Below are 144,179 nucleotides of genomic sequence, written 5' to 3' on the forward strand. Positions count from 1 at the left end.
CAGTCCCCCTTCTGCATTGCATGTTCCACATTCTACATTGCAAGTTCAGCTTTAATCAAACAAGCCAGTCCAGAAAAAATGTCTATCAAAGTCTCTCTCTCATCCATGCAAATACTTACATTAGGATTCCCTGCTGGAGCCTGACCAAAAGACAACCAGGCTGAGTTTAGGCAAGTAGCTCTCTGGAATGGTTTAGATGAACAGGGGCAAAGGCTGGATAACTTCTGCAGTCTTATCTTCTGTGACTCTGTGAGGGTTCTCCTACCCTCTTGGAGGGTAGCAGGTGCTCTTACAAAAAGCCAATATGCTCTCCAACAATAACAAGGAGTTTAAAGGGAAGTCATTAGGTTATGCACAGTGCTGAATTCTGCATAAACCAGAGGTCTTCTCTCACAGCCCCTCACTGGGTTGCTCTAATATGGCAGGAAGTAGTGAGGAAGACCATAATCACCAGCTGGAGGGTAGCGTGACTCAGCAGTATACATAATTCTGGGTAGCCAGAAGGGAACTCGTTCTGTAGTTCTTTTTGTGCATCCAGATTCCTGCACTGAATGCATTTTAATAATGAGTCTTTGCAATTACAGGTGACTATGCCTAAAGCACCGTGGGTTCCCTTCCTCCAGCCTGTGATTTAACTTCTCTATCATGACTACCTGAGGTATTGCAAGCCAGCGCTGCCTCACAAGCCAGGCAGCAGTGGTTAGTTACAGCAGCACTGTTCAGGTAAATAAGGCTTTGGCAGATGAGCTTTGATTGCTTCTGCTGCAGCAGTTTAAGGCATTACTGCTCTGCCAGTCTGCCCTGGTGGTCTCCTCCCCTGACAGGGGTGGCAGAAAACAATATAGGTCCCGTGCCTCTACTGGTGCTAGGTTTGAGGAAGGTTATGACTATGATTTCTAGATTGCAGACCCAAAAAGCAAGGAAATAAAACTTCTACTAACTCCAGTAGCAAGGTTTTAGATGGCATTTTTCTCACGATTTGAGGCCTGGTAAATGACCTGGAGTGTGAGCATACATTGGTTCTAAGGCTGTAAAAGTCATTCTGTGCGGTAAAGTCAGAGGGGCAAGTGAAAGTTTAGGAAATGTGATAAACTCTCAGCCTTCTCAGGAGAACAGTCCTGCTGAGGGGCCAACGACTTGTTAGAGACAACTGAAAATGTCGCATGCATTTATTCTGTGCAAAACCAACCAGCCAACACACTAACCCCCTCTACCTGCAGAAACAAGAGTTTTTTCAGTTGGAAAGTGAATACAAGTTCTTTCCTTAAGGTATTACAGTGTTCAGTTTCCTGCTGCAAACTAAATGCTGATATTATTGCTGGTTTTTGCAAGTCAATAGTCTGATGGAAAAAGCAGGTGAGTAGGAGAGGCAGGGGCTATTGGGATAGATGGAGCAGGAATGGTCAGGAGAAGGATTATCAGGAGAGAAGAAGCTCCAGGATAGTATCTGCCCACATGCACTGCTGCTGAACTGCGGCAGCAGACTCTCTGAATGTCTATAATTTAGAATTTCTTTGAAAAATAAATGTAAGGGATGAGCTCTTCTGCTTCTCTCCAGAACCAATTCTGATCTCAGTCTTTGTTGGTTTTCCTGGCACACATTTCCTGGTTGCAAAAAGCTTTTATCCAACCCTATCAAGGAGTAATAGGAAAATGTGCTCTGGGTTATCCTTAGATATGCATGAACCTTATACTTGCCTGTAATGATGAAACCATGAAAAAGTAGAATGAGGCAGATGGGAACATTATGACCATAGATAGAGCCTAGCTAGATCCTTTGATAGAAAGGGAAATTCTGCCATGTGTTATACATTTAATTTCAATTTACATGTACCAAATGTAATTAGCTACCATAAGCTTTTGTGTGGGGAGAAGCATCTGTAAGAAAACCCAGACTGCCTGGCAATTGCATGCTTTCCTAGGGTGGTATCTGTTAGCGTTTTGAGGTTTTCACTGCAGAAGTAGAAATCAGACACTGCTTGGGAGTGCCTATTGTCAGGACACAATATCGTGTTTAAGGCAATGGTTTTTAGCCTTAGCATGGATTAGGAAGGAATGAATTATGTGAGGAATGTGGTGGTAGAGTGGTGGTTACATGTTCATGTTATTCTGCTCCACTATACATATTGTGAGAAAACTACACAAAAGAAGTCAGGAAATGATCTCATAGACTCTTCTAGCCATGTTAGTAACCACGAAGGTGGAAGGAAGCATAGAAACAGTAAAACCACCCAGGACACAAGGGTAGTCAGGCTGCCTTTTATCACCCATTTCCCTGTTGACTAAGAAATTGTATTCTTTTCTGTGGTTCAGACTTGTCTGTCCTTTAAGATAGATGCTTTTAAAAAGTCGACACACAGAGACAAAAACAGAGGACCATTTTTAAAAGGAAGAGGTGTATTCTGTACAAGATTACTGAGAATGTGTGGGAAATCCTTAAATATTGTAAGAGTGAATATCCTTCATTCTTGTTTACGGAGAGGGTGGTTTATGCAGAATTGTATTTAGCTATGTCCTCCATGAGGGATAACCCGATGTAGGAAGGGCGGGTGGAGGTACAGATTCCCTCCCTTTGTTGACTGCAGCACCCGAATACCAGCTAAAAAAGCTCCTGGGCTACAGAAGTTTATTTTTCATTGTACATATACCCGTGCTTTCTAGGTGAGTACAGACCCACCAGTCTCACCGCAATAGCGTGCAAGACTCATATCCACGGTTTGAAAAAAAAAAAAAAAAGGATTTCAGGGCACAGAAGTAACTAAAAAACGGGGAAAACACACTACAAGTTTACCTAGGCTATGCCGGGCAAGACTTAACCGAAACAATTTGATTTGGGAAGGCTGGCTCCGCGGAGGGCGGCCGTAGGAGCGCTCTCCCTGCTGCTGCCGCCAAAATCACCTCAGCGCCGGGCGGGGCGGGGCGGGGCGGGGCAGGGCGGGGCCGCTGCCCTCGGGGGACTCAACGGCGCCCGCAGAGGGAACCGCCAAGCTGGCGACTTGCGGGAGCCGCGGGCAGGTCTGCCGGCAGGGGTAAATACATCAACAGATCCCTGTTCTCTCCTCTGCTGCCTCCCATTCCCACCGGCAAAGGCCCGCCACGGGTTCTGGAGGGCGGGGGGGTGGCGGCCTCGGAGCGCCGGTCAGAGCCCACCGCGGCCCCGCAGGGGGCGCTCGAGTCCCGCCTCGTCTGGGCCGCGCTGCGCTGCGGCTGCGCGGAGGCGCCGGGGCCGCGCGCACGCGCAGGGCGGGGAGGCGGGCGCTGGGCGCCACCGCCGGTCGCCGTGGTGCTGCCGCCGCCGTAGTTCCCGGATGTAGCGGCGGGCGCGCGGGGCCGGCGGTGGCTTGGGGCTGTGGGGCGCGGGCGGGCGCCGCGGGGGGCCGCGGGGGAGGGGTGCCTAGGAAGGTGGGAAGGAAGGAAGCAAGGAGGAGTGGGCCGGAGACTCCCGCCGCCCTGGTCGCGTCCCCCGGCCCCTCGGAAGGGTCCCGCCCTCCCTCCCTCCCTCCGCCGCTCACCGTCGCGCCAGGATTGCCCCTTTCCCCCCCGCCCCCCTCCCTCCGTCGCCGCGCCGTCACCCGCGGCCCGCGTCCTCCCTCCCCGCGCCCCAGGCGGCCGTCCCCATCGAGGTCCCCCTTCGCCGCCTGCGGGCTGCGCGGCCCCTCCAGCCGCCCCGGGGCCCGGGCCCGCGGGGCGTCGCCGGGATGAGCAGCTCGCGGAACAACCGGGTGATGGTGGAGGGAGTCGGGGCCCGGGTGGTCCGGGGCCCGGATTGGAAGTGGGGGAAGCAGGATGGCGGCGAGGGCCATGTGGGCACCGTCCGCAGCTTCGAGAGCCCTGAGGAGGTGGTCGTGGTGTGGGACAACGGCACCGCCGCCAACTACCGCTGCTCCGGGGCCTACGACCTCCGCATCCTCGACAGCGCGCCCACCGGTGAGCGGCGGCCGGGGGCGGGGTGGGGGGGAAGGGGCGAGCCCACACGACCCCCTCGAGGCTGTGGTGGGTGCGAGGGGCAGCACCCCAGGGTCCCCGCAGCGGGGTGAGGGTCGGGGGCCCGTCCCTGGGGGCGGATTGTTCCCCTCCTTTCCCTTTTCGGGGTGCGCCTTTTCCTCTCGGTTTTGGGGGGGAAAGTCAACCATCCTCCCCCCTCCCTTCGTAGGGTTGCGCGTGGGTGTCCGTACGTGCGCGTGCATATGTATATATACAAGCTAACTTAGAATAAATATGTAGCGTGTGGCCGTGGGGAGAGGGAGAAGTTGTCCTGGGACTTTTAAATTGGGGTAGACAAAGCAAAAGTGATCTGCCGTAGAGAGCAGGCTCCCGGTGTGCTGGGGTGGGGGTGTCAGTGGAGGGAGGGAACCGAGAGGATGGTACCTCAAGGTTTTGTTTTGGTTTTTATCCCCCCCCCCTTGAATTATATTTCAGAGCTGTTTTGTAAAATGGTGACAGTCATTCTGAGTCACGTTTTTGAGGGATTGCAGAAAAGAGGTGTAGCACCTTTTTTGATAAAGATTAAGTGGTTGAAATACCGTTTTGTCTGGTAATCTGCACGTTGCCTTTTATCTGTATTGCCAGACCTGCTATAAAATAGTGAAGGTGTTGGAAAAAAAATGCATTCGTTCATTCTTGTAATTACTTGACTGCTTGATATTTATGCTTTAAATTCAGTCAGTTTGGACAATGGGTTTAGATCTGCACTGACATTATGCGGCAGTGTTAGTGTTGCAAACGCTGCAGGGAAGTGTTTGTTTTAGCACCTGTTTTTACAGCGAAAATTCACAAAGAAAAATACATTGTTTAGTTTCATCAGAAACATAGTGAGTTGATTTGGGGCTGGGCAGGATTGCCTCAATAACGAGGTGATCGGACCGATTTGTTGGGGTACTTAGATGTACTGGTTTTGTAATGTGTCTTTCATTTAGAATATGATGGAGAGACCATCTTTGAGCCACCTATGTGTAGTGTTACAGAAAGGAAAATAGCAGTGGGTTGAAGCTAACAGACTTCTGAAGAGACACCATGATGGAATTTGTTCTAATTAAGAAAATCTTGCTAAGGAAGAAACCCAACCACCGCACATTGCATTGTGAGCCTTTGAGATGAATTTATTTTTTCTATGTCTGGGTACCTTCCTCTCCCCTGACTTCATGGCTGGTTTTTTGTTGTTGTTTTGGAGGGTAGATGCCATTAAAATGAGCTGAAAAGCTTTTTGAAATGGACCTTGGAACAAGAAGTTAAGAGTAGTCTTTCAGGTTGTCAATCCTTGTCTTGCAGATGTTTATGCTTTGAAACTTTACCTGCATTTGATGTCCTGTAGAAACCAGTGAGACTACTTCTGCTTAAGATTGAAGTGTATGCATAAGTGTTGAATATAAGCCTTGAATGCTCATTATTCTAGCTCTGCTTGATGTATTTGCTGTTAACTGCATCTGGAAGCCTGGATGTAATACTCAGTTTTAATTCCTTGGGTTTTTTGGGGGTGGGTTTTTTTTGCTGCTTTATTCCTTCTAATTTTCAGTTATGTTTATTCTTTTGTATTAGAATTTTAATTTCTGTTTCAGGTAGGACTATGTATATTGCTGTGGGAAAAATTCATAATCATTGCTGTTTTCAGGCTTTGCAAAATGAAATTTCTCTTCCTGAGGTTTTTGGCCAACATGTGCATCATCCTCACAGAACTGCTCCATAGAACTAGCCAGGGTTGCTTTTTGCTAGAGGGAGTTACTTTTGAGTCATGGTTCCCTGAAGGTAGGAAGAGTAAAAATCTGTAAAGTAGTAGCAGCAAAAGGGCAACATTCATGGAATTAGGATGCTGTCAATTTGGAGTGAAATCCTGGGTTTACTGATTTACTTTGTATTCCCGGGCAAATTGCTTCCCGCCTTCACTTTTCCACCTTTTTGCAATTACTTATTTTTCTCCATGGTATTGATTATCCGTTGTTTAGAATAAGGGACTCTGACTTTGGGTGATAATTTGATACTATCTCTAGGGACATTTAGATAATTTAGATACAAATAGTTACAGGAAAAGTGGGATTAGGTGACAGGAATTTCTAATGGTAGTATTAATAATGATGCTGTTGAGCAAGGAAATATTATAAAATATGGAGTATTTTTTGTTTGATGATACTTAGCACAGTGTAAAATCATGGCTCAAAATGAAGAAAATGTCTCTGATTCATAAATTTACAGTCATAACATGACTGTAAGTTTATAGTGAGAATAAATATAAAAGTACAGCAGTAGAAAGCAAAATTAAATTATTTATTGCTAGGAGTTCTTTTTATTAGGTATTCAAAACCAGACTTGCTATAAGCCCTTAAAAGTAGTGCTTGCAGCCAGAGTTGCTGCTTTGATGAGTTTGAGGCCTGTGCAGCCAGAAACAGGAGTGATGCATCAGGAACCCATTGTGTTATAGAAGTAATGTTTGAAGTTCATTCTATTAAAAAAAAAAAAAACAACCTACCTGCGTTGGATACATGTATGTGCATATATATATATGTATATGCTTTCCCTTTGATGCCAGAACAATGCTTCATATACTTAATGATGTACTGTTCTTGTATTTTAATGGTTGTAGGCTATTACCAGCATTGTGAGACTACGTTAACTTTTTCTAAAACTTAAATTCCATTACTAAGATTTTTGGATGGTGGTCTTTAAAATAAAAACTCATCCATGATTTACATGAAGTATCTCTTGTAAGCTCTTTGCTTCAGATGTAGTCATCTGGGTAATGAATGATTGGTGATACGAAGTTTTGTTTTTCAGTTATGTCTACCAGGCTAGCTGCATTAGGTGCCCACTGGTGATCATATGTACTTTGGCCAGCATTTCTTTAAGCAAGACAGAGCGATTGAGAGGGATTAGTAAACAAAGAATGAAAAGAAACTAAATTAGAAGAAAAGAAACTAAGTTAGAAGAAAGGAAACTTGAGTTAGGTCCTGCATAGTGGCCTTCTAAATGGAGTAAGTGGTGGGATGCAATATATGAGCAGTGCAGTGTGGTTGCCTGATTACTTGCAGATAAATCATGGTCTTTCTGTAAAGTAGCTTTGTGCCTGCATCTAGGAGTCTTGAGAGTCCCCTTTTTCTGGTAGTATTGTGGAAAAAAAACCAGAAAGGAGCAGTTTTCTGAGTTGCTGAACAGAAGTTAAAAGTATATAAACCCAAGCTTTATATTTAGAAGGGAAGGCAGCCTTTTGCCAGAGGTAAAGGCTGTACAGTAGCATGTTTGTAGAGGGCAGTCCCGACTGTTAACATAATACTCATGATCATTACAGAAACTTTCTGTGTTTATTCTCTTTCTGAAGATTTGCTTTCTACAAAGCTTAGGCTAAAATTCATTTGTCATCCATTTCCTCTTTTATATATATGGTTGGTTCAAAGTAACAATGTTATTTTCCTGCTGAAAATATTTACCCAATTGTGTTTGAATAAGGGGAGGTGGAGGGGCTGGAGTTAGGAAATGGAATCTTGACATGGAATTATCCTGCAGCTAGAGCGAGCATCTGTGCCGTGTGGAAAGCTCTGTGTGTTGTATTGTGCTAATACTGAAAATGTAGGTGTTATCTGTTGACGATCTGAGTGGCTTTCCCTATTAATATTAATAATTTTCTGTAAACTGAAGAGTTGCATAGGTCATCATGAAGTCATACATGTCAGAACATTTTAAAAGGTAGACCACCTCAGATGATTTATCCTATGTATTTGTTTATTTGTTCTTACTTTTAGCACATCAAGTGTAATTTAAGGCAAATAGTCAAGATTTTTTTTAGTGGCTATTTGTAAATACTTAGAGAACCCCTCACAAGTAAAAAAATCTAATAGCTTCATGAGCAGTGGTACTTGGGAAGCCTGGTTTTTTTAATAAACGTGTCCTTTGTTCTTCCTGCCCTTCCCCCATGTCTCCTACACAATAATCGTCTCCCTCCTCATGTATCTTGTGATACCCTTACCAGATAGGACATATGCGTTGGCAAGTTGGGCATCTCTTGTCTGTAATAATTGGTCAGCTGGCTGCTGCCAAACAGAGTATTTAATAGATGAATAATGTTTGTGGGGACACTGATTTGAGTTTTCACACAATTTTTCAGAATCTGGTTAATCTGTAAAAATTCTTTCTTTTCAGTTTGCCTGGAATCTGGCCATAGTGTAAAAATTATCTGGAGTGAAAGAATGGGAAAAACAAAACATTGCTATTGCTTTTTAAATTGGGGTGTAAATGAATTGGTTTTCTAAGTAGTTTATGGTATCCCTTGCCTGATGTAGTATTGTCATATGATATGAAAGAATTTTGACTTACTAGAGTTCTGTAGAGAATAGCAAGTCCATTAGAAACCAGATTTTGTTGATTCTGAGAAGTAATTGAAATCACTATTGACTTAAGCTGTGCTTAAGAGTGAGTGGTATTGATATCTCTTGTACATCTTACTGTACTGTTAAAACATTCTTTTGTTGGACAGCTGTATATTGCCACCTAATTAACTTTAGCACAAAAGAGAGATTCTTAACAAATTCAAATAGCAATTTGAGCAACACTGCTTCTATTTTCTTTCACAGCTTTAAGAGTGAGCATGGGTTTTAAAAACTTGTAGGCAAAGGCTGTAAAATTGATGTATAAATGAGTGGTGACCGAGGAATGGTGGGCTAGGTAATCCAGGGAAGATTTGGGAATAGATGAGAGAAGTGAAAATGACCATGGCAGAGACATAAAGGTAGGAAACTAATATGAAATGCAAATAGTAAAAATACTAATAACAAGTGGATATCAGGAATACTGGATTTTATGGTGTACTAAGGTTGGAGGGACATTAGGAAATGGCAGCTATTTAAAAGTAATTGAGCATGGTGAAAGTACCATTCTCATTACCTGGTTTCTTTTGTTTTTTCAGTATACTATGGAGGATGATACAAAATCTGCTTCGTTTTGAAATAGCTTGCTCGTAGGAAATCTTGAGAATCTTTAGAGGTTTCATTTTTGCATTATCTCATTTTTGAGGTAAAGTGCTCTTCTGGTTCACAGCTAGCCAGCTGCAGGGCTGATGTTTGAATTCTGAAGTTTTTGTGGCACTTTAATGTATTCCAGTGGTTTAATTAAGGCAAGCTTTCCTAATACAAACTTTGTAAAGTTTGTGTTTCTCAACCTTTCTTAAACAGTCTTCCTTTTGAAGAGCAGAAGTGGTTTGTGTGACAGATACAGGTTGCATTTGCGTCAGGATTTCAATTTGTCTCCAGAGCCTACACTTGACCCAGTCTCCTGGTTTTCCCTGTGTAGTGTGCCACAGTTTACATCATGAGGTGGTTCTGGAGCACACATTGGTTTACTTTTTGGTGAAAATAAGTTGAAAGATAGGATCTCAAAGCTGATAAGCATTCAGTTCACTGGGCTAGAGCAGAGCTAGTCTGAAACATTAGAAATAATGTCTCCTTCCCTCCCCATAAATGTGTGCCGCCATCAGGTCCTCAGGACTGAATTTTGGTGAGTAGATGGAGACCACGGTGATGTAGGCTGTCCCCTTACAGCCAGTGGAGGGCCACGATGGAGGAGGTATCCATGCTGCAGCTAGTGGGGGACCCCGTGCTGGAGCAGGTGGACATGCCCTGAAGGAAGCTGCAGCCCATGGAGTGCCCACGCTTGAGCAGTGTTTTCCTGAAGGATTGCAGCCTGTGGAGAGGACTAATGCTGGGGCAGGGAAAAGTGTGAGTAGCTATTGAGGAATGGGGGGGAGGGGGTTATGGTCAGTCCACAACTTCGCTGAAATTTCTTCACAGAAACGGTTGTCAGGCACTGGAATCGGCTGCTCAGGGAAGTGATTGAGTTACCATCCCTGCAGGTATTTAAAAGACTTGTAGATGTGGCACTTAGGGATGTGATTCAGTGGTGTATTTGGTAGTGTTAGGTTAATGGTTGGACTCAATGATCTTAAGAGTCTTTTCCAACAGAAATGATTCTATGATTATCTCCCCTGGGGAGAAGTAGAGAGATAGAAGAGTTGGGAAAGAAGGAGTAAAGTTGCATCTTGGAAGAAGGGGGAGTATAGGGAGGAGGTGTTTTAGTTTTTATCTTTCTCAGCATCCTCTTTTTTAGTGGGCTATAAATTTAATTTTCCCCAAGCCTGCTTTGCCTGTGATGGTAATTGGTAGATGATCTCACTTTATCTTGACCTGCAAGCTTTTTCATTTTCACTCCCTATCCTGTTGAGAGAGAATGAGAACATGGCTGGGTGGGCATCTGGCAGCCAGCCAAGGTCAACCCACCACACTTGTGTACCTATAATATCTACCTCAATTTAGGAAAAAAAAAATTCTTTCAACCTTCTTTAAAACTTACTATTGATTTACACAGTTCATTTTGTTTGTGTTATGAACATGAATAAGAGTTTAGCTATCACATTTTGTGACCCAGTAGTACACCTTGTTTTGCTTTTTTTTTTAGCAGATGAAATTAAAACTTAGTTCACTGTTACCAGAGGCATACAATTCTACTTCTCCCTCCAGATCTCTAGTGCAGTGGTTAAAAATTCTGTAACAGGATTACTTGCCTGCTCCTGCCCTGCAATGCTTTGTTTGTTGTGCCAGCAGTGTCGTACAGCACCACAAAGAATGGGATTGGGAAACCAATCCAGTTGAATATTTTTCCTCCTGGCTGTTTTCCAGCTGGGTATGTTTCTTGATCCAGTTTACAGCTCAGCTCTGGCATTCTTTCCATTAAAGAATGGAGCAGCATGGTCAGGTGAGGCATGCGCTGAAGTGGGTGTTGCTGCTGGAATCGTGTTTCAGGGAACGGATGAAGAAAGGCTGTATATCTCTTAGGGTGGTGTGTAGGGATCTGTGAGATAGAGATGTGACTCTCTTGATCAGAGGCTTCAGATATGCACTGTTGTCTTTTAAGTCCCAGATGCTATAGTCAGTAAAGTGACTTTTGAGTCAAATATCTTCATATGTTTTTTTCTTCTTTCTAAGGAAGTTTCTCTGAGTTTTTCCACAGCAGCTTTTTCCTCACTGGCTAGAAATGTTTAGTTTTTATTTGAGTTTGCTGTGAGATGACCTAGTTCTGTATTATATGACTCCTGATTATACCTCTCTTTTTCCCATTTTCCTGCTGTTTGAACAAATTGAAGAATCCTGCAGCACTCGATTCCTTGGTCCTTCTACATCCAGAATAAATGTGATCCTTGGCAAACTCTTCCCTGAAGTTCAGCAACTGTTAAAAAAAAATCCAAAGATGTGCAAGTTCTCTGTTTCTATGTGAAATGCCAATTTAGCAATCTTTTTTTTTTTTTTTAAAAAATACCATCCCTCAACCCTAAGCACCATAACTAGTTAGACTTTTTAAGCAAGGCAGCAAAACACTTAACTGGTTATTGGAGTCCCTTTAATGTACCTGCTCTTGAAGACAACCAAAAAACCAGTGAAATGGTTCAATACAATTCATAGCAGTGAGACAGTTACTGTGAGATCATAGCTAATTCTATCTTATTGTTACAGATAATCAACAGATACCAGACATCAAAGTCTCAGTACGCATAACAAGATAGCTAGCGTTCTGCTTGATGTTAACCCACCGTGTTGGGAAGAAGGTCATTGACAGAGTTGTGTGGGGGGAGAAAATGTATGGGTGTTTTCCAAGTTCTTGTTCTGTAGAAAAATAGCCTTTTTAGTTGTTGTTACCAGGCAGCAAATACTTTTTAAATATAGAAAGCTAGTTAAAAAGAACGATTATGGTATACAAGGTGTGTTGTCTAGCAGTTGGAGTTGGCAAATAACATTGTGGGTTATAGGACTTGTCTTTGACAGACCTTCAGAATTTCAGCACAGACTTTGTGGTCGAAGTATGGATGCCACCTTAGTCATGAACCGCACCAGGAATTACAGTGATCACTTGGTATAACATCAGCAGTTTCAGGGTTTTTGTTGTCACTGAAGGCTATCTTTGACTGCCCTGAAGAGCTGCTCAGATCTCTGTGGTGCTATGTGCAGTCTTTGCTCCAAATGTGTTGCCTTTTCCAGCCTTACCTAAATATTTATTCCAGTGTTCATGCATCAGAAAATTTTTTAATTGTGAGGCCAGAAATCTTCCTAAATTTATAATCAGGGCTGAAGAGGGTGGAGTGAGAAGCCATCTTAAAGAGAAATGAACACAAGATGATTTTGCTGGCATTCAGAGGGACCTTGACAGGCTAAAGAAATGGGCCAGCAGGATTCTCATGTAATAAAGGGAATGGCTGAACCCTGCACCTGAGGAGGATTAACCTCTGCACCAGTACAAGCTGGGGACAACTGCCTGGAAAACAGCTATTCAGGAAAGGATCTGGGGGTCCCAATGGACAGTGACCGTGAGCCAGCAATGTGCCCTTGTGGCAATGAAGGCCAGTGGTATCCTGGGCTGCATTAGGAGCATTGCCAGCAGGTTAAGGGAGGTGATCCTTCCCCTCTACTCAGTGCTAGTGAGGCCACACCTGGAGTACTGGGTCCAGTTCTGGACTCCCGAGTGCGAGAGAGAGGTGGACATACTGAGTGTGTCAAGTGAAGGGCTGCAAATGTGTTTGAAGGGATCTTAAGGCATCTGGTATGAGGAGAGGCTGAGGGAACTGGTGGTATTTAGTCTGGAGAAGAGAAGGCTCAGGAGGATCCTAAGAGTATAAATACCTGATAGAGGCTGTAAAGCGAATGGAGGAAGGCTCTTTTCAGTGATGTCAAGTGACAGGACAAGAAGCAATGGGCACAAATTGAAATACAGGAATTTTCACTTAAGCATAAGAAGAAACATTTTTGCTATAGGGATGATTGAACACTGGAACAGGCTGTGTTGTGGAGTCTGCATTCTTGGAGGTGCTCAAAACCTGACTGGATGTGGTCCTGGGCAGCCAACTCTAGTTTACCTTGCTTTGAGCAGTAGTGGTTGGAGTAGACAATCTCCAGAAATTACTTCCAACTGAGCTATTACATGATTCTGTGAAATGATCAGACAAGAAGGCATTTCCTTCAGTTTTGCCTCTCCAACTGTTGCTTTTTCTTCACTGTGGATGGCTCAGCTGTTGGATAGAAGTCACTAATAGGTTTATAGTGAATTTGGCAGTCATTTCTAAAAGCATCCCTTCTGGAGGGGACAAAACCTGTTCTTCCTCAATAATTCGAGAGTGATGTTGTTTTTTGGCTGGTTTTTTTGAAGTTGAATGACTGGGAAAAATCTGTGTTACTCCAACCTTTTAGCGCTCATTTTTATCTTGTGCTACAGACTGAATGCCAGTGCTTCTCCCTTCTATTGCTCAATTTTTTCCAAACAGCAGCAGAATTTTTATTTTTTTTATATAAACTTGTGGCTGTTCATGGTATTCAGGATGCATGGATGGAAACTGTGACTGATCACTTCCACTCTGCTGTAGCTTGACAAAGCTGTAGGAGTAAGTCTTGACAACTCAGTTTTTGTGGAAGGCTGGGCAGAGCACATGCTGATGGGTTACATCTGGTCTGTCTCTGCCCCATTCTTTTCAAAAATACCAACATATAAAGCAGTAAAATGCTTCAAAAGAGGTAACAAATTTTCAGGAAGTTTATGGTATCTATCCAAGAGAGCTTAATTTTTTCCTATATAAAAAAGAATAGAGGTAAGCACTTACCTTTTCCACTGTACAAAATGTGTAAATCAAACCAATGATTTTCAAACTGTCATGAACAGCTGAACAGAGTGGCCTTCATGGTATAACATCTGTTGATAGTCTTAATCCAGAGATAAATTCCAAATTGTCTGTATATTTTGATATACACATTTCTGACCCTTTAACTTGTAGTTAAAGGATTTCTCATTCTCTTTCTCTGATTTGTATACATAGAAAAAACCAAACATAGCTTTTCTCAGCTCCTGAGAAAAAGCTCTTTGGAGCTCTTTGAGCTGAGAAAAGATACAACTTTTCAGGAACAGACTGAGAACTGGACATATGAGGCAAAGTCCATTATATTTATGCCTCAGTCATATAGCCTGATAGGGTATGACTAGCAGCCTTTCCTTATTGTTAACTTTTTACTATATGGTTTCAAATTATAGCAGTGCACAACAGAAATCTATGTAGTGATGTGGCAAAGTTAAGTTTTTTTTCTTTTTGTCCCCACAGGTATCAAGCATGATGGAACTATGTGTGATACTTGTCGACAGCAACCCATCATTGGCATCCGATGGAAATGTGCTGAATGCACAAATTATGACTTGTGCACAGTTTGCTATCACGGGGACAAACATCACTTGAGGCATCGTTTTTACAGAATTACCACACCAGGGAGTGAAAGGTAAAATTTATTTTTTTTCCCCATGAAATTAAATAGGAACAGTTACTTGTGGTTAGCTTTTAAACTGCAGATTTGGTTACTGAAACTTGGATTAAGTAGGATAGTGGCTTGAGGTGTAGATTCTTTACTGGTTCTACCTCTTTGTGAGGGAAGGTAGCTAGGACAGATCTTTGGAGCTTGGAAAACATGGAAATTTCAGAAAGAATGGAGTAAAGAGTTACAGTGTGATTATTCAGTTTCTTTTCTCATTCCAGTCTTCCTACGTCTTGTGTTATCATATAGCAGCTTTAAAACAAAGGCAATTATCTTTACATAATGTATAACCACAAAATGATTTGTCAATGAATTCTTGAATGTGAAAGTTTTACTAGGTTCAAAAATGGTGTAGACGGATTGAGGGCAAAATACCCTCCTTCTGGGCTATGAAAAACAGAATGATCTTGGAGATAAAACCTTTGACTTGATCTGCTTAAACTACTCACTACAGAAAGCGGGGAAAAGATGATGTGAAGGATTGTTCTACCCTTGCCTTGTTTTTCATGTTCTTTTCTTAAGCATCTATTATTGTCTCCGAGGGAAGAACTGAGCAAAATTGGCATTTAGTGTTCTTGCATAGCTCTTCTTGTGTTCTTTACTTTAAATAACTTGTCTGAATCCAAAGCCCCCCTCTGTCATGATTTATCTACTGGTTAAGTGAGAACAGTGATATTTGCCTGTTACTAAATACTGGGAGAGTTATGGTAAAGCATTGTTTAAAGACTACATGCTGCGGTATCACCTCTGTGATAACTCTCCAGAATGTTCTTTTGTTAAATCATTGGAAGCTTTTTTGTTAGATATGATATTCAGTTAAACGCAACACGTGTGAGACAGCATTTATTTCTTCTTCTTGAAGAAGTAAGGTTTACAAATATGTTGTAATTCAGTGGTGTGCTTTTATCAGTGCTTTTACAGTTAAGGGAAGTGGTTGGAGCACACAGACTGAGTTCTCATATGGTGTTTTGTAGGGACTGTGTTTATTTTCTCAAGTGTTTGCCTTGAAGTTTAACTATAGCTTAAATGCTCAGGTCAGTGGGTTAATCAAAAAATAGCTTCTGTTTTGTTGAGATTCATGCCAGCAGATGTAGGTACCAAACAGATATCATAAGCTTAGTGTCTCAAATATAATGTTTAATGCAGAACAAGACTTGGAAGTTAGATCCAAGAGTAGAAAGTGCTGGCTTAGTGTAATTAATAGAGAATGGGTAACAAAATACAAATCTGTTTTTCTATTTATTTCTTTTTAAAAAATCTCATTGCTTTTGAGAATGCTTGCCAGACTTTTTTTTCTTCTACTTTTTTTTTTTTTAGCTGATGTTTACTTTGTAGTTTTAAGTGGTCTGTTAGAGCGTATAAAACATAAGTTTTAGTTTTGGAGCTAGATTGTACACAATGTATAGAATTGCAAGAAATCTTTTGCATCTTGTCACTTTCTCCCTATCTTTGTTTACTCCCATTGAGTTGTTTTGCAGCTCTTATCTAGAAGGCAGCTTCATCTGCCAAGGAGCTGTTTCTATTGGATCAAGCTAAGCTGAGAAGATTTTGTTAAAGTGAACTGTTTGAGGGAGGAGAAAAGGGCAAAGCAGTGCTATTAAATTTGAAGGGTATCTCATTGGAAAAATGGCAAGAGGCATCTAATGATGTTTGGATGAAGGAAAGCATAAGCTCTACCTATTTTCTTCTTGAGTTGGGATATCATACGGCAGCATACCAAAGTAATGTATGCTGGTTTTTGTCTCAGTTCTGTAGGTGTTGAGGACTTTCTAAAATGCTGCTATAAATAACATATCTTTGTGTTTTCTATCACTTTTTTATATTACTTAGATAAAAATGGCTAATATTTTCATCTGCTCTTTGCAATGATACTAACAGTTTAACTTTTTCCTTGTCTGCCATCTGCTGGCTGTTAAAAGTTTAGCAGGAGGGTGATAAATTCCTGAAAAGGTCAGGAAATGTTCAGAATTTCAGTTGAAAAATAATTCTGTCTGGCAACATTTTCCTGGCATGAAGTAAGAAATCTGGTTGCATGCAAGCTGGTGGCTTTTGAGATGACTGAAAAGGCAGGAAAATGTTTGTCTCTTTTTTTCTAGTTGTAAGTTAAATACTCATAAAATGTTCTGTTTGGACTTACCTACTTCAGTTCTGTTGAAGTCGGAGGGAATGAAGAGCTCTGCTTTAGAAGAATAACATGACTAAAATAAATGGATGGTGATATATTAAATTAAATTTGCCAAGATATGCTGTAAGAAGTATGTAGAAATTAAACTGACACATGGAGGGGAAAGAGATGTAGCTCTTACTTAATAGCATAATTCTGAATAAAAACGGCAGGGCAATTGCGGGACAGTAATATTGGCCTAGGGTGCATCTAAGAGAAACAGAAGTGTGTTGTTTATATGACTCTGTATGTTTCTTTAATGATTTTAATAATATGAGTACAGATCTATATGTAAGTGGTTACAAGATTATTGCTGGTTGTAGGAAATTTGGAGAATTATCATTAAATTATTATAATTAAAAACTAATTATAAACATACAGTAAATCAGATTTAGGAATATCATGGTTTTTATTTTGAGGGCTTCTGTTTGAGTTGAGAATTGAATGGATATGATTCATGCACTGAAATCTGTGCTTATGGGGTTATTTTTGTTTCAAGATGCTCTCCTCCTTTCCCATCCCCAAAGATTAATTTTGGACTTTATTATCTTGACATTTGTGGGTTCTTCTTTTAATAACTTCAGGGTATTGTTGGAGTCTCGCCGTAAATCAAAGAAAATTACAGCAAGAGGAATCTTTGCAGGTGCCAGGGTGGTGCGAGGAGTTGACTGGCAATGGGAAGATCAAGATGGTGGCAATGGGCGTAGAGGGAAGGTAAAAATAAAATGGTTTAAATAAAAAGATTTTTGCATGCTCATGTAATGGCCTCAGTGGCCTTTCTAATTGTGGGTAAAAGTACCATCATAAAAGTTACTTTTTTAATTTGTTGGACATTATTTAATCTTATTCTGTAATGCTCCAGCATTTACAAAGAGGAGGGGCATGTATACTATGACCAGTTATTTTAAATTTAAATTTACTTTTTTACAATACCAGCACAAAATCTTTAATAAAAACTACTAAATTTTTGTCTTGGTTGGTCTGTTTAAGATCTGGGGCATATTTCAGCATTACTAGAGAGTTGGTATAAAACCAGAGCTCTCAAGTATAGCCCTTTCTGGTCATCACTGCATTCTGTAGTCTTATTGCTTGTGGGTCAGCACATTTGTGTAATTCTTGCTCTTGGTTTTCACGGCTTATACCCTGGACTTTTGTTTTTCATCTAATAATTATATGGACTTTTTCAGTTTAAAATTAAAAATTTTGCAGATGTTGGATGTGGATATTATATTACTGGCTTAGGGCATGATATGAATGTGTTTTTATATAGTTGTATAATAAAAATATTTTGATTTATTGAAAATCGCATGGAATTATATGTTGCTAATCATAACCTTTGCAAAGTTTGCATTTACCTTGAGAAATAATGAAGGTTTGTTACAAGTATGAACATACAGCAGGGAGTGTAAAATACTATGACTTTAATCACCAAATATGAGATGTTCTAGAAAGATAATTGGATGCCCTTACTATCTTGGTGAACTGGTGGTTCTTGTTGCATTTATTTTTAGTACGCTTAAGCAGCATTTAAAAGAAAGTGCAAAATTCCTGAATAAGGTATTTATCCTATTTTATATCCTAGACATTTTTGGAAGCTTTAGGACTTTTAGGGATTTAGTTTTGGATTTTATTGGGAGGAAATAATAAATTTACATCTCTTAAAGCAAGTGATATTCAGGTGCAGCTTTTTTCATCTGATTATTTACCCCTTGCTGTGAATTTGGCAAGATACTTTGAAATCTCTGAAACTTTGCAAATCAAGAATCTTACTCTGCATTGTCTTTATGTACTAAACTTGAATTAGTAGGATTATTTACAACCTGAAAATATAAATAAATGCATATAAATGTTTTTAACAAGGAAAAGCAGATGGTAGATAGCAGAAACAGCTCTTAAATACAAATAAGAATGAAGACAAATTCTGGAAATGGATTTTTTTTGAATAATGGAAGTGTTTTCAGAATTTGGTGCATGGCCTCATGATTTCAGAAGTGTCTTTTGTACTGTTGTTAAAAAGATTGGCTTTGGAAATAAAACTTTGTCTCGTAATACAGTGCACTGCCACCAGGCTAATAGAGGTTAAACCAGGTAAATTGGAGCAATTAAGATAGTTTTCATCCTGTTTTTCTTAGTTAAATGCTGCTTCTAGTAAGAACATGTCAAAGCATTACAAAATAAATTTTTACAGTTCAGATTTTGTTCTCTACTTAAGGAGTTAGATTACCTACCAAATACACAAAAGAAAAATAGGCCTAAAAAGTATATATTCAGGCTGCCATCTTATTAAGACACCTAGGGAACACTTGTATCAAACTGAAAACAGCTTCAGGATAAATTTGATTAAATTCAGTAAAACTGCTGTATCTTGAATTATTCTGAGGAGATGAACAAGGTTTTAAGTTCAAATTGTGCTTCTGAGTCTTTGTTCTAGAAACAGTTTTCTTATTTTTAAAACTGAAGGTAACTGAAATCCAAGATTGGAGTGCGTCAAGTCCACACAGCGCAGCATATGTTCTTTGGGACAATGGTGCTAAAAACCTTTACAGAGTTGGCTTTGAGGGCATGGTAAGTATAAAAGAACACAAAGGGTAAAATGCATGGTGGGGGAAGGGTAGTAAGAATAACTTGTTGTGCTTTATTATCCTGCTTTTCTAATATCCTTTGTCAGTTTGCATGCTGTTAGTCAGGCCATTGTGAATACAGCTGTATGGATCATGCATATGTATTAGTAAGAAAGTCTGATCTGGGTATTTATAAAACATGTGAATAGGGCTGATTTCTGCTAGAGGATAGTAAATGTTTACATCGCGTACGTGACTATCTTACTGTGCTACTATTGTGCTTAAATTAAAATTCAGAAAAGGAGAAGAGTCTTAGTTATGAACTTCTTAAAGACCCTATCTCTTTAACTCCTGAATTCTTCAGTTCACTTCAAATTTTGGTGGGATTACTGCAAGATTTGCAGTTTTTAAAAAATTACTGGCAACACTCAGAATCCTCCTGAGAGCAGGTTTTTTTGTCAATGAAAAGGTGTTGAATTAAGTTACAACTGTAATTTGCTTTAGCACTAGATTTTTCTTTTCACTTCCTAGCTTCTACAGCTACTTCTACAGCTTTAGAGAGAAAATGGGTCAGGCTCTAGCCTAAGTGCCTTCTGTTGCTGTGTTTTCTTATCCTAATGGGGGTCAGGGAAAGGTTACTTTGATTATCAACTGCTTATAACATCTTAATTAGCATTTTCTTTGCATGATTTTTTGTTTGATACTGCAGAGGAAAACCATGTTAACTTAACATTGAACTGTCATCTTGTCACATGTGTATCAGTAATAACATGTTAAACAATGACTAGTCTACTTGTTTTGAAAGTAAAATATTTTGCCTTATAGCCTCACTTGAAATAAAGTTTAGAGTAAAAAATAAATACTAAATACGACTTTTGCAGTAAATTCATATTTCAGTGTCAGGTTTAAAAAGGGTAAACATCTTTAGTGCAGGTCAGCTTTTCTGATGCATGAAGGTGCTAAGGATAGAATATAAGTCAGTATTGAATTACGTGCTTCGCGGTCCTCCCCAGTTCTAAAGAAATTCCTTATGTACTAGTAAAATGGGAAGAAAGTTCTATGTAGTATTTTGTAGTATAATATTATTAAACCAATGGTTGGTATCTCCCTCTTATATTTGATTGTGGTGCGTGAAAAAGGAACACAATTACAAAACCTGGATAGCGTGAGATACAGATCAACTGATTTTTTTTTTTAAAACCTTTTTTCCTGCAATTTCAGTTACTACGTTAGAATTTGTGGACTGCATAGTAGGAGTTCTGTGGAATCATTATAGATTCCTTCTGGCCTCAGAAAAAATACATTTAAGATAAATTATATTCTGTTCTGAAGTAGTTATTCCCTTAATAATAAAAATATTATTCATAAATCAACTATATTCTGTTGCCAAACTACTGCCACATAAGGAAGTGTTAAATATTTCTAGAATACTTAACTACTGCAGCTGTAAATTTGAATGGATAAGGGTGACCCCACAAGATTTGTTCAAATAGAAATAATTGGTCAGTGATTTTAATTAACAACAAAAAAACTGTTAAAATGTGTGTGAAACTGCATATATCTATGTATTATATATAAGATTATATATAAATAATATATGTACATACATATGTATAAAAAGGATAATTTGAGGCTTTATATGTAGTGCTTACCTGATTGCAGTACATGCCTACAATAATTTTATCTTTGTCAGATACTTTTATCAAGCACAATTTTCACTTCAGACAGAATGGATTCTTGGATATCTGTGACAAACAGTCATTTGAATGTAATGCTAAATTTTATAACTGATTAATTGCATGCTAAGTGTACAATTGATTATGATGATTTACTACTATTTATGTGCTGTTATGTAACACTGACTGTCAGAAAGTTCATATAAAGTTGGGGCAAACTTGTTCTGGGACTTGAAAATTGGTTAAGAATGTCCAGAGAATGTGGAATCAACAATACTGGAGAGTGTGTGCCCATGTAAATACAGCTGGGAAGAGACCCCTGCTTGCAAATGAGTAACACTTGACTCAGATGCAAATGGAGCTGATTAAAGAAACAGCTTATTATTGTAAGTCAGGGTTGCTTGTTTGATAGCTGACAGGCTGCATCTGGTCCTCAAAATTAATCTATCTGGCCTGCCAGCTTTTCCTTGGGAGAGATGAGGATTGACTGGTGGGACAGCAGGTGCTGGCTGAAAACTTGCATTTATTTGTGCTCAGATCCTTAGAGTTTTTATTTGAGTTTGCTCTTGCTGTGTTTACGTATGAAGTGGTTGATAGAGGTACATCGTGCCTTTCTTTGTGAAGCCCAGCATTTAAATCTGGGAGTTTCTGCTGCCACAGGCCACAAATTCCCAAACTGTAATCTATTTTTATGATGCTGTTAGGTTGAATAACGTTTGCTACATCCATAGTAGGAATAAAGTACTGTTGGCTAATAGGGTTATTGACACTGCTTGTATTTCATAGCTATATGTATTCTGATTCTAAAGCCAAACAGAGCTGTTAACCACATCACCTGCTTTAGAAATATGTGAACATAGCCTTTTGCAATAAAAAGATACACTATGTGAAATTAGAGAGTTAATGAGAATATTGTGATGTAGCTTTTTGGACTTGTTTCTAGGTTTTATTTCTTCATATCACACAGCTGAGGATGTAAAGCTGGTAACTGCCATTGGTTTTCAAAGCTTTATATTCCACTACTTATTAATAGAATGATTTTGCTATGAAAACTTAAAATAGTTCCATCAGCTGGAATGCCCTAAATCAATTTCATTATTTAGGAATCCTTTTGTGCTACTAAATGTCTCTGCTCTATACCACTTGCCTTTTTTCCTTTTTTGTTGTGATTAACCTCCTCTTGTTTTTCATTATGGAGGATCTTGCTTTCATCTGTGTAGCTTCTGAAAGAAGTAACTGTAGTTATCATCCATCATTGTCACAGTAATCTGTAAGCCATCTGTGTTTGTGTACTTTTGTCCACAAATTCTGAATAGTTGAGTGCATAAAGGAAATTGAGAAGATTCCTTGCCCTTGTGTTTTTGACGTTACTTTAAACTTTCTTATCCTGATTAATACCTAATGTCTGTTCATCAACATTTATCTGGATTACCCCTAAATATAATCCTTGAAATTACTGTAGAAGATTTTAAGAATGACTTATTAACGCTTTTTTAAAAAAAATAAGAAACAAGGTAGATGTCTCAGCATACTAGGTACTGCAGGTGAGTGTTATATGTAGGAATATGCTTTCTGCTGTAGTTACAACTGTCAGATTGGTAAGTAAAATCTTCAGCTCTCTAGTCTTTTATCTTGTCCCCAGTATGCTCAAAATGAGGAGTTTAGAAAGGAGCAACAAGAATTTTCATTATTTTGTTACTTTAGTGTCCTGTTGCTTCTAGGTGCCCATCAAAACTGATTTAAAATACAGAAATATGAATTTTGGCCACCTTTACACATGCAGCAGGTGTTTTTTATTATGTTACTCAGTCTAGCCAAAGTTAGGTGGTTAGTTGTTTTGGAATCCAGAGAGGAAGGAGATATTTATGTATACCTTGTGCTTTTATTTGCATTTGTCAGCGGACTTTGTTTCACTTCTTGTTTACGTAGTCTCATTTCTCTACATTTCTCTTGTAGTCTCAACCAAGCCAAGTTTTTCATCTCTCCTTAACTGAGTTGCTTAGAAACATATTTCTGTTAAGCAGAAATGTGCTTACTGATCCTTTTCTAATTTTGCTATTTACAGTATTAACCCACAAGGAAGACTTTAAAATGATCCTTCTTAAAAAAAAAAGTTACACATGGGAAGTTTTTATAAGTGCCTATAATCAATAGACAGTAAGGTTATAAACCACTCAGGATTTGCATGAGGTTTCTGATTTCTTCTGTAAGAAGCTGTTGCTATTGTTTTTATACCTCACACTTCTTTGTCATTTCAGTCACTTTACCATCTTCTACTTTCTCCTTTTATTGCCTTCACTTTTCTCAGCTTCTTGAAACTGAAAATTCATTAAATTTGAAATACAGTATTTCTTATAAACCTTTAGCTAAAACTTAAGGATTTATCCAGTCTGTTGTCTTCAGGAGGCGACAAAGTAGCATGCAGTGGGCTTTCTCCCTTTGCCCTGTAAGGTCTTACTTTCTTGCCAAAAGCTGTTGTGAGTTTAAAGACTTAAAATGACCTTTAATAGTTGTATTCATTGCTACCTCAGACACCTGCAGCTGTGACACCGTTCCTGCTGGTATATCTGTAAGATCAGTATTCATTTCTCTCCTGGTGTTTGCTGCTGATGTTAGATGCTATTTCAGTATATCTGGATTAAACATTCTTCTTTTTCTTAGCAGCACACCTAGTTTTCTTATCAAGTCTGTAGACTCCCCTCCCTGGTTTTGATGGATGGCATTCCATATTGATTAGAATAACTTTTTCAAGGGCATGTAGTGATAGGACAAGGGCTAATGGCTTTAAACTGAAAGAGGGTAGATTTAAATTAGATATAAGGAAAAAATTCTTCACTTTGAGGGTGGTGAGACACTCGAACAGATTGCCCAGAGAAGCTGTGGATGTCCCCTCCCTGGAAGTGTTCAAGGCCAGGTTGGACGGGGCTTTGAGCAACCTGGTCTAGTGGAAGGTGTCCCTGACCATGGCAGGGGGGTTGGAACTAGATGATCTTTAAGGTCCTTTCCAACCCAAACCATTCTGTGATTCTATGAATAGTTATTCCAGTAGGCAGCTGCTCATTCAGCATTGTTTCACCCTTCAAGGTCAGGGCTGATGGTGCTTTTACGCCATCTGCCAACGCTGCTGACATTGCTGTAATGTACGTTTTTTCATTCTCTGAAGTTTTTATGATGATGAAATTGCTGCTGTTTTTTCAATGGTATAATTGGATGGTAAGTCAAAGTAAACTGTCATGTTTTCCATATTTCTCATTTGGCTGAGCAGATCATGATCTTTATGTAATCCAGTCACATACAGCTGGAATGCAAAGACTTTTTCAGCAAGTCAGAAGGTAGATGCTAGAAGACCAAAGTTCTCCACTGTAGGCAAAAAAACCCATTATTACCCACTGCTCCTGTGCAACAGTTGTTACTACTGATCTGAAAATCCTGCTGTGCAATGTTTTGTGCTCATGGTGTTCCTTGAGTTTTTATTATAATGCTTTCCTGCTTAACTGGGGCTGCCATCTCTTCTCTAACTATACACAATTTTCACAAAGTTTATAGCTTGTTTTTCTTGAAAGAGTACTATTCAGGGTTCATTGAATGATTTCTCCATCAAACTAGTGTATAACACTGCACGTTTTAGTGTATAAATTACACATTTGTCTCCACCATGGATTTAGACCCTACCTCACAGTTGTTACTACTTCTTCTGTACACGGTGTCACTGTGAGTCTAAAACTTGCATTTTAACATCCCTTGTGTTTTTGTGCATTTCCTTTTGCACTTGTACATCTCACCTCCAAATGATCTGCTATTTCAATCCATTTACAAGACTCAGGGAGACTTGTATAACTTGTAAAAATCCTGGTGGGATTCTCTGAAGTGCGGTACAGCAGAGCTGGCTGAGCGAGCACGAGAGCTGGCAGCAGCCATGTGCTGGCAGCCTGGCGTGGCCGGGCTTCGGCTGTGTTTGTGCTCCATCCTCACTAGGGGGGCCCCTTGCCACGCAGTCCCCAGAGGAGGAGATGACCAGGACCTTAACACCACCCCTCATTTTTTATTTAAACTACTTGGGCAGAAGAAAGCTTGTTTTGCTTTTCTGATAAATACAGTAGCTGAGTGCTAGAAGTACAATTAGTAGTTGTTTACCGAGCTTTTGTGGTACTGAAGTACAACCAAGTACAGTTTCCTATCTTAAAACTCCAAGATCTTTTTTGGGGTTGGTTATGTTTTTTAAGACATTTGCAGGCCTTCATCATGTTGATGTTACTTTTATTAGTAGTGCTGTTTGCAAAGTTGCTGAAGGAACTCTTTGCTGTATATCTGTATGTAACTCTTTGCCTTAATCTCTGTTAGTGCCTCATCTTCCTGTGTGGTTTGGGTTGTCAGTTTTTTGGTGAAGGCTTATATGCTTTTCTGAGATACTTAGATCAGACTCTTATTCCTTAGCGATCTAACATTGACTTCATGTAAGTGAATGGAAGGCAGATGTGAAGCTGAGGTTAAACATCAAGCTACCACTTAGTTTTACAACCAAGTGTATCATTATATTTCAGAAATAGACCATGAACGGGGCACTGTACAGGCAGGGTAAAAAGACAGTACAGATTTGTAGGTTTCTGGGTTGGTTTGTTTTCTGTAAAATTTAAGGTATCTTAACCTGCTTCCTAATAATAAAAAGCTAATTACTATCTTGCAGCAGAAATTAAGTATTTTATTTCTTCTGCTGGCTTTTAGCCATCGGTCTGCTCTGTACATCAACACCTGCTGTAACACAAGCGATCTTTTGCTCAGATTTTGCTTGGCTAGGAGGAGGACTGTTTAGGATGCTCTTGCGCTCTAAATGCTCTGAAGAATGTGAAAACAGCTCTTGCATGTGTACCTCTTCTTGACTCCTTCACAGACAGCTGGTTGTTGCATGGCATGAAGAGTTTATATTCAGTGGGTGAGACCAAGTGCTCCCGGGCACATTAAATCTCTGTTGGTCTGGGGGAATGAATGAGTTTGCCATCTGGGATGGTCAGTGCAGCCCCTTTGTCTCTGACCGAGTTAAACCCAGCACCTGCCCACTGGGTAGCAGCATTTTGTTGCAGGCCTGCTGCTGCTGGGCTGAGCAAACTCTTTCTCTGATTTCTTGTAGGATTTGAAGAGCAGCTAAATCTCATTATTTTCATCTGGCTGTTTTCTTCACTTTTTGAAAAAGTGGCAGTACCTTCTTTATAGATCAGGATATATGCTGAATTTTGTATTGTTTCTGGCTGCTTAGTGGTTACAGGTCTTTGGGGTAGTATTGTGCCTTGATAATTTGGAAGACTTGAGAGTTTTCATTTTAATCCTTTTGCAGGAGCGCAGACTGTCAGTAAACTTTAGGTGTGGGAAAAATAATTATTAAAGCATTTGTTTAGTTCTGGTTGTTTATATCATAACCACCACCTGTCCTCTGTTTCCTCCCCCATCCCATAGAATATTCTGACACATTTTGCAAATAGTTTCCTATCTCCTCCCCAACTCATCGTATACATAAAATGCCCTTTGTTTCATGAGAATTGTTCCATAAGGAGCAATGGCAGATGGTAGCCATTTGGCTTTAAGGGTTACACAGGGAAAAAAACCTAGAGGAAAGGAGAATTATAGGAACACCACTGGCTTTATGAATACGAGTTAGTTATCACACTTGAAACTTCTGTTTCTCAGATAATATGAAACAGTCTTTCTGGAGGATAAGTTTTAGAACTTTTCAAAAATACCATGTTTAGCTCAGCGTAGTGTTGTTGTGGTTTTTTTTTTTAAAGTAATATCCTTGTGTTCTGTATATTCTTAATTGGAAATTAATTGGGTCCCAGGTTTTCTTCAAGTTAAACATGTATCTGTCAAAAAGGGTTGAGAAGAGGGGACAGCGCTGATAGGCATTAAATGATCAGTACAGGAAAGGCTGCGGCCTTGAGCACTGTCTGCAGGTACTATGTTGTTTCCTTGCTTGTGTGCACAGACTTTTTTTTAAAAAAAGATAACTTTATAGAACAAAGCAAAGGAGCTTTGTGTTGTTTGAATACCTTTCTCTGAGTTAAAAATGTCTCATCCTTTATAGCCTTTTGTATTGGTAAAGGTTATTAAAAAGTTCAGAATGTCAAGGCTGATAGATGGGAAAGTGTTTGAGATTATATGCATCAGTAACGATTTCATGGGACATGATTTTTGTATACATAATTTTCAGCCTTTCTTAATTGAGTGTATTTCAGTTCTAGTTTCACTGACTTATGTTAACCTGGAGGACTAAAGTTGTCTCAATCTCTCTCCGTAGTCTGACCTGAAATGTGTCCAAGATGCAAAAGGAGGCTCTTTCTACAGAGACCATTGTCCTGTGTTAGGTGAGTTGAAGATAAAGTAAAATTATCTTGATGTGTGTAAACTATACTTAGTCTGGATTTCGCTTTCCTTCTTAAATGTCATCTAAAAGGACTGTGCTTACTAGTGAAATGTAAATGGTAGCATTTCTATGCTTTAATGATAAATTGTAACACTTTTCTAAATGTATTTGGTGTCAGTGTGCCAAGTGGATGGCAAGAGAGCTCTGAAGTGCTGACTAAGTAATAAATTGATTCACTGTGTCTTGTGCGCTATCCTTCTAAAGAGTCAAACACAGATGTGCATTCTTATTAGACTGTCATAAACGTTCAGAGATGTTTAGTGAAGTAGGATCTACCTGGCCATAAACAGGACTTACTCAAACATATAATTTAACCTGTTATCTTCACTAATACTAGTATATGTTGTAATCTTGGTTGACGTTTTCCATATCAGCTACTGCACTGATTTATTCCTCTAGTGTCTTAGCTGGGCTGTAGACATGTGCAGAGTATGAAAAATAATTGCCAGGTGTTTTGGTTTTTGAAATATGGGCAAGTTGGGATAAAGTTTATAGATTATGGGGCACAAATTTCTTAATAATGTATATTTCCTTGGTAAAACACCTGGTCATAAAACTGGACACTGGAGAAAATTTTGCTTTTCTTCTTGGGTTTCTTATTATACTTTAATGCATTAAAAGCTCAGCTGATAATACTGACTTTTCTAAAGTGATGAGAATTCTCTGTTTACTAGTCTTAATCTAATTCCTTGCACGAGTACTTGAAGTATGTTCTTTTATTCACAGCACTGGTGAAAAGGTGAAAACAGTAACTGTTTTGATCAGGAGAAAAAAAGTTGTCCAAGAAGTTAGCTATTGACTGTCAAGTAGATGAATTGTATAAAAGGCCAAGGCACTCTGACCTTTGTATCTTGCTTGTGTACTTAAAATTAATTTTGTCATTTTAGTCTGACATGAATAAAAGTAAAAAAGTAGTAATGGGGTCTTACTGGCTGTTACAGGGGTAAACTTATGTTCTTATGCATGCCCTTTATTCATTTTGGTTCTTGCTTTAAAAGTACAGGTCTGTGTTTTCTGCATGTTGCTTATTTTTAGGGTGATACTGTATTTGAATGCATGAATATTAATCACTAAAGATAGTAGGAGACTATTCTTTAAGTTCTTCCCTTTCCACTATATTAAGTTGCTCTTAATGGATGACGATGAACTCATTTCGTCATTCTTGCCATATTATGCTCCACCTTCTTAGTCTTACTCTTTGTTAGAACATCTGTCCCTTTTATTTGTCTTCTGAACATAGTTCACAGATATGTTCATGCTGTGAATTTAGATGTACACTTGCATTAAAAACTAGAAGGTTAATTTTGAATCTTGGCAATATTTGAAGTAGAGCATGAATAATACTCCAGCAGGGTCCTAATTAATATGGAGTAGTATGTAGTTGGGGCAAAATACTGGGACTGATTTTGTTCAATACCACATTAGTGACCTTGATGATGAGGCAGAATACAATCCCAGACAATTTGCAGGTGATTGCAAGTTGGCAGAGGGTTGGGGTTGAAAGCTTTATTCAGAAGAGCCTTGAGGAAGCGAAGAATTTGGTGAATGGAGACCTCATGGAGTTCAATTAGAAATGCAGTTTTGCACTCTGCTTGAAATAAGCCTATGTACCAGGAATTCCCAGACTGGGAATTGTGAACGCCTGAGTGAGGAGCCTTGCTGAGGAAGACCTGGGTGTTGCACTGAATACCAAATTGAATGAGACAGCGGTGTGCTGTCATTGCAAATAAGGCAAAATTCATAGCAGGCTATATTAGGAAGGTGGTGGGCAACAGAGCAGGAAAAGGTATTATCCCACTCTTCTGAGTGGTGATGAAGCTGTGTCTAGAATTTTGTGTCCTGCTTGTGTCATTCCTCTCCTCTTGTGTTCATCTCCTCTTCCCTCCCAGTTTTGAGAAAATGTAGGGGGTCTGATGGTGGCCTGGTAGAGTGGTTAAGAGACTGAGAGGACATGATTTGCAAGGAGGAGGAGCTGGGCTTGTTTAGTCTGGTAAGAAGGAGGTTAAGAGGTAACTGACTAGCCACCTACAACCAGTTGAATAGTGACTGAAAATAGTGGCACCAAAATTTCAGTAGTGGCAAATGGCATAAAAACAAATGGTAGTGGCCTTAAGGCTGCCTTAAGTGACTCGAGAGGTTCAAATCAGATATTGAAGTAGTTCTCTGTTACACCTACAGCTCTAATTGTAACACTGGAAAAAGTCACTTGGAGAGCTGGTGGAACCTCAGTCCTTGAGTGCTTTCAGGACTCAAGCAAAACAACAACTGACCTCAGCTGGTTGTTAGTCCAGCTTTGTGTGGGATATCACACCAGATGACCCCTAGAGATCCTTTTCTCCAACTAATGCTTCTATAATTCTTTGCTGTTTTATATATCTTCCTTAGAGTTCCCTGTCTCATTGGGGCTGTCTCTGGGATGTTTGCTAAGTCTTCTGTCTAGTGAATTCCATATCAGTAGGTTTTCTGAAGAATTAATCTTTGACTTTGTCCTCTGCAGAAGTGTCTGTTTTCCATGTTGTGTGTGTTTTGCTGTGAAGGTGGAGGGTGCAGACTGAAAATACTGTTCCATCTGTAGGTCCTTTAAACTAAGACCAGGACAGAAAGAAGTCATTGAGTGGTCATAGAAGTCAAAGTCCATTGACTCTGAACATTTATTCATGGCTGTGTCTCCTTTCTCAGCAGTTTTTCCTTCAGTAGCATCAGATTCTCTTCTTCGCATTCTGTCCGCTAGAGACTTTTAGTACTGCAACTAGTGCTGCCAACATCTGGTGTGGATTTCAGGCTCTGGAATCAGTCTCCCTCCAAATAAGGTTTTTGTCTCTGTGTCAGGCTATTTGTTTGTACTTATTGAGTGCAAGGATCCTTTCTCCATTATTACCTCTTGCTTGGAAGAAGGAAAACACTCACTCCCCCCCTTAGAGACAGCAAAATTACTAAAGGAACTCTGCTCACCCTGTCCTTTGCCACTGATGTTGGCCATGGAACTCAATCTACATGACTTCTGCAGTTGTACTGATCTGTGGATGGATGGCACCAGATACCATTCTCTGGTTCTGGCAGTGAGGAGGTCCACAAGTGTGTTCTCTCATCAGTTAACACACCTTGACGTGTGTGAATGTATGCCATTTCCCTCCAGCTAATGAATTTTTGCTATGACGCATCTTTTGAAAGCAGGCATTGTCCAGGGAGAATGTTTTAATTTTAAATTCGCAGGCTGTTTTTCGGTCTGTAGTCATCTCCCCACTTAGAAGATTAAAGATTTTCATGGTTGGTCATTTTGGAGGTATTCCTTTGCCAGTGCTTTCTCTACATTCAAGGACTGACCCAATTCAAAACCACTTTCTGTGGGACTTCTGCTTATCTTTCAGCCCGTCAGTGGATAGATGGCACTTTGTGTATGACTCTCAGAATTATCAGAGCTTTTATTTATCTGGATGTCTAACACCATACGATAGCTGTTACCATCCCGGTTAGAGCCCACGGTGGAGCATGTCACAAGTCTTTAGCGTTTGGCAGTGTCATTGCTATTTGCCTTGAAAAATCAACAAGAAACACCCAGTTGCATAGCCAGAGGTTCAGAATTCTTTTTTACCTGTTCAATCCCTTTTGCTATTGGCCACTACAGTTGCAGAGGCATTAAGTCTCAGAAAATAACTTCTGCTCTTTAAATTGAATGGAAATTTAAATTAGTGTAGTCATGTAAATATTTTCTTATTTCAGGTGAGCAAAATGGTAACAGAAACCCTGGTGGGCTGCAAATAGGTGACCTTGTGAACATTGACCTTGATTTGGAAATTGTACAGTCTTTGCAGCATGGTCACGGAGGATGGACTGATGGCATGTTTGAAACTTTAACAACAACTGGAACAGTTTGTGGCATTGATGAGGATCATGACATTGTAGTACAGTATCCAAGTGGCAACAGGTTTGTTATATAGCCTCTGTCATTGATTCTCACAAACTTCCTTTGCCTTCAGCACTTGTGATCACTTGGTGCCTGAAACATTCTGTTCTCCTTTTGTGTCTATTAAGATTTCCTTGAGAGTTTTTATATTCCTTCTACAATGTGTAATGAGGACTTAGCTTTAAAGATGCTTTAGTGGGAAAAGGAAGTTTGTTGCTTCTCCCATTTGGTAAAAATTTGAGTCCAAAATAAGTAATGACATTCTGGACTATCTTATTTCCAGCATGTAATGTTTTAAGCAGTAGTTTCTTTTTTAATTACAAAGCATCCCATGATTCCAAGAAGAATGGTAGTAGCAATACATTGCAGGTTTTCAGGAAAATGGGTTAAGAGAACAGGTGACAAACTTTTTATGTTGGGGATCTTGTCTAATATAGAGTGAAATTGTCAAGATCTAGATCTATCAAAGGAAGGTTAGTTTATGTAAATAGGGACCAAGAATGGGAAATGTTGGGGAAGCTGTTGCCAAAACCACTCCCTGAAAGCCGTTTAGATTTTAAGTTTGAGCTGCATCCATGCTAACAGGATTCAAACCCAGCTCTACAGCTGGATCTGAGCTGATATGTCCACATGGTTTTGTGTTGTCTTGCTCTCAAGTATTTGGCTTATCTTTAAAAAACAGCTGATGAATGGAATATCATTTCAGTTTTATCTGGAGACTGACCTGCTCACTTTGTCCAGAAAGGATTAACAGTGCATTATTCATTCAGGCTTTCCCTCAAGATATTGTTTGTTAATATTGCGAAGTAATGCAAAACAAAGCTGTCTTCCCAGCTAACACAAGCTGAAGGGGATGCAAGTGACTTTTCTTCTGATAGTCATAGCTGCAGAGCCAGTGAGAGGAGCTGCTCTGTCTTGTGGTTTCCTCCCTGACTTTGCCCATTATAGAGATTATCTGATGCTTCTCAACTAGATCAGATAGCTGAATGAAAGTTGACCTCAGACCAAATGGCACATAAAGGAGAGATCATAATTTTATATATTAGAATATAACTCAGCATAAAAACAGCTAAATGCCTCTAAACCAGTGAAATTTGTAGTACAAATTAGGATAGTTTGGTCAAAAATTGAGGTGTATTTAGGATGTCCATTTAATTGAAGAGTATTTTTATAACTGAATGTTGCAGCTTTTGGTTTAGGGGGGAGGGGGCAAAATTCTGTGTTCTTCCTATGTTGTTGCCTGAGAGTCCAATCCTTTGTGAGACAGCTTGGATCTTCTCCTTTTCAACCAGAGTCGTCATCTCTCCCTGGAAAAATAAATGAACTGTATAGCTGCTTTCAGGACTATTATACTGCTGTCAGCTTGCTTCCCCTTAGGCAAGGCATTTCTTCATTGCTTTTACAAATGTACATCTCTGAAGATTACCCTGGAAATATTCAACTAATGAGCCACGGACAAGTTTATGGACAAAAAATGGTTAACAACAAATACGCCATAGTATCCAACTGCAGAAAGTTTGTAGGCATACAAGCAGAATCTTGTCCAACAGATAATTTGTAAACATATATTTCACTTTGCATGTTTAAAACCTACTTTAAATGATTCATTGTCTAGGTGGACGTTTAATCCAGCTGTTCTCACCAAAGCCAATGTTGTCCGAAGTGGAGATGCTGCTCAAGGTGCAGAAGGAGGTACCTCTCAATTTCAAGTGGGTGACCTTGTTCAAGTATGTTATGACTTAGAGCGAATCAAGCTTCTTCAGAGAGGTCATGGAGAGTGGGCTGAAGCAATGCTTCCGGTGAGTAGTTGTATGTTTGGATTCATAGAATGGTAAAACTTGTATAATATTTCTAGTTATGATTGGTAATAATACCTGGAGGTTGTGGGAGTCAAAGGGATTTTCTTCTAAGTTAGAGAAGGTGTATTTCATCAAATGCAGTGTAATACTTGCTCAGGTGTAGTCTGCTTAGCCTGATGAAACTTAGCTAAAGGTATTAGTGACTGTACTATTAAACAATGGATTTCATAAAATTTGTGACTTAGTATAAAACATTCAGATTTCTAAATATTTTTAGTATTATTTGCATTTGACATTTTCTTTAATGCAGACTTTAGGTAAAGTTGGTCGGGTCCAGCAGATCTATTCAGACAGCGACTTAAAGGTAGAGGTTTGTGGGACATCTTGGACATATAATCCAGCAGCTGTCTCGAAGGTGGCATCAGCAGGATCGGCTATAAGTAATGCATCTGGTGGTAAGTTTGAAAAATAACCAGTAATATATGTATGGCAAGTATCTGTGTTAATTAAAAAAATGTTAATAAGGGCATAGTTTGTATGCAAGGTTAGTAATACTCAGTCTTGGCATTTGGCTAATAGATGTTACACCATTGAGAAAGACACAGGAAAAAGCTTGCAGGTCGGCAATGGAAATGTTGGTGATTGTTATCTTGATAAGGTGCAAAAACTCCAAATTGAATGTGGGTTTCTGTTTGGCCACAGTGCAGGTATGTCTTCGGAGGTCTGCTCTAAGGACCTTTAAAATTTAAATGATTGGAAGGAGCATTAGATTGGAATAGGGACTAAGGCGTGAAGAGAGTGTCACTGGTTGTAGCAAGCAGACTCCTTGTTTGATAGGTGGTGTGGGATAGCAAGCATAAGCAAGGGATCTGTTGCAAGCAGTTAGTCAGGATAATATTCTTTCCTTAAAATTTCTGTCTTAAAATTGTCATACATCCTTTGACTAATTACAGTGGGATCTGTAATTTTGTGTCTGTGTAATCACATTTCAGTTCTATTGAACCTGCTCTCATTCATGTAATAACGAGGTAGAAAGACTATCCAATGTGTTTTACGTTGTTGGCTGTTTCACAGATCAATTAAACTAGAATGTTTTTCCTTTTTTTGGTCATAGCTAGTTGTTTTTTCCTCTTCATATACTTGTTTTAATGCCAAGAAACCTTTCTACATAGCTTTCTAGACTTTTTCCCAGGGAGACATAGATACAGTGAGTTTTCTACAATAAAGACTAAGTCACAGTGGTCATAAAACTAGCTAGAAGAGTAATATGACTTAGTGTTTCAAATCACAGAGGGCAGGATATACCCTAGAAGACTAAGCCTGTTATATCAATATGTAAATTCATGGTAGACAAGCTATTTGTGGTTCAGTCAACTTTGGTTTGAAGCATCAGATGTGACAGTCTCAACTGTCTAACAGGTACTGGAGTGCAGCGCTTACTCAGAAATGAGTAATAACTTACAGCTGCATTTTATGGTGGTTTTTGTATTATGATGTACATGCCTTTAGGAACACGGCAAATTTAGCTGTTATTTTTCTATTCTTGTGTGATTAGAATTGTAATCTTAATTGTCCTTTGTTTAATAATTGCAGAGAGATTGTCCCAGCTATTGAAGAAATTATTTGAAACCCAAGAATCTGGAGATCTCAATGAAGAATTGGTTAAAGCTGCTGCCAATGGAGATGTTGCTAAAGTGGAAGACTTGCTGAAGAGGCCAGATGTAGATGTGAGTGTTCTCTTTTGGGAGGACCTGTTCTGGGGACCTAAAATATTAAAGGAATAAAACTGTCCTAGATACTCCTTGCCAGTCAGTAGTGTATCTGCATAGAAGTAGTATAGCTCATTCCAGTGTCTCTTCTCCCATTTGTTGTCCTATGAAATGTGTTAGGGGAGTGTGAATATAGTGCTTTACACCCTTTTTCGCTGGACAGATTTTGCGTTCTGTTGACTGCCATGAATTAAAATACCTTCCATCCTCTGTCTGCCAGAGGCAGGGCAAAGAACCAAACACTCCCAATTAGTAAGGGTCTTCAACTTCTTTTGTTTTGAAGGGGATAGAGGGAAGGAGTGTAGATTCAGGGGATTTTTTTGCTGCTGTTGTTGAGGGTTTTGGTTTTTTAACTCACAAGGTATATCATTTAATCTGTACCCTGTCAGATTCCTTTTACTAACTTGTCTAATCACCTAGTACTGAAAAGTCTAAAAGAAAATGCTTAAGAATTCGTTCAGGGAATGTGTTTTAAAACCACAATCAGATGATTTTTCTCACTACAGCAGTAGTAATTCTTGCAGATAAACTTCAGTTGTGAGGATTGATTTGTAGCTCAGGATTACACCGTACATGATACTTTGTTCAGACTGACTCCTGTTGTTGCCATAAATTAGAAAATGAAGTTAAATATACTGTAGAGGACTGATATTCTGAGACCTGTTCTCAAAATCTTGCCTTTACAGTAGCCCAAAGATGAAAGTTTTTAATCCAACTACTGTTAAGGTCTTAATGGTTGAAATAAATCCATTTCTTGCTTCTTTCCTTCAGTCTAGCTAACGCTATACAAATGAAATAGAGAAGACCTAGAACATCATCTCTATGTGCTAGAAAGACAGCTGTCTAAAAATTGTTCATTTGATACATTCATGTGCACGCTGTTGCTTTAAGTTTTCTAACACACTTGCGTGTGTACTGCTACAGTGTCTCATAGGTATGTATGTGTATCTTGCAACTTACCTCAGTGTTGATGTGCTTCCAGGTGAATGGACAGTGTGCTGGACACACAGCTATGCAAGCCGCTAGTCAGAATGGCCATGTCGACATCTTGAAGTTGCTTCTGAAACAGAATGTGGATGTAGAAGCAGAGGTAACCTAAATATTTCAAAATACGCTTTGTGTCTGCTGAAGTTTTAAACTTTGCTACATACAGAAATCACAATTCTATTGGAGTTGCCTTCTTAAATGTCAGAGCTAGTGAAAAACTGCTTTTCTTACTGTGATTACGTTCCCAAATTAGCCTCCTACTAACAGTATTACAAAGGGTCATTATCTAATTGTTTAGCACCTCTGATTAAGTGAAATATAATGCTAATATAATAGAGCTATGGAAGCTAGTACATGATTGTGGTGGATGAAGCCTTTTCTGCATTTCCTTTATTTCATTTCAACAGCAGAATGCAATAGGCTAGCACACTGCCTGTGACATTCAGAGAAAAAGATGTTGCTGGATGCTGCATCTCCAACTTCAGATACTTGCCATGCTTCTTACGTACAGTGTTCAGTTAGGAGAAAGTTTTCCATTCTTAACTAAAGCAAGTTTGAGCAGAAAGTAGTAACGCTGTCTTTGGGTAGGAACTGCTAACTCTGCTTCCAGTTTCTCAGGGTTTGGTGTTTTGTTTTTTTTTTTTAACTTCACCCCAAGTGGAAGGATTTCATTTAAGTCTTTTAGAATTATTGTTTGTGAGAAAATTAGCATACTGTGATATTTTAATTTTGAATGGATTTTGCCTCATTTGCTTACACAGAATACACTGATATTGCAGCCTTTGCTCATTTTGTGAAGCACAAGAAGGATCTGTCAAATTTCTTTTATTAAGAATATAAATTAAAGCCTAACAGAATGCTTCAAAGTTAATAGTGTGTCTAGTTGTTGTTTACATAACAGAAAAATACCTTTACATGCTTGGACATTTAGCGTTATATTGTATTTGGTACACAGGAGTTAAGTTAAAGAGGCAGTGATGTAATTCTTGGAACCAAAATATTCATGGATACACCATTACTTTTACATAACGGTTTTCTGCTAAATTGTGCAGATGGCTTAGATTTTATGGAATACATACTTGCTGTGGTCTGGTTTCTGTGAAGTAGCTTAATTTTAGAAGTAGTGCTTTCACTGCAATACATAGCATATACTGTTAAACTAGACTAAGCTACTTTTCATCTGTACTACAGCATCAAAGCTGCCGTGTTAATCAAGCGGTAGACTAATACTTTCTTTTCTGGTATAAGGTAGGGTTAGAAGCATTAGGGAAGTAGAAACACTGCTTAAACAGCTTCAAGGTAATACACCTAGTAATCTGCTGGGAGTAGAATTGTTAGGAGTTGATGTTTGCTCAGGCTTCAGAAGGCTCATAACGCTAGCATTAAAAATTTTCAGGGATTTTATTTGAATTTTCAAGCCTTTTTCATGTTACTTTGAGTTGCTTGTGAAGATGAAATTCCTACTTAATTACATAATTGCATTCATTATTATAATATTAATCATATATAATATGATTAGAGTAATGATTATATGTTCTGGGCTTTAAAAAATGCCAGCTGTCTATGAATTAATGATGTGAAGACCCAGCAGAGCCATCCCATTAAGCAGAGAGCAAAAAAAATAGGCTGTTTACTTCACTGTTGTGGTCCACGGCATGGAAGTAGTGGATAAAAAATTCTTACTTTGCCTGCTTTATAGCTAAGTTGGATATATTTACACCTATAGTTTCTGCTGCAGAGCCTATACATTCATGATCACATATTCTGGGGATGCTCTCATATTATTGTCTTCTCTGTTCTTATGTGTCTGTCAGCTTAATGTAGAGTACAAGGGGCCTCTGTTTAGTTGGAAGAAAATTTGTTACTGATGGAGCTCAAAAAGCCTGGTGTAGATACTACATAGTAAAAATATGTAGCCTTCTAGTCTGCAGAAATTAATGGGTATCAGTTACTACATTGACAGTACTGACTTATATTGTTGGCATGTATAGAAGTATAGTGTTGGCATGTATAGAAATATAGTGCTTTTAATATTTAGATGTGTATCTAAGTATAAGTCTTAGTACAGACACTTAATTAGTTGCTAGCTTTTTCTAGGTGTATTAATATGCCATTGTGTAGAAACTACACAGTAGGATTTAGCTCCTGAGATTACTTGTTTTGATGCTGAGCTAAAAAAAAGGCACGCACTTTCTTGGACCTCTACTCATTAAAGCAGGAGTTCTATACCTTAAGATTTTATAAAATCAGGGGTTTGTGTCTCAAAATTGGATTATGTTAAGACTGTAAAATATTTAAGAAATTATATGGGGTTTGATCGGCAAGTGTCTCCGTGTACATTGCAGACTGCAAGTATGAAAAGACAAATTACCACATACCTGTGAAACAAAGTGCTCTCTGAATATAAATGTTGTAGCAGTATAACACTACTGTCGTGCTCTTGATAAGTTTTACATCATGATTATCTTTCTAACCAGATGAGACATTTAGAGAAGTTCCCCTTTCTGATCCTTTCCCCTTCCAAATGGGCAAACTTTGGCTTCATTTGACTGTTTGTGTTGATGAGCCTGAGAAGGTATCCTGCTATCTTAAAAAACAATTTTGTAGCATGAGTTGATTTGAAAGGCATAAAAAGATACTGTTTTCAAAAGCTATTGAAACTCCTGTTTACTGCACTGGCCATCTTGAAAATTGTAATTCATATTTCCAAAAAGATATATTTCATAATTAGCAGATAAGTATCCTTAGTTTTTTAAAATGCTGTAAATAGTCTCATTGTTATCTTGTAATTATGTAAATACAATTTATTCTAAGAACTATTCATTTTTGCATTGATGTAAAGTATATTAGAATTGTGTTACACATAAAAGTAACTTTTGAAAGACATTGCTGAAGGAGAAGCAAATTGGTGAGAGAGACTGAGTTTATACAAGAGAGACATCCAGTGCACCCTTGATCAGTCATGATTTTCTCCTTACAGTTTTCAGTATTTCTCTGTCAAAAATAAATCCTACAAATACATATAATATTCCACTGTGCACAAAAATTTAGTTAGAAACTAGCTTGCGGAAGTTTTTATTTCATCAAAACCTGTTATATACCTTCCATTCTACTTTTAAATTTGTTTACTGTCATTAATGTTGAAATCACTTGATTAATATTTTAAAATTTTTCATGTAGTACAGTCCACTTTTATGGATGTTAAAATAATCCAGACTGACAAATTTATGACTTTAATACCTTAACTCTCAGTTTGGATGAAACTGAAACAAACTGAATTTAATCAGAGCTTTAATGCTGTGAATCGTCATCGTAGAACCAGAACTTCTAATTAATTTCATCATCAATCCAAAATTTCCTTTGGAAAAGTTTTATTAACAGAAAACTAAAACACGTATAATAAAACCTAATAAATACTTGCTTAATTGTATGAACAAGGCAATTCTCTTGTCTTACACTGTGATTTGGAATCTGTAATGCTTCCTGGGTTACAAGGAAGGGTTACCCTCAGTTACCGGCTGTAATTTTTGGGGGTTTTGGGAGTTGTGTTTTGTTCGTGGGCGGGTTTTTTTTGACAGTAGTTGTTTTGTAGTAAAAACCCACTTGAATCTATTTGAGTTTCTGATGAACACATCACACAAAGATTCAGGGCGATAGTTATATATGGTATAGAATATAATATGTCATAGATGTTTATGAACAGACTCTTCATCCTCTATTACTGTGGTTTAAGCAATTGTTCTAATTAGGTATTTGAATGGTACCATAGTTGTCTAATTTTTCTTTCTCTTTTAAGAAATCAAATATGCACAATTTTTCAGTTTTTTAATATTGTTTAAATGCAAAGGAAATGCGTGACATCCTGGGTCAAATTAACGTTTCTACTTTAGGACAAAGATGGAGACAGGGCCGTCCATCATGCAGCCTTTGGCGATGAAGGTGCTGTGATAGAGGTTTTGCACCGAGGCAGTGCAGATTTGAACGCTCGCAACAAACGCAGGCAGACTCCACTTCATATTGCTGTCAACAAAGGTCATCTGCAAGTTGTGAAGACTTTACTGGACTTTGGCTGCCATCCTAGTCTCCAGGTAAGTAAAGTAAATATTAATGTAGATTCACTTTTTAGCTACTGAATTTTATGATTTGCTGTATATAGATGCTGTGTGTAGGTGACAGAAGAATAATGGAAAACGGGATTTGAAAGGAATGGACCTTCTGAAGTTATCTGTCTCAGCATCTACACCAACATGTGATCAGCTGTAATAAAAATGCTATTAAATCTTATTTGTTTTCTTGACAACGAGATAGGCACCTGATTTATTCTAGCCAGTCAATATTAATTAGTATTTTCAGACTTTAGTTATCTGTAATTTTTAACTTTCTCTCCAGATTAATTCCTCTATTGAATCCACAGCTGTTTGCTCCTTCTGCAAGGCACAGCTTTGCATTTTTTGCTTGGTGATACTGTGGAATGTTTTGTTAAAAGAAACCTTTTTTTCAGAATTGACCTATTATTGTTAGAACTATTTAGCCAGATTCTCTTTTCGATAAAAGGCAGAACATTTTAAAAAAACCCTCATGCATAGGGCCTCAAGTACCATAATTTCACAGGGAGTTTTATCTATAATGAATGTGGCGGAAGTTGTGACATGTGAGTGCAACCTCCTGTTGAGAAGGTAAAGTAGAAACCTGCTATGAAATAAGCAGACATCCACATTCTGCATGAGCTGAATACAGCTGCATGCAGTGCATTAGTAAACCAAATCAGAATGGCTAAGTTTGAAGAGGCTTGCAACAGAAAGTAAAATTTGTAATGTCCTGGGCAAATCAAGATACGCAGTAATAACACATTTACCTCCTTGTTTTGCCATGTCAGTAATCAGTGATTTTTTTTTTTTTTTTTTTTTCCCCCAGGCTGTATATCCATATAAAAAAAGATGAGCAAACTTGAAATTAGTCAATATAGCAATTGTTTCTTTATCGGCTTCCACTTGGCTTTGTAGGTACTGTGTGGATCTCGCCAAGGGTGAGCTGTTAGCCAGCTAACATCCATCCAGACACTATATAGTATCTGTTGAACAGTAGATATAATAAGGAGTCTGATGTGTTGAGCCCCATAAAGGTTGACTATGTATCATATAATGATATATGGGTAGCCAAAATGGATGTGTCTGACTTTAAATTATAGAAGTCTGTTTGGATTGAAAAATTCAGTAGAATGGTGCTGTGAAACTCCATCTGGAAAATATAATTGTCATTGAAGATAATGAACTTTTAGATCCTGCATTTGTGCTGAGGAACCCCGATGTGCAAATGTCAGTAGGTGATTGATTTGGTGGATGAGAGCACAGGAGAGTCAGACTGAGGCATGACTGGAATTTAACTGGCCAGCACTCTACTACTCAAGCCAATTCACTGTGTAAACAGAAACATATGTTAGTCTGTAAACAGTAAATTCAGGAAATATGATCAATTAAACTAAATAAGAGCTATGTAATTTAGTTTTGGCAAAGTGGTTCACACTGGTTCAAGTGTTTCTGTGTTCTGGCACTTTTTGTTTAGCAGTGTTGGATTCTCACTGTAAAGATTTGTTTTCATATTAGTGTACTGCTAGAATGTTCAGTTCCTGTGTTAGTTTGCAGTTGAGTCAGTGTCAGTGACAAAAGACTTCCTGACTTATATGGTGTTAGAATTTTACTGGAAGCATAAATCTAGAGAGTTTGCCTATATAGCAGCAAATAAGCTTAAATGGATGTGTTTTCTCACTGTTAGTCTAGGGCATTCCTTTTCAGTCCAACCATTTGGGTCCTTGAATAAGTAATGTACAAAATGCTTCTAGGAATAAAAAGTATTTTTCCCTTATTTGGGATATTTGAAAAATAAAATGTCAAGCTAAAAATATAAATTCTTTGCCTGTTCAATTATGAAATATTTTCATGTACCTTGTGTAATATAATCTGGTATTGGCCATAACAAGTTTAAAAGCTTAGTATTGTTTATGACATTGGCCTTTGCTTCATGGAAAATGATCTGATTCAGTTAAAACAACAGATGTGCCTAAGTTTATTACTTGGACTGCATTTTATTTTGATTTGCTTATGCTTTTATTTCACACTGTCTTTTTGGTATTGTCTTTTATATGGTTAATTGCTGGCTCAATCTTAGCTTTCAGCACTCAAAATTCCCCGTCTTCTCCCTGTCTGGCTAGTCTCCTCATGTTAATTTTTGTTGATGTCCTTCTATTACTCATAAATTGTAACTTAGACATCAACTCCATCTGGATATGAGGCATAGAGAAGTTGATGTCTGCACCAGTGCCTTCAGTACGATCAGATGCAAGGCATGCTTGAGTTCTGGTAGTAGCGTACTTATAGAAGACTGGAGCACTGGGTGAGATAATTCACTGAAGGGTTTGCAAAACCCAGAGCAAGATCAGAAAGTAGCTTGCTCTGAACTGTGTGGTATAGCAGTGCTTTTAGGTCTGAAGAGCTGTTTTTGTGTTTGTATAATCAGTTTTCCTAGTGATATTTAAGCATCTTTTTTTCTTTGATGTGGATGCATGTAAAAATTGATGTAAGCTGTTTCTGATTTTAGGATTCTGAAGGTGACACTCCCCTTCATGATGCAATAAGTAAAAAGCGTGATGACATCCTTGCTGTGTTGTTAGAAGCTGGAGCAGATGTTACTATCACCAACAACAATGGGTTTAATGCTCTTCACCATGCTGCACTAAGAGGAAACCCTAGGTAAAAATTTGGTTTTAAGGATTATTTTATTATTGTAAAAGGAAAACAAGTGCATGGGAGGGTAGAATTACAGCATTCTTCCAAAACATCCTTAAACCTACATGCAGTTATTTCTTAAATTTTGATGTTGCTCAGATGTGCGTCTTTCTAATACCTGGGAAGTCCTTATTAGAATGATGCTATTAGTCCTCTCAGTTTAATGCTGTATTCAGGTAACTCCAAATCCCTGGGAAATATCATATGGTGGGTGTAAAGTTTTGCCAATAAATGTTTTTGTAAGTAAATTATGAAGTAAGATCTTAAGATAGGATTTGTAAAAATGTTTCCCTTCTCAGATACTGGAATTGGGCAAGGGATTTGAGTTTTAAAGAAATACATATTTGTGAATAATTAATAAAGATACCATGCAGTAATAAAGTGATCTTAGGATTTTTGTATTAAATTGTATTTGTCAGTATAAGAAACACTTAATTTTGTTTTCTTAAAAGTATGTATAGAAGGAATTTCTTATTTTGCCTTTATTTAGCAGCTTATCTGAAGAAGTTAGTTTTAAGGTATGTTTTTGTTGTGCTAGCTGCATGCTATACATCTACATTCAATTTTCAATTAAGACAGCTTTCAAAACCTGTATTGCATAGATAGAACTTCATGGAAAACTTGCTGCACTGCTGGTTGCTTATGTTGTGGATAAACGGTATTCTTCAGAGCTGTCAGTGTAGCAAGGCTTCAATATGTTAATTGTGTGGTGGAGAATTTGGGATAGCTTACATGAAAGAAGAGACGTGTGTGTTAACTTGTTTAACTTTACTAAATTCTGCTACTTTTCAGTTGAGAGAAATTGGATAAATAAGGCTGTATATTAATGTATTAATGTATGGGAATAAAATCTGGGTAAGTCTCTTAGAACATAGCCATCAAGACTGATAGTTAAAATGTAAACATAAGCTTTTAGATGTGTATATGCAATGGAAGCACACTTCACAAAGTAAAAGCATGGATTGGAAGTGTTGATAGGAACAATAAATGTGTTTACAGTTGTCTACAGTGTTCATAAAAGGTCTGTAGGAGAACATGTTGAGGACCTAGTGAAGGGAGCTTATTTTTGCGATTCAGGAGACAATTCTTTGAAGTCTGACTTAAGTCTAACTTACTCAATTCATGGGAATTCTCCATATTTACTAACAGCATTTGCCAGGAGTACTGTTTCCAGTTACTGAAATAGGGTAGTTCTTTGTTAGTTTTTTTGTTCTGCAGTGCTTTCTTTAGGCTGTTGTGAGATGCAGGAAAAACGTATAGAAAAAAAAAAGCTCTTCGTGTAGGGATGCTGAAGATTTTTCTGTGGGTGAATGTTTTAGGAGCTGCAAGCTTTTTTCTTTGATGGAGGGATACAGATTGTATTTCAGACTGGGTCAGTTTGACAGCTGGCAGAATGTGAGGCACAGCGTAATTTTTCCCAAAGTCCTCTCTCCTTTACAAAATCTTTTACTGGAAGAACAGGAAAATATTTCTAGTATTAGTGATTTGAACCCTGTGTAGGTCCCTGACCCCATACATGAGTTTTCACTTGCATCTAAAACTGTTAGGTATCTAAAGCTGTTAAGATACCTACTTTTTTGGTTGCAGTTACATCTGAGTGCTTCTGAAGCATGTAAAAAGAGAGAATCTTGTATCTCTTTAGAGAAAAATAGTGGTTTTACTTGTTCATTTAGAAGTAGTAGTTTCATTTGTTCTCAGAATTAGGTATTTTACACATCAACCTGGAAAGACATTAATGAAAATAAAAGCAAATTAAATTATTTGGAAAATTTTAAACTTTTTTTTGTCCTGGCCAAAAAAAATCATTATAATCATTTGATTCATTTAGGAGTTAAGTTTTATTTTCTTTAAGATTTTGGTGATGGTCATTTATTTCATTGTTGATTCTGTAGTTCTACCACTGACCTCTTTTTGAATGAAACCAAAGACTTCATTTTTGCCACTTAGTTTTTCTAATCTGATATGGAACGATGGATATTACTAATCTGTCAAATGCACTAAGCACAAGCTATTTAAAACACTGTTAAAAATAACCACCTGAACTTTAGCTTGTAGCTAGTGTGGGTCACAAGCAGTACGTAATATATTCAGCTTGAAACCTTACTTAAGGACCTATCTTTCATAATCTCAGTTTTCCTGTTGCACCTAAACTGGAGTGTTTGTGGCTTCAAGTTGTTGGTCCCTTATATGGAATACAGTGCACTAAATTCCCCTTAAGGTCAAATATATAAATATATACAGAAATGTTATTTTATAGAAGTTAAACATATATTCTTATATGTATATAAGCGTGTATGCATCTGTGTGTGTATCTAACAATGCTTACATACATAGTATTTTATTTTTATAAATGTAAAGTCCACATCCATCTTTCTAGTTACTGATAATAAAATAAATGCATGTGCTAAGTGCGTGGATACCACAATAAAGTGAACTAGATTTCTATAGAATTTTTTATAGTTGATATCAAATAGGTGTTTGAAACTAATTTCATTTTCAGTGAAAAACCTATTCTGCTTCTTGCTTCAGTACTGGCCTTTACTAACAGTAGGGAGATAGATCTCCAAGCAAAAAACCACACAAACTGTGCTGAGGAGAACATTTGGAGGTTTTAAACTTTTCATATGAAAATTAATACTTGTATTCTATTGTAAATATGTGATTATTAGATAAACTGCTATCTTTCTTATAATATTTATGTCAGATACCTTAGCTATTTTTCAGCACTTAATCTTTCATGACAGTTTGGTAGTGTTTTCCAGAAGTTAAGGTATAGCGTGTTTTGGAGAGCATCCTATTACCCACTATTATTAGTGGAATATTTTTCCTTTTAATAATTTGCTTCTGTTTGCACCTAGTGAACTGGTATAGGAACAGAACTTTTGGTTTTCATGTTGATGTGTAATGTTGAAATGTAGATTGGATGTTACTCAGTTTATGTTGTAGGTAGCTTTAAACTTGTGCATGGGAGAGCTAAAAAGAAATTTGAAATGATGTGTGGGGAAGTGAAGACTGTGTTTGATACATGGTTTCTTGTTCATGATTAACTGAGTCGGTCGTATTAAAAGTGCATTTATTTTGGAGTTTTTTCAAAGTACTGTGAACTTCAAAGCTTGGCAGACTTTGCCTTTTCAGTGTTAATGAGATTTTTCAGACAGAAAAAAGGAGAGTAAAATTTGAAAATACAGTACAGATTGGTTATTTTCCATGTTATCAACTCTTGGTTATGTTTGATCTACTCGCATACCTGTGACTTCAGATTTTTGAGCTGAAGACATGACTGTGAAGTGTAGGCGTATTTTATATCCGTTGCCCCAGTTAGTTTTAGCTTTGCATTGTATCTTGTGAAGAGAGCTTTATTCATACTGCAGCTAGCATCTTAAATAGAGGCTGCTTTTAGAGCTGACCTGACTTTGCACATGCGTAGGACTAGTTCTTCACAGCAATAAATTCTACCGGACTTTAAATCAAAAAAATTAACATAACTGGGATAAGATGCAGATTTCATGTATTGCTGTCCAATAGCAAGGAGTAAGTCATCTTTATGTCCATAAACTAGCAAGTAGGAGACTGGTTTAAAATGGAATTATACTTTTTCGCCATGGTTGTCTTATTTAGTAGATCTCTCCTTGTTTTTAGACTTGCAGGTGGTTTGAACTGGTTGACAGTGAAATTTTTACATGTTTTTTAGCATGTATTTCAGAGGTGGGGTTTCTCACCTGTACTCAGTGCTAAGGAGTGTTTCAGGGACTTTTGTGCTTGTATTGTTGTTGAGGTTCTCAGAGACCAGTTGTGAGGTAATAGAGTTGTACAATTACTTGTCATTTTTTGCTTTCATAGTTGCAGTTCTGACAGTAAGTGTAGGTTGAAGCTTAGTTGAAGCTGAGTGGAAAAAAAAGCATGCTCCTAAAACCTCTTATTAAAGTATTATGTCAGAAAATGCTTTGAAAGAAGACTTTCGTTCAAGTTGATTTGGAGAAGAAATATAATCTCTGTGAGCAGACCTATAATTAGATAGCAGATTAGCCTGTAGCTGTTGAGGTCAGTGACAAATTTGTTATCTTTAAATAGTAAATAATATGCCCAGCATGTGCAAGATGGCACATACAAGGGAGTTTCCCTCCCTTGTGCAATAAAAAAAAGGCGGGGGGGGGGAGCGGCAGCATGGGAAGAGAGGTGCCCAGAAAGCAGACTTTCCCTCTGTTGCCAATGCTGTTCATGATTGCTTCCTTTTGATCAAGTGTTTTTTTGGTCAGTTCTGTTACAAAGGGCAACAGACTTCAGGAAAAATACAAGAGACAGTAAATCATTGGAAAATGTGTTTATTTCACTGTTTACCTATCTTCTTTATTAATGTTGTAAGAGATCAATTTTCACTGAATGTGGACAGAATATTAAACACCAGTAGCTGTTTATTTACAAGTAAAACCTTGAAATTTTGGAATACAGAATTTGCTACACTCCTTGTTAAATTCCATCTTCAAGCTGCCTAGAATAAGTGAACTCAACTACAGAGAAGACTGCATAATTACTCTGAGCAGACTTAATGTCCAGTTTTAAACCAATGAGAAATCCTGTAGTGATCAATGCATAGCTACAGCTGGTTGAAGGGGACCAAATCCATTGAAGAGGTGATTTGGTTCCATTTTACCAGCTTTAGCAAAGCATTGGAGTGCAGGAAGGTTATAATTCAGTAACACATTTTCAAGTACATGAACAGTTCACAAAGAACATGTGGCTTTCTTCCGTGTTACACGTTTTGTTTCTAGTCAGTGCAAATTTAAATTCCTTCACTAATTTGGAGACAGCAAAATAGAAAGCTGTATACCAGAAAGGCCTGTACAGTATCCAGGTTTGTTCCTTCCTTGAGTACTTCCTTGAGGATCTTTGGATGAGTCTCAAATCAAATTACAGTTACAATTTTAACAGTTTTCTGTCTGCAGTAATGAAATTCTAGAGTAGTGACCAGAAACTGTAGTCTTACAATTTCTACTCATGCTCCCTCGCCTCTTTATGTTAAACTCTGCTAGGGAAGGTGGTTTTGGTTTTCCCCCTGCCATCCCCCCCCCCCCCCCCCCCCCTTCATTTTCTGGCAGGTTCCCTTTTGCAGCTGCTTTAATGCTGTCGTTGGTTAGCACAAGTATAAATGTCAAGTGCTTTCAATTCCATTACTATATCTCTAGTTAGTATTAACTTTTTAGGAATGATTATATAATATAGCAGGATAGATTTTTAAATTTTTTTTTTTTACCCTGATAGCATACATAAAAACATTAAATGCCCGGAAAATACAGCTTTCAAAGAATTATCTGGGGTTGCATCTGATTTCTTCTAAATTAAGGTCCTTGATACACTTGTGCATGGTCACATACCATTTTTATGTTGTATGCTGAACTCTTTGAGCTTTGACTGCAGTGGGAAGTAGGGGGCAACCTTAGTTCAAGCCATTCACTAGTAATGAGTATGTCAAGTATAGTCTACATCTGTTTGTTTCATAGTCTGATGCTGGTGAGAAGATTTTTTGTAAATATATTCCCAACACCATGTATCTTAATAGAAACATAGCAGGTGTGTCACTTGGACTTAAGCATTAAGATGGCTATAAAATTAGTTTCTATTTTTACCAGTTATACAGGAACTGTTTTACAGATACAGCTGCTCAAGTGCGCTTTTGGATGGCAATACAGTTTCATGTACTGGCCATATCGGGACAAAAAACGGCTGTGGAAAAAAAGCCGTGTAGCATTTGATAATGTCAGCATCTGTTATCCCTGTCAGTCACACAGTTGAAATGTTTGAGTTACAACTGTGTCAGCAGATGCCCAAAGTTCAACGTGTGCTTGGTTAAAATTGAACAGCTGATCTAAGTGATGGATGTGACATTTTAGAGTGACTGGGTATGTATTCTTAGAGATATGCTAACATGAACTAGCAGGAAGCAATGTCAACATATAATTTTAACTTTTGTATCACTCTGAACTGTCATTTTGTTTTGGAATAGCATTGCAATGTTATACAAAGAAGACAAGAAGGAACACAACATGATGAATTGTTACCAGAAACCTTTCAAAATAAATTTAAGCTGTTAAAAAGTTGGTCTCATTATGTAGTGGAAGCCAAATGAATTGGTGGTGAGGACAGGAACTCTTCAGGAAAAGAAGTAAACATATAGCAATTAACCCCTCTGTAAAGCTGTTGGTAATACCAGATTGCTTCTGTGAGCATGATCGAGTTCAGTAGCATTGCTCCATTTAGAAAAGCTACTACAATTTGATTTGTTTCCCACTATAAGCCAGGTTTTAATTTAGACGTTAAGATACTGTAGACTTCATGCCAAAATATCTGCTTATAAGAGAAATAGCTATAAAACTAATATTAATATTTTACTTAAGAAAATGGTTCTGGTAAGATAATGTTTCTTCTTGTATATATGTTATTCTGTAGTTTCAGATAATAAAAATAGCAGGCTATGTATAGTATTAGCTATTTGAGAATTATGTGAGTATTTAAGATTCTCCATCTAAAAATCTTGCACTGCCATTTTTTATTTTTCTTGGGTTTTTTTCTCCCAGGCATTTTAGTAAGCACAGGGCTACAGTTAGAATCTTTAATCTGGGCCAAATGTGCCTACTTACCATGGATGTATCCTATTTAATAACTGCTTTTAGAAGGCTGCTGTCACAAATAGGAATGGCTGGATTGATGAGCTGGGAGGTCTTTCCTCATATTTTTCTTTGTTCCTGAATTTGATGTTGAGTGTCTTAGGGATGGTGTGCACCCGGACATTTTAATTAATACCATTTTTAGAACTTGAAACTGTTGCAGAACTATTTCTCATGTAGTTCTTACAATTTTCTGGATGCTACAAAGTCGTATTTTCATGGCCAATTTTCTTAAGCTGAATTAATTTTAAATCCAAGTTTATTTAAAAATAGTATTTAAGATAACTTACCTTTTAGGTTGTAGTTGTCATTTGTGTTTTCATTTAGGAATCTGTCAATAGCTTTAATCCGCTGACTAGCAACTGTGGCCTAGAAATCTCTGTATTGTCACTTTCTGTGCATAAACCTGACACCGCACTTTGTATCGAAGAGCTCAGTGAGCATAACAAGTGCTGATTTGGAGAAAATTCTAACTTAAGTCTCATATACTGAATTACAGAAGTTATCATACTCATATTTTGGCTGTTCTTTTCTCTAAATCACAGCCTTAATTTCTGAGCTGTTTCTACTTGTGTCTTAGTTGCAACCTGTAGATTAAATATTCTATAGTAGATGTAAATTTTAATACTACTATCTGAAGTACACAGAACGGGCTGTGATTAATAGAACAGTGGCTTGTTTTTAATGAGATACATTCTGATAATCGTGCTTTTAAGTTTAGTTTAGAATCTATTAAGTGAGGAGCACTAATGATAAATTTTGCAGCAGTCTCAATCAGTGCATTTCAAGGTTCATTTCCAGCCTTGTTTTGAATTCTTTGTTTACAACTAATGTTCTGCTTATCAGCTGTTAACAATTCTTCCTACCCACTTTTATAGTCACTTACTTAAATGTTTTGTGATTTGTTACTAACAAGTATGAGTTATTTTGGCAATACCAGCTGACCCTTAGCAAGCTAATTTGTCACATGAATGTCATTCAAACAAGAGGGAAACCTGTTTCTTCCAACAGCTGTTTAGTTTCCTCTTACTGGTCGTTCCATGCCTGCCAAAAATACATACTTCTTTACATTCCATAGCATTGTATGTTCATATGGGTACATAAAGAAGTATGTGCTCTGAGCAGGTACACATAGAGTTGCTTGACTACCTGTCAGATGAGCCTGAAGAGTATTTTGCTGCTTTCTGTTGCTGTCATTAGGTAAAACTCAGGCTGACAATTCTTTGGAAGAACAATGCTATGATTAACTGATGGTAGAAAGTAAACTTGCTATTCTAACTGAACTTTGCAATGCAATTTACCTGCACAGTGGCTTAAAGCCGGTTATAGCTCATTGTTCTGGGATGGTATGGACATTAGAAGTGCTTTTCCAGATTTTTGCAGCCTCTTGCTGTTCATTCTGAGTAACCACGTTTGAGTGGAGAGTTGTATCGCTGGCAGCTTTGCAACGTGTTTTCTTGGAATTCGTAGTTGTATTCCACTGTAAAAACTTCAGCTTCCTCCCAGGTCTTCTAGCAGATTTCCATGCTGGTGTACAGTTTGCACCTAGTGTCCTGAAGGGAAGTAGAGACTCATCTAATATGGCAGTTATAAACTTATTTTCCTACCCTCCCCAATCCCACTTCCATGCTTTTTGCATCCCATCCAGGGTTCTGCAAACTCTTTGCAGAGTTTATACTTATTTCCACTCTAGTTCAGAGTGGTTTAAAAAAAACCCAAACAAAACAGCAGCAGCACCTTCCACTGGTGATCCTGCTTGTTGTAAAGATGATGACACTGAATTAAGAAACAACCTCTAACTGCTGTGACAGGACTTGGATTGTTAGGCCAAAGGTCACATATGAAAGCTAATACCTATTCAACACTTCTGCAAGGAGCTTTTCTCATTTTTTAAAATTGGCACTCACCTGCTTCAGTCAAAATCTTGTCCACACTTGAAATATTTCATGACAACTAAAAAAAAAACCAACCTCAAAGAAACAGACCCCAAATTTAACCCTGTTTTGTCAAACTCTGTGCACCTTGGTTTAGAATAGTAGTTAAATATTTGATGTACAGTATGGGTTTTACTTCTAAGGGTCTGTCAGATACAGCTTACAGTTGCTTAATTTGTATTTCAGGACTTGATTGGGGTTACAGTAAAGAGGAAGCTTTGTCTTTACAGCACTAGAAGGTAAACTTGAAATAAGCTTAGCAATTAGTAAATGTAATAGTTGTAAGGAAAGCTGAGAGCAGAGGAAGTAAGAATTTCTGCAGCTCATGACAAAAACCTAGTGCAGCTGATAGAGAGCAAATCAGAGTGTAGCAGTAGCTAGCACAGTACTACAAGGAGAAACAGCAATGCAGCATTAGAATCACAGCAGTCACATTCTAGTTTTTAAGTAGGTTGTTTTCGTGTACATCTGAGATAAAGCACCTTGAAAATATTGCTTAGACCTACTTCACAACTCAGCATTGCACTACCACACTGTTTATTAGATTTTCTTTTTAAAGTTGGTAATTTTTTTAGTTGTGCATAGGAAGATAAGAATATATTTCACCGAAATGAACAACCGGTTAATGTCATTGCAATTTTTGAGTTTATCTTCTTTAAAAAGAATTATGCCTACCAAGCAAGTTGGGTTTTGGTTTTTGCTATGAAATTTGGACTAATGTTGTTTTCTTTCAGCCTGCTCTTTACACTACAAATGCTTGATACTTTAACACACTCAATATTAAGCTGTTCCCAGAGTAGAGGGATTAATATAACAATAAAAAAACATTCTAGTAAATAAGATATACATGCAGAAAGTCATAGGCATCCTTTAAACGTGCAGAATAATGCAGGTCTCCTGATGTTCTATTACCTGTAAGCTTAGTATCATGCAGCATTTGCAGTTGGAAGAGAGGTAATGACCTAGAGACACATCAGCAGCAGCCATCTCATCCTGAGTGCTCTCTCACTCTATTCGCTGATTCAGCTCTTCATTACATGGGAGGGGGAGGCAAGGGGGGGCGAATGTCGGTGCATACAGTACCTCACCACCTTAAATAGATAAAACTTAAAAGGAAAAAAAAAAGCATGAAGACGGATGCCTAATTGGCACCTGCTGTCTTTCTTGGAATGCTAAAATATGGATGATGTTGTATAGAAATTATACCTTATGTCTGCTGGACTGAGAGTTAAGACTCCAAGGATAGATGCTAGGAAGCCAAGGGAAGGTGAACTTAGCCCACTGTCAGATGAAAATAATCACAGGCAAAAAGAAAAATAAAAACCCAACAAAAAAACCAAAACCAAGCCCCCGAAAGTTGGAGTCGCTTCCAAAAAAAAAAAGAGGCACAAAAAAAAAGCGCGATCGTCTCCCCCCTCCCCCGGCAAATATTGGTTTCTTCTAGTTCCTTAGATATTGCACTGCATCTTTTCTTGCTTGAGGTTATGTTTCCAGGCTTAACTGTAGGCAGGTCTGTATTGAAGCTACTTTCCATCTTCAGAGGTCAAGTCTGCTAGCGAGGTCAGGGCTCCCGCACACACCCTACAGAAGACACTAACCGTATTTCCCACTTAGAGGGCACGAGCAAAACTGTTACGGCTTTATAGGCAGCTAAGCATTTGAAACATGCACTCCCAGGCAAACAGGCTCTCTTGTGCCTCTCTCTTCCCTGACCATATTTAGTCAACCATTGCAAAAAATAGTCTCTCAGCTGTCGATTGTCGATCCGGTGGCGGAGGGAGCCTCTATCCGGCTCTCTGCCTATTGATTGTGCAGCCTGCACTTCCACCGCCGCTTTAGCCATTTGTCCCCAGGTTTTTTTAGCACTGCCAAATAAAGCGCTCTCTCGTGTTTCCAGTTAGATTTCCCAGGTTTTCACTGAGCTTGCGCTGCTACTAGTAAACCCTGATGAGATTGTCACTATACTTAGAAACATTGGGGGGGGCAGGGGGAGGAGAGAGGTTGGGGGGAGGAAGGAGAGAGGAAAAAAGGCAGCCCTGCTAGTAGCAAGGCAAGGACTTCACGCAGATAGAGAACAATAAATATCCTGCGCTGCCACCCCAGGTTGTGTAACCTGACTTCTTGATCACTGAAAAATGCCACGAGTAACAACACGCTGTTTAACCTACGGTCTAAGTGGCCTTGTGTACATCTAGTTTTGAGTTCAACTGCAAATCAAACTGGTGTTTTGTAAATAAGTTGGTGTTGATTCGTGGCCCCACGTTTCCATCTTCAATTCAAGTTATAAATTCTTTGAAAAAGATATCTTTGCTTTAATTAGTAAATTCATATAATTCCACACTATTATGTTTAATAATTCCATAGTATTTTGTTTATAATGCTTAGCTATAAAATTACTTTTAAAAAGTAAATGCACGTGTAAATTAGGTGCTAATGTTCTTTGAAAAAACTCAAATGTTTTAGAAAAAAAGAATAAAAAAAGAAATTGAGTGAACAGCTCAGTGCACAAAATTGGCCTATAAAAAGACCAATAACTACACATTCAAAATACGAAAAGGGGATTTTCTTATTCATAGGGAGTATATGCAATGTTTTCTTCAGAAAATAATAAAGTAACTGAAGTGTAGCCATTTAAATGCAACACTCAGGAACCCAAATACTTAAAGACTTTCTCTGTATTTTTTGAACAAAATTCTTTATGGTGCTGAGGAGCAAGAGTGAAAATGCTGAAAATCTCTCAATCTAAAATTAAACAAATTTATTAAATAAAAATGTAATCTCAATTAATATTGATGTAATTTGTAGTTACTAATATATTAAAGTTCGGTACTGTAGGGTAGAGTGTGAATTGCAGAGTCCTGAACTGACCACTGTCTTGGATTCGTACTCTCCTTGCTGCTTCTTTTTGTGTGACTTTGTCCTGTGCTTAGCAGCTGCTTACCCAGTAACTCCTGTTGCAGTATAGCTTTCTGGTAAAAGTCAACATTTTTTAATTTATCTTTCTTCAATTTCACAATCATACACTAAAGACAAAATTCTTGTGTTAGACCTAGGCTAACACAGAATATTAATAGAATATTAGTTTTTGTGAATTCCATGTAAATTTATATACCTCATTGTTTCTTTAGTTTCATGCATATTGAAATTGATTTTGTAAATACCAAGAGATACTTAAAAACCTGAGACAAAAAGGAAACAGCCTGCCTACTTAAACTTGTGCCAACTGAGCCATCAGTCAGATATGAAGTATTACATCCTAATTTCAAGATACAGCCTGCTCAGTAATACCAGTCTAAGGTATTAATCTATTCATTGTTACTTGTTCCTGAGGGATACTTCCTTCTTTCTTCTAGCGTTAACTCCCTGTACTGCACAGCGAGCGTAGTGTGAACCAGATCAGGGAACTGATTTGGCTTGAAGTTGTGTGCTGACGTGCACTTAAGATCATATCGTTGCCAAAAATAGCACTGTCCTGCTCCTGTGTTACTTCTTGCACTATGTTGGTACAAACATTTCTTTGGCTTCACAGTGAGCAGACGCAGAGTGAAGGGGTGACTTTTTAGATGCTGTGTTAGGACTACTTTTGAGGGAGGGTGGGGCTTTGAGCAGAGGTGCTAGTCAGAGGGGAAGAATGGGATTAGTAAAAAGTAGTCTTGCTTCTAATCGTGTGGTAAAATGCATGTCAGGCTACATAGCCTTAAAGGAAACTTTGCCATGGAAACTCTCTTTAAATTTGATCTGTTCCTTCAACTGTTTGAGTATGTAACAGGAAACAGGTCAAGAGGTTTAGCTAAGCCAGGGGTGGGAATAAGTGGACGAGAGGGTGTGTGTGTTGACAAGAGGGGTGCGTGTGTTGCGGGGGGAATACTTCAAGCCAGGATTGCTGTAAAATATCTTCTAGTATGAAACCATGTCACACTGAGACAGCGGAAAGCTGACCTGAGGGAGGAGTAGAGAAACTTGCAGTAGAAAGTCCACTGAATCATTACAATCCCTGGAGATATGATTCCTGATAAATTTATGCTGATCTAAGCCTTTGCTTCTGGAAAGCTCAGTCTGCCCTCCCTGTAATTCTAGCTTCATCATTTCCTTGTTCCTGTTGCTTCTAGTGATTGTGAAGTCGCAGGGTTAGTTGGATTATCTCATTGATCTGTCTGAAAGCAAACTTGCCAAATCAAGAGTCTGGCAAGTTGCTTCACTCGCTAGACAGTGATGTGTCTGTAGAGCCAACATAATGCAGGAATTGAAGTGCAGGGAAAAGTGGGATAGTGTCTTTCAGTAGCCATTTAAGTTAAATGTGTTTTTGCTGATTGTGAAGTAGCCTCTGTGGGTTTTTTTATGCCTAAGTATCTGTTTTTTAAAAAGCCAAACAAGCCCCAAAAGGTCAAATAAAACCACTCTACCACCATCCTACAAACCCCCTACCTGACCCATTTGAATCATTCTGCAGTCAAATTGCAGTTGGTAGCATAGAATCTTCTCTAGTTTTTCTTTATATGTTTTTTTATCTAGGGTGGAAGGATGCCTTTGCAGTTAAGAATGCTAAATCTGGAATCTTTTCTATACAATGAGGTGCTAGTTTCATCTTGCTACAAGTGCAAAAAAAATCTTCTAGATTTTTCAGATAATTTCATTATTGTATGCAGCATTCTCAGGTAATGCTGATGAGCATCTGTAAAAATTCTATGAGTAAAATACTGCGTAAGGAAAAAGATTTTATATGTACGTTGATAATAATATACCATCTGTTAAAATTTGGTCATAACAATGATTTTTTTTGTATGTCTAATGTTGGTAACTGCTGTTGAAACAACTGCTCTATGTGGCTAAAAATGAATTAGTGTATTGTTCAGATCTGTGATGCATTTTATGTTGCAAGTACAAAGTTCTTGCTGTTTAATTTTCATTTTGCTATTATTTATAACTTAAATACATCATATATATGTTAAGCTGTGGTTCCAGACTCTCTAAGAACCTGAGTTAAAAAAAAGCTCACGCGGCAAGGTCAAATTAAAGGTGCATTCAGCAGCAGCATTTGCTGTTATTCTTCTATATCTCAAATTAAAGGTAACACAGTATAAATGGTTGTTCCTTCTACCAAATCACTTCTAACTATTAGAGCCTGGACTGCCGTTTTATGGGGAGAAATTACGTGAATTATGGTGGGCTTTGTAAGTCACTGTACCAGCTGGGTCTGGGAAAGCAACGGATACCTTGATCTCAGCCCCCTATACACACGTGCTTTCTTTTTACCTTTTTCACTGAGCAGGTATTTAGCTCATATGAAAGAAGAACTGGTTTCCTCATCTTCTTCAAAGCTTTACAGACAACTTCCTCAAATTTTTACAGAAGTTTTTCTTCCATTGTCCCATGTAGAAAATTTCAGAACTTGCAGAAGATCATCCAACTAAAAAAGACCCAAATCTTTATCAGATTCCTGCTAATCTGAAAATACTGCCGGCCAGCAAATGCCAAAGCTTACCTGTTAACTCTTTTTTTTTCGTTAGTAATGCTTTACTGTAATGATCTTTAAATGACATAGCAAGGGCATAATTTCAGTGTTTTCATAAGGATTTTAGGCATCTTATCAATAATCTTTGAAGCTACTCAATTAACCATGTAGTCTGTTCAGTTGAATACACTGACAATGATAGCCCGAAGAGTTTTTCAGCTGATTTCATGGTTGTGGTTACCATTAGATTTGCTGATTTCTTAATCTTTTCAATACAATTATAGAGAAAGTAGTCAGTCTGTGGTCTGTTTTAATGTATACAAGATCAAAGCAAGTTTTCAGGACGACATCTGTGTTGTGGTCCTGAAAATGGAACACTACAACTCAGCTGCTTCTTTAATACTTCGTGTGGAAAAGTGAATCAAGAATTACTGTGTAATTGGCATGCAACATTAATTTACTAACACGACTTTTTGTGGTACAATGCATGCCTGTTCCAGTGAGTGCTGTTCTGAATGGTAGCCACTTAGCTGTCAAAATTTTGGCAGCAGCTCTAGAAAATCCTGCAAAATAGAATAGCTGTAGGAAGGAAGGCTGCAGTGTGAAGGAACAGGATCTTGCGCGTCAAAAGAAACTACCTCTCAGCTGATGAGAAGGAGGATGCAACCACTGGGCATCACAAAAATTTATCACTTGTAGCATATTAATATCTTGCAGAATTTTAAGGTGTCATGTCCATAAAACCATCCTTCCATCCTGCTGTCCAGTAATTTAGCCCAGCCTGGAAGAGAGAGGGATATGGTCTCAGCTTGCATAGGCAGAAGCAACTGAGGAGTAGTTACTGGCCCTCTGATGCTTTGCTGTGAAAAGTAGGATAAAAGTCTATTACACACAGAAGCTGTTCGTTTGGTTGGTCCTTCTGTTCTTTCAGTAGGACCAATGCATTTTAAAAGCATCCAAAAGCGTAGCAGGCATCTCATTTATATGAATGCAAGATGGCCCCAAATATTTTACAGTTCAACTTCAGATGAAAATTTTCCTAGTATTTGACAGCAAACTAAATAGGAAAAGGTTTGAAAGAGGATCTGGTAAGCCTAGTGCTCTTGCAAACATTAGGATGAGTACATTTTTTTCGTAGCATACAAAATAATGCCAATTTCTTACTTTTCTTTCAGAGATGAGAGGTGTTAAAGAAATGACAACAATAATGTTTCTGAAGTACATTCATTCTCGATGCATCTGCCAAAGTGTATGAATGTACTTTACATTTTATTTTATTTATCTGTGGAGTTGGCAGTTTCCTTATTTCCTTACTGAAGAAAAGGATATAAAGTATCATCTGGTTAGGATTGTTCCTTGTTTAGTGACTAGAGCTACTTTAGAGACAAGCTGGTTATAATTAGAGACTTGAGCGTTGATGCCTTCCCATAGCATTCATCAAGTTGTAGGTGCAGTTGTAAAAAAAATTTCTTGACCTTGGGTTTTTTCTTAGGTTAATGTTGCTCCACCTTTTACTGGTCACTCACAGTGGTTGTAGTGTTTGTCAGTCATAAGGAGTTTTCAGGTAACTTTTGTTGTGTTTTTTAGATGATCCACAGTAAATACTCTAGAGCTTTATGGGATCTTTAGAAGCACTGAGCCTGGCAAGTGAAGATAAAGAGCTTACATGACATGATACCCTGTGGGAAGCCACTGTAGAAAGTAGACTGGTTTGTTGTGCTGCTGTTACCATGTGCTCCTGAGATGTGCTCTGTATCAGCCCAGCTTTCTGAAGAGCTGATGGTGGTGTGCCCAGGTGCAGCCCAGATATGATGTGAACCACAGTGCTCCAGACTTGCTCCCTCTCTAAGGCAGCTAGAACCAGTTCTGATGTTGCAAACCAGAGACGTATTTATGTCCTAGGTTTGAAAATCCATAACAAATACATCACAAAATAAATGATGTTTATCAATGCAACTAATATTCGTTTATTTTGCCACGCTTCATAAAGCTTTGGTAACTTGTGTTTTACTAAATTATATCCTTAATTTCGGAAACGCCTATGTAAGTGGATCTCTCAAAGAATTAATGTTGGTGGGTTTCTTCCTCCAAATATTCTAGTCTTTTTTTTCCTAGCATGTGACAGAGCTGTAGAAGGCGTTATGAATAGAAGCTGAGCAATGGTTCACAATGAGCAATGTACAATCTGTTAAGTGTGCCTTCTTATTTTGCTGTAAGTGATTTCAACTGTGAGGAAGTGAGAAGTTCAGTCCTGTCAGGAAAACAAAAAATCCTAAGAGGTTGAGAATGGTTTCTTATTTATTTGCTTATCTCAAGCAAGCTGTGATTATGATGGAGTCTAAAAAGAAAGAGATAACCCACAGACTGCAAAATGCATTCAGTTCCTGGCCAGGCGCTTATGTCCAGTCTGCGGAGGGCAAATCTCCAGAGCAGCCTGGCTGTGGACGATTCACGTAGTAGTTGGTCGGGGGTCTTCTGTGGGCCTGTTGTGATCCTGTGGCCTGCAGATGCAGTCGCTTAGTTGTGATTCCTTCAGACACTCTGCATCTGAGGGAAAAAAGGGACTGTTATCTTGCAACTGTCAGGATGGTGTGTTAAGTGTGAAACTGAGGATTTATGTTGTGTACTCAGTGCAGTAGCAGGAGAACATGAGGAGATGCTTAAGCAGTCAGGGTCTGTTAGGGTAGTGTCCAAGCAGTGTGTAAGAAGGAGTGCATGTTCTTACTGGTAGTCTACCTTATGGACTCTTACTTCTGCTTTTCAGGAGGGCTTACTGGAGTGAGCTATCCCCAGAACCACAGCTTTTTGTTTGTTTTATAGGAAACTTGACTTAAAGGAGAGTTTAGGAGTGAATAGCACTTACACAGTGTGGATGTTCAAAGTAACAGATTATTGGAATGAATTAGGAGCTCAGTTATTACTTGACAGCACAGTCATCTTATTGCTATCTATTGAGAACATATTTAAGTAAAAGCTGAGAGACTCATTTTGTGAAGGTATTTCTGAGGCTTAATGAGATCCCATGTTTTCAATATCAGGTGGCTAACAAAGAACTGTTTAATTCAGTTATAGTATATATGGCTTGCAGGGCATTCTGTGACTGGTTCCACTTGCATTACCTAGTGTTACTTGGATTTTAAAGTTTGAATTTTGTGAAGAATCTCTGTTTCTCCTGTAAATAGCATGTTGCTTCAACAGTAGAGGAAGATCAAATGACAGAAGAGGTTTACTGACACAAGGTTACAGCAGTTTCTGGTTTTCTGATGTCTCTGAGGAGCTGTCGCAAGGGAGCTGCATGTGCTGTTTATAAGGATAAGACAATAAGGGGATTAAGTTTGGTTACTTACCTATTCCAAAAACTAAGTGAAGACACGTGAACTTAAGAAAAGTCTATTCCTAAGAGAATACAAGATTGAGCAATTTGTTTATCTAGCATGGTGGTATTAATACCCTTAACACAGCAGTCTTTGGACTTAATAGTCTACTTTAATACTCTAGTAATCCAGTTGCTTTTCCCCACCCTTGAATTTGAGGTGTAAGATGACAAATCCCCTTTGGTAGGCATCCTGGTAAGCACATACAGAAGGGGTGGAGTACCGGACTTAGTATGTTATACTCAGCCGCTATCTGTTACGAAAATATTCCACTAATTTGCTTTACAGTTTAAGCATTTATTTTGTCTGTGTCTACTCCAGTTTTATCTTAGAAATTGAAAGCCTTCATTGTTACAGCTCATGGCATCAGTTTATAAAGTGATGATTTTAAAGAAATGTAGTGGAACTTGCTCATTAAATAATTAAGTAAAGGATGCTATAAGGATTTTGAGGGATAACAATTCTGTCACCTATGTTTCAGAATTTGTGTGAATACTTTTTTTTAAGGTAATTTTTAGTGCTAGAAAACATTCTTCTGAAAAAATCTGATTCCCACACTCTTGGGTATTGTCTGGTTAGTTTGTATGCTTTAACTAGAAGGAACTGAACATGAAATTATTATGCTTTGGAACTTTTGGTATAGCTTTTTACCCACTTTCTCTTTTTGAAAAAATACTAATGTTACTTTAGCTACTACTGCTTTGTAGTTTTGAGAATGCATATTGTTTTACTGTTGCCCTGTCGTCATTCAAGAAATACATTATAGGTGCATTTATGCCACCTCTGCATGTTTATTTCAGTGCAATGCGGGTACTGTTGTCCAAGTTACCACGACCATGGATTGTTGACGAGAAAAAAGATGATGGTTACACTGCCTTGCATCTGGCAGCTCTCAATAATCATGTGGAAGTAGCTGAACTTTTGGTGCATCAGGTAAGGACTCTTTTCTCAGGAGGATTTAAATGTCACACTTCAGTTAAACATCTGATGTGAAAATAGTTTGCTGCTTTATGCCTGCAATGGCAGTGTAGAAGCAATGGAGCAGGGAAGGACATGTGGTGAGCTCTAAAGGTCAAACTTGCCTTTGAGATCGTTACAATGGCCTAATGGTGCAGAGGGACTGAAAAATCTGATACCTAGATTGATTCAACGGATCAACATCTGTACAGTGAATGAAGTATTTAATCACTTCTGCTGTCGTATCTCCAAACAAGGAATCATAGTTAGGGTCGTATTCAGTGCCAGTTACTGTGATGATAATGCTCTAATGCTTTGAATATTTTTCAGGGCAATGCTAACCTGGATATCCAGAATGTTAACCAGCAAACTGCTCTGCACCTTGCCGTTGAACGACAACATACGCAAATTGTTAGGGTAAGTATCTTATTTGCAATAAGCCATATGGTTAATGGTACTTGACTCAAGCTGATTGTAGCTGTTAAGACATGGGTACTTCAAGAACATTTGAAAAATGATTTAGCAACATGGAGCCGTTGAATGTTTGTATGATAAATTTTGATCAATTCAGAAACCTGCCAACTTGCACAGAAGGTCAGTCAGCAATATGAAGGACGTTTCAGGAGTGCTAAATTTTTGTACGTGTACCTCTGTGGTTGCCAATTCCAGCATCCCTCCTTGTTGAATAAGGGAGCATGTGTTCCTCTGTTACGTGTCTGAGTCTTGCGGTCCTGTAATGGGACCTTCAGATAGCATTTTTTGATGCCTTTTGCTGTATAAGTAATTATTCTTGCTCATAGCTTTTGCAAATTGTAGCTGATACATCTTTTTACAAGTTTAACTACTTTTCAGTCTTCTGAGTGTGTAACTTTCCCTGTTCTTAGCTTGGGAGAGCTATAAGCAGTAACAGAAGTACCTTGACGGTGAAAGTAATGCTATTTCTGTTTTTTGCTTGCATGGCTGCAACAGCTAATATTTCAGTTTAACAAAACTTTGTTACTGGCACAGGAAACGGGAGTCTGGCAGAGCTTGCCCATTCTGGCTTGTGTGCACTGTCCGTATGGGACCTATGTGATTTAGTGTTTGGATTGCTGGCGTGGGCTGTTGAGCCTCAGAGAGCGCACTAACTGCTATAGGAGATGTTCCCTGAGTGACTACATCAACCTGGCCTTGGTCCTCTGCTTAAATTTTTTTCCTTTGTCTTTGTGGAGAGAGAGGCATCCTATATTAAAATCTGTCTCTTATTCAGGCCTACAGAGAATTGTCCCCGCTACGCAGACCTATATCTGTGTTTCTGTTTAGTATTATTTTGCCGTAAAGTTTCTCCATCTCATGGGGTTGATGGATGTGATCCCATTACAGTGAAACATGTGATACGGCCCTATAACTGGAACTGCTTGCTACCAAAAGAATGGTTTCCTAGAGTCAGTGTCACTTGCATCCTACAAGCTATTTGGCAGCTATATTTGGTGAGCTCTTGTGCCCTTCTGGAACTGACACGGTACCTGGGAATACAATACTAATGTAGCAGATGAGCAGGAAGGTAGGCACGTAGAAGAACTAGCATGTGTATTGGACTGTCATGCTTATATCCGAGAATGTTTAAGTGAATGACCCTCTAGAGTATCCGTACTTCAGAGTTGGATTAACTTTGAGAAATCCTAAAATAACTTGTGCAGCCATGCAGAGAACATGCTGGCTGCGTATTTCAAAATTAATTCCTATTGGGTACCTTCCAGGACTGGGTTGTACCCTCAGGCATCTGTGGAATAGTGGTCAAAGGTAGCAGGGTTCTTTTAAAAGCTCTGCTGCCATGACAGAGGGTGGTGGTTTGACTTCCTCCCCCCCCCCCCCCCCCTTTTTTTTTTTTTACCTTCTGCAGAGTCTTTGAATTTCCATGGTAGCCAAGGATTCCAGGTGGCTCTGAAAAGAGTTCTTACAGATTTTCTTCCAGCAGAAACTCTTAAGCAGTAAATAGTGGCAGACACAAGATATGAGTATGAGAAAAAAAATTGGGCCAGAGTAAGTCCATTTAGGGTGTGTAAGAAGTTGGGGGGAGACTGTTGCAACTATTAGCTGGTTTTCTTGGTTTCACTTGTGGAAGAAAAGGTTGGGGAAAATGGTAAACTGCAGTCAATTACAGGCAGATATTTCTTTGAAAATTAAGTTCTGAATTTCTTTTAAGTTTTTAAACTTTTTCTTTTAGACTTTTCTAGAATCTGAGATTCTTTGATTCCAAGAGGCTGAAATCCTTGCAAGCATGTGGGTTCTGAAGAGGGAGATCCCCCTTCATGTATTCCTGTTTCTAGGCTATGTCTTTTGTCTCTGCTGCTAATCCGAATTTTGCAGAGTAGCAAAAGCTCAAAACTAAAGTTAAAACCTCAGCTGCTATCTACAGGTTTCTGAATAACGACAGTGACGGTTTAATTTTTAGGGACAATTGTTATTTGTCAGCATGTGTTGAATTTTTTTGTTTAACAGCGTATTTAAGAAACTTCTAGTGCATTGAATTATGGGAGGGCTGTATGCAAAGGCAGTATGAATAGGTTGGCCTATGCAGCCTTATGCTTGCTTTCGTGTCATGTGACCTGGGCTCAAACCCCGACAAACCCATGCCTAAAATTAGCATTAAAGATGAGTCTTACAGTTCATTACTTTCCAAAGTGTTCTGAGATCAGTGTCATTGTTTTTTGTCTTCTGCTGAATAAGGGTAGACCTAAGTACGTGCTTAACTACTTTGCTAATGGGAAGATGCTGCAAATTAAGTTGTAAAGCTTAGCATGGTGTGAAAGTGGTAATTTTTGAGGTCATTAAAACCTCATATTGAAGAATATATGCATATATAAAGTACTGCCCACTTGTTCTGTTTCTGATATTAAGTTGTAAAACTTAGCATGGTGTGAAAGTGGTAATTTTTGAGGTCATTAAAACCTAATATTGAAGAATATATGCATATATAAAGTATTGCCCACTTGTTCTGTTTCTGATATTTTGCTGTAATAGGTTATGTTGTTTGTAGGCTATCTTGTAAGAATTAAAGGTTTTCAATAATAGAAGGAATCCTCTAAAATAGCATCTCTTGCAGTGCTCCCTCAGAGTACAGGCAAGCATTAGGCTTCTGCTGAAATAAGCTTGATATTTGAAAGAGATAAATGCCTCAGATGAGGGCTGAGCTCCAAGTATGGAAAATGAACTCGACTGTGAATTGTAGCAAGATAACAGAATAACCTTTCTGGACCTCCTAGAGCATCCTAAACCACAGTTTCCTGAAATTAGTTTAAAAAGGAATAAATAGCTTTTTTTGAGTTTTAAATTGGGTTCTCTCTCTTTTCAGCTCTTGGTCCGTGCAGGTGCTAAGCTGGATATTCAGGATAAAGATGGGGATACTCCCCTGCATGAAGCCCTGAGACACCACACCCTGTCACAGCTCCGCCAACTCCAAGACATGCAAGATGTGGGCAAGGTAGATACTGCTTGGGAGCCATCAAAGAACACAGTAAATAAAATGCATTTATTTATTCCTTTTTTTTCCTGTACATTTGTCTCTTTATTTGTCTAGTTTGTCTGGTTCTGTACTGTTGAACTTAGTTTTGGCAGCGTAAGTTTATGTAGACATTCGGTAGGCAGAAATCATATTGTTATATGTGGCTTTTCACATGTAGTCATTATCCTTGTTAAATAAAAATAGGGTTATTTAGTTCAAAATATTTCTGCAAATCTACCTTCATAGTGAATATGTAAGGCTGCCAAAAAATCAAAAGTAGCTCTTCAGGAAAGACACATAAATGGTATTACAGTACAGAATAAGACTAGAATTGTTTTCTGTGATTCAGCATCTTGCATGTCTTTAGCTTTAATTGTTTAGCTCTTTCTATAATCACCTGAAAGTTTATTCTGCTAGAACAAGGCATTCCTAATCTTCGTGTGTTTATTATTATGTATGTTTCTGACAGAGTTAATTTCAGAAACTGTGCTGTAATAGGGAAATAGTCAAGGTAATAAAGATCAAAATGTTTTATTGAAAAAATATTCACTCCCAGAAAGCTGTGTGAACCCCATGTGCAAAGATGAAGTTTATAGTTTTGCTGATAGGCAAAGGAGAAATACAATTCTGGAGTGATTGGGATTGAGAAAAACAACAGCTTTTTCTTCAAATATTAAAGATGCACAGCATAATGGTGGATCAGATTTGCCAAATCATTAGTTACTAGTGTCATAATATTTTCCTAATTGTAACTGTGGGTGGTAAGTTTTTTGCATTTCATTCAAAAAAAACCCCATGAAGTTTATTAAAAAGCCTTTGTTCAAAATGTAATTCCACCGTACAACAAATGTTTTTCAGACTGATTACTTAAGCTCAGTGAAATACACTGGAATAAGCTTTGAAAAGAGATTTAAAATGACTGGCGTATGTAGGAAAATGCTTGTGTCCTTTTAAGTGAGAGGAGGAAAGCAATTACAGCTCAGTTATTTCCATGATCTGAAACGCACTCTGTGAGAGGTGGCCAAAATACTTTGTGTGCATGTATTTAATTGTGAAACGAATGAACAGGAGATAAATATTTTTTCTCTGATTCACCATTCATGACTAGGTTTCTCTGTTGCCCATCTTATTAGTGGTATCCACAATGAAACTAGAGACATTGTGTTTTGACTTTTTTAATGCAAGAATTGAGGTTTTTTTCTACCACCTTTTTAATAGTTTGGGGGAATTTTATGTTTCAAAGAATTTTTTTCTTCTAGTTTCATTTGAGTTGTATCCTTGGTTTAAAAAAAAAGTAATTATACTTTTGGTTTATTTCTATTAAAATAATAATTTTAAAAGGGCGAGGGGGAAGACACTGCAACAAACAAAAGCAAAAAAATTCCTCCATGATTGTATCTCCGATCACCTAAAAATGTTCTAATGTTTAAAAAAAATCACCATCAACCAGTACCTCCTATATTAAGCTTGATCAAGCTATCAGTCATTTTTTACGCTTTGTTTAGCTGCAGGGAAAATTTTTGCCTAACAGAAAATTTGGGAGGTTTAAGTAGTGTGGAGAAGATACGTGCCTTCAGAGAAGAGGTGAAAACTTGCTTATTTTAATTTTATGTGGCAGCAACATAAGATGTGGCTGAAATGTAAAAGGTGGAGTAAAGCCTGGCTAAAATATACCTGAAAATTCTTTAAGATGATCAGCAGATCAAACTATCTTGAAAATCTTGTTTTGTGGAAAACAGGAAATGAGAACAATACTTGAATGTACCTACTGTCATTTAAATAAAGGTAATGTAAAAATGCTATAAACTAGATTTTACTGGTAAACAGTTTTAATAGTAAGCCACCTTTGGCCCAAAACATACCACAAAAAAAGACAGGATCTAGGCTGCTAAAATACATGCAGGCATCTGGACCTTTAAAGCTATCCAAGGACACCTTTGTAATTTGTGTTGTGTAGAACTGCAGAACAGGTGATGGATAATACAAGACAAGTAGGATTAATATCTTAGTGTGGGAAACAGTAAGGCTTCCTTTTTGTGAATATGATGACTGAAGTTAAATTGATGGAATCTGGGTTTTTTTAATTAATTTTTGTTAATTCCTTTAAAGATCGGGAAACGTATCAGATTAGTTGATGTGATAGCGAATCTAATATGTAGATATTTAGTATTTTAGAGCTCACTTTTGCTTGGCTAAACTTTAACTTGGACTACTGTCTTGAAGATACCAACCTCCTGAGCCCTGTAGGGTGCCTCTGTAGCATTTCAACAAATAATGATTTCTTTCTTTTTCAGTTTAATAAACTGAAAAAGAACAAAAATTGCTCTTGCAGGATTTTAGATGTTTCTTATTTGATGAAGTTGGTTGGACCAACCATTTGTTAGTTTTTGCTTTGGGCACAGTTTAAAATATGAAACAATACTTTTTACTAGTATTGTAAACTTCGTAAGCGGAATTTATAAGTGCTGTTTGTACCTTATCATAGGAAAGAATGCAGGACCGTGAGTATCTGTGAATTCATGAAGTGACCTTCAAGACTCTTGTAGCAGCTCAGCAATACATACTTATATAAGAACTCCTAGCTAGAAACAAATGTATAGACTGAAGTTTAAAAAATTGCTTCCCTAGGGAACTGAGTGGCTGTACAATGAAAAGGATAATCTTACAGTTATCAAGGCAGGGTAAAGACATCTAATATATACTTCATGTGCTGCAAGTCATGGACCCCAACCAAGCCTTTTTCTTCACAAGTCACCTCTGAGGGGTGGGGGAAATAACTAGAGGGTTTTTGAAAACAGTTTTCTTTGTAGTTCAGACTTCAAGATATGCAGCATTTAGGGCTGCAGTGACACGTATCTGGTATTTCAAATTCATTCCATGCTTTTTTGTCAAAAATAGCATATCTGCTTCTTTAAATACAGAAGGGTAGTTAATCCAATTTTTAGGAATGATACTTGACACCCAGCTTTTAAAAGACCAGTTGCAGGGATAGATTGTACAAACTGAAAATGGCATAGAAAGATGTACACCAGTCAAGTTGGGCACTTAATTAATGTAAAAGGTGCATACAAAATCCTGCCTTTATCCTAGTGTTGAAGCCTTTGTATTTCTGGAATTCAGCACTTAACACTTCTTGAATTGGAGCTGACCCAGCTGTGCCAAAGCTGTTCTTTGAATATAGTCTGGTGTAGTTTGCTGAGGGATTTTTAGTGGTGCCAGCAGTTTCATGTTATATGTAGTCTGCATTACACTTATGCATTTTACCTGATCAACCTTTAATACAAAAAGATGTTGGGAGCAGGCTCGGAATACTGCAGAGTAGGTGAATCCTCTCCTTGCTGGGCTATGGTAGCGAGCCTTCTCTCTTTGTTTTTATATCTGCCCTTGTGAATCGTACATAACAGGTACACTAATTCAGAAATGCAGTAATACTTGTAAAAGGGCAAAGGAGCAGTAGATGATTAGGAGAGTATGTGAATTTAAATCCCTTCAGGCTGAGAAGGCAACCAAAGTCTTTCTTGGGCAGATGCTTTACTCACTAGACTAAAAGTAAGTGTACATTCATTTCTCTGCTTAGCAATGTTTTCAGTCCAGTGTGGTGATTTTTTGCTGATTTTTGTGGTTATTTGCCTGAACCCAGGGATTTCAGTATACTGCAAGTGTATTCTGAATATACCCACTGGGACTTTGCCCCTTACAGTGCTTATATAGAAGGAAAGCCACTACACAAGTGAGTATGGGTGTGCAGGAGACTGAATGCTTCAATAGCTGAACTATTCCTTGCTGAATCTTAGTTCCTTTAAAGGGGGGTGGAGTATAGCTGACTCAAAATTAAGCAACCATATGATTGTTTTGATTTTAGTTCTAGACGTGCTTCCTTGGGCTTACAGATCTATATGTATGTGTGTCTGTATGTGCCTGTGTGCATGTCAAGTAGTTTTCCTTTAGCCAGACTATCCCTAACTGTTTAGAGAGTCTCTTAAGTTGCTGACGTATTTGTTTTCTTTCAGTTAATAATGGGACTTGGCACTCAGGGAGCAGAGAAGAAGAGTGCAGCATCTATTGCCTGCTTCCTGGCAGCCAACGGAGCTGACCTCAGCATTCGTAATAAGAAGGGTCAGTCTCCTCTCGATCTCTGCCCTGATCCTAGTCTGTGCAAAGCACTGGCTAAGTGTCACAAAGAAAAAGTCAGGTTTGTATATTCATAAAGTATGCAGTTTCCAAATCTCTGCTTTCTGTAGATTAACTGATGTATTTAAAACATTGTGCCTTGATTAGCCATAGTGTTAATACATACAAGCTTTTTCTTGACTTTCAGTTAATTCTTTATTTTCTATGGTACATTGAATGCTATTTACAAATACATTAGTTGAAACTTACACAAGTCTTATAGGGCTTTCATACATGTTAATACAGAAGGGAGGAGAATGGGAAGGTGGCAACGTGCAAGTGGAGTTTGGTAGAACTTCAAACCATCCCAGAAAAAATGGGGAGGGGGAAGTCACTGAAAGAATAACTAAGCATTGTGACAGGTTGCCCAGGGAGGTTGTGAGATCTCTGTCCATGGGAGTTTTGAAGGCTGGAATGGGCAAAGCCCAGTATAACCTGGTGTGAATTCAGTGTTGACGCTGCTTTGAGAGGGTGACCTCCTGAGTACCTGTCAACCTGAATGATTGTGTAATTCTGTAAAAAGAGGAGGGGGTAGGCCTGATGTCTCAGAAGCACTTCTCTAGGAATTATGATTTCAGTTAAATGTCATGCTATCAAGTGCATGCAGTATAAGAAGTTTCAGCTTGCTACTTGTCCTAGTTGTGTTCCCATCATTGGCTTACATGATTCTCCTCCTTAATTCCTGTATGGAAATCAAAAATGTACTTTCAAAATGTCACTGAGAGACTATTTTTGTTGATGCTGCCCTGGTGTGTAAGGTGCTTATTTTCTTCAGTGTCTTTCTGTCTGTGTCTGTCCATCTGTCTCAGCCTCATGCCTGTGGCTGTTCTTTCTCGCCGCCTTTTATGGGCTTGCGAGGGCTGTAGGAATGAGCTGGTTAGGTTCAACATGTGCTCCCTCTGCCGGGTGAGCAGCAGCATAGGACGAAGATCCGAGGTGAATTCACTGCGGGAGTTTGGGGGTTCTTTTACAAGCCTGTCATTTGCTAAGCATTGGAAGTATATTCAAGATTAAGGTGTTAAGCTGTGCAGTTCTGAATCTACAGGGTATGTCTCTATTAATAAAGTAAACTCTTAGGATGGGAGGGAAGGGGTTTTTTATGTTCACAAGATACTATTCTAACCTGTGTGGCCTGTTTCCGTACAATGTCTTATCTGAGCGTGTGACCTTGCACTCTAGTATCAACTGTGTGTTTGGGAAAATGCAGTTCAGATTGCTTTATGGTGCTTGAATGCATAGGAGTATATAGATAAACAGCCAGTTGATGTGCATTTTAAATTAAGAATTTAAAAAATTTTTGAAAGTCTGACTACAAGATTTCTTTGTAGTGGTCAGGTTGGTTCCCGAAGTCCATCTATGATCAACAATGATTCTGAAACCTTAGAAGAATGTATGGTGTGTTCAGACATGAAGAGAGATACTCTGTTTGGCCCATGTGGACACATTGCCACGTGTTCTCTGTGCTCACCACGGGTGAAAAAATGCCTCATCTGTAAAGAACAAGTTCAGTCTAGGACAAAGGTAAAAACTTCCAAAGTTCATTGGTTCTCTTTCTGGTTTTAATGGAAAAGTAAAAAAGGAGATCAAGGAAAAGTGTAGTGTATTTTAAGTGGTATTTTGCCCTACAGGTGTCTCACTGGATGGAATTAATTTTGAATTGTGTAATGATATCTTGTCCCAACATTGTATGTTACTCTTTTCTGTTTGCCTGTACTCATGTCCCACCTTCCCCTCATTCTCTCCCCACCTTGCAATGTCTTTATTGTTCAGGTTCTCAGAGTTCCTAATACAGTCACCTGAGGATGCTTTATTTAAATAAATGCTATTCCCCTTTCCCTCCCTCCCTCCCCGCCCCACGGTATTTTTTTTTCTGTTAAGATAAATTCCTGCTTTTTGTGAAATATAATTTCCTTCAGTAATATTCAGTTATTCTGTGTTCTTTTATTCCTTAAGGCTGTTTGGAAAGATGATTTGCCTGTAAACTGAGTTAGTCAATATGTGCTTGTTTTTGAAGATAATAATTACTTTCAGCTTCCACCTTCTCTTTCTTTGGAATCATGAATCTCATGCTGTCTTTCTCCTTCAGAGTATCAACCAGTTGTGCCCTGTTTTGGCGACCTAATCCCAGTAAGGTCCTCGGGTTTCTCAAATGGTTGCTCCCTAGTATTTGTGACTGTATGGGTGCACCGCTGTTGCTTTTCTATTTGAGTATTCTTTCATTCCACATAACCACCAAGTCTTGTCCTTCTGTTGCCTTTTGGCTGTTTAAAAAAAATAAATAAATAAAAATACAGTGTTCCACACACGGATTTTTCCGATCTGTAGAAAACCCACTCTCTTCTTCTTGTCTTTTCCAAACTATCTTTGACTAGTCTGCTTTTGTGGTATGTTTTTTTTTCCTCTACCTGCAAGTAAATATAGGAATTGTAAATATGAATTTTTAATGTTTATACTATTCGCTCTCGTATTCTTACTTCTTATACTGTTCACTGTTGTGCAGTGCATATTTTCAAAGGCTGAATGTTAACATAGTGTGAGCTCCTTTTCTCTAGACTTTCGTCATAGTCAGTGAAAAGGTTCTGCCACTGGGTGATTCAGAGCACTTCTAATTCCACTCATGCATCTAAAGAAGCTAATCTATGGAAATCAGCTTTCCCAGATGAAAGCTAACCTATATGGATAACCTTTCTTTGATTTCTTCTGGTAAATTAAATTGAGTGTGTGTGGAATATCTGTTCAATACTTCTCTTACATTCTTTTGTATAAAAACTTATAGTAATACCTGCAAGGCTAAGAAATGAATGAACCTGGACAACAGTTCTATGAACTGGAAGTGGTGGTCCAGGCCAGTCTGAATGGACTGGTATGTGGTATCTCTGGTCACACTATGTATACAGTTCATCACATTAAAGGACTTGAGAAACCCTAACACAGAATATTGAAACAGATTACTGTAAAAGTCTCTTGTAAGTGAATTTCATAGAACCATAGAATAGTTTGATTTGGAAGGGACCCTTAAAGTTAGTTATCTAGTCCAATGCCCCTGCAATGAGCAGGGACGCCTTCCACTAGATCAGGTTGCTCAGAGCCCCGTCCAGCCTGACCTTGAATGTTTCCAGGGATGGGACATTTACCACCTCGCTGGGCACAACTTGTTCTAGTGTTTCACCACCTTCATTGTAAAATATTTCTCCCTAAATCTACCCTGTTTTAGTTTAAAACCATTACCCCTTGTCCTATCACAACAGGCCTGCTAAAATGTTTGTCCCCATCTTTCTTATAGGCCTCCTTTTAAGTACTGACAGTCTGGAATAAGGTCTTCCTGGAGCCTTCTCCTCTCCAGGCTGAACAACCCCAAATCAAGTATATATGGTAGAACAAAGGAGGGGGAAAGAATAAAGAAAAAGAAACATATACTGCCTTAGCTGCTTCTCTGTACCTGTCAGTGTACTGAACGTATAAATATTGCCAGGAAATATCTAGTCTTAGAAGTCAGCATGACAACTCATTTAAGTTGCATTTTGAGGTGCTGAGTTAGTTAAAATAACACTAGATGGAGCTACTTAAAGTTCACATGCCTTGCCAAAGAGAGTATAAAAGCAAATTAATGTAGAGAGCAGGAGATAAAATTTTCTCATATGTGTGCTTACTGTTCTTTACAGATTGAAGAATGTGTAGTATGTTCAGACAAAAAGGCAGCAGTGCTTTTCCAGCCTTGTGGTCATATGTGTGCCTGTGAGAGTAAGTAAACTTGACAGAGGTTCTTTTTGAAGTAGTTGTGAAACAGAATATTTTTAATCAGATTGCTAAAAGCTCATCAGTAATCTGACTTCAGGTCCAATTTACTTGATAGTCTGGTGCACTGGTCAGAATTTTGGCATTATTGGCGTGTTGGTAATGAAATAATTGGGGGACAAACTGGAGATTTTCAAAAATTCAGAAAGCAAGCACTCTTCTGTCTGAATTATTTAATTGTGAGTAGGCTTGCTTAGTTTATAGAAGCCTGCTGTATATCATTAAAACTTCTGAAGGTAATTAGAATTCATTTTATTGCTGCTTTGTGGATTTTTTTGCATTCAGGTGTGCAGAAGGTGTTCTGAAAGAATATTGTAAATAAATCTTTAATAATCTTCATTACGAATGTACAGATTTACACATGGGCTATATTTTTCCCTAAAACACACATCATACATCTTTGCAAAGAGCACTGGTTATGATTCACTCTGATTTGTCTTATGTATCAAAAAAAGACATAGGAGATCTCCAGATTTTTTTTTTTGGAGAATATGTGGGTGAGAATGCAGCCATTACCTTGTCAACAGGCATTTCAGGGCTTTGTTGAAGGGTATTTGCCTAGAGAAGAGCAGTCCTTGTTGCTGAGAATCTACATAAGAGGTACTGTAATCATTCCCATAAGTAACTGATTGCTTGGTCTCACTAAAGAAGTCTTGTTTCTTCCTCTGTTCTGGCTGAGAGACCTGACATTGAATCACTGATCTGGCCTCTTTCACTATCTGCAGTTGAAAGATGATGAGAGAAGTTTTTTTTTGATTAGTTTCCCAGGAAGAAGACAGCAAAAAGATTGATTGCTGTGGTGAAGGATTTCAGCAATGCAATACACATCACCAGGTCTAAGCTGTAACAAGGACAGCAAAAGGTTTAACAGAGATGTAGATGATTTCTTTCCAGATTATTCTCTGAATGTCTTGTTCAAGCAGGATGAGAGAGAGTCTTCAAGTCTGTGTAGTTTATAGGACCCACTCTGTTGATTCACAGTAACCTTCAGCATTTATGAGACATAATAATTTGCCTTTTGTAGAAAAATTACAGCCTCCTTGCTAGGATTATATCAAAAGATACAGGTTTACTCTTAAGGTTAAGGAGCCACACCTGTTTGCCCCTGGAGCATTAGGACAGTAAGTGAGATCTTTGTTCTAAAGTTAAAAACAGGTAGTCAAGACATTCTTGGAAGTTCTGGTCTGAAATGTGTGTGATTTTACTTTTTTAACTTCTGTAATTTTTGTGGAATAGATATCCATTTGGAGGAGGAGGAACCTGCTCGCTTGAAATACATTAAAAGAAGATAAACAGGTTTACTTCAGTTCCCAGCCAAGACGCTGTTTATAGGTGTGATTTGCAGAAAATGATGCAAAGATGAACACAAGTAGTTATTTGTATTACAAGCATCTATTATGGCATTGCTGTAAATAAACAAGTTCATGGATAGGAAGGAAGAAAAATGAAATATCAGGACTCAGAGTTGATTTATTTCTATGTCCCCTCAGATTGTGCAAGCTTGATGAAGAAATGTGTACAGTGTCGGGCAGTGGTTGAGCGAAGAGTGCCTTTCATAATGTGCTGCGGAGGGAAAGGTACAGAAGATACCACTGACGATATTTGTGAGTGACTCCAAAACCCGTACTCTTTCACCTTCCCCCACCAACTTCTTATTCTCATTCTTTTGAATGACCTAAATCTTTCCTCTCCTTTTTAAAGAAAGGTTTAATAAAACCAGTGTTGAGCCAAGTATCCATTTGCTGTTCCTACATTGGTAGCAGCAGCTGCAATGGTGACACCAGTTACTGTACTAAAGGATTGCTTCCAGAATCTAGAGTAGAAGCTGAAACATATATGACTTCTTGGCCACTTATTAATGTCCTGTGAAGCAAAAGCTGAAGATTGTCTGTAACTGTGCACATGAGCAAAGAAATGTTTTGGGTTTTTTGCTTTGCTTTGCTTTTTTTTTTACTCCTGGAACTCTCTGACTGATGAAGGAATGGTAAATATTTTGCTTCTAGGTACAAGCAACTTTAATGATAGATTGTTTGGTTTGACTTCTCTTGCTTTGACTGGTTTTTAAACTTGTGACTTCTCTGAATAGTTTCTGTTAATTATTTGCATTTACTCTGTGTGTGTATGCAGTGTTTGAATTGAGTTTATGTGAATTGGCATTTAGGTCATTCGTGTCATACTGTTCTTAAATAGATAAATACAAGAATAATCCTTAAAATCAGGTTTTTAATACTCACACTGGAAATTTAAAATCTGAAATACTTCTCAATTTTTCTGTTTCTTACAGTAACATTGCTTCCCGGGTCAGTCAAATACAGGAATGTTAATCTGAGTTTGTTCAAATTTTGAACAAAGAACTTCCAAGATGCTTGTGCAGTTTTGAACAGCAAATAGAATTGGTTATGTAGATAAGAAGTCTTTTCAGTGTGAAATAATTTGACCTTGCTCTTTACATGTGCAAAAAAATTTACTGCAGGAACTTCACTGCCAAGTAAGAACTCGTGAGAACATTAAGGGGCTGCAGACATTTTGAGCATCATTATTGAGGAAATAGTTGTCAAAGCAGCATTGCTGCTCAGAGAAGTCAAAGAACTCAAAAGTTCTTTATGAATTGAGCTGCAGTGCTGTCATAGTGAATGTAATTAGACTATCAAATATGTTTGACTAACATTTCAGATAATTGAAAAAATGTAGTTAGTGCACTGGAAATAATCATTCCTGTTTCATTAGATTGATGCATAATCACATATCTTTATTTTCTCTAAATTACAGCAAGTGGAAACATTCCAGTTTTGCAGAAAGACAAAGACAACACCAATGTCAATGCGGATGTACAGAAGCTGCAGCAACAGTTACAAGACATCAAGGAACAGGTAAAAGTGCTGGATAAAAATTTTATGGACCACTAAAATTGAAAAAGCCAATGCATCTTCTGTTATTTAAAACAAAATGACATGTCGAAGTGCTTCAGTTCTTAAATTTCTGTTAAATAACCAGTATCTTGTGTGTGTGATGTGGCTTGTATGTCTTCTATGTACAGGTTTAAAAAAAAAAAATAAAAATCAAGTGGCCGTGTTTGATAATCCACCTATTAGAGCATCTGTGTTGGTGTGACTAAACAAGAATGCTCTGCTCAGTATGTTCTCTGCCTGTTTAGCTGACCTGAGTGTACAGGTACAGCAGAAGCTGTTTTCACAGAAAGTAATAAAAGTAGATATTCTTCATTATTCTGTATCTACCTCAATCTTTACTTGTCTGTTTCATGAACTGCCTTTGAATAATGGCTGGCAGTTACCTGTTGTATGAAGGCTATAGTTTATGTACTCTTCAAAAAATTTTATGGTTGCAAAATTAAAACCTTTGAAACTACTGTACATGTAATTTGAATATTTGGAATGTAAATGGTAAGGTTTGTCTTTTCGAATTATGCATAGTGTTTGCAGGAGGAAATTTATAAAAGTTGACTGTAGATTGTATTGATTATTCGCTGTTGAGTTACATGCAATTTAGAAACCTAACAAAAAAACAAAAATTAATGTTTTGGATAACTGACAGTTATCTATTTGAATTTGTTACATCTGTAAGTCTAGTTCCATTAGAAGTGCTTAAGTAGTGGTCTACATGCAGAACTTTCATATGTTAAATTACTAAATTGTTTCCTTGCTTTTCCATCTGCACAAAGAAAAACTTGATTTTGAGATTTTTCAGCAGTAAAGGACCTGGGTATCTGACTATTGTATGAACTCACTCTCTTAGAACCCCGATAGTGAGATTTTTGGCTTCCTTATGTATAACACAAGTGGAAGAGACTTTTCATGGATACAGGAAACAGAGAAGTGTTCTTACTGTGTTACTTGTCTTTTCCTCTTGTAGGCTTACAGTAGTCAGTAATACTTCAGTGATGCCAGCATCACATTTAGTCCTGGTAGTTGTTGTTCTCAGCTGTTCATGTGTGTGAAAGCTAAGACTCAAGTGTTTAGATCACCAGTTTTACAGCCCATATCTCTAAATGCCTTAAATTTGTGAACTGATATGCTGCCAAATTTTAACCTCAGTGGCATGTCTGTGAAGAGCTGTTCCTGTTGTATGGGAACTTGGCCAACACCCCAGTAACAGAAATTCAAATATACAATTCAAAGCAGATTCTTTTGTCTGCAAAAGAACATGCAGATTAAAAATTGTCATTTGAAAAATGCATGTCTGTCTCGATGATAACGTTGGGAGTTTCTAGATATCTCTGACTTCTTACATCTACTCGTTCACTTTTTAACACTGGATGAAAAGAATAAGACTACTGCTTTGGCATGTAAAATGATAGATGCAAAACATGCAGATGAATGTTTAAATGCAAGTAATCTATTCAGATGTATATTTTTCTTTTCTGGTTACGTTATTTTAGGAGTTTCTAAAAGATGGGAGTTCTATTTCGGTATGCTAATGCTTTTATGTATAGGGACATGAAAGGAAAACTACTTTGTTACAGTTTTTCTTCTTGATTAAGGAAAACTGAAAAAACTTAGGGTTTTTGTATTCTTAACAATTTTGTCTTTGGGATTTGCTAGCCAGAAGCTTTCTAACTAGAAAGTTATGCTGTATTAGGGAGAAGAGACTACTTCATACATGTCATTTTCTACTTGTATTTTCATATTTGGTTTTCATATTTGCAATAGTAAGAAAGATCTAATACTGGAATTTTTTGGGAATTCAAGTGCATTCTTTTGCTTTGAAATACCCTTTTGTCCAATAATTTATTTTAAATCAGTATAAAACTGAAGATTGTTCAATGCCTCTGACTACAAAGAGGTGGTTCTGGTCATTCTTGTGTGCATCTTCATTTGCGACTCTTTCATGTTTTCCTTAGTGTCTTTTCTGCTTAGTCTTGTGACAGGGCAAGTTATGAATCATACTTGTGAGTATCAAGTTGGATGTGATTAAAATTAGTCATCTCGTCTTTTAAATTTGTGCTGGAAATGATGCACAGTATTCCGCTATAATTGTGTATTCTTTTGATTTGTGTTTTAACAGTTCAGTCTTCATCTTACATTGATATTTTTGTACTTAAAATTAATTTGTTCTCTTTCAGCAGGTATAATCCTATGTTTCAACTCATACCTTCAATGATAATCTAATATGTTAGTGCAGCAAGCTTTTAAAACCATTTCTGGTGCCAAGCAGAAGTGATGCTGATGTCAACAGAATCTCCCACATCTGATGACCACACCATTCTTCAGGGATTCCCTGAATGTGAACCCTTTTGACTGTAATTGCAATACCTTCATTCCATTTCATACATAATCACCATCATCTGTCTGATATCTTACGTATGTTCCTTCACCATACTTACATCACTTTCTTTCTCCTTAAAAATAAATTTATTTTGTCACTGTGCACCTGTATATTGTTGGAAAAACTGTTTTTAGAAATGAGGAATTGCTGTTTCAGGCAGTTTAAAATGCCTTGTTAGTGGTAAAAATTGATTTGAATTGCAAACCTAGTTATACTTAAAGGTATGATGAGCACTTTTTCAGACTACTTGTACTTATCCAAAGAAGTAATTCTCACACAGAACAAGTATAGTGCCTTTTTATGCCATTTGCTTTCATTCAAAAGATGGGAGTCAAATGTTTCATGTGGATAAAAAAAGTAGAGTGTGGTTTCACGCAGAGGATATTCTAACAAACTAATAGTACAATAGAAACAGATACTGCTTATTTCTGGCTGCTCTGGCACAAACTGGGTGTAAGGCATGCAGTGAACTTTCTTCCAGTGTAAAAGTGCGTATAAGCTGGTGGTTAAGTAATGAAAGCTCCTTGAAAGTTGGGTAAAACTCAGATGTTTAGGCTTGTATCCCACTGGGAAGCTGCTGATCTAATCTAGAAAATCCTTGTCAGAATAGAACTGCATAGCAAACAGGAAGTTTGGTTGTTCCTGCCAGCTGAATTCTCCTACTGTATGAAGTAACTTAAATGTTAAAATAGTATCATATTAAGAAATTAAATAGCTAATGTATTTTATATACTCTGCATTTGTACTAAGCAGGAGAAATTGGGCAATTTGCTAATGCTGCATGCAATTGCAGAAAAGATGTGTAAAAATGAAAATGTTAGGTTTTCTGTGCTTCACTGAATGAAACAATCAAAAATAATGGTGTTTGAACAGATTATTTTTTTTATTAGTTCTCAGTCCCTTGATGGATGTTTTCATTTTCAAATGATGGTGTGGCATTTGGAGAGAAACAGACCCTTGTAACTTCAGTAATTCTGACATTATATTTAGGCACAAAAGCAAATAATTACACTAAAAACATAGAATAAAGGCTACAAGTTTTTTCTCCAAAGGTAAGGTTCAGGTTTGCTTTGTCAATCCTTTGTCAAAGGGTGTCATGTCAGTACTACCAGGTTATAGACACTTGTCACGGGACAGCTATATATTAATTAGAAATAGCTGTTTGATATTTGAGGACTGTAGGTTACTGAAGGAAGAATGCTCTAATTGTCCCAGTGGGATGTGAAGGTGATGACTTGGTGTGAATGGAAAAATGAGCAGGACTGACTGACACAGTTGGTCTTTTGCAGATTTTTAGTTTGAGAGTGTTTTCTTACAGTACTGTGGAAATTCTGGCAAAGCTGGAGCACAGCATTTTTGGGGAGAGTGAAGGGGTTTTTTTTAAATATAAATTGACATAGGGTTTTATCTGAAAGTTTTACATTCCTGCTAGCCCATTGTACTGGTATCCTGGAGATTAAAATAGGCGTTTGGCCAGATTCCATGCCACTTTAAACTCTGTATAAGCAGACTGCTGGTGAATTTTTTTGGTCTTCAACTAAGCTATCTACCCTAGGAGCTAATACCTATTGATAGAAGGTATGCTTTAAGGTTGTACTGAATAGGTTTCCTGCTATGGATTCTCTCTGCCATGAGATGAACAAACTGAAGTAAACCCCTGACCATGAGTATGGAAACAAGTCACAGGTGCAAGGTGGTGATAAAATGAATTTGCATTTGAAATATAAACCCTGTCAGTATTTCATATTATACGTGAGATCAACATTTATAAGTGTTAGATGTAAGTAGTGTGTCTCAGATCTGAGGACATCTTAAATTTGATTTGTTGGACTACAGAACGGTCTTAACAATTATCTGTTATAACATCTATTCATTTACTAACCTTTGGCAAACTGTTATAAATGAAATCCTAATGTGGCTGCAGTATGTTTATGGTGAAGGAACATGCCTTACCAAAACTTCAATTTCTGCATGTGACAAAAGGTGAAGGACATTGTTCCTTAGTGGCTTGGTACAAAATGAACTTTGCTATTGAAGAACTTTTAGGACATCTTTTTTGGGCATTGGCTGTCACTTTAATGCTCAGCAATTAAAACTGATTTTAAAAGTTTGCTGTGCTACTGTTACAACTGAAGGTCACAGATCTATTAAATTGTTCTTCATTTGAAACTTGAGGTGTTCTTTTGGTTGAAAATCCAGATAACTTCCATGAACAAAGGCTGGAATTACCAGCATTGAATCTTTACATACGATATTGATCATGCAGCATTTTTATTACTTCTGTATGTGTTTAGTGCTTGGTGTTTAAAGGTAAGTATATGAATTATTAGGTAGCCTGAGAAGAAATTGGTAAATCATTACCCAAGCATTGTACACTGTGGTGTGTGTTCCCTGGAAGATTACATGACATAAAGGGGAACGTTGCTGAAGAATGTCTTAATGTTGCAAACTTGGGTAATGATATTGAGAATGTGATGTCAACCTACTACTGGATTGTCTTTCTTAAAGGGATCATATTAGGAAAAAAGATACATAGGGGTTTTTTCATCTTGATGGGGTAGGAGAAGCCCAAATATTTTAAGTCAATGTGAAGTAAAAATGTGATTTAAAAAAAAAATTCTTAGCTTTCAGGTTAGTGGCAGGGTTATGCTATGGCAATGATCTGTTATGCCTAAGAAGGCATATTTATTGTTAAATTTCAGTAATTTATATATTGCATATTTGATACTGTATCGCTACTGCCATTGACTGTGTAACCTGTCAAACTCTTTTACAGACTATGTGTCCTGTCTGTTTGGACCGTCTGAAGAATATGATCTTTCTTTGTGGCCATGGAACATGTCAACTCTGTGGAGACCGAATGAGTGAATGCCCTATATGCCGCAAAGCAATTGAACGAAGGATCCTTTTGTATTAAGTAGTGGAACCAATGTCTCTTATTAGCTTATGAAATAGTAAGGACATTTTGATGATTTAAATCTCCATAAGTTTGAAAGGCAGTAAAGGGTTCTAATGAAAACATTTCTAATACTGTAGCATAGGTTCATTACATGATAGTTGTTTAAAGACTGTGAACACACCAAATAAGAGAACAGTATTTGAACAGTCAGCTTTTAGCTTTACCAGTAAACATCTAAGCCTGAAGCTATTAAAGCAGTCTTTTTTTTCCTTTTCTTTCTGTCTTCTTCTTCCCCTTAAAGTTTAAAGGGACAATCTTATTTTGGTTTCGTTCATGTTTTTTAATGTGTGTATCAGGTGTCAAGTGATGTAAGGGGGTTTTTTGTATTGTCAGTTAATATCAAATATAAATATTTAGCATTTTTTTTGGTTTATGCATTTCTGGACAATGTAGAAATTTCCTGTGACAGTTATGATTCACAATAATTCTGTCTTGAAATATACAATAATGCAAAACCAATACAAAGTGTATACACAGTAGTAATAAATATACTATTCCCATAAGATTGGACCTCAAAATACAATGTTATGGTAATTCTAACTTTATCATGCCCTTTGCTGAGGATGGATTGGGAAAGAAACGGTAAAAAGAAAAATCTAGTTTAGAAACATTATGTTCCCAAAACTGAACTTTAGTCTAACAGGTTCAAGCCAACTTAAATAGTGAACTTCTTCATTCTGCTAGCCACATAATTTTGTATGGTATTGCTTTTATCTTGACTGGAAAGGAAAACATGCGAGCAGTGGGTCAGCCGTTTCAGATGAGTGAATTTGATCGTTTGTAGAGGAACATATATATATATGTGGGGCCATTTAAAAAATTCTGGGTCTATGGATTAGGAAAAACTAGAGATTTTGCAAGATTTCCTCTCTTAAATTAGTTTTGTTTTCTCCAGGCAAACAGTATCAACAGCAAAAGAGAAGATTTAATATTGCTTATTCATCTAAGTTGGGTGTTAACACTAGGACTTATCTGTGAACATTACTGGGTAATACTGCAAATGAAGATACTGCTGACAGAGCAGTGAATTTTGTGAGCCATGCCTGGGTGAGTTGAAGTTTGCTGAAGGAGTTAGCTGTCACTGATGTGACAAAGAGGTGTTCCTGACTCCGAAAATGGTACTGTCAAGAACTGCAAACTATTAACGTTTTGATAACAAGTACATCTTTCCATCTTTTTGCATGGAAGAAATTATGCTGATATAAGGATCTCCTGTAGCTAAAAGGAATGTGTGCTCACTCCTAAGTGTTTTGGCAGTTTTTTGAGTGCATAGTTCATGTAGCCTTTTGCCATTGTACAGACTTCATTTGGATGTGCTCTTTGCGGAACTATAAAAAAAATCCATGCTGGAGTCATTTAGGTGCCTTACTTGCAGCTGAGATTAATTTCTCATTTAATTCTCATTGTGTATGTCAAAAAGGTGGAAAAAGGGATAGTTCAGAGGAAGATTCATGTAAGGATAAAGGTATAAAATTGTGATCTCTTTAGATAAAATATTCTCAGTCATTTGAAGCTTATGTTGATTTGCCAGAATTGTGCAAACATTGGCAGAAATCTCAGAAGAATGTTACTAGTAAACTGTAAAGATAGGTGAACTTTTAACCAGTAAGGTTTCAACGCTGAATAGAGTTTTCCAGGAAACAACTACAGTGTTATATGGGAAAAATGTATGTAGAGTGGCTTTTAACATAGCAAAGTTATGTAATACGCAGCCTTTCTATAGCCACCTTCAGTCCTGATCCAGAATTGCAAATGTTCGTCATTCTTTTCAGTAATTTTTCATTGGATACAATCTCAATCTGGAGTCGATATAGTAGTCTGTTTTATTTATATACTAGTAGTCATCTGTTCTCAGATAATCTGTGTGTCTGCCTTCACCAAATGAAATAGTCCTCCCTTTTCTTGCTTCTTGGGTTCCTATTCTAAAATACCAAAATTTCGAGGAGCTTTGGAAAGTTTTTGATATCAGGCTTTTTTTCAGTTCAGCATTTCGCTATCTCCACTTAAGCTCTGAGTGCACCTGAGTGTTCATTGCAATTTTTATTTGGCCAATATGCATGTCACTAGGTCTGATTATTTTTTTGTAGTATGTTTGACAGCTACAGTATAGTAGGCTTCAGTTTCCTGTCAGTCTTCCTCTAAAAATAATTTTATAATAGGATGTGCTATTTGAAAATCCATTCTAAGTTTTAGCCTGTAATGTATCAGATGGTACCTTGGTTTCCTCTGGCTCTGGTAGACATTTTGAATATTGTGTCCTATTTATTTTTCAAGGGGACCTCTATAAACTGCTGTGAGCACAAAGGCAGGGCAGATTTCTTGTTGATAATGCAGCTCAAAACTGAAACCTCAGTATAGCAGTTGGGATTTTCCTAATTCTTCTTCACTGGACCAAGCCAGAAATACTTGAAAGTATTCCAACTTAGCATCATTTGAATAATTCAGCTGAGTAAAAACTGATCTAAAGCATCCTGGGTGGGAAACTGGAGTTGAATGTTAAATAGTCCTTGTCTGCAAGAGGCGCATATTGTAGCATAGATAGGCAAGTGCTCTGTTAGGCTTGTGCTTTTCAACAGGGAAGCTGCAAGTTACTTTATAACACTCAGTATTTGGATGCCTTCACAGTCCTATCGAAATAGAGACAATAACTGAAGGTGGTGTTCTAGGAGAAGCTATAGTCTTCTATACTGTAGTCACACCAGATGCATGTGACTGCATACAAGTTTGTGATTGGACTTGTTCGGCATTGCTGTGTGCCAGTTGAAATTAAATTATGTCAACTTGATGCTATTATGATGCCACGAGAAACAACTGAATTGGAAAAACTAGGTAAGCTAATAAACATGCTTGAATTATTAATATAGTCCACTTAGTAACAGGTGAAAGAGTCTTATATTGGGAAGGCTATACAGTGCTTGCCTTTCAAAAAACTTAATGAGGGAAAATGTTTGCAAATCCAGTATCATTTATGGAAATATTTAGATTCACATGCTGTCTTTGGATTCTGATGTAGAAGGTGGACTAGTGTTGCTGAGGTAGCTAGTAAATTCATTCACTCAATTTAGTCTGGTATCATCTGTGCAGTATGCACAGAGTGTGAATGTTTAATTGGATAACAAATAATCGAAGGATGAAAAACAGAAGCTCAGTTGGAAGCCAAAGGGATTTAACAAGTAGGAGAGTTGAGGATATGTCATTGTGCCTCTGTCTTCAGCAAAGATGAAAGTGTAAATCTCATTACTATTATTGGGGAGCAAAGTGAAAATTAGAAAAAAATCAGTAAGTCGTTTATCTCTTAATATACTGTAAAATCATAAAATGTAAAAGTTGCAATCTTTGATTATGAGTATCCCCCATTTGAAATTAAATTGAATGAAGTATCGCAGTTTGTTTCTTGAAACAATCAAGAAGGCACCTAATAATGTGTATTGTTCAGGTGTGAGGTGTGCCCAGGTGTTTAAGTAAAATACTTTTTTTTTTCCATTTAGTAAAATACATAAACGGTCACATCAGTACACAGTGATTTAAAGTATAAAGACAACCTAAGAGGCTAACAGAATATGCTAAATAGTTGTAGCTTCTTAACTTCTGTATAACTATGTTTGACTTTTTTTTTTCCCCAAACCTACTGTCTATCAATTACCCTGAGCTCATATGGCACTTCTCGAAATTTGGGCTATTATTACCTACTTTCCATTTGTTGAAATACTGTGTACTTGTCTGTTGGGGTTTGGAGGAACCCCTTTTTTGCTGAAGTGGATACTGAAACTTACACTGGCAAGATGATAAACAAGTTACTTTGTAAACGTGAAAGTTTGATTCAGAGGTGTTGTTCTTAACTTGGACTGGGTGAGAATATAGCAGATTTGCACAAGTACTTGTGCCTTGTTAGCATAGTCTTACAATCGGTATTTTAGCTTCTTTTAAAGACGTGAAATGGTCTTCTAAAAATAATCTGATTTAAGTACTTATTGTGTAGATATTTTCTAGAGATGAAGTTTTATGTATGCCTAATTATTTTTAGCAGTATTAATTGCAGTTTGTGTAAACACTAAATTGTTTGAAGAAGCTACTTTGAGCTAGTGATCTAAGCTTCCTCTACAAAATGTCAGAAACTTAATTTTACTCTTCCAGTAGCAGCTGGTGAACTGAAGAGCCTATCCTGTTCTTTGTGCTGCATGGGTCAAGTTTTCACTTTAAAAAAAAAAAAAAAAAACCAACAAAACAAAAACAAAACCAACAACACTACAATCTTAACTTTTAGCAGTGCTACCTCCTTTCTGTCAAAGTACTGAATTCTTCTCTAGTTGTTCTTTGTCTTTGGGAAGGGATGGGGAACACATCAGTTTTGTTTTGCTTCATCAGTTTTGATGTCTGAATACATTGCGAAAGTTTTTTTTTTTTTACTGACTGTATAAATTACATACGATGGAAGTGTGTGATTTGCCACAATGTACATTGTATATCATCCTTGCATAAGTTGCTGGAATTCACACTATTGTCTTTTCATGCATTTCATAACTTTTTTTGTGTTGACAAGGCAAAACTGTTATCTGCAGAAGTTTTAATATGTGCCATTTTTATACCTAAGCCTGTGGTAAATATGAAAGTTCTGACTCAGGGCTTTTTAACAACTTTAACACGTTCACAATATTCTTCAGCACATCTTGGAGAATAGTAGAGATTTAATGACTGTACAGTGCCTTGATAGAACTGTTGAATGGGCAGCAGCCATAGAGTCCTTACAGAATGCAAGTACCTTTTGAATCCAGTTAATGAGTTGATGTTAATATAATTGTAATATCCCTGTCATGGATTTATAAACTTGTATATACTTTCTGTAAAGGAAAACCAGCAAATTTAGGTATTAAGCTTTCTGAAAGTTGTTTGGATTGTTGCGCCTGTCATGGGGTTCTGAAGGATGTAGTATTCAAATTTAAAGAAGCAGCATTTGTGGCAAAAACAGCCGATAAAATGTTCTGTATGTGACATTTTTAGTGTGAGGGGAGAGGTCATTGTATAAACAAACATGTAAAAATACCTGCTTTACTCTGGCCCAGTAAGTCTTTTATAAGAGAGAGAGATAATCAGCAACAAATCTGTATGTTTGCATGCCATTTCATAGTTACAAAAATTTAAGTCTCATTTTGAGCTTCTAGGAAATACTTTCTTTGTCCCAAGCTTAGTGTCTTTATGACTGCAAACTAAACTATTCATGTTAGAAAACAGGTTTTACTCAACCACAGGAACATTTTTGCTTTTGTTGAAACCGACTTTGTATTTTCAGTAAATTGTAGATTTTGACATGACTGTTTATTGGAGAAATTTAAGGTTGTCTGTGTGAATGTAGTGGATTTCTGTATGCAGATAGCACTATATTATTGCTTTCATTAAAACTGCTTAGCAAGGTCTAAGCTTTTCAAAGGAAATGCTAATGTACTGTATGGTTAATAAAACTTATATAAAGATATATATTGACTTTTGCAAAAGCTTTGATTTAAAAGTGTAATTAGACTGAATTAATACTGATTTTTGTGCACACATCATTGGGAAGGGACTGGTGGCTCATTTGACTTCCTCCTTAGTTGTAGTGATGCTAGATGTCACCATGGAATTAGAAAATTTTATACCTGAACAAACGTTTGGTAACTGTTAGTTGTTGGCATATAATGTTTAAAAGCACACCAGACTTTATTGAGAAAGTTTGCAATCCAAACTTCAAAAAATTCTGATTCTTTACAGAGTATCCCTGAAGAGTGAGTTTATAGTGACATCAGAAATGCTATGTGCCTTTGAATTTCCCCCATACTCAAATATTCCTTAAGCAGCACAGTGGGAGTATGAAGAGTGGATTATGTTGTAGCAACAAAAAGGTTGATCTAAAATTTGTATCTATAGCATATGTGCAGTTTTTTCTGTAAATCCATAGTTCATAATACTGATCAGAGCTGCTGTTAAATTTATGTTAGACTCCGGGTTTACTTATAATTGAATGGCCTTTACAGATCTGGCTACATGAATGTCATCATTTAAAAATCTCCTGCCAGGTACAGTAACTCCATATTCTGACACAACAGTTGCTGCATCATAGTTTATACTTTCAGGATTCAATTTAATGAATGCATTCAAAAATATATGTAATGAAAGGCAACAAAATTAACAAAATTGAATGGCTTAGTGTTTTAATTTATCATAGTGTACAGGCAAAAAATGAATTGACAGAATAAAAGGTTCGTTGCTCTCTTTCTCAGTTTTTCATTTTTTCAAGACTTGAACTTTGGTTTATATAACCGATTTGTATGAAAAACAGTATTTTCAGAGATGTTCTTTTAAACTTTTTATTTGAAAACAATGCAAATTGTCAAAATAGCCACTTGTTCTTTGCTTTGGGACTTAGAAACCGTTCACGTACTTCTCCATACCTGTTCATTGAAAGTGATGGGAACAGCATTGGCGTAGGTTTGACTTGGTCTCTGTGGTCTCTAGCGTTTCAGCCCCTAATGTTGGTCACAATGGAAACTGCTGGTTTTGTTGGTGTTTGATACGGATGTTTTTAGATTTTTGAGAAGGCTGCTTCATACTGTACAATATAATATACTTTATGTTATAATTAATCTCTGTATAATGCAGTTTGATGTTCTAACTAATTCCAGCTGTATCCAGTATGGAGCCATCCGTTTGTGACAGGGATGATGAAACTCCATGGAGATTTCCTTTGGATTTGACATTTAATTAAATGCAGAGGGTGCTTCTTCACAGGTAAACTCTGTTTCATTTAGGGCAGAAAAATTAGCAGCAGTATTTGAATGAAAAGCAATAACCTTCCTTTTCAGACTTGGTTTTCCACAATATGGGTAATTTGAGTTAGAAACAATATCACTGAAGAGCTTGTTCTTGTGCTTTGTGCATCCCTGTTCCAGTCAACAAAGTAGCATGCATTGGAAAGCTTTTACCTTAAAGAATGAAGCCTATCAACTGTTCTTGATACTTTATGAAAAGGTTTGGGCTGAAAAATACTTTAGGGATCTAAATACTTTGTTCCCTTTGCAGTAATGTTGGTAGTATGTCCAGGCTCTTCAGGAGATAAGAAGTTGGGTTTTCTTTTTTTAAAAAAGCAGTCTTTAGAGAGTGATGCTATGATGGATTGAAGTAGTTTAAATTGTATTAGAAATCAAGAACTGTGCCAGCTGGTAATGTATAAGGTTTATTCTTGCACATAACAGTGCAAGACTTCAAGTTATAGGACATTTAATGCAAAATCTATTTCTCAGTTAGGATTTGTTGATGCTTACTTGCCTGCCCTAAAGAAGTTAATACAAAACTCAATTTCTGCAAAATTGCATAAAATCTGTAAAGTTCACTTGTGAAACTGTACTGACCCTTTGCAACACTATAACACCATTTCACTGAATTTTCCTTAAAAAATCTGAGGGAGGTAAGCAGACAAACTGAAATCTGAGCCTCAGATTTCCCCAGTGACACTTGTGCATCCTAAAATGTATTTCTTCCACAAGGGGTCAGTAGCACCCTCTGTGACAAGTTGCTTTTTTAATATAAGCACAAAGCAAACAAGGGATAAGGATAGTGATGATTGCATTAATATGTGGGTGGACCAGACCTCACTTGTCCCCTTCTTCAAGCAGGCTAAGTATAATTAGCTTATTTGCTGACTTCAGTAAGCACCATATTCTATCCTCTGACTCTCATGTGACATGAACATTGCTACTATTGATTAGGGCAAAGTTCCAGTGGAGTGTTTACCTTTAGCTCTAGTTGAAAGTATTCATTTAGTCTAGCTTTTTTTCAAAAGCATGCAGTTGGAGCAGATAAACTACATGAGAGAGCTTGTCCAGTGGGCAGGGGAAAAGAATTCCTGTATGAGTGTCCCACATATTCTTAATGATAGCTACAGTCTCCCTAGATGGCTAGAGCTGATTAATTTTCCACCCTATAGTAACACAGTTTATAGTTAAATATGCTTTGAAGCCTATCAGTCTGCTCAGTGGAAGGAATGTCCAGCTTCTCAAGGCTTCCCTGAGTATGCAGGTTACTTGGAGGCAGAAGTTTGAAGTAACTCATTATCTTTCTACCAAGAGGCTGAACAGACCAGACAGCTATTCCCTAGACAAAAATTTCCAACCCTTGTACAAAAGTCATATTTCACAAGTAGTAATCCAACATGGTCAGTGTTGTTCAGGTTGGCACAGGTTCTCACGCTTGCTGAGAACAAGGGACCTTCCTTAACCTTCATGTTTGCAAGTTATTCTTCTCTGTTTCGCATCTGTTACAGTTTTTGCATTTCATATCTTCAGTGCTTCCATCCCCCACTACTCAAGTCCTCCATTTCAATTCTTTCTGCATCTTTTTTTTGATAGCAGAAGTGTGTCCCTTCTTTCCTGATACATCCCTTCTCAATATAGTTGTTTCCTCTGTTACACTGAGGTTGGCACAGTGCTTTGACATAAGCACAGTGAGGCCCTGTCCACTCTTAATTGCATGTACTGACAGGAGGAATTCCTGAATTCAGTCTTAGCAAAATTTTACAGTAACTTCTCAACATCCCTTATTTCTCTGTGTTGGCAGTATCAGAAAGAGGTTTTGACTACCTCCTGAGGAAAGGGTAGGGGCAGTTCTTTTGGTCTAGCTACAACTGTTCTCAACCATATGAGGAAAATCAGAAATAAGTAGATGTTTCAGGATTGTTTGATTTTGTGGTTTGTGTTGGGTTTTTTTTCTTCCCATAAGCTGCCTGAAATTTTCATTGTATTTGTATCTCAGGTTTGGTTTTTAGTGACAATTTAAGGTGCTTCTCGGAGAAACTCACTCGGGATGAAAGTTACTGTCTCCCAGTTGTGTGTATCTTGCCCACTTAAGTTGCCTGGAGGTGGTCTGTTCAGTAGGATCACTTGCAAGAGCAGGGGTTGTTTGCGAAGAGAAGGGTTCTGTTATTGGGCTTCTTGCTGCCTCTGTAGAGAAGCATGAAAAAGTTCTACCTCTTTGAATAAAGTAAATCTGAAACCACATTCCAAGTAATACTCTTCTACTAAGATTTCATAATCCCTACTGTGTATATGATCATAAGTTATCTTGTGATATTCTGTATGAAAGCTATATAAAATTGATGGCTACAAGCTCTTTAGGAGGGATAGACAAGGAAGGAGAGGTGGTGGGGTGGCACTGTATGTTAGGGACTGTTATGATTGCTTTGAGTACAAGTGTAGTGAAGACAGGGTACAGTGTCTTTGCGTTAGAATTGGGGGAAGGCCAACAGGGCAGATGTTGTAGTAGGAGTCTACTATAGGCCACCCAACCAGGACAGAGAGGTGGATGAAATATTCTATAGGCATTTAGGAGAAATCTCACGATTGCTTGCCCTTGTTCTTCTGGGAGGCTTTAACTTCCCAGACATCTGCTGGAAATACAACACAGCAGAGCGGGACCAGTCCCGGAGATTCCTGGAATGTGTGGGAGACAATTTCCTGAGGCAGCTGGTGAGAGAACCAACCAGAGAAGGTGCCCTGCTGGATCTCCTCTTTGTGAACAGAGAAGGACTGGTGGATGATGTGACGGTTGGAGGCCGACTAGGGCACAGCGATCACGAAATAATAGAGTTCTCTATTCTTAGAGAGGCCAGGAGAGGGGGCAGCAGAACTGACATCCTGGACTTCCAAAGGGCTGACTTTGACTTGTTTAGGCACCTGCTTGAAGGGATCCCTTGGGAAACGGTCCTGAAGGGTATAGGGGTGCAGGAAGGCTGGGTGCTCTTTAAGAAGGAAGTGTTAATGGCTCATGAGTAGGCGGTCCTCAGGTGCTGTAAGAGAAGCCAGCGACAGAGAAGACCATCCTGGCTAAACAGGGAGCTTTGGCTGCACCTCAGGGAGAAAAGGAGAGTTTACAGCTTTTGGAAGAAGGGACTAGCCACTCACAGTGATTACAAAGAGGCTGTGAGGCTATGCAGGGTGGAAATCAGGAGGTCTAAAGCCCAGCTGGAAATTAATCTGGCTTCAGCAATCAAGGACAACAAGAAATGTTTCTATAAGAATGTGAGCAGCAAACGAAAGACCAGAGAGAGCCTCCATCCCCTGCTAGACGCAGGAGGAAACATGGTAACAAGTGATGAGAAGAAGGCTGAGGTGCTTAATGCCTTCTTTGCCTCAGTCTTTAATAACAAGACCAGTTGTATTGAGGGAATCCAGCCTCCTCAGCCAGAAGACAGAGACTGTGAGAACGACCCCCCTGCATTCCAGGAGGAGATAGTCAGTGACCTACTGCATCACATAGGCACACACAAGTCTATGGGACTGGATGGGATACACTCGAGGGTGCTGAAGGAGCTGGCTGGGGTGCTCGCCAAGCTACTTTCCATCATTTACCAGCAGTCCTGGCTGACCAGGGAGGTCCCAACAGGTTGGGAATTGGCCAATGTGATGCCCATCTATAAGAAGGGTCGGAAGGATGATCTGGGAAATTACAGGCCTGTCAGCTTGACTTCGGTGCCCGGGAAGCTGATGGAGCAGCTCATCCTGAGTACCATCATACAACACATGCGGGACAACCAGATGATCAGGCCCAGTCAGCATGGGTTTATGAAAGGCAGGTCCTGCTTCACAAACCTGATCTCCTTCTACGACAGGGCAACCTGCTTATTGGATGAGGGAAAGGCTGTGGATGTTGTCTACCCTGACTTTAGTAAGGCCTTTGACACCGTTTCCCACAGCATTCTCCTGGCAAAACCGGCTGCTCGTGGCTTGGATGGGCACACGCTTTGCTGGGTAAAAAACTGGCTGGATGGCCGGGCCCAAAGAGTTGTGGTGAATGGAGTTAAATCCAGTTGGCGGCCGGTCATGAGTGGTGTCCCCCAGGGCTCGGTTTTGGGGCCACTCCTGTTTAACATCTTTATTGATGATCTAGACGAGGGGATTGAGTGCACCCTCAGTAAGTTTGCAGATGACACCAAGTTGGGTGGGAGTGTTGATCTGCTCAAGGGTAGGGAGGCTCTGCAGAGAGATCTGGACAGGCTGGAGCGATGGGCTAAGGCCAACTGTAGGAGTTTCAATAAGGCCAAATGCCGGGTGCTGCACTTGGGCCACAACAACCCCCAGCAGCGCTACAGGCTTGGGGAGGAGTGGCTGGAGAGCTGCCAGTCAGAGAGGGACCTGGGGGTGTTGATTGACAGCCGGTTGAACATGAGCCAGCAGTGTGCCCAGGTGGCCAAGAAGGCCAATGGTATCCTGGCTTGTATCAGAAATAGCGTGGCCAGCAGGGACAGGGAAGTGATCTTGCCCCTGTACTCGGCACTGGTGAGGCCGCACCTCGATGACTGTGTTCAGTTTTGGGCCCCTCACTACAAAAAGGACACTGAATTACTCGAGCGTGTCCAGAGAAGGGCAATGAAGCTGGTGAAGGGTCTGGAGCACATGTCGTACGAGGAGCGGCTGAGGGAACTGGGGTTGTTTAGTCTGGAGAAGAGGAGGCTGAGGGGAGACCTCATCGCCCTCTACAGCTACCTGAAAGGAGGTTGCAGAGAGCTGGGGATGAGCCTCTTTAACCAAGTAATAAGCGGTAGGACAAGAGGTAATGGCCTCAAGTTGCACCAGGGAAGGTTTAGACTAGATATTAGGAAGTATTTCTTTACAGAACGGGTTGTTAGGTGTTGGAATGGGCTGCCCAGGGAAGTGGTGGAGTCCCCATCCCTGGAGGTGTTTAAGAGTAGGGTCGACATAGTGTTGAGGGATATGGTGTAGTTGGGAACTGTCAGTGCTAGGTTAACGGTTGGACTAGATGATCTACAAGGTCCTTTCCAACCTAGATGATTCTGTGATTCTGTGAAAATAAATAGCAATTATACAGCATTTATTTCCCACTGGGCATGTTATATAGTTTGTTGGCTTTGAAATACAATGGTATCATTCTTCCTCTCTTCTTCCTTCTTTGTGATCAGACCTGTAAAATAAAAGACTACTTCAAATCTATATAGGCACAGCTGCTTTTCCTAACACAAAGGCCTTAGATAAGCTGTTTCTAGTATAGCCTTACAATTCAAAGCATCACGCCAAGGTTTTTGGCTGTATTTGTCTTATCTATAACACATGGCACTTAAAGAACCTAATCATAATATGACTGGGTTTTAATCAGGTGATTCTGATTCTGTGTAAGGCTGAGGGAGTCTTCATGTAACTTCTGTCCTCTTAAACTATCCTCCCACCACTTCGTGTGGGGGGCATAGAGTCTGGAAGTACTTCACACCTTTTTGGGATAGAAAAGTGTGTTTGAATAAGGGCACAGGGAAACCTAAAACTAAACTACAGTCATAGGCCTAGTTCTTAGGAATTTTGTGAGGTGAGAAACTCAGTTGGCAAATTTGACTAAGAGCGGCATGGTCTCTTGAAGAGTTTTAGATTCTTCTGTTCCCTCTCTTGAGAGCTTGTGTCATGGATACATCGAATCCTGCTTGTAACCCTGCCATCTCCTTTATGTTGCATGCCCCACCACCCTGGATAGGTCCCTCAACACCAAATCTCCCTGGAGTAACATGTCCTATAGTTAAACTGGAACTATTCCACATGTGGAGAAGGAAGGTGTGGGAGGTAAAAACCAGTCCCTAATGCAGAAGTTATGGATCTGTTGTTCTACCTAATACAACTCTCTTCCCATGACACACACACAGGATGTAAAGGAGTGGGTGATCTTGACTTGGATTTACTGTGAACTCCGACTGTCCACAAACAGGCAGCAGTGTAAAAAAAGCTACTGCAGATCAGCTGCTCAGTAATTAGCTGTGTGAGGTGCTTGCCCTGCAGCAGGCAGTGGTTGGAGGCCACTTACACTTTTAAAGTGTTGCAGCCAAGTAGGATTGAGTGGGCCAAGCCCTCCAGGCATGTACTTGTCCTGAGCTGACATTGCTTTATTGGTAAGTAACGTGGAAGTGAATTAGATACGAAAAGCATATCTTCATTAACAAGATTGGGATAGTAGACATTTAATTTTAGGCTCTATCTGCTATGCTGAGTTTGGCAAGCTGTTTTTGAGCACTCCAGGAAAAGTTAGTCATTGGCTGATTTCATAGTTTTCCTTTTGTGCGTTTCTCAACTTTGAGGAGGTAGCCAAATAGTCTTCAGAAAAGGAAAAAACAAAAGGCACCTAGACAGGAGTATTTAACAAGGGAAGTATTTTTTTATTTTTCTTCTTTTTTCTCTCCACCTCTTCTGGATGGGAACTGCCTAGTTTTCATTTCCCTTGCCAATTTTCATTTAGCCAAAAATGCTGCCATAATTGCTGCTTGCTGTCTGGATTATTTGAAATCAAACATATATCCCCCGTGTCTGTCGCATCTGTTCCTGACCACCACCCTACCTCTCCCCAGAACACCCTTCCACAGGGTGCAAGGATACACTTCTGGGCTTATAGGAGAACTAGTATTATCCTCTGTAACTTTCCAGGCCGAGGAAAGGACTTTATTCTCTAATGTTGATTTGGTCTCTTTCTTTCTGTCCGTCTTCAATTATCAAATGTAGGGCTGCCTTACTTTTCTCAGATGGCATGTAATTTTGAGAGGGAATCAATGGTGGCGTCACTACTGTGCCTGGAATTCTTGGATTTGGCCCATCCTTTCTTACAAAATTAGGCCTGATTTTATTATCAGGTAGAGATGTTTAACCATTAAGTTTCCAACTGGAATGCTCATAGCAATATTAATAGAGGTGGCCTGGGGCTGTCAGGATTTCTAGGGAATATAGATAAGGGCTTAGCTCATTCTAGGTTAAGCTCTTCCCTGTCATGACCAAATGCTAAGTTGGGCAATGCTCTGTGAACTGCAGTGTTATACCTCTGCTTGAAGGGTAGGTATAGCTTAAGATACCTTCGTGATACAAATACCATGTCAGTAGTAGCTAGCAGTGAGAGCAGAAGTGCAGGGCATCCATGATAACATAATAATCTTTATAAGCTAGTATAGGCTGTCTTGAAGGGTAGCTAGCCTGAGAGGAGGTCAATAATACTGCGGGGAACCTGGACATAGACCACTGCATGGTGCTTGGTACATTTACCCCAAAACTCTAGAACAAGGCTGCTAAGAAGCTGTGTGTATCCTTGGATTGGTTGTCAGTGGATTAGAAACAAGGGTATTTAAAATACTCCAATTTTCAATGTTTGAGTGAAAGTGTCCCTCCCCACACTTTATTAATTTATTTCCTCCTGATACGGAAAGAACATCTGAGGGAGGAAGAGAAGCTAACTAGCCTAGCTTATTTTGCTGTGAACTGTGTACATGCAGCATTGAAGACCTCTGTAGATAGCTGTGAGTCTGGACAGGCAAAAAAAAGGGGGAGAAGGGGGGAGGAGAGAGAGGTCTTTAATGATGTGTTAGGTTATTGATGGAATTTCTAACCCAGAGGAGAACTGCCTGCCGTGAAGCTGTGGTGGGTAGTGTTGCCCACAGTTACCACTTGTTTGTGCGTAGTTCATTTTTATTGTTCAGGTCAAAGATAAGCTGGTGGCTTTGTTAAGTGTGGTGACTAGCTGGGAAGAGCAGCGTGATTCTGCTCAGCACAGCTGCCAAAACTGGAGCAAGCCAAGGGAAAGCAGTTCTTTTGTCAGGGACAGAAATGTGGTCTGACACAGCTTTCTTATCAAAGGGAAGGATTTTTCACTTCAGGAGGAAGTTTGGCTGGGAAGGCATTGGATAACTTTTTCAGCTCTGTGGGAAGTCCTCTATAAATGTGTTTTCCATGAATATAATAGTTCTGCTCCTGACCCTCCTCTGGAGAGAACGTTCGTGGCTGTAGATGCGGGAAATAATGTAAAGTTGACTAAAATGCAATCTGAGTACGTCAGCAAACACACCTTGCGTGCTCACAGCCAGGAGCCATTTGCTCTTGGCTCATGCCATAGGGCAAGCAAAAACTGGTTCTCTTTTTTTTTTTTCTAATTTTTAATTCCAAGTGTTTCTGAAGTTTCCCTTGATCCTTTCCAAGCCATGAGGTTTTAATTGATTTAAAACCTAGCCTTTTCTTTTGGTGAACACTTTGTGTAGCAAGAGCTATTTGTTTGTGTTCCAGCTTTAAACTTGGACAATTTTGTTTAAACATTAAGAACCTACATGTATTACAGAGAAATTGCTCTAATAGAGTTGGAGAAACAAGCCGTCTTCTCATTGAGGCCATTAGACTGGGATTTGTGAGATTTGGTTTCCATGGGTTTCCTGTGAGTCTTAAGTCACTTAGCTCTGTGTTTCCCCTCTTTCCTGTGTGTGAAATGGGAAAAATGCTGTTTGGGGGTACTAAAAGAAATCTGCTGGTGCATGCAAAGAAGCCTACAAAGGCATAAATGAGTTCCTAAGTAACTGAAATGCCTTCCATGCCAGCAGGCACATGGTGGTGTACCAGGTCAGTTTAGTGTTTACCTGATGAAAAACTAAAACCTAGTGCTTGTGTTACTTCATAGTCTTGCCAAAAAATGAATTGGCATAAAATTAACTAACATCTTCCACTGCCCAAGCAGTGGGAGTTATTAATTAACTAGTAATTATATACAAATGTATGTTTTGTTATACTTAACAAGTAACCATTGATCATTATTATTAAAGCTGTTAATGGAAGAAAGCTGTATTGAATACAGGTACTGCGTTACAACATTAAGCGAGCTGACAGAATGCCAGCTTTTTGGTGGCAATGTTTTTCTGAGTTTCTGTCTCTTGGTCATCTTGTCAGTGCACTGAATCATTTTAGTAATGACTCTCTGAAACTCGACCTGCCACAGCCAGTGGGTGTCACTGCAAGCATTGGAGTGAGGGAATATCAATTTTGGGGAGAAAGAATAAAAGTTCAAGTGTAAGTTTGTTTGGCTTTTTTTTTTTGAGCTAGAAATAAATACAGAAAAACAGATAAATTATATCCTTGCTTACTAACTGTGTAGTTACCAAGATGTTTCTTGGAGATGCTTAAAAAGGGTTTGAAATGCTTTAAAAAATTTTTTTAAATAAGTATCCCAGATGGCTATGGCCAGATCCTCTTATAGAAGTCGTGTCACTGCCAACTTGCATAGTCATGCAGGCCCCAAATGCCCACTTGCTTCCTAGTGCTGAATCTTATGCACCTCATGGATGACGTTGATTAAAAGAAAAAAAAAACCAAACAAAAAAAAACCCCACAAAAACCAGAGCAGGCTTTCCTTAAATCCTTTAAAACCACTTATATGAAATTCTTGGTGTTTGCAGATCTAAATGCTAAAGGTCACTCTGCCTCAAAGCACCCATCTTCCCCAGACAGCTCGCCATCCCCAAAACCAGACTAGCTCTGAAGCAAATGCCCTTTCAAGCGGTTGCCGCAAGAAGATGTGCATATACCCTCTTGGCCAGCCCTCCACCTCCCACCCTCGCACAAACAAACCAGCCGTGCACAAGCTTTGAACTGTTTACATGATATACGTTACCTAACGGTGCCTGCACTTTTGGAAGGGCCTCTCTTACACAGGTCGTTGCTAAGGCCCGCGTTGTCTCTGCCTATGTTATCATGAGGATGACAGTTTAAACAGGCCTTATCGCTGTGTATTCAATCAAGGTTTATGAGGGCTGATAAAGATGTCACCTAGTTGCTTTCTGTGTTCATTAAAACCCTATTCCCCAGTAGGACTTTGCTGTATTATCAGGTTTTTTTCCCTTTCTTCACTGATTTTTAGCTATCTTCTGAAAAGAGGTACATGTAGCAGGGGGAAGCGTCATGCTTACTTTAGTATTTCTAATATTTCTGTGGGGAAGAATTAAAAAACAACCCAAATTAGTAGCTTGGTTGACACAACCCTATCTGTATTTAATATCTTATGTTATCATAATTGCTGATTTAATAATTCAGTAAACTTTCCTAAGTTTAGCTTACACATGGCAGTAAAGTGACTTGTGTGCACTTTATCTGCTGTGCTGTGTTGCTGCTGAAGCTGCCTCAGGAGGGGCTTGGTGCTACTCAGTTGTGATACAGGATGTTGTAGACTGAGCTCCCATTGCTGTTCTTCCTGATCAATGGAGACCGTATTTGCAGCACAGAAATGTAAGCCTTGCTGACCTATTGTTTTGGTTGTATGTCAAAGTTGAAGAAATTATTGCAATAAATAGGTAGTCATATAAAATGCATCAGTACTTTTCAGGTTATCTGGCTGTGATGAACAATGATAGAAGGGAGTTAAAGATTAAGTCTTTCTTTGTCTTGTCCTGTAAGCTCCTTCATTTCAAAGTGGGTGTTTTTCTCAACCCATGTCCTTTTCTTAGCTATAGTTTGAAATAAACACATTGTCCTAATTGTATCTAATACATACAATTCTGCCAACCTTCAGAAAAATCTCATTTCTACAGTGAGCAGAAGTTACTTAGTTGCATTTTTGTTGTTTAAGTAAACTTTGTTGTAAAACAAAACAGGTATACAAAACTGTAATGAAAAATTATTAGTTGCAGCTGTTTGCTGTATAATAAAAGAGGGAAATGTCAAAGGAATCTATTGACTAAAAAGAATTGAAAATATCTGACAGACTCAAGACCCCAGTTCAGGCACAAATCAATTGAGATGAAGCATGCATGTTTAGGATCTTTTGAAAAATGAGAAGAAACTGAATATTCAATTGATTCCTTAGATCTCCAGGTCATAGTAAATTCCTATTATTTACACTGCAGCATATTGGCCCTCTCTGCATCCTATAAACTTTTTGAATACTAATGGCTGTCGGCATTTCAGAAATTATTCTTTCACTTTGCTTACAATTTTGCTGCTGCTGGCAAGCATTGGACTATCAAAGGTTTTAATGCTGTGCATGTGCATTTCATAATAAAATGTTATTCTATGAGGATAATAACACTAGAGATCAGTAATAAAATGAAAAACAGAGCCTCTCCACCATCACTTGTTAACACTTCTAATGATTGTTTGCTTATTAGCACTGATTTGTTATATGCTTCCATTTTAGCTCTATGCTGGCTGGCCTAAGCATGAGGCACTTGTGTGTGTATATATAATACTTCTGAATAGCTGTGCTGGCCTACTGATCTCTGCAATAAAAATTACTGTAGCATGATTTGGTCTGCTTTTTATGAAATGTTTTATATCAGAACCTATTGTTGACCCCTGCCTTATCAATTAACTGTTTGCCTTTAAACAGTAGTCACGGTACTCTCTAGAATATTTGCCTGGGATGAAGCTATTTTACCTGGTGCACTGGTGTCTGTTTAGTCTTAACCATGAAATACTCTCTGGTCATCCAGAAGTATGATATTTTTTGAAGCAGAATTGCTGATTTGTGCCAGTAGGATCCCTGGAATATAGCAGAGAAGAGTCCAGTGTGACCCTTAGGTGTTGCACCTTAGTGCTTCATAAACACAACACTGTGCTTTCTATATTTTGTTCTTTATGCAGAACATCTATGGGCTCCAGAAGGAGATTGAGTCCACTTTACTAATGTATTGTGCAGACAAATAACAAAAATATAGGTTTTGCTGAAGACTGTACACAGCAATGCCATCTACCTGCCTGCTTTTTTGAAGGAAATGTATTTGGACAACTCCATCTTCTGATTTGGGTATCTCTAAGAAACCTTTATTCATATTTAAGATTTTCTATAATTTTTTTCTGTGATTTTTTTTTTTTGTTTGTTCTAACAATATCTCTTCCCTCTGCTTGCCTTAAAACTAAACAAAGAAGAAGTGATTCTCAACCTCTTGTTTTGCTTAAAGCAGTCAACTGCAGGCATTCTAAAACCATAATTGATTTGCCTTTTGGTATTTTTGGAGTTAAAATAGGAAGTGTCTCGATTCCAGCCAATTGCTGTGTTCAGGAAGCCTCATTCACTCAGTGAACAATTTTGGCAAGGTGTGGAAGGGCAATCTGAAGTATGGCAATGAAGGATACCTTTGGAAGGGTTTCCAGTTTCTGTGCTGAAGTCCCGCCCCAGACACATGTGCTTACGAATTCTGCTAAATTGCCAGAACGTGGTTGCCATCCTAAAGATCATCTGGCTTTGAATGTATATTGATTTCTATTTCCTCATTTAAATCCAGAAAGTTTATGAGAGCGGAGTATTAGTCTGAAAATCTAGTGATAATCCAGTATAGAAAAATAAACTGGCTTAAATATTAACAATACCAAGAGATCCCTGGTCTGTTTCTAGCTAGCCAAATGGAAAGGCATTCTCAGTGCTAATTGACTTTTTCCTTCTATTCTTTTCTGGAGCAGGCAATATATTCAGTCGTGTTCATACAGCTCTCATTTCAACCATGGCTGGTAGCTGTTCTACCTACAGTATCAAACCTTGAACACAGCCAGACAGAAACCACACTTCACTGCAGTTCTTGGCATTGGCAGTTGTCTTCACAGAGGGATCTTAGGCTGCTAACACCATCCTGTGGAGGAGTTTCAAGAGGTATTGGAGGGTTGCAATTGCTTCTCCCCTTCCATATTGAGAGGGGAAACCTTGGCAAACCAGAAGGAAGATGGGCCCTGTTATGGGAAGAGCTGTGAGTAATTGCGTGTGCCAACACCACCGCTGCCTTCCCAGAGCATGCCACAGCTTTGTGAAGACAGGAGCATACAACACTGATGGAAGCGCAGTGGTGGTGGTGCCATTGCTTTGCTGTGGTGTATTGTACCCATGGCACCTGGTTATAGATCAATGCGGGTTGTTGCTATGTTAAGGTATGATTAGATATTTATTGGTAACAGCTACGCTAGTCCAGTCTAAAAGATGACTGAGGCCTCTGCAGATCTGTTGAGAAGACTTGCTTGCAAGTTGTGGCATTCATATGTAGGTTGGTGTTTACAGGCACTTGAAGGCTCTCCGATGGCCAGCCTTGTTAGTCCAGCTCCTATAGAGAGGTTAGTAGCTCCAAGCACTGGGAGATTGCCAGCCCTTGTCTGTGAGGATGTGGTAATTGATTTTCTCAGTTGAGGAAGAAGAGGAAGAAATTTTCTCCCTATCTGTCATTCTAGAGAAATTGCTTGCAATATTACATGATTTGTTCTTTCCTGCCCACCAGAAATATTCAGGGATATACAGTGAATGTAAGTTTAGGGAATAGGCTTGTTTCTTCTTAAGGTACCTTTCACATATCTTTAAAGCAGACCTCAAAGACTGTTGACTGAAAACTGTTACTCTAGAGAGTAGAATGGCTAAATCCAATCAGAGTTTATCCCACAGGTATTTGTGTACCTCCCTCAAATTTATGGAAATGTCAATAGCACTGATTTATTAACTAGAAACATTTCATTTTTTCTAATTAGTGAAATTACAATGCAGGCCAGCCACAAAGTTTTGTTGTTGTAACCCTTATCTGCCTCCCCTGTAATGTTACTGCTACTTGTGCTAATCTAAATGTAAATTGTAAGCTCTGTGTGACAGGGTCTGTCCCTTGCATTTGAAATGCCGCTCTCCCTTTTGTGGGGGGTTTTTTCTTATTAAATGTTTGCACTCGTCAGAGCAGAATGTCTGTCGCTTGCCCTGTGTGCTCCTTGATCATTCCTAAAATTCATGTCATTAATCAAGACCACTCCTGGCCTCCCTCTTCAACCATGAATCAGAGTATCTGCAATAAACCATCAGCACAGAACATATTTTAAGATCTTTACAGTGTGTCCCACCAGAGCCTCCTCATTTCCCCCATGACCAGGAAAAATGAATTGGCTGTACGAGATGCCTGATGATCAACAAACTAGAATTGTTTGGGAAAAAAAAATAAATGGGTGGGCTGAGGGAGCTACAAAAAGCCAAGAGAACACCCTGCAGTTGCTTCTCCCCCTCTCATGAACGGAGGTCCTGCTCCAGCACAGCTGTGGCGGTGAAGCCCAGGCTGGGAGAAGGCTTTTGGATATGTAGGGTCTTGGCCATAGAGGGGTTTTACGGGTCAAAACCAATACCTGTATGTTATTCCATATAAATAAATCATATGCCTGTAAAATACATGCTGTAGTTTGCTGCTGGGTCCTGGGGGAGTAGGAAAGTAATTTAGCACAGCTGGATGCTTGTTCGTCTTCTGAACTGTTTTTATGGTTTAAAAGAATAGCTTCCTAAATTGCTGTCTTATGAAAAAGTGGGGTGTGGGGCTGCACCAGAGCACAAATGCACCGGCGTCACTTTAATTAAGAAATCTGCTCTCTCACTTACCTTCCAAAACATCCCCATTCCCTCCAATGAAGGAATTTTTACCTAATCCAAGCGAGCAGCTGTTGTCTGCCAAATGGCCAGCCTGCACTCCTAGCTGAGTTTGCTGGGGCGAGCAGTGCTCCCCCTCTCCCATGCTGCGAGCAGCTTGGTGTGAAACCGCTTCCCTCAACTTGAACTCCAGCGAGGAGTCCCTGTGGTGTGTGGAGACTGAAATGGTCGTTGCAGCAATAAATACTCACTTACAAGGCGCCCAAAGACCGTGTAAGCGCCCAACACAACCTAAGCTGAGGACCCTTTGGAGATGTTGGAGTGCCAAGAACTGCTGCCTTGGTGCTAACCTCTGTGCTTAATGGGCCAAGTAATTTCTTCAACCACCCTAGTCAGTGGAAAAAAAAAAAAAGGCTTTTGTGAGCCCAGTGAAAGCTGTATGAATTAGTTGAGGGGCTTTGAAGACTGCAAGTGTGGAATCAGTGATAATTACGGAGATGCTTCAGCCTAAGGCTTCATTGCTTTGGTGCCAGTGATTCATGTAAGGGAGTGACCTGCCACAGACTGGGTGCTGCAGCCCTTGTGCTTAGAGACACTACAATGAATGGGCTGTAAACATCTGTGCATTCAGCTCAGCTATCTGAGGAGAAGTGGGAAACCAGTTCTGGTGTTTAATCTACAGGGCTAGCAGCAACTCAGCAGTTGCTCTCAGCTAAAGACTTAGGAACGCCAGCCAGCCCAACAAACGTTGTGAGCAGTAGCAGTGCCAAAGATTTGGTTTCTCCTCAATTTCTGGCCTATAAAATGCTCTGGTAGGTTCTGGCAATGGGTAGTTGGAAGAAAACTGTGTGGCCCAGGGTACATGGAGAACGTGGGCCCTTGTCAGATATATCACCCCTTTTAAAAATGCAAATTGATAAATAAACACTGAAACAATAGGGCTCTGCTAATCCTTTTACAAAGGGTAAATTGCTAATCTAACTCCCCAGCCAGGATGGCTGCTTCACCTTAACAATAGCTGCATTTATACCTTATGTTTTACTTGTAAACTGACATGTAGTGAATTGGAAAGGGTTTCAGCTCACCTGCTTACTGGGGGAGGGCGGCTAATCCTTTCATGCCCTGCACACTCGGTGAGCAGTGCTGCCATTTGATCACACTGAAGCAAAAAGGCCAGCGCAGAGCTGCCAAATTTTCAGCCACGTTAGACTCGGTTGTGCTTGTGCTTTAACAATGCTGCCAGTGTCTCTGGTAAGAGCAGAGAGAAAGGTCTATTCATGTCTTCACATAGCGAGTACCCGGGGGCCTGATCTTCAGAGGCACTGGGTACCCCCAGAAAGGGTGCTGAGCTCTCTGACTTTCAGAGACCCTGGTTTTCCTCGCTTTACAAGTGTGTTGAGTCCTTACTAATGAATATGGGCAGCAGAGCATGTGTGTGCCTGTCTTTAACAGCCTGCTCCTGGGTGATGAGGCCATCATGGAAAAACAGCAGGAAAGGAGAAAGGTCTGAGTGCCCTTGTCCACCACCTTGTCCTGACAGGGAACCGAGAGCTTGAAAGGGAGGCTGTGTGGTGGGTTACCAGAAAGGTGGATTGGTGCCAACGGGTTGATTGATAGGTTGTGTGAGTCTTTGCCTTACCTAGCATTCATGCAGATTTTATTAGCTTAACAGAATTGCTTGTGGTAATATTGAATAAGTCCTGGCTTGGAGTTCTGTCCTCAGCTGCCACAGCTTCTCTTTCTTTCCTACCTTATTTTTTTTTCCTTTTCTTTGAATTTAGTCTCCAGCATTAGATCTGATCCAAAGGGGTGGAAATAAGATTTTTCTTGCTGTGTTTGGTCAGTAAGTTGTCTCCAAACCCATAAGCCTCTTTGGGAATGAAGGAAACATGGACAATCCTTAGCTGTAGAGTCACAAATTTAGGGCAATTTGATACAGAAGGAGGATTGAACAGATGTATCTCAGTAGGCAACAGATCTATGGGGTGCTCTCTTCCATGTAACTGCCTTTATATGAGGATAGAAGAGGAAAATCAGGATATTTTCTATTTTTGTCATCACCAGAGGGATTATACTTGTAATCTCCCAGTGTCATGGGAGATTAGCATCAACCTGTATGTTTCCCAGGAGAAATTGCAACTGGCATCTGGCAAAGCAATTAATGCAGCTTGTATTTAAGGGATTCTTTGGAGAGGGAGGCAGGAACAGTCATGGGCCAAATGTGCCAAAAAGACACTGCGGAAGACTTGGAGGGCCTTGGTTAGATATTGCCGGTCTGGGGTCTTCTCCTCACTACCAGGAGGGGAGTGTTCATGCAGCATCAGCTCAAAGTAAAGTCTAGCCAAGTAAAGGACACTGTAGTATCTGTTGGCAGATTGAATTAAAGAATGTGGGAAAGGGGTTATTAGAATTTAAAACCTACTAGCTCATAAAGACCTTCAAGTTTGATTATTTTTTAAACACAAGTTTTTACCTCAGCTAGCTCAAATTAGGAGTGCCTATTCCTTTTGCTTTGATTAATGAAGGCAGAGCTGGGACACGTAGCACCAATAGAAGAGTTTCATCTCCATTTCTGTCTCACAAAACCAAGAAAAATTCACACATGAAATTATTCGTCGTGATTTTTATTAGTACTTTGATTCAAACTATTGAATTTGGTAATTCAGTGTGTGGTTAATGAACAGCAAATGTAAGTACCTATTTTTAAGAAGCCAGTGTTATGGGATTTTAATACTTACCCCCTTGTCAACCCAGCCTCAAATACTAAAAAATATTCAGTACGTATTTTGAGGGAAGGAATTATTAAATACGTGCAGGCAAGTGACCAAGAGAAAAAAAAAGTGCAAAAACTGTCACGACAGACTAGCAGGGTTGTTTCCTTTTGTAATGTAACTGTATTTATAGATAGAAAATACACAGTTTTTTCATCTTTCACAACTATTTTAAGCATTTACAATATTTTAATTTCTATTAATGGTTGAATTCTTCTAAAATTATTAGTGAACATGGCTAAGGAACTGGCTAATAAGGCAACAGCAGTGACTTATGTGGGAAAAAGAAATTATAGATTTGAGGGAGTTTTCTTGGCTCAGATTCATAAGAATAAATCTGGCGACCAAGTTGCATTAATATTTTCACGAAGCATCAATGTAGGAGCATGCTGATGACCTGGAGTTGGGAAACATTATTCATAAAGAGTGGGATTTGGATCTCCATAAGGAGAACAAAATAATCACAGTAGCAGAAGTGACGTGAAATGTAATACTGCAGAAGATAAGATCTCACAGCATTTAGGGAGAAATAATAAACATTTTGGCAATGAACTGAAGCCGAAGGGTTCAGAGGAGGTGAAAGCTGGGGTGCTCTAGTGAGTCATAGGAAGTTTGAGTTGGATACAGTATCAGTGCAACCCTTTCCAGTGGAGAGGGGAGCGTTGTAGTCATACTGCGGAGCCAGGTGCTGTCGAGAGAGACCTCGTGTGAAATGCTGTGTATAGCTCTGAACAGCTGCCTTCACAGAAAGAATTAAAAAAAAAAAAAAAACCAGTCCGCACTGAAAGTAGGTGTAGCATAGGGCTAACAGAATAACCAGGAGGCTGGAAAACCTGTCTTGTGAGAGGCTAAACTAGCTTCACTGGCGCTCAGTAGCTACAGAAGGGGAAAGACGCAAAGAGTAACTGGAACTGAAGGACAGAGAGTATAAGAAAAAATTTGTGTAAGTTAGTATAAGGTGTATACATGAATATAAATTAGTATAGAGAGCCATGAACTGTAGATTTAAGAGAAAATTCCCGTCATTTGAGCAGTGAGGTTCTAGATGAGCCTTCCAAGATAAGCAGCTTAGATGATTGTTTAAAGTGTTTAGTACATACATTGTTAGATTGGCAAAGACAGCAGGCATCAAGCGGGCAGTGGGCAGGGCAGTATTCATTGTAATGCTGGCCTATGTTTGAGGGATCCTTAGGAAAGAAGGACAGGAGCAGTCATGAGCCAAATGAACTATGCTGGAAGGACAGAAAAGATGTGGAGGCTTTAGGTCAGATGACACCTGTCTGAAGAATTATATTCTCCGCCAGGAAAGTGGTATTAAGCAGCTCAGAATAAATGTAGTCAAGTTTGCTAGGATGTTAAGTACTTACCTGGCAGTGGAGAAGAGACGCTTGTGGGAAGTGATGGAGGAAGATGGCAGATTTTATTTCTATATTATTTCTCCATTATTTTAGACACATCCCCACACACACATATATAACGGTTTCATGAACAGCCTTGATATGCCTCGCAAGGAATGTATTCCTGCTTCAGTAGGGGACTTCAGTTCCCAGAAATGCTGCCTTAAATTTTGCAAAGCACAGGTGAAACACCTTGCCTTTCTTGTAGCCATCCTTGCTTGCAGTAGACAGGGGGAGGAATGAACTCTTGAGCTGATGAGAGCAACAGCCCTTGTACAGTCTGTTGGGAGGTGTAAATCTCCATGTGGAGTAAGGTGAGAACCAAGGTTGAGCCCATGCTTGAAGCTCTGACACTTGCAATCTGCCCAGCTAAATTCCCTTTTAAACTGGGACCACAACTGTGGAGAAACCTGTGAGACTCACAGGACTCTTACTAAAAGAGCAACTGAACAAAGGTCAAACCCAGAAAGGGAGGAAAAAAAAACCCAACAAGAAACTTTAAAACCTGTGGGAACAATCACGGAAGGAGAGGAAGGAAGAATGTTTCCTGGAAAATAACGAACCTCATTGAACTTTAAATCTAGCCCAGACACCCAGAGACAGTCCTGTTATGTTAGAAAACCTTAACCCAGCAAAAATGGGGAAGAAAAGTTAAAATGCTGGAGAAGTGAATGACAACAATTTGCTTTTGTGTCGTGCTCCTTCAAATCCCGACCATGCTGCATACCACAGAGGGATGCTGTGTGCAGCAATCCCTGTGACCAGGTTGCTTTGTTTCTAGATGGAGAAGGGAAATGTTTGCAGGGAGCTGAAGTGCCTTGCACTGGATCATCCAGGAGAGGAGGAATGTAACTCCAGACACACAGCTGAAACTGCCCTACAAAATGCAGTTGTTTGGCTGCACAGGAGAACCCCCACTCTGCAATCCTAGGCACACGCTGTGCAAAAGTTAAAAGCAATCGCAAGAGAATTTTAATGCCGTATAAAATGTTGATTCACTGGAGCCGCAGTGAGCTGGAGGGCTGGTATTTGATCCAACTCTGAAGTGATAAATTGATCTGTAACTTTTGATGGTTTCTGTGCATGGCAAAAGTCATCTGATAGAGACCAGGGGTGCAGGGTGTGACTTGGAGCAGGAGCGGTGTCCTCCTGGGGCGGGTGTGTGCATGGCAGCGTGAGTCACTAATTGCCTTTGGGAAGAGCCCTCCGCACAGGAATGTTATCAGCACCTCTCCTGCTGAATTACTCCCCACAGACCCCAGTAGCATCGTTGGTTGCTAACTGCCCAGAGTTATGTGCACGTGTTCAGTCTCTTCTGCTTGAGAAAGGAGCAGCTGAAGGGCTTTAGCAAAGAATTGCTCCCAATCTGGTCCACACCAATGGTAAACAGCTTTTGCCTCTGATCACAAATGGCATCAAAAAAGACTATCCTGTTAGCTTTTTACTGTTGTCGTTTGATCACTCAAAAAATAAGGAATAATTTTTAGGAAATAGATTGAATTTTAAATATATATCAGATGTTTAGGCCAGATGCTTATTGAGTCAATGAATCATTTGCAATTGAGAAATATTTGCTCTCTCCACATGTTACTGACATCAGGAGTGCTTTTGTTATGGAGCATATGGAGGAACAAGTCACTCTCTGAGCAACGGAGTGAACTGAGTCAGATTTTCATCAGCTCTCGCTGGAGTGGATTCTCTGAGCTTCAGCTGTTCCCTGAGTGAACCATGCTGGTCTCTCCTGGTCTCTCTCGCTCTCTGCCCTCCTCTCCCCCCTGTTCTTTCCTTTTATGCAGCTGTATATTTTTCTCAAGCTTCATTGTACTTGGTAGCTTTGAGTTCAGTTTGTCAAATTTGGTTTGCCCAAGTTTCAGTTCCGTATGATGCTGCACTAAATGCAAAATGGTGTAAATCTTGCAGCCGATTCATGTTCATTAACATAAATAAGGGGGATTGTCTTGAAGTCTGTGAATGTTGATGAGAATTGGGAGATCTGTGTCATCTAACCAGCAACAGTTCTCGTGAGTAACCACTAATCACTATCTGCCTTGTTTCCCATACCTCTGGATCAAGAACAATATCTACAGAACCTAGGAGGTGCTGAAGTTATAGTCCATTCATATTTATAAAATATTTACAGGTAGACAGTTGTACTACATGAATATATTATTATTGTCCTAGCCAGGGCTGCAGAGAAAAAGAACAGTTTTTGAAAGATTCAAATAGCAGTCGATATCCAACATTTATTTGTGATAGGGAAGGTAAAAAGGTCTTTAAATAAACTGGGTGGAGTTTAATGGGTTATCGATATTGATTCAAAATGCTCTCATTCCTGTGAGAAGCGAATATGTGCTGTGTCTTAGATGAGATACCATTATATTTTTTTATTTCTGACATACCTGTTGATTTCTGTTGGTGGTCTTTGGTAGGGTCACTGCTCTTTTCTGCTCTTTTGGAAGTCAGTAGAGTCACCTACTTAATCGAAACTAGCTGTAAAGTTTTGGCTGAAATTTGTGTTTGGGTTATGATGAACCCAACAACCTTAAAGACTCTGGCAACAAGAGAGTGGCAAGTGTTGCATTTATCTAGCTTGCTTATTTAGTTCTGTGGATAGTTCCTTGATGCTCTTTGGGCAGTAGGTCATATAAGCATTTCCCCAAAGCTATCTGCCCAACAGGAAATCATGAAAGCATTAGACATGTGCCAGCTGAAAATCCTGCCCTGAAATGCTGTGGGGTTTTGATATATTTCTGCAGTAAGTGCTTTTCTCTGAGCTCATGTGTGAAGAAACCTCCTGGACTGGAGCTGGATGAGAAAGGAGAAGCTAGACAATGTGGTGAAGTTGACATTTTGAAACTATTTCCACTTATTTAAACAAATCTATTACCTGTTTGAATACCTGGAAGTACTCCAGAACTTCAACAGTTTATAATTTTCTCTTGTCTAACTCGCCTGGTTTATTTTCCCAGGCCTAGTAGCTGCTGTCTTGAAATCTTCTCACTGAGAAGGCAGAGAGATCCCTGTTTTCACACTGTCTTCATCCCTGCAGTAGCAGGACTGGTATCATGGTGTCACTATGTTATGCCTCTATCCCAAAAGTCTAATAATGTTCAAGATTCAGGTCTGCAGCATGGGAACAAAGGCTTTGGGCCAGTGGTGAGCAATGATAAGGGTTCTCGCCTTGAGGAAATGCTATAAAATTTTACTATGGTGGATGGCTGTCAGCACAGGGGACTTCAAGATCTGGGTTAGCTTCCTTGGACAGGGGAATACGGAGCTGTTTGAGGGATCTTGCTCCAGACTTTTAGAAAGGATAAAACCCAATCCTTTCTTAAGCAGTGGCCAGGCACATTATTGCTTTGGTTGCAGTGGGAAATCACCGAGGCATGCGCTGTTTAGAAGGACTTAAAAGCAGCTTGATATATACACACAAGTGCTCTGTGGCATAAGCAGCTGTATTCATCTAACGCATTAAGGAAAAAAAACACTGCAAGGGTTGACAACTCCCCTTCCTTCAGGCTATAAACCAATTTCTTGTTGTACCTTTAATTCCCCTCCTCTCTCAATAAAACAATGATTCTGTTGGCCAGGTGCAATGTCAGAAAGTAGTCCCTGTCAAGCAAAAACATTGGCCAGTGTCCATGGGACTTTATTAAATAATAGAGTACCACAGCAAAATATGACAGAAGTCCAACGTTACTGACCGCAAATAAATAAAACACCAGTCTTTGACCACAGGGAAAAACTCGAGCTATTTTGCACACAAATCTCTGGCCCTTGAAGAGGCTGGGGGAAGGGAAATACAGTTCCTTTCATAATGTTAACCAGACCTGCTTCCTAGTCAGCACTGAGCTTGCCATTTTGTCTTTTCGGAGTGCTTTTCCTGAAAGTAGGAAATGGTAATCCAGCTGTAGGGATCTAGTCTGCTCAGTTTCAGGTAATGCTTTCCTTCCAGCCATCAATATTTAGGGTTTCTTCTGTTTTCCCTTTTGCTCAGTTGCAGCCTATACTTCCCATACCTTTAGGGCAAAGCTTAGTATCAGAATCCTGTACCCTATCTTCTCCTATCTGTCTGGATTAATAAAATAACTTTTGACACACTTTCCTCCTTAAGTCGCTTTACTAGCAATGTCTCTCATATCTTCTAGGTGGGAATGGCTTTGCCATTTTTTGTTTTCCTAGGTTTTTGGCTTTTTTTTTTTTAATTTTGTGAAGAAGGAACAAAGTGTGGGTGGGGACAAATGTTTCCAAGGAAGCCAGTGGTTTGGAGTAGCTCTTTGCTGAGATACCAGGGCAGGCATTTCGTGACAGATTATTCAGCTGCTTAGATGGTGGGGACAGAGGTGCCTCAGTGGACTCTGGTGCAATTAAAGAACCTAAGTCACCACCTGCCTTTGAACATTTGAACCAAGACCATAAGAGAATGGCTGAATTATACTGTCAGAAGTTCTAATTCCCACTCTGCCTTCCACCTCCATGTCAGACTGATGTCCAGTGATTTTTGCACCTTCGTATATTCTGTAATTGTGTTCTTGAGTTTACGCTTCGCAGTGGCAGAGGAAGTCTCATATGTGCCTTAGGGGCACTTTCCTATTGCATTTTAGCTTGGCATTCCTCATCTCAGTATGTTCCTTCATTTAGTTTCTGTGAACAACGAGACACTTCCCTGCAGAGGAACATCCTCCCCCGCAGCTTGAGTCATGCCTGGGAGAAGAACACCAATCACTCAGTTTGAACACAGCTCCATCCGGGTGATGTTGGCAGACCAATACAGCTGTTTTCTTTCCATTTCTGTTGGTTATAGTTGGGTCCCACAATATGGTGATATAAACCTGATCTTGTTCATGCTTCTGATGTGCTTGTGTGCCCCACTTTTCTTGTCCCTGCTTTCACAGTCCTTAAAGAACAACAGACACCATTTGTCAGTATAAATGTAGCCTCTGTGGATCCAGGTTCCTTGATGTCCATCTTCGTTCTTGCTCTTTATTTAGGATGAAATGTCCATAGCACTTAAGAGTTGAGCACTCTTGGAAAGTACAGTCTTTATCACATACCTTTGCCCACATCAGAGGCCAAAGGACGTTGCCTGATGCATGAGGTGTAAGGAAGGAGTTAACTGCTTGCAAAATAGATGGAGACCTTACAGCATAACCAGAAAACAGTACCTGGCAATATCAGAGTTCCCTTTCTAAGCCACTCAGCTATGGCTCTTGATCTTTTCCTTACCAGTCACTGTAGAACTCATAAAGGTTTGTAGAGGCCACTCTGGAGAAGAAATCCTGTTCTCTTTGAAAACCACTTTTATTTGCATTTTCTTCTAAATGGTATGTAGAAAATTAGTCAGTCATGTGTGAGGAGAAAAGCTAACATCACTTGTAACCAAGCAGTTGAATGCTCTATATACCTTGGCAAACAGGTTGCAGAAGCTGCAATTAACCACCTTTGACTGTATAGTAACTCCAAGTTTTCAACTTTCATGGCCACTCGTTGGTGTTTGCAGAGCATTCCTACAGCATACGGTAACCTTTAGCCCAGCACAGGCCTTCAGGAATAAGTGCAAAATCTTTGTCAATCCTGCATGGGGCATATGGTTAATATTACACTATGGCTTAGGTCTTGTTTGTTTGTTTGTTTGTTTTTGCTTTAAGTACATCTGAGTCCATCAGCTCCCATTCAATATCAGCTTTAGGGCTGCCTGAAAGACTATGTCGATACTAAAATACAAAGCATCTCATTTGCAAGACAGTCACACATAGGGTTCTCATTATTTTGGGCGCTGTGCAAACATTTTAAAAGAAACAGTTTCTGCCCCGCGACGTGCTCACCATCTAAAGAAATGCAGCAGAGAAAGGGCCAGGAGGCGGAGGCACAAAGTAATCCTGTGGTGACTCGGGTGAGATGACACAGCTGACAACTGATGGGACCAGGAATAGGACCCAGAAGTCCTCGGCCATGTTGCCTCTCTCACCCACTACATTCCCAGGGTGAATTGTTATTTTAAATGTTTGTGAAACATCTGCATGTATAAAAGAACAAATCATAAACCAATTGCAGTTTTCTGCCTTTCTGTTGTCAGAAGCATTGTTTTAGGACCAAGGAAGAGGGACAGAAAGATCTGTTAAGCAATGTCCCACGAGCAGTATAAATCTCTTGAGAAAATAATGTGGCTTCTTCATCCTATCTGATTCCTGAAAGCCTTTCATCCCTCGTAGGATGGTATAGACTTTGTGTCCCAACATGTTCCCAAGGAGAAAGGCTGTGCTGGGCAGGCGGCGGAGCCCAGCTGGGATCCTGGCAGGGCACGAGAAGGGGGATGAAAGACAGTGGGTGTCCTAGCTGGCTTGCTAGTGTTTGGACACTGTCACTTCTTTTCCTGCAGCTTAAAGGAGAGAAGGGAAGCTGTATGGGAAGTTAATTACTCTCTCCCATTTCCTCAGCCTTGAAGGGGGATGTTGCCGTACCTGTGCCCCCTTATTTAAATTGTTGACTACACATGATGTTTCACCTTAGTGTCTGACAACTGTTTATTTTGATCTTCTGTCACCCTTGAATAGAGCATGTGAGTGCTCAGTTAGGCAGTGCTGTAAAAGACCCAGACTAGACACAGTCTTTAATTCAGACTTATAGCACAGGACAGACCCAGGAAAGCTGGGGACAAAGTGGGACATGCTCCCCTCAATGGCAGGGGAGTTCGAAGGGCTCCAGCTTGTGCCTCAGGAGGGAAAGAGCTCAGATGGCTGAAGCGGTCAATGGTATCTGCTCTACCCATTTCCCCGAGGTGCTTCCTTGTGCAGGGGCAGTGGCAGGGGTGGAGGTATATCGCAGATGAAGCAGTTCACAGCTTGCAGCGTTGGAGCATCCCCCCTTTTATCAGAAGCCGGAGCTGACAGGGATGTTGCTGAGATGGGAGAGCTCGTGTCCTCCTGCTGCCATCCTGGTGCAGGGACCCAGCGACCTCCTAAACTTCTGCAGGGCAGGTGGCAGCAGCAGATGATTGTGCTTTGAATTGCTGTCTCTCTGCTCAAACACTGTGATAGGACCTTCTGCCTGCAAGTCTCTTGGGCTCCCTGTGAGCACAAGTGACTTAGTCCCCATGGCATTCCCACTGACCTGGTATATTTTGTCCCTGCCTAACACAAGTGGGAGCTCTGGGCACCTCAAAAAGTCAAGCCACAGGCTTTCAACACTAAGCGCCCAAACAGTGAATGACCCATATTTAAAAGACTCTTTCAAAAATCTGAATTCTAACAACTTTCCCCACAGTTACAGCAAACCAGTGGGAAAGTCACCCAGCTCCATGGTGCTCAGAGGCAGGCGGTTACATGCACAGACCAGTGCCTCCCATAGATAACCTTATCATTGAGAAATCAATGGTCTTTGAAAACACACATCCAAAAACTTTTCCTGCATCATTCAGGGGTGTCAGCTCTTCAAGTGCAGATTGAAGCACTGTTGGGGAGAAGAACTGTAAAAATCAGGCCAGCTTCTTTCCCTCTCCTTTCCCCCAGCTCTAGGTTAGGATAAAAACTGAGGCCTTTTCTGAGACTTTTTTCTGTGAAGACTTTGACATGAAAGCTGGGTAAATGATGGAAAAGTACGTAATCTGAGAGATTGCTGAAGGAACTGAGGTGTGGGGAAGTGAAGGAAGACAAATTGTCAGTGACTGATGATTTGTCTTAATTTCTAAGTCATGGGAACACAAAAGTCTGCCTGATTGTGACTTTGCACTAATCTAAAACATTAAGATGAGCAGTTATAAAATGGATGCCTAAATCTAAATCTCTGAAATCTGTAGTTAAGCATTTAAGTAGAGAGGATGCTGAAGCCTGTGGCAGGAGATCCCTTTGCTGCAGTGGGTTTGTTGGACTTTTGCAAAAACCCTGAGCATCCGGCAGCTCCTGCTGTAGTCTCAGTTAAAATATTTTTCCATTTCCCTAAAGTGCTGAATTATGGACTTAAGAACCCAACTCTAGGCACCGTTTTCATCTGTGTGAAAGATCTTGTTACAAGTATAATATAATAAATTGTACTAAAACGATTTATGGCTTTTTTGCCTTTTTTGCTAGTGAATAGATGGAAAAAATCAGATTTTTTTTTTAATGCTTCTCAGTCAGTAGGGATTGCACTGGGAATTGTGCTAGGAGCTCTTGCCTCCCAAACTATTCTCCAAACAAGGCTGTTTTCCCTGAGCTGGCTGAGCTGGTGGGCCTGCTCAAGCATGGTTCCTTCTGGTTCCAAGCATGCACCGAGGATGTGCGGGGCCTGTAGCTTTTGCTCTGTACCAGTAGGAAGTGGTGATGAGCTGTCCCGGCCCTCCGAGATGAAGGACGTGTTTGAAATCTCCCTCCCCACATCCTCTTCTTTTCAATTTCCAATCTTTCCCGTCCAAACTCTGCTGGGGGTGCCTCAGCTCTGCCTGCAATGAATGCCATTGGAGAAAAAAAAAAAAAAGACAAAACTCAAAGAAAAGCCTGCGGCCACAGCAAATCTCTGAAGTCTTAAGGCAACTTTGCTGACAGTAAAACTTCTGCAACTTCAGCGAGCAGCTCCGGTCCCTCTGGCCAGAGAGCCATGTTTCGTTATTCCTAATTAATAGCAAGTGGAGGAGTGGGTGAGTGGCACAATAGGTACAGTACTGAAGTGCTGCTTCTCCTGACGCACCCGCCCCTTTCCCGCTTTCTCCTGCCTGCCACTTTGTCCCACCTTTTGTCACCATCTGTACATGGTTAGCTGGAGAATGTTTATTATATAATTTAGTTAACTTTGGAGCTGCAAGCCTGCCTGTTTGATGTGCCCTCCTGTTAATGCAAAGCACACCATTACTAGTTAATGATCATGAACTGTCATCACAGTCACTTTGAAAAGGTGACAGTGATGAATGGAGCCGGCGGCTCCCAGGGAGGTTGATCACTGAATGGACAGTAAAGTTTATTTAAGCCCTGGGCTGATAATGGCTCTGCATATTTCAGATGGGTTGTTTCTACTCACTTCTGGGATAGCAGACATTCCCGAAATGATGCATCCTGCTGCCGCCCCCCCACCCCCCCGCATCCTGCTCTCTTACGGTAAGAAAAAGTCTCCCCCCATTTCTGCATCTGCTGTCCTAACTGCTTCCCCCTACGCGCTGCAGTTCTCTGGCCAAAAGAGGGGAAACCCCTGGGGAAAATTTCCTCCAAGCTCTGAAGAAAGGAATAGCCCCTCTCAGAGCCATTTCCCGAGTGCATGCCCACAGCTGCTCTGCAGGCTGGGGAAGGGGCTCACGCTCTGATTTAACTTACCAGGGCTTTTCTGGCAGGATTACTGCCGCTTGCCTAGCGTGAGGTCTTGGGGATGGGACTAAAAATAAAATCTGCATCTCGTGGGGCCTTCCTAACAGGGGCTGGCAGCCAGCACCACAGGTCTCGGAGCTGGGAGACAACCCGGTGCTTTCAGGTTAGGAGGCTCAAGGTCCCAAGATAAACAAATCTGCTGGTGAGAGTGACCAGCATTAGGTCAGGCTAAGGGTCGCTCGAAGGTCAAGCTGCCCTGCAGCTTGGATATTTTGGTTGTGTATTTACCTTCCCAAAATGCACGGTGCGTTGGAAGGCTCGCCATCCCGTGTTGCAGAGCCAGGATCAATCTGCCAGCCGGTCCCAGAGTGGGGCACATCCCTGGGACATCCCCAGGGAAAGACCCCCAGGAGAGCCGGGTCTTGGTGGCACGACTGGTGAGAAGGAGGGAGAGGGCCTCTGCAGGGCGATAGCTGTTGGGATAGGCAAGGTCTCTGTGCGTCTGTGAGCAGGCAGAAGGTGCACGGGGTGATTTATGTTGGCATAGCCTCTTAGCTTTCATTTTAATGTATGCTGTGTGGGAAACGCTGGTGGTAAAAAACAGACGTGGTTTTCTCAAGCTATGTAAAACCTGGAGCTTCATCACCTGACACGAGCCCAGGCTGCCAGATTGCACTGCCAGAGCATCACACATGCAGCAGTCAGGTCTGGCTTAAAGAGCTGTAGACTCTTGAAAATCTGAAGAAATAGAAAAAAGTCCAAGGCACTCCTCATTTTTCTCCTTCTGACTTCTGAATCTTTGGAGGATCTGCCTGTCAAGCTTTGCTGTGCAGACAGAAAGGCTAGAAATACCGTTTTGTTTTTCCTAAGATGTGAAAGTAGAGATATTTGATGGAAAGACTCAGATAAAATCTTTAGGGAAGACATACCAATGTCCACTAAAAGTTGACAACTGGCTACACTGCAGAAGCCCAACTGCACCGACCTTCACCCCAGTACTCCAGAGACAGTTCTTCTTGGGACTCTGTTTGGGGCATGCTGGCTACAAACAACAGTGCTTTCTCCAGTTATTATCATGATTTTAGTGGACAGTACAGCGAAGATACGTATGTGGTGGATGTCCCATGACGTATATGGTGAATGTCCTGTGAACGCCTAGACGTCCACCTTGTTCTCTTGGTTTCTGCACTTGTTGGGGATGGTCATCCTGAACGGGGCTTCCTGGACAGATTAAGAGGAAAGCTGGTAAGGTAAGATGAAAAAGAAAGGACCCACACATCCATCTAGAGAGAAGAAGTAGTCCTCAAAGCTTTAATATGGGTGCCCAGATGAGAGGAGGGAGGGAACCGAGGGACACAAAAAGCTGCACTGAGGATAGGAATGACTGTTTCAGCTTGAGTAGAGTCACAGACCGGAGGGAAAAGGTTGGGGAATTTCTAGACATACATCAATGTCTGAAACAGTTACACCGAAAGCATTTATTGCTACTTAATTCTTGATCTGTTCTCCATCTTGGTCACAGGATGCCTGACAATATTTTGGGGCCTTATCCTCATTGGATAGGATGACAAGGAACCTGTCATCCAACAGCAGCTACCTGCTTGTATATAGTACTTGTATGGCATGATCAAAACCAGGAGGTGTTAGGTCTCAGCTACGCAAGAAAATCATATCAATTTAAGTCAGTAATGATTTGTCTAAAGTTTAAACAATATCAAGCTTTACTTTCAAAGCAAAATAAGGACACTGCCACAAGGGAGCCACATTAACCAGCCCATTTATAAACTGACATGTCTTTTTCTGGTAGACAAGTCTATAAACTACTTGCTGGTATCTCAAATGGCAAGTTATCATGCACATTTAAGGGATACAATGGGCCTTTAGGAAAAATAAATCAATGGGTGGAATTAATGATCGCTTTCATTGTCAAAATAAATGTTTTAAGTGAGCCACAGAGAGGGAGGCAAATTATTCTCATGAAGTTCTGAGGTTTGGGGGCGATGCCAGAGAGCTGCCGGTGGCAGGGGGCTGTTGAGCCCAGGCAGCGCGGGTGTTCGCAGCAGTATTTCAAAGCAAAGCCATGTCCTTCAGAGAGAGTGCTCCCCATTGGCGGCGTGCAGCGAAGGCAGGAGGCCACGCACCAGCAGTGGCAGTGGGCTTCACCGCCCGGAGAAGCCTTCCTCTAACCTTCCCAGCACAGGGACAGGGATGAAGGAATGCCACCTTCGTCTCCATGCTGCCTCTACAGCCCCATGCACTGAGGGGAGGTGTCTATCCTTTTAAATTTGGGTTAAGATATTTTACTCCAGTGTCTGCGAATATTTAAACGCAAAACTGCTGCTGTTAACTGCCAGCCCATTGTCTGCCAGTGACAGTTTTCTCTGAAAGTCACTTACCAGGGGGTCAATGTTGATTGAGCAAATGAACACAAAGGGCCGAAGCCGCTGGCTGCAAATTGTGCTGCTGTTAGTTTAAACAACTTGAATAGAAATGGCATTATCTGGGTCGAGTTGGGGGAGCCAGGAGGAATATTCACAGAGAGCAAAATTTACAGGCAGTGACTAGCACAGTGAGACGGATGAAGTGTTTGGCCTTGATTGAGGTGTCACACTGGGTATGCTTATTGTACCCACGCTCCCTCCCTTCCAATGCGATTTAATCCAAGGCTTCTCCCTCCCTTCCAGTCTTCATTGCTCTGCAGCGTTGAACCTGTGCTCCTTCTTACTGGCACAGCCTAGCCAAACCACACACAGCCAAGGGATCTGCTCCAGTCTCAGCCCATACATTCCCAGTCCTGCATGTTCTGCCTGTTTATTTCCCATCTTTTCTACGGATTGGTTTATACCTTCTGTGGCTGGTGAGTAGGTCAGCACGACTGGCTGGTCAGAGGAGCTCGCTGGACTCTAGAAAAGCTGGGACAGAAACTCCGGCTCAAATGCGGCTAGAGGACATCCCCTCACTGGTGTGATAACACTCAAAAAACTGCCTTCAAGATGGGAATCAAAGGGTCTCTGCTCCATGCCAAATGCTCACTGAACCTCCTCCGGCTGATGGAAGGGCCACAGGGACGGGGGAAGAGAAACCACTGCCCATGACATGGCTTGGCCACTGCTAAGGTATGGGGAACAGTCTTGCAGATAAGAGGAGTCTCCGAGGTGTGACTCACAATATTGTTAGTGTTACAGACTTAATGTAAGAGTGGCTTCACCTTAGCTGTATTTGCCATATCCTTTTCCCAAGGCCTTTTTCAGCCTCTGCTGCCATGCTCACTATCACGTGCAAAGCAGCGCCCTTGGGCAGAGGGGTCCGTCCCCATGAGGGGTAAGGAGATGGCTCGGAGAGGATGGCAGTGCCCAGATCAGGTGAACTCTGGCTGACAAAGTGGAAGGAGAGGAATGAGAGCCCTGAGCATTCAAGGGGTAGGGAAACACTGACCCAAATGGAAGATGTGGATGTTACCTGATCAAATGGCAGTGAAATGAACATTTAAGAGAGATGAAACACCTGATAAATTAGCATTTGTGTTAAATGAAATCTGGTCTGATTCCCATGGCTGAGTAATTTGTGAGTGTGAGGCATTGTGGCTGCAGACAGAGGCAAGCAGAACATGTTATTCAGATTATTTTCTCACTTGAATTTACTCAGAAGATGGGGGATCTTCCTGCTTTGCAGCCCCATGGGAGTAGCAGCTTTGGTGCCCAGCGTCTGAGTTTCACGGGGAGCAGGATATTTGATTATGGGAGACAGACACTGGTAGCTGATGGCATTAGTGCTGTTTTCCCAAGCTGGTGTGAATGCAGTAAAGCAAATACTGTATAAAAGCGAAAGTCTTCAGTGCTTCCACCACTTTGGCTTGCTGAGGAAGGAATGTAGCATCCCACAGCTTGTAGCTCTGTACCAGCAGTAACAGGAACTGCTGAGCTCCTTGTGGAGGCAAGGAGCGATGCATATCTCATGAATAGTAAGGTCTAGCCACCAAGATCCTCAACCTCTGGTTTGAATTAGTTGTCCGAACTACACTCTCTGCTCTGCTGTGCACAGGCCCACACCAAAGCCGTTGCACGGCTGATTTTTGGCAAGCAGCCGTAGTGCTGGAGGCTCTCCATGCTGGGAGAAGGGATGGCACCAGGGACACCTCGTAAGCCCCCCAGGGTGCTTGGGGAGACTGCCATTTGTTTCAGCAGCACAGTGTAGCCACAGGGCGCAGTCTGACAGGGCTTCATGTGAGTCCAGGTAAAATACTCCTGCTAGTTAATACCTCCCTGTCAAGTATCAGCACCAACCCTGAAAGCAAGGCATTGCCAGTCTTCAAGAGTGTGTGCTGCCACTCTGCTTACTCTGAGCCTGGTGCTTCCTGCAGCATGGTCCCGATGCCCAGCTGGTGGGAGGGACCCTGACCCCCTGCCTTCCGCCAAAGCAGTTAACCAGACCCAGACGATCTCTCTAACACCAGCCTCAGCTCTCATGGCCAGTATAATCCACTGGTGAGAGGGGTCAGGGCAGCAGAGTCTGCTTGAGTGGGAGTGACAGTCTGCGTGCTTTGGCTGATGACTCTGGACATGGAAAGCATCAGTACAGGGCAGCTCAGGGAGCATCCAGTCTGGGTTGTCACCCACACACAAAGGATCAAAAAAGGAAAGAGGATATTTTTCCATGCTAGCAGGTAAAGCTTCCAGGTCATCAGCAATATCTATGCCAATAAATTAAACAAGGCCAGGATGTAGACATTCTGTATCACTGAATTGTTAGCACTGTACCCGCATGGTTTTGGCACATGCCAGTTACCACCCCCCAAGATGAGATGAGAGCATTTCAGGTGTTTGCAGCAGCTGTGCCCACCAAGCCACAAGGCACGAGAACTGGCTGCATGGCTGTGAACGGCGCTGGGTTAGCAGGCTTCCGGGCCAGGGGACAGTCCTAGCACATTTTATTTACTTACAGAGATGTAACCACCCTTTACCTCCCTGCTGCAGCGTGCACTCGGCACTAGGCAGAGCTCGGTCCCTGAGGTGATCCTGCAGTAGGTAGGCAGCACGCCTTGGAAGAGAAACTTGGGAGAGTTTCAGGGAAACTTTCAGGGCTCCACACCCTTTGGTTTTACACTGTGTTGGGTATTACCCCTTTGTTGCTCCATCGTCTTCCCAGAGCGATCCTTCTCCCTCCGCACTGCCTGCGGCAGCACCTCTGTGCTGCCCATGTCTCCGGAGCTGGTGGTCAAACCTTCCCGCGCCTGCGCTCCCCTCTCCCTCATCCCCACACTTCATCCTTCTCCTGGCTGACTGTCCACACCTACTCTTGTATCACCTCTTTATGAAAACACATCCCCTGCACTGCTTTTCTGCTCATGAGAGCCACACACAGAGTCATGTCGTCATGCGCGTCAGCTGGCACGACCGCACTGACCGCTTGGGCAGGGGACACACGCTAATGTGGAGGCATCACCCTGCCACCATCCACACTGACACTGAGACAGACAACACAAAGTGAGCTTAATGCTGTTTTCATGGCAAGGCCTTCATTTACACCTCAGCTGGTATAAATGACGCCAGGTTTTAGCAGTCAATTTAATCCTTTTACTTCTGGTGTGAAGGAATGTGTGCTCAGACTATGGGGCTGCCCCACACAGACCCCTCCTCAGTCTCCTCCTTTGCCCCTGGAGGTAAAAAGTTCAGCAGGACTCTGCATGCGGAAGGGTTTTCAGCATCCCCAACTTGCCAGAGAAACAGTCAGTGTGCAGTGAAGCATTCTCGGGCTCAGGGATGAGAGGGTGCTCACCCTGGGCTGGGCAGGTATAGGCTATACAGAGCTTTGGTCCTGGACCAGTGGACAAAGGGAGCCTGTAAGGCTGCTGGGATTTGCGGTTATCAGCGCCTGGGGCAGGAAATGTCCCACACCACAATAACCTCAACTCCACCTTATGTCAGCAAGCCCTACAAACAGAAGGACCCAGGAGCGAGCTTTTGCACAGCCTGGTACTGTACACCGGAGCCCGCTCACATGGTGAACGGACGGAAAAACAACATGACTGGCCTGTTCTGATGGCAAGCAGATAAACCCTCGCTCCGCTCAGACGGGTATTGTTTCCTTCCCACAGGCCTTCTTGCTGCCACCACCAAGCACACGATAAAGCTTTGGCTTTTTATAGGGCTTCTGTTTGAGTTTGTGCTGATTTCAATGCAGTCATTCAAAATGAACGTGCCTGGTGAATTGTTAATTCAAGTGCCCTAGAACACAGCAGTTAGGAAAAATGTAAAGATTATTATTAACCGGTTAATTCTGGGTGCCAATTCCCACTGCCACTTGCACTAGAATTAGGGTTTTCTTCACCTTTCCGCAGCAGTTGACTTTGGAGCCAGGGCTGGCAAGGAAGGGAAGGAACATGAGCAGTTGTAAAGGGCTGTATTTTTGGTTCTAAGGCCATAATTTTGGTCAAACTCTGCTGATATTGCTGTTTCCCGATCTGCCCCCGAGGTGGCTGGGGTCGTTGCTCCAGCCTGGACTCCAGCAGAAATGAAACCAGACATTCACATAGGCACTGTCAGGTACTACATCCCACCACATCCACGTATGGCCAGAAACAGGAAAGACCTATGGGACATTTTAAACCTGAATTCTTGCGTTGATTATTCCCTAAAGTACTGACAATGAGTTCAGATATTTTGCTGAATTCTTGGTGCGTTACGGTAGCACCCTGGGATTGTCATCCTGGGCTGCCTGCTGATATCCTCTCCCCACGCCACAAGACCCAGATGGCAGCCGCCCACCTGGGCATGCTCAGGCAGAATGAGCAGGTGGGAAAACCCCCACCACTCTTGGGCAGGAGTTTGGGTTTTCAGTTGGATGGTTTAACACAACAGCCTTTGGGAGAAAATGTAACTCAGGTACTCTAACTACTGACAGCCTGTTTCCTTGTATTGCAGCAGTGTGGGCGTTTGACTTAATTGGTGCTTCCTACACTATTTTAAGGCTGAATGCTCTTTCAGGAAAAATAAATGGATAACAAGATCTTTGCAACACAAACAAGTATTATTAAATGCTCCTCTCCTGTGTGCAGCTCATCCACAGCCCTTTCCCTCTGTATGTTCTCCATGCCCTTGTCCCTCACACTCTGGAAACCACCGGCCTCCTTTAAATATTTTCTGAGAGGCTGAAGTGACTTCTGTCACTACCATGATCACATCTGGCTGTACGCACCTACAAGGACGTGGCTCTTTAATCCTTCAGACCAGTCTGGGTTTTCATGTGTCATGTACTGCACAGGCGGTTGAGCCTTTTTTCCAGCACAGGTAGCTCACTGCAGCTGGTCCACATTTTTTTGTACTGGATTATCTGCAGCAGTTTTTTATGTTTCCTCTGTTTGTGAATTGATTTGTTTCTGCTCTGCTCCTCCTTGCCGCATCCACCGTCCTCACCATAATTCTGCCCACACTAAATCTTCACCTCCTGTGAAGAGGTTAATTTTGCTTGACTGAAATATGCAGTGGGAACATGGGAGAATCTCCCATGTCCTTGTAAGTCATGTGTTTCTCCTCTTTTCCAAAGCCAAACAATACAATTGGAAAAGACACAACAGCCTAGGCTCTGATGCAGTACAAAGTCTCTGCTCCGTCAACACAGTCAGCAGTGGTACTTGTCAATGTCGAGCATGCCCAAAGGTTTGGTTTGCTGCTGCTGCTCCTGCTGCCACTGCTCAGCTTGGGGAAACAACCAAGACAGCTTCACTGCCCTGGGAATATGCAAAACTCAAGGGAGAAACAGTCACTGGCCTGAGGAACTTGCAGTCCTGTTAAAGACAGACAGAGACAGGGAGAGGAGGCACAGGGAGATGGGGGACAGAGCGAGGAGTAATTAAATCCATGTTCCTGCCCATGAAGGGCTCTCCAGGGCTCTAAGTTGCCCACTGAACCAGAGGCCAACTCTAAATAGATTTTTGTAGTCCATTTTACTTGATCAGTGAATATTTAAAACGATATTTTGAAATTCCAGCTTTTATTTTATTCTGTGCATTTCTGGCAAGTTTTTTTTTTTTTTTGATTGCAGCACTAACTCAATAAGCAGGTAATTTCAAGCTGATCTGATGTCTCCTGGTTGTAAGGTCTTTCTTTGGACACACTGTGAGCCTCCTAAGGGATGGCTTTGCCCTGGTGTCATCTGAAACTCTCAGGCTGGCATATACAGCTTGTGAAAGGTGCCGAGAGTCTTTTGCCTAAGAGCCTATTAAACACTGTGACAATTGCTGTGGTCAGAGCAACATCTGCTTCCTCTGAAATATCACAAGCGTGGAACATACCAGGCCAGAAGGGACAGAATTGGAAAAAAAAATCTTCTAAAATTAAAAAAAGAAATGCCCTTCAGCAGCTACAGTGTGTCAGCGATAAGTCCTGGCACCGAGGCTGGCCCAGCACGGGTGCGTTCATGCCCGTGTGCCAGGAAAGCCGTGCTGGCTGGTGCTCAGCCTCCCAGGAGCCACACGTCGTCCCTGCAGGCCTGGCTGCTGCCTCGTGTCCTTGTCACTGTGCAGGGATCCCCATTCTGGTGGGGCAGGAGGACCCCTGCCAAGGAGCGGGTCCTCGTGCCTCGGGTCCTCCCCTGTTGTACCAACCTCATGGGCATGTGTGGCAGGACCTGAAGTCCAGGGACTGTGACCAACAACATGGAAACCTGGGATTATGTTTGATATGGGCATATAAAATGCCGATATATGTGCATGCAGTCTCAGGTTGAATTAGTTACATAGAGTACAGTTGGGTATTCTGGGTATTTCTGTATCTCTTGCACTTCTGTTGCCCTCCACAGGAGGCACACAGCGACCTGTACCTCCAATCCTTCCCACTGCCACAGGAAAGAAACGTTTGGAAAAGTTTTCAGCCTGATCCTCCTCCTCGTTAAATTTAGCACAAGCTTGTAAAGCGCCATCAGGAACAGCAATTAGGGAACCGTGCGTTTTAGTTCATGGTTATCTGCAAGGTCAGAGAGAAGTACAGCCTGTTAGTGAAGGTTCTTCAGTTCTCAGGCAGTTTAAACACAGAGGCTTAAAAATAAGAAGAAAAGCAAAATGTCCTGACTCTCACAAATCTAAACCCCTTCCTAACCCCCACCCCCCAAAGTTGCTCCTTCCATTTGCAATATTGATAAAACATAATCAGCTATGTTTAATGGAGGTTAACTTTGATGAAGGCCGGGAAAGTCAATGAACAACCTGCCACCATGCAGGGCTCCCAAAACATACCTCTGGCTAAATGGGGATCTCCCTGGGGATCGTCAAACTAATGACTTTCGTACTAAGAGTGTTTTACCATCCTTTGTTCTTTTTTTCCTCTTTTTCTTTTTTATCTTTACCTTCTCCCTTTCTCCTCTTCCTGCTCAGCATCTCCCTCCCTTTGCTTTCAGTCCTCTCCCATGCTCTGACCCCACTGCTGTGTGTGTTCTCCCAAACTTTTTCTTCAAGTCTCCTCCCCTTGCATGCTAGGCTGCCTTCATCCTGACTGTCCAGGCTCCCTTTGGTCTCTTGGGCTCTCTCCTGCCCTCACCCTGATACCCCTCTCCCTCATGCCAGGTCCCTACCTGTCCATGGCGCTGCTGGGGGACAGCCCAGTGGGTGCCCCCTCTTCCACTGCCATGGTGATGGCACCACATGTAGCAACCATGGCAAGAACAAGCATTTGCTACAGCATGAGAAGGGGGAGTGGGATGATGTATCAGTGACATTGCTCATCAATCCCAGGGACAGGCAACACCTCCCTCAGGCTCAGCCTGGCTTTGACCTGCCATGGGCAGCTCTCCAGCCTTATCCAGTCTCATCTCATTTCCTCTGTCTCCCTCTCCCTTTCTCTCTTCCTTTGCCTTAATCCACGTCATTTCCATTGCAACCAGAATACGCTCAGTCTTTCTTTTTTTTTAATGGACCCAGGCTGAAATGTGTCTGAATGGTATTTTTAGCAGAAAGCTTGGCAGCCTGGCAGTCTCTGGGCGTTTTGCCACCTTGAGCGAAAAATGTGCATAGGCCCGATAAGAATTACAATGGGGTGCTCAGGGGCCACCAGTGGGTAGCACCCTGCCGCCTGCCTACCTGCTCCATGGGGCAAGGAAGGGTGGCAGTGGGGCTGCTCCAACTGCACTTGCCCCCCATCCCACGCCCTGCCATGCAGGATGGCTTAATGCACCCATCCCTGACTTCTTATATATGTTTAAAGGTATAGCAGGAGGAGTTCCTGGGGAAGCCATAGGAGTTAAGTGGAAGAAAGCTTTTGCATGGCTGGAATAGGAATATTTGCTGGGCCCAACGTTGCTGCAGGCGCTGTGAACACAGCACTTTGTCCCAAAAAGTTGCCTTGATGAGCATAGCAGCCAAGTAAAGATGAGGACAAGCACAGCTCCCAATACCACAGCCTGAGGGAGGCTCCTCTCCCTCTGTTTTGTCCCTTCGGCAGCGCCAGGGCTGGAGACAGAGTGGTGACCCCCTCACTGGTTCGGAGTGAGCTCTGGGAGCCAGCACCATTTGCCCCAGTGTTGTGGCTGGCATGGCTTGCTTGGAGCTGTTGTGTGCTGACGTGTCAGGCAAAATATTTGCAAGTGGGGATGGCCTGCCGTGGTGATTTCCAGCTGCAATCAAAAAGGCACTACTGTGAGATTTTAATTGGAAAAATAAATATCACGTCCAGCTAGTGTTTTTTAATATTTAATTTCCCCCTCACAGTTCAAGGGTCTACATCTTACTTAGAGAAATGGTGACAACATAATTAAATGTCCTGGGAAATGTATGCGAAAATGCCACTTTTTCCAAGCAGAGCATTTTGTGGAAGGGGGAGATCATATAAGCCAATGTGCCTAGTTTGTTTATCTAGTCTCCTGATCACCCTAGCTACCTCTGTTAGTGAAGGAAGAGAGAGAAACTCCCTCAGGAAGTATTTTCAGGGGTAACACAGATGCTCTAAATACTCTTCAAATAGGCCTATCTTTCCTATTGACACCGCAGGGGGAGTAGCTGCCTGGCCATGTCAGGAACTGGCAGCTGTGGTGACCTCTTCCAATCCACACTGCTCCAACTGGACCTGCAAGGACTGGGCTGGGCAAGCGTGATCTCCATCTACAGACAAATGGCTCCATCATCCTTCTGTGCAAAGTGGAATATTTTCAAAAGAAGCCGTGCCTGAAGGCTGGTGGTGAGGATGTTTATTCAGCACTGAGTATGTAAGGGTGACTGCCTGCCTCTGTGTATGTGATGGGGAATCCTACGCCCAGAGAACAGAAATGGGCAGAGGGATTGGAAGAGGTCTCCAAAAGCATCTCTCTGCCCAAGAAGTGACCAAACTGTACAGGCATTGTGTTGTGGAAGATGTTCTTATATTACTCTTAAGGACCTCTCTTATCATTAGAAAGGTTTTTTGCCCTGTCAATTATGAACAGGGGAGCAGATTTGTCCCCTCTTCATCTAGGAGCTGTTTTATGTAGCTGAGGATTGTTCCTGCATCTGCATCAGTTGTCTTTTTTTTTTTTGACCTAAGACATCCAGTTCTTTCAGCCCTCTCCTGCAGGTCACATTTCCCAGACCGCTGCTGTCCCTGGACTCTCTCCAAAGGGTCCACATCTTTCCTGAAATGCATTGCCCAAAACTGGCCACACTATAACAGCAGCAGCATACCAGGACTGCATTGAACAAAAGGGTAATTTCTTTGTACAGGCAATGCTGCTCATTATTCCTTCCAACATGATGTTTGTTTTATTGGTTTTGGTTTTGTTGATACTGTGATTTAGAGACTTTTCTACAGAACTGCTGCTTCACCAGCCTTTTCCATTTGGTATTTGTTCAGCTGATTATTCCTGCCTAATTATAGATCCCTGCACTCTTCCCCACTGAGTTTTGTCACACCATTTCTCTAAATTGTCAAAACAATGTCTCTTTTTTCCCCTTTTTAAAAATTTTAAATTCTGATCCTCTCTCCCAAATATCCATATCTGCCAGGTTTGCCATCACTGTCTATGTTCCTTCGTGCTGTGACAAATGTGATACCAGGTAGAGCCAGACACTAGCTGTGCATCCCTCTGTCTCTCCCCTTTTTGACATTTGCTCCTTGGACTGGATTATCCAACTAGTTTTGTGTCAAAACGGCACTTTTCTGTTTTGCTTGAAGATATGTGAGGCAGCTTTGAAGGCACATGAGACAGCACCAACCCCACCTCCAGACTGCTGAGCAGAGAAGATGCTGCTTGCAAGACAGCTGGGAGGACACCTCGGCACAGACACCCGTGAGGTTTAGGTGTTTTGCAACTCAACTTGGTCATGCCTCAAGAAGGCAGGTATATCCCAGGTGTCTGAAGGGTGTAGTGGCACCTACACAGAGAAGTGGAGCACCCAACCTTTGTGCTTAGGTGCCTCTGGGACCGTTAAGGTTTGGTTTAGGTGCCCATGCCTGTTTGCTGGGTCCAACTCTTGCAGTGTAGCTCTCCCTGTTAGGCCAAAGGGTACAAACGTACATCAAACTGAAATGTTTCAGTCAATCACGTTCATGTGTTTGGAGATGTTCTGTATGAAAAAGGCTTTCAGTGTCCATGAACTGAAATTTTTCTTCTGGAAAACTTCTCTGTCCAGGAAAATACTGAATACTGAGAACTTTTATCCCAACTTACCAATAACAAATATCCGGATACTGGAAAGGGCTGCAGCCTGCAAGACCCTAACTCTTGAGCAGCTGCTGGATTTTAGTTACCACTAGTGCCTTGTATTAAAAGCTAGTAGGTTGCTCCACAAGCTGGGAGTTTGAGTTACTGTGAAACCTGCATCTCGCCTTCCCCTCACCCCTTCCCGGTATTAAAACCTTGAAGAGCTGCAGCACACAGAACAAAGGAGAAAGCAATAGGAGAGCAGCAAGGTCACACATCTGCTGCTTTCCACACTTTCTTATCTCTGACATCACGGGCCTCAAGGTCTTTCTTCTCATTAAAACAGCTGAATAATTGCAAACTGTACACAAACTGACTAAACCTGTGGCCTTCTGCCTTAGTCATAATATGGGATGTCTGGCCAGGGAAGATGTTTCTTGGCAAGGCTGAGCGAAGAGGCTGTGAAGAAATAAGCAGCTCTGTGTGAACGCAGCAGGAAGTCTTGCTTCTGCCACCGTCCCTTGGGCTGACAAGCTGCAGGACATCCAGCCAGGGGAGTGTGGTGCCATCGATGGTGCTACTGAAAGCACTGGGATGTGACCCCATCCCACCCTCGGGAAATGCAGGGCCAGCACGGAGTTGAATTTGTGGAGTGCTGATTTGTAATGACCCCACCAGTGCTGCCTCTGCTTGAGGTTTACTTCATTAACAGTGGAGAAATAATAGGCCATGGATAGGAAGGGGAACTATGGACTGGGAAAACTGTGGAAAAACAAAGAATAAGGCATGTTATGGGTGAGGATGCATTAAAAAAGAAAGCCGAAAAGGAGGAAAAAGTACCCTGAATCAAGAAGTCTCTCATACAGCTTGGATTTGTTCAAGCAATAGCAGCCTAATCTGACCTCAGACCCCTCTGTCTCTTGCATCTTTTCACATCTCTGTCTTTTGGACAGTCACTTCTCAGGTCTGACCATTGCACACACCCTTGCTGGTGTCTCTGTAGCTGCTATACCTCAAACAGCTGTCGCTGGGATTTCTGAAAACCACACCTGCAACCACCACCCTGCTAGTCCTGGTGAAATTCATTAATGGCAAATCATTTGTCATGACATAACGTAGGATGTAAAAGATCTATTTCTGGTGGTCATATACACCTCCCTGCTTTGTGATTAGCGTTTAGCATCTGGGAATGCAACAGTCTGGGAAAACTAAGGGGTTAGCAAGTGGATGGGGGTGGTCTGCACTGTGAAAAATTATACGTGCACTGAAGTAAGTGGATAAAGATGTTCATGAGGTTCCAAAGCTTTTCCTACAGGAATAGAAATGATTGTGAAGGATGAAAATTAGGAGAAGTTGTGTAACAGGTGGCTACTGACAGCAGCAGCTAAACACAAGTGTTAGTAGTTTTAGTCCTTCCTATGTTATTTGTGAAATGTTTGAAGGTGCTGGCAGGGCAGCTTGCTGGGCCTCCAGCCTAACACCGGCCTCACAGCTCCTCCCTGCATTTTGTCCCTGCGGTGAGCCCGGCAGCTTGCCTTTGGCTGAAACACATCTACCAGCAAGGCTTGCCACCCTTTGCTGGCTTGCTATTCATCCTCACTGGTAAAAATGTAATTCTTAGTTCTCATGTAGCTGCCCTTTTTTTTTTTTTTTTTTTTTAAATCTGGCTTCAACCTCCCTGTTATTTATGTTGCATCTTTCTCTACCAAAATGAAGTCATTTTTGCTACCTGACACCAGTTTCTTCTGAATGAATTGTACCATCAGCAAGTCAACTCAGTCTTCTCTTAAAAAGCTGAATACTGAGAGATGGTGCCTTTGATCTGTATTTTCCTGCACATTCTTCACTTTTTTTAGCATTTTTGGAAGTATGGACACCTGATCAAGAGCCAGTAACCCACTAGTGCTCTCTCCACTCCCCTGCCCCTACTTGGTGGGACCCCATTACACCCTTAGCAACCTACCAGAAACAGTAGGGATAGACATAGAGCTTTCTCCTATAACAAGAATTCACAATTCTCCAGGTGCATTATGGTTTGGTTTTTTTCAACCTTTCTTTCTTTAAACAGTCAGTCTTAACTGCTGTTGGAAGGAGACTGCCAGGGTTTCAAGCTGATTGGGTTTTCCTTGTAAATAAATTGTCTAGCAAATTTTCTCTGTGACAGGTTCTTAGATCAACATGCTGCTTATCTGATAAAACAATTATCAGAGCCAACTTGTGGCACATTTCCCTGGTCCCATGGTGCAGTTCCTGTATCTTTAATCAATTGCTTGAAGACGATAGAAGATGACACTGCAAACAATAAACAGTAAATGTTGCCAAAGTGCGGGTATCATCTGGATATCATTTCGTAGTTTGAACAATCCCACCACCACATACGTACTGAAAAATGAACAAAAGTTGGTGGGACCGAATGGTCCTCTGGAATAATGATGTACTGGTGGGAGCACCATGTAGCATCCTACCAGCCAGAGCTGGACCGCTGTGGCATAATTTGTGGCTTCTCCTAGACAGAGATAGTTTATTCATGGATCAGTAAGTCTTTTAAATGATCTTCCTCTGGGCCCTGCTTCTTGAATATTAGTACCTGTGGATTAATGCCCACAGGCAAAGGAAAAAGAGAAGAATAAAAAATATGTAAATTAGCAACAGTGATACTTGGTATGACTGCAGGATATAATAAAGCCAGGGTGGAACAATTATTCCTTTTGAAATTTCTAAAGATTTTATGCAAAAAATTTCCAGTTATGATGGCACTGAATATATTGAAACAAATCATTAAATGTTCTGCGTTTCAAATGGAAGATGAAGCTGAAACCTGTTATTTCAGCATTTTGCTCTAAGTAGCTGTTGGTTTTATTCAACTACTGAATCATCTTTGGTGAAGTGAAGTTTCCTGGAATTACCCCAACAAAGCCCTCCAGAAAATCTATTCTGTAATTTAAAATAAGATAGCAATTCAGGTTTATACTTTGGTGTCAAAATGCTGTAAAATTTTGTAATGGTAAAATAATCTGCAAAATGGAAACAATAATTTCTAACCACTACTAATGAAAAACAACAATAATTCAAGTATGTCAGACCTGAATATCCCTTAGATAAACCTAGGTCTAATGTACATCTGCTGACATGGGTATAGACACATCTCTTTTACATATGTATAGCTTCAAACCTGTGGAGGTAAAGCCACCCTGATGTGCAGGACTCTTAGTCTCCTTTTCTTCTCTCTTCCTCACAGTCCTCCAAACTCAAAAGCTGGAAAAAAACAGCCAGAGCAAGCATGAGAGTACCAGGGATAAATAACCCTAGGAGTACACACTCACTGGTAGGTCTTTCCTGATGAGCAAGGTGGGACTCCCATGAAGATTTGAAAGGTGTCCACCATGCTCAGACCATCCAGGTTTACCAACATTTCCTCAGTGTCTGGCTTGAAATGCTCAGCCTGAACACATTGCTCTCCCACCCCCAAAGGCTTCTCCCTCACTAACAAATAACAATCAGCATTTATTGCAATGATGTCGTCTGTAATGAATTACAGCTGCCTGGGATCAGAGGAATCAGGACTTCACAGCTTCTTGCTCCTCTTGTTACAATTATTCATTGTAGCTGCAACACCCTGAGATTTAGGGATCTGTTGATCCGCTGTCATGCACACACACACGAAGGCAACATCGCAACCTCTGGAATGCTTGTTATCTAAGTAGATACCACAGGGTAGAGGCAAGTGAGGTCATGTGAAGTCCTCATGGCAGGTCAGATGTAGAAGTAAGCAACAGGACCAGAGTTTCCACGCTCCCACACCAGTGCCTGAGTCATTGGGCCCAGCTTTCCCAACCTTAGTGCCTTGCCAAGACCCATCTCCAGTCTGCACCCATGTGGTCTAAAACAACAGGCGTCACTCCTGGAAGACTTTGTCTCTTGGTTGCTTCCTCCTCTGACGGTGGGCATTCAGATCTTCATCTCTTAGCATCGCCCGAGACATTTGTAACTGGAGTATCCTCTCAAACACTGCTGTGCCTACAGATTTCATGTTCACCCTCTGCCGCAGTGTCCCCCCACCTCCCCCCTCCCTCCACAGTGGGTGCACTTTCAACTTCAGCCCTTCTCCAGGTACTTCTTGCAAAGCAAAGCAGCAAGAAGGTGGTCCTGCTGAAGATAACATTCATCATGTAACCCACCACTGACTACTGCACCTCTGATCTCTTAACAAGGATTTGCAGTCTGTAGCTTGCTTCTGGGGAGGCTTTTCCCCTTGTTCAGAAGCTGTGGTGATGTCGAGCTGGCTGTCACCTGGGGGCTACAGAAACCTGCACTCTGAGCAGGACTAATCTCATGCAATAGTCCATTTGTAATGCTTCCCTGCACAGCATCAAATTCTAAACTAGGCACTATGGATAAGGGTTGCTTCATGCTGAGAGAGCTCAGGACTGTGTTGTGGAGCAGCTTTGATGGTTTATGAGATGTCAGTGAGATAGATCACTGCAAACTGCAAAAATATCAAGTGTCTCTTCCAGAAATGAATGTTTTCCTTATTTTCTTCAGGCATTGCTGAGAGCAGAAACACCATTGTGGTTAGTAGGGATTTCCATTGTCTGATGACCCTGTGTCCTACATTTGTATCTGAGAGCACCCATAGCTCCTTCTGCCTGTTTTTCCTCCCCACCTATGCCAGTGCCTTTCAGATAGGGAAGCCCAGAGTGCTCTTTCTGGGGTAATAGCCAATCCATTAATGCATGGTGCACTTCCCAGCTGAACTGAGTATCCCAAAGACACTTCTAGACCGATAACCTAACTTAGGGGGGTAGAAATGAGAGCTCAAGGTTAAGGCAGTGAGAAGAACTGGGCAGAGCAGACTCTTGGGCTCTCAAGCCCCAGACTGGTGTCTCAGACTGCAAGAACATGGCTTTTCCTTGCTTACGTTGCCCACTCCTGCAACCAGAGTGCTGGAGGTTGGAACTGCAACTATGAGGTATGGTTTTCATTTTCACAGGGAAGATGGAAGAGGTGAGAAGAGAGACATCCTGATTGGAAACAGAGAACACCCATGGTCCTGATGGAGCAGGCTCGGCAGTGGGAGACTCCTGCAGGAATATCAGGAAGATGTGAGGTGGGAAACCGAATCCCTGCTAAGTCACCCGTGCGCTGAGTGAGACCAGAGCAGAGAAAAACAGAATGGGACGGAGGGAGAGGTGACAAGGGGTGCCCAAGCAGGTCATGTGGGACCTGCCTGCCTGCATGTGCTAGGATTAACCTCCTGACACCAGGCAGCTAGAGAGCCGGTGGGGGACCCTGGGGACTGGGCAGGATCCTACAGAGACCTGTTAGCACAGCTGCATGGAAACAGGTCTTGCAAAAGAGAAGCAGCTGTGGGAGTCAGAGAGGGAAGTCTCTGCATGCGGACAAGGAGGGAAAGAAGATTGGCTGTGGCTGAGTAACAGGTCAGGAAAATTATTTCAAATCAGGGGGACAAAGCCTGTGTGTAAAGTTACATGTCTCTGAAGACATGCAAGAGAGAAATCTTCTGGTGATGTATAGAGACATATAGGCAACAGCTCTGCTGTCTTAACAAAATCTGGGGACTGAAACCCCTCAAAGACTACCCTATCCTCTGTCTTCCACTAGAACAGACTCTGTTTTGTTGTCAAAAGTCATCTGTCACTAAGGCCAGGCAATCCAGGTAGCTACTGGATTCAGTGAGTGTGGTTTGCTGCTGAAGGTATAAGCCACTTTTGAAAAGCATGTGCAGAAGTGAGGCAAAGACCTAGAGAGCAAGACTTGGTTGGGTGAAAGAGTATAAATGTTCCTTTTGGAGGTATAGGCTGTGAGTTAGGCATTGGCTGCATAGCTTAGTGGTGGGTCAGAGGAAACTGGTTGTAGACTTCTGACTCAGTGTTTAAATAGTGCTGTGTTAAATGGGTTGTGAATTGACTCTAAGAGTCTGAATTTCAGTGTGAGTACCTGTATGTGTTACCAAAAGAGCATGTTGAATTCTGTACCTCTCTTCCATGGAAAATTAGTTCAGGTATTCTTTTCATATGTAGCTTCTGGTGCCTAACTTTTGGGCTGTCATCCTAGTATGTGTACCCTTTACTGGAGCAGGAGCTCCGTGGTTTGTTTCAGTAGGTGTAGGATAAAATAAGAGATGTGAATGCTGGTTACAACAACAACTGTAGGACCAAATTCCATAAGAGATTTCTGGAATGGAAAATGCAGAAAACCTGCTTCTTGCAGAAACTCTGGAAGGGAATGAGAAAACAGGAATGAAGAATCGGTGTGAGATCCCTCCCTGAAAAATAAGAGGTAAAGAAAGACTGAAAGGTGCTTTATGGCCTAAAAATGAACCAGAAGAAAAATTTCACAACTGAAGTTATACTCATGCACTATTCTCTGAAGCTGTGTTGTCTTGCCACTGTGATCCCAATATTTTTCTTCACTCTGTAGGCTTGCTGTTCTCTGATCCTTTCTTCTTGTAACTCCTTGCCTCTGTGTAGGCCCTTGTTCTGCAAATAAATAGGAGTTTGAGTTCAGTCGCATTTTCAGAGTGTTTCTTCAGAAAACTGCCTTTTCAGACAGTCTGTGTCATGGTTCCTGTAAACAAATGATGGTTAAGGCTAATAATGGTTTTACAGAAATAAAACTATTTTGATTCCAGTTAAAAATGAGGGTGTGGCTCAGTTTCTTTTTTCCAAAGTCCTTGCAGCATTTTTTTGAGCCATAAATGTTGATCCTCTATGGAATAGCTGTGAACAAGTGCAGAAGGACACATATGGTCCAGATCTCAGGGTTCATCTATGGGCTGTGTGGACATCAACTGGTGCAGTATTTACATTCTTCCAAGGAGAACTGGGCCCTAAACTGTAACTATAAATAGCTGTGATTTGGTTCTAGTTTAACTGGTGGAATTTCTACTAACCATATGCTGAATTTTATACTGGTTTAAATTGAGAAAGTAACTCCAGGCACATTTGGACCATGCATACTAACCCAGTCCAGGGCTAGACATGCTTAGAAAGGATTGTCACCTTGGTCCCAAGGTGGCCTGGACTCTCCTGGAGCCAGGATGGATCATGTCAGTAAGCTGTGGGATCTCAGCTCTGCAGTCTCCTGTGCTTCTGGGCCTAAATTTGGAAGTCACTACACCTGGGATGTACAATCACCTGCGTCAAAGAAGTTTAAATATAGGCCATGTGAAGGCCTTTCTATGCAGGAAAGTTTTTCCAGAGCAACATATTCCTGATAAGCTTCTCAGCTTCCAGAACAGCAGATCCTTTGCCAGATTCATGTAATCTGCTTTAGAGCTGACCCTGAGGTTTTCTGTGTACAGTGCCTCTTCTGCAAGAAGAATGGCTGCAGAGGAGCCTTAATTAAGTAGCTCTTTAATTATTTATTTATTCAGAGCACACATTCATTCACATTGTATTCACTGGGCTTTGGTCAAATCCCAAGTCATTGTCTGCCTGCATACAATTATTTATTTAAAGGTATGGGTTTAAACTGATTAACTCACTGGAGCAAGCGCCTATGTAGGCACTGATATTGGCTTAATACCTTACTCAGAAGTACTCTGAAGTTGCCTAAGGTCTTGTACGAATCCTCTTCTTAGAGAATAAAGTGTTTGCACAGTGGCAGGACTCAGCTTTACTGGGTTGTATGATGGCTGAGTTAAACTGATACAACACTGAGGTGCATGAAAGCAGCGTGTCTGGAAGCGGGCTGCTGGAGATCTGGAGATGGAGAACCTCAACTGCGTTCTTAATAATGGAGACTGACTTTGTTCTTTCAAAGCTTCCAGCAAGATAATTCTATTTTAGATCAAGGTGAGCAAAAGCTGCAGGTACCTTCGCCTGGTGCGATATGTCCTTGCCCTGTCCCAGAGCAAACTCATTTGCTTTGCAAAGTACTCACAGATGCCTGGAAGTGGAAAGGGGTACAAACCCACCCCTTCTGACCCAACTCCGTTGGTAATGAAGCACACACATGTTTTCTGCCACTGGGGTTGCCTTCCCACATGGGTGGATTCAGGCTGCCTCCTAAGTAGTTTAGTCCTCCTCACCCACAAGAGACACCAGAGCAGAAGAAGAAGCGCCGGGCTTTATCAGCCGTGTTTCTTCCTTCAGCTTATCAACAAACGAACTCCCAGTTGGCTTTGTTTGACTTCTAGGGTTTATTGGATTTGTTGCTTCCCTTCTTCATTTTCATATTAAAGGCTAAGGCTGGGCTGTGATCCTGCTGCTGTAGCCTCCAGCTCCTGAGCTGATACTACTGGCTCTAATTGCTCAGCTGCCTGATGTAATCACCAGGAGGTATATTGTATGTGTGGTTACAGGCACTTCATATTTTCTCCTCAGTCAGATTAAAAAAAAAAAAAAAAAAAAGGAGAAGAAAAAAAAAAGAGTCAATTGGCTCTAGGTCTGTCAATAGTGACTAATCAGGTGCTGTACAATTAATTATGAAGGGGTGTCATTTTAAAACAATTCTGAGGTGGGAAAGAACAGGCCTGGGCCCTTTACCTGCTGGCACTGTTTGTGTTGCTAAGCCAATCCAGGCTGCGTCCTCTATTTCATTTACCTTTTAAACTATTGCCCCCGCATAAGTAAACACTTTCTATAAAGTGTATGTGCATGCATGTGTGTAAGTGGGTGGAGGGCGATCTGGGAAGCTCTCCACCCTAGAAAAGAAATTAATGATGGAGAGGAAAAAAAAAAAGAGCAGCATAATTTGGCAGTAATTTCTGAAGAACAGCAGAGGATAATAGCAGGTGAACAAAACAGGAATAGCATGAAACAGTCTGGGGCTGGCTCCCAGTAACCAAAATCGCTATTAGCTATGGGGATGGAGGGGAGAGATGTCCCTGCAGTGCAGCGCAAGACTGCCCTGAGCGAGGAGCCCAGGCTCCCTGTGCTGGGCTCCCCAGCACCATCTGCCAACACATGTCAAGGGGGCAAATCCCCGTCCCATGTAAGCTGGTTCTCCCAGGCTCTGCTCCCAGCAGTGGCTGGCATCTCTCACCCACTCCCCAGGGGACGCGGCTGCTGAGAGCAGGATGGCACGCCTCCTCTCCATCCTGTTGGCAAAAATGAATTGTCCCTTGCAAAGCAAAACTCCTTCTTCAAGGAGGATGGCAAGGGAACTGCTACTGCCCAGTGCTACACTGAGGGCACTGACTGGTGAAATTAGTGGGGGCAGTGGGGGAAGAAATGGGTTCATGGAAATGATGAAACCCTTTTTTTTTATTAGCTTAGGATAAATAAAGTGACAGTGTTAAATGACTAGTGTCAGTCCAGTTCAAGAACTGTCACACGTTGAGGCTGCGATCACACCTCTGATGCCCATGTCTGGTGCTTGGGGAGGCAGAAGAAATGGGCTGGGAAGTTAGAATGGAGGATGCTGAGGGAAAGTCTCTGCTGGGAAGATGCTTACTGCAAAAGAGATCTTCTGGAATGGGACTAGGCCAAGTGTCATGGGGTACCAGTAGGAAAAATTAGAAATACCCTGCCAAATTGTTTAGCTTTCTAATACAAAAGCTCCAAAACATCCTTTGGTCAAAACTTCTGCCTGCAGCACTTGCAGTTCTGTTCCATGGGGAAAAAAAAAAAAAAAAGGTAAATTCCTCTCTGTGTGTGCATGTGTAATTGCTAACATTGTTTTTCACTCTAATAAATGCAGAATTAGATGGATTATTCTGGATAAACAGTTTATTTACTAGAAAATGTATTTTAGGAGCAAAATGCCAAGGTACAACAAGTTCTGTTTTGAACTTTTCAAAATCAAGCATGTTGACTTTTTTTTTCCCCCAAATTAGTTTTCTTCACTCTATTGTCTAACATTTTAAATGAAAAAAATCATTAAAGATAAAGGAAAATACACATATATTTTATTTAGTTAGAAGACTTCTAAAATCTTATTCAAAGTTATTTTCACAGCTTTGCATGTATCTCAGGATCATCACTGGCAGAGTCCTCCTTTCCCCAGTCTTCAAAAAACCACATTATAATGGCTTTGTTAATAGTGAAACATCATTACATTGGCTTTGTTAACAGTGAAACATTTAGTACCCTTAACCTCAGTTTCTGTCAGCAGTTTGATGACAGCAGCTACTGGATCCCTGCCGCAGCATTTCCTTGCTGTAATGAAATGTGGTGGCTGGAGCTCTGTGTCAGAGGACTTTGAAATATGACATGAGGGAGTTTAGTTTGTTGGGCCTATACGAGGTAGAGGTTGCAAGCCCAGTTTAGGTAAAGAGTCTCTTCAATCCAGCGTCCTGGTTTTGAAGCCTCAGCAAGTCTTGCACTGAGAGCATGGGAAATATATTGCTTAGAGAAAGGGCTTTTCCCTGAATCGTCCAGGACCCAGGCAGTCCCTGCAGGAGGGCACCTGTGGCATCATGCAATAGGTAACATGGTGGGTTATACAGCAAAGCAAAATTAACGGATGTAGAAGTGGAGGCTACAACATAAACATACACTCAGATACTGGTGTAAATAATGAATGTAGCATAAATATTTAGATGTATTCCTACATCTAATTCTTAGCCTCATCATTCTTATGTCAAATGGTTTACAAAAGGCAAAACTATATTTCAGTTACAGGCATGGCTTCATAATTCTTCAAGTTAATTAAGGCATCCAAATGTGCTTCATGTCTGTCAGCCTCCACTTTGTAAATGGTACAAACCTGCAGGTAATTAAAGGTTTCTCGTATAAGTGACAGTAATGGCAGTTTAGGCCGTGGGTGGCTGTCCACAGCACATCTGTAGCTGAGTGTCCAGCCAGGAGAAAAGCAGCAGCTATGGTTGCTGTTTGTACGTCTCCTATAAACAGATTGTTGCTTGTGTCATGTGTGCAGACATCACGTATGGGAAGAATTAATCGCGGTTTGGGATCTCTTTATATTAAGTGTAAGTAAGCGCACCATTCTCAGAGCGTTGATCTCTAAGCCCAGGTCAGCGCGTGTCCCTGATGTCCAGCCCATGGCCACTTCTCCAGCCTGGAGCTGCTCTGTGCAGCTGGGACCAGGACAGTGAATTTCTCCAGACTCAGTGCTGGCACGACACAGAAACACGTTGTCCCTGGGGGGTGCCGGTGCTGGCACAGATGCGGAGTGGTGCCCCACAGACAGGCCAGCATCGTGCAGATGGGCAGCCAGGGACACAGGGACACCTCTGCCAGCCATGGTGTAGGAGCAAGTTCCCAGTATAGCTGCTGTACCGCGTGGCTGGCGTCGACCCAGGGCACGGTTTATTGTTCTGTTTCTTTCTCTGTCTGGTGCTTTTATGCAAAAACTGCTTAACTGACTGCGCAGGCAAGGGAGGAGGAGGGGTGGCCTGTCCCTAGTTGGGGTGTCCCCTTGCAAAGGGATGGGGTGAGCAGGCAGCCGGGTGCCACCCTGCTACCCACAGCAGAGGGGGGCCACAGGGGATCTCCCCAGGGGCCTGAGGCTGGGCTGCCTGCGATGGTCCCAGAGACTTCCTGGCAACTGGGATCAGCTGGGTGCCAGGCAGGGAATCCCCCTTCGCCAGGGGAATCCCCCTTCACCACTTCATAGTGTTTTTAAGGACAACAAGGAGCCTTATCACATCTCCACATCTGCCCCAGATGCTTCGCATTCCAGCAATGCTCCGCAAATGTGCTGAACCCTACAGCATCTCTCCAAAGAGGGCTCACAGCTTGCCACCTCTGGGGCTGGCAGCCTCCAGGCATGCACCCAAGCCAAGGGGAAGGGAACATCCCGTCTCCCAAGGATGTCCCGCAGACCTGACAGCAGGTGACACAGCCCTGCCCCTTGCCTGCCTGTGTCAGCAGGACCGCGAGTGGCAACGGGTGCTGTGTGGGCAGGGAGGCTGGACGATGGTCAGTCAAAGTTCAGGCAAACAGAGGAGAGAGGAGAGATGGTTTCCGACCCGATGGCTCCAAGGCCGCTTTGGCCACCTTTGGGTTTCACCTTGAACCATAGCCAGGGCGCGAGGCGCTGCTGGCACTGGTGTCTCTGCAGCAACAAGCTTGCAGCTGGGTATGCCTCTTGGGGAGCACTCTGCTCCCAGAAGAGTAAATAATTAATAAATGCCTCTCACAGCATCTTCCAAAGTGCTGATACCTGTCAGTCCAGAGTAAGACCGTGGTGCTTCACCATCTCGTTGCTGTGCAGAGTATCAGCACGCCTTGTCCTCCATCTCTCTCCCTCTATCTACCATGTCTGTGCTGTTTCAGGGCTTCTTTCTCTTTAAGAGGAAACTCGGCGGAAGCCTAGCTATTCAATATTGTTTCGTATTATTTGGTTGTGAAACAATTTAATTTGTTTATGACTCTAAAGGTCAGATTTGACTGTTGCCCAAATTTCTAAAGAATAAAGAATGAAGCAGGCTGAAGGGGACTTTGTGGCATGATCAACTGGAGAAAGAGAAGGGGGCTAGTGAGAATATTTAACTGGAACAGCAAGGCAAACTTACCTTCAGCTCAGGTTTAAAAGCCTAGTCAATCATTACACATTTTTTATTATTTACCTGGTACAAAATCCCCCTGGGAGAAGCAGTAGAAAAACTCACAGGCCACATTCTTTCAAATTTTTAGTAGCTTGCTCAGCGCTTTTTTTTTTCTTTTTTTTTTTTTTTTCCTATATCTCAGGACACTTGGAGTGTTACGGATTGCGTTGGTGCCTGGATAGATGAGAAATAAAGTGGAAGCACATTGTGGTTGCAGCTCCAGGCAGGGGATGTTTGTAACAGTGAAGAGAGCAGGGCCAGCCGGGGACTTTGAGAAGGAAGGTAATTCTCACACAGTCATCAGAAGACAAAGGTTGCATTTACACCTGGCCAGAAGGTTTAATCATCTACTATTTCCAAACATTGCAGGCTCACAATCTGTTGTGTCTGAGATCATAAAACATATCACAAACTGGAGACAAGAGACCTGGGGCTTGATTGACCAGAGCTTATCTTTTCTTTTTCTTCCTCCTTATTTTTCACTCCATTTTCTGCTTTTTTGTTTGGGAAAAAAAAAAAAAAAAAAAAAAAAAAAGGATGCTTTGGAAAGGATTTGCTTCTTACCCAATATAGCAGGAAACTGTGATACAAAACAATTCTGAAAACCAGGGATTAATGGGCAATTTTCATTCCTTTTTGCCTCACTGTGTTAAGAGCACTTGGGAGACAGATCACCTGGTTGTTAGAACCTCCCTCCCAGGCTTGCAGAGAAAAGAAATTGTGGAAAAGGGACCAAAAAGAGAGGAGTATTCAAAGAGGAGCAGGTAGAAACTTCTCATAAGTTTTCCAGGTCCTACGGCAAAAATAACTAACATTCAACCACCTGAAACACTGGGTGTAGGTGGTTTTCAACTGTTTTCAGGGGAAGGGTTAAATTATGGTAACATTGAAAGAGAATCTGGCTGTGATGGGAGGGTTTTTGGGTAATGTTAGCCACATTTTTGCAGTTTGGGTCTGTAGTTGGTTTCCTCTGTACCTTTGAGGTTGGCAAGGAGGTTTATTGAGCAAGATCAGGGACTCCCATGGAGAAGAGAGGTTCGTGGAGCGTTATTTCTGCTTCCTTCTCCCCATCGCCTCTGCAGGGTCATCGCCCTTTGCTGTCTGCCCATGGCTAGGCTGGGGAGAGGAGCAGGGACTTAATGCAGGCAGTGTTTCCCACTGATATTCCCGATGGTCTATAGGAGAAAGAGTGGAAGGGCCATGCCCTGGCCCTGGCTCAAAAGGGTTGTGCCCGTGTCAGGGAGGGACACTGGAAGAGATGATGCTGCTTTGCACCTCGTTTGGGTGTTACAGTGAGATTCATCAAAGCACTTAGCACTAGGAGGAGGAAGGGCCCTATTGAGATGAAGGGTTGCCCTTCCTGACTTCAAAGAGGGCTCAATTTAACCCTCTGACTTCAGTGGGGTTTGAGCCCCCAGTTGGAGTTAAGCACGTGCTGTTGCTGGATTGGAATCATCTTCTCTCTATTTGGAAGGAGAAATAAATAGATTCAGTTTATTTGCAGTGTATCCTCATCTAGCTGATGATGTCTCTGTGTGTTTTATGACTGCCAGTTCTGTAACCGCCCCCCCGCCCCCCCTCAAGAAAGTGGAGAGGGACCAACAAGAGCTCCAGAAGGCAGGCTGGAGGGCCATCTGTCCCGGCACTGCCGGGTGCCCTCGGGGTGTCCCTTGCTTGACTGGGGCTGCCCACCACCTGATAACAAGAGTGGCATCTTTGATGTTGTCTAGGGCAGTAGTCATACACAATTGCATAATCAAGGTCGCTGGAAAATTACACAAAACTTTGCCCACGTCTATTGGAAAAAAAGTGAAGCACTTGCAAAAGAAAACTACCCAAACTTCTGCTCATGCCACCAACATACCACTCTGTGCGAATGGCACGTGTAGTGCCGAGCTGTCCCTTTAATGTATCCTGCAAGCATTGATGAAAAAATAGTATTATCCACAGAAAGGCAATTAAAAATTTTCTCTGGCAACCACATGAAGTCAGCTCTGTGGTTTTCCCTCCCTCTCCTTCAGCTACAGTTTCAATTAGGTAACGATGATGTACAAATACAAGAATAGTCTTGTGCTTTCCATTGCTGAGTGCTGTCCTTCTGACCATTTTAGTTCTCAGGGTGGTGAGTTTGGTTTCACATGCTCTTAGGAGCTATTAAGTCTTTCCAAGGCTACTTTACAGATATAGGAAACAGTTGGGTTGAAAATTTGTAAATGAAAATAAAGAAGAGAAGGAGAAATTTCAGAATTTTTCTTCAGAAAAAGAAATTTGGAGAAATTTCTGTTATTCCCCTAACATTTTTCTGTGTTAATAAATCTGACATTGAAAAATAGAGAGGTTTTAATGGGGGTTTTTTTCCCTTTTGGTTTATCACCTTTCCCTGCTCCCTTCTATTTTTTTTCCTTTAATTTTTTCCACTTCTGTTTCTGAGAAAAAGAAAGTCATGGAGATGGCATAAAGAGGAAGAACTTGTAGCATGAAAGAAGTCAGGGCTAGAGAGAGCAGCAAGAAGAAAACCCTGTTTTTCAGAAAAAGCTGAAAAAACGCTCCTAACCCCCAAACGCTTCGCTAGCCAGGTGCCGGGTGGTGGGGAGGGTTTTGGTCCAGCCCTGTTTGCCCAGCTGGGTTGGTGCAGTCCACGTTTCCCGGCTGCCCCCGAGTGTTACTGTCCCCTGTCCGTTGAGCAGGGATATCCTGGCATCAGGAAAGGGCTTTCTGCAACACTCACCTCTCTGTATTGCTTCATTGGAGAGGGTGCCCCATACACTGCTGGTTTTGCACCACTAAAATCTACATGCCACACAGGCGGTGTTGTGCAAGGCGTCATGATGATTTGAAAATATTATGCCTTTAACTCCGAATTTACATCTCTGACTAGCTCCTCTTGCAGCCAAGTCATTTCTGGGTAATTTGAGTGTGTCTCCTTACAATTTCTGTACTCTCAAAGCTGTTTTTAAAGCCTCTCCCAGCTTCCTGAGGATGGTTTGATAACTGTCAGTATTTCTGCTCATGCAAATATTGTGGCAGAACTTTTTAACTTCTCTTTCTGTAAACCCGGGTAATTTAATAGTTTGAAATATCACCTGCCATTCTGTTGCTTCATAACTTGTAGAGTTCAGGTGTGCTAGAAATAAAGCCAACTTTACCCCCATGGTGGAAGGGCTCTCTCTTTTCATTCTTCACATCATGGAATAATGGTTTGCATCTGTCTTCTTAACTTTAAAAGCTTAAAAATGTAATGAACACTTTTTCCCATTTTTATTTGTGAGGAAGATGTTAGTAAACATCCACATTGTTTTTCTAGCCAATATGTCACATCATCTAAAAGATAAATCATGCCCCTTAATCACATCCATAAGCCAGATGGCTTAATTATGGTATAGGAGTTGAAGTGAGGGCACGATCTATCCTTCTGAGTTCGCATCGCGCTTTGGTTTTGCTTTTTAAATTGACATGGTGGGTATAAATCCTTATGTTCAGGACACTGAAATTAACAGGTTTGTACTGCTTATATAATCTCTGATGGGCACTTTGTTGTGTCTTAAAATAGCTTAGATTTCCATCATCTAATTGCATGCTGCAGTAAAAAAAAAACAAAAGATCCATCCTGGATTGCTCCTAAATGCCTGCGGTCACATTCCCATGGCTGGCAGGTGTGCAGCCAGATATTCCACTGGATGTTGGCTACCAGTGCCTCTGTCATCAAAAAAAGAGTCACTTTCCAGTTTATTAAGGGATAAAATTCCATTACGACTGACGAAACATGTAGGTCAATCTCTGAGAACTGCTGGTTCCTTGCTCAGGGTGGATGTTAAACGTTTGGAGTGGAAAGCAGATAGGAGCAAGTACACGGACATCTTGTTCTCCCTTTATTATCAGTGCAAGAAAAACTGCAGCAGGCCCAAGGAAGTGGCTTGTTTAGCATTTGTTTCCTCCAAGGGCTGTTAAAAGTGGTTTAGCTCTTGAAGGCTTTCCTCTGTCCTCTTTGGCGTGGCAGAGGCAAGGCACCCATTGCAGGGTCTGCACCACACTCAGCTGGTGGCCCAGGTCACTGCAGCTGCGTCGCTAGCGAGCAATAACAATGACAAGAAAAGGTGCTGGGTAAAAA

The 144,179-nt window shown here is 40.6% G+C and overlaps 1 protein-coding gene and 1 long non-coding RNA gene across 7 annotated transcripts; both read left to right on the forward strand.

Moving 5' to 3' along the window:
• Nucleotides 1-3,279: 3,279 nt before the first annotated feature.
• On the forward strand, nucleotides 3,280-85,906 carry MIB1 (MIB E3 ubiquitin protein ligase 1). Of its 6 annotated transcripts, none has more exons than XR_012630267.1 (22): nucleotides 3,280-3,927; nucleotides 14,108-14,279; nucleotides 17,061-17,190; nucleotides 18,937-19,041; nucleotides 27,000-27,066; nucleotides 30,846-31,050; nucleotides 32,645-32,828; nucleotides 33,139-33,283; nucleotides 34,422-34,555; nucleotides 35,580-35,687; nucleotides 39,475-39,672; nucleotides 42,179-42,330; nucleotides 60,589-60,721; nucleotides 61,076-61,162; nucleotides 64,080-64,241; nucleotides 68,240-68,421; nucleotides 69,728-69,920; nucleotides 72,062-72,140; nucleotides 73,685-73,798; nucleotides 74,964-75,064; nucleotides 77,275-77,451; nucleotides 80,254-80,366. XR_012630267.1 is itself a non-coding variant. In XM_074879324.1 (22 exons), exons 1-21 carry the CDS (start codon nucleotides 3,699-3,701, stop codon nucleotides 80,392-80,394), a joined length of 3,021 nt encoding a protein of 1,006 aa, XP_074735425.1. In that variant the 5' UTR covers nucleotides 3,282-3,698; the 3' UTR covers nucleotides 80,395-80,431; nucleotides 81,332-85,906. The 6 variants fall into 6 exon arrangements, 5 of the variants coding, with proteins under 5 accessions (XP_074735435.1, XP_074735444.1, XP_074735425.1 ...); XM_074879324.1 differs by lacking the exon at nucleotides 77,275-77,451 and adding an exon at nucleotides 81,332-85,906 and having other exon boundaries at nucleotides 3,282-3,927; nucleotides 80,254-80,431; XM_074879357.1 differs by lacking the exon at nucleotides 77,275-77,451 and adding an exon at nucleotides 9,455-9,695 and having other exon boundaries at nucleotides 3,844-3,927; nucleotides 80,254-85,906.
• Nucleotides 85,907-92,024: 6,118 nt separating this feature from the next.
• Nucleotides 92,025-98,490, forward strand: LOC141947811 (uncharacterized). Its single transcript, XR_012630269.1, has 2 exons — nucleotides 92,025-94,384; nucleotides 94,423-98,490. It is a non-coding gene; the product is annotated as an uncharacterized LOC141947811 (long non-coding RNA).
• Nucleotides 98,491-144,179: the final 45,689 nt, after the last annotated feature.

Source organism: Strix uralensis, chromosome 1 (genome assembly GCF_047716275.1).
Source record: "Strix uralensis isolate ZFMK-TIS-50842 chromosome 1, bStrUra1, whole genome shotgun sequence".
Classification (NCBI taxonomy): domain Eukaryota; kingdom Metazoa; phylum Chordata; class Aves; order Strigiformes; family Strigidae; genus Strix; species Strix uralensis.

Bases quoted from the DNA above. Each gene is read 5' to 3' on its own strand.
- MIB1 (XM_074879315.1), top strand. From the start codon at position 3,699: ATGAGCAGCTCGCGGAACAACCGGGTGATGGTGGAGGGAGTCGGGGCC. The intron at 33,284-34,421 runs GTAAGTTTGAAA...TAATAATTGCAG, and splicing joins TATAAGTAATGCATCTGGTG to AGAGATTGTCCCAGCTATTG. The intron at 72,141-73,684 runs GTAAGTAAACTT...ATGTCCCCTCAG, and splicing joins TCATATGTGTGCCTGTGAGA to ATTGTGCAAGCTTGATGAAG.